At 37.9% G+C, this 144179-nt stretch overlaps 2 non-coding genes and 2 pseudogenes across 2 annotated transcripts; 2 read left to right on the top strand and 2 right to left on the bottom strand.

The window, feature by feature from the left end:
* Positions 1 to 63325: 63325 nt before the first annotated feature.
* On the bottom strand, positions 63326 to 65394 carry LOC122686582 (annotated as a pseudogene).
* An 8592-nt stretch (positions 65395 to 73986) lies between these two features.
* On the top strand, positions 73987 to 138360 carry LOC122687090 (annotated as a pseudogene).
* Positions 96830 to 97043, bottom strand: LOC122687167. The gene has a single exon (XR_006339062.1). It is a non-coding gene; the product is annotated as a small nucleolar RNA U3 (small nucleolar RNA).
* Positions 136545 to 136649, top strand: LOC122687122. Its single transcript, XR_006339025.1, has one exon. It is a non-coding gene; the product is annotated as a U6 spliceosomal RNA (small nuclear RNA).
* Positions 138361 to 144179: the final 5819 nt, after the last annotated feature.

Below are 144179 nucleotides of genomic sequence, written 5' to 3'. Positions count from 1 at the left end.
CATCATTTACTCTATAGTTAAAGACTTCATATTGGCAATATATTTGATTTGTCTCTTTTCCCCTCAGCCCACATGGAACTGATTTACAGTTGCCTCAAAATTCAATTATAATGTCAACATACTTTTTATCATTTCCACAATGATAGCACAATCCTAATCTAGTCCTTCGCTCCTTAGAATTCTAGAAATACTTTCTAATGGGTTTCACCTCATCTCCGTTCTGCTTGCCTCCTGTCAAAATAACCTGGTTTATTGCCTCTTTGAACATGCTGTTCTAGCTGCATGGTGTTTATCCTTCATACCTTTGCATGGATCATGTGCTCATTTAATCCTGGTCTCACCTCAAAAGACGTCACTTCAGTTAGTATGATGATCTCTAGGTCCATCCATGTTGCTGCAAATGACATTATTTTATTTTTTTTTAATGGCTGGGTAATATTCCATTGTATATATGTACCACTTCTTCTTTACCCATTTCTCTCTTGATGCACACATAGCTTACTTCCTTGTCTTGGCTATTGTAAATAGAGCTTCAGTGAACATTGGGTTTCCTGTATCTGTTTGAATTATAGTTTTCTCTGGATCATGTGTTAGTTCTACTTTTAATTTTTAAAGAACACTCATACTGTTGTCCACGGTGGTTGTATATATTTATTAATACATTCTGACCATCCTCTCTAGCACTTATTGCTTGTAGACTTTATGATGATGGCCATTTTCACTGGTGTGAGGTGAACCACAGTCTTGTGTTTTGATGCATTTCTCAGAATTGGCAATGTTGAACATCTTTCCATGCGTTTATTGACCTTCTGTATGTCTTCTTCAGAGAAATGTCTTTTTAAATCTTCTGCCCATTTTTGATTGTTTTATATATATATAGGGAGAGATAGATATACATATATATTTATATATATCTATCTATAAATATATATATATATATATAGAGAGAGAGAGAGAGAGAAAGAGAGAGAGAGAGAGAGAGAGAGAGAGAGTTGCATGAGTTGTCCATATATTTGGGAGATTAATCCCTTATCAGTTGATGGTTTGTGGATATTTTCCTTGTGGGTTGCCTTTTCATTTTTGTTTATGGTCTCCTTTGCTATGCAAAGCTTATAAATGCAGTAAGTCAGACAGAGGAAGAAAAATATCATATGCTATCACTTATATGTGGAATCTCAGAAAGTGATACAAATAAACTTATTCACAAAACAGAAACAAACTCACAGGCTTCAAAAACAAATTTATGTTTACCAAAGGGGAAAGATTGGAGTGGAGGGATAAGTTAGAAGTTTGAGATTAACATATACACAAAACTATATATAAAATAATCAACAAGGACAGGGAACTCTTCTCAATATTCTCTAATAACTTACATGGGAAAGACTGAAAAAGAATGGATATATGTGTACATATATATATATAACTCAGTGGTAAAGAATCCGCCTGCCATGCAGTTTCAATCCATGGGTGGGGAAGATTCCCTAGAGAAGGAAATGGCAACACACTCCAGAATTCTTGCCTGGGAAATCCCATGGACAGAAGAGCCTTGTGGGCTATCATCCATGGGGTTTCAAAGAGTCAGACATGACTTAGTGACTAAACAGCAAATAACTGAATCACCTTGCTGTATACCTGAAATTAATACAACATTGTAAATCAACTAACTCCAATGTAAAATGAAAAATTAAATTAAAAAACAAGACACCCCTTCAGAATGTGTCTGAATGACTGTTTCTTTGTAAATTATCCCCCACTCAAATCACTTTTTATTTACTGTCTGCTTTATTTTATACTTATTTAAACTTTTATTCACCATCTGTCTATATCATTAGTATTTAAGTATTAAAGAAAGGGATTTTTTCCTCCTTCATCTGTATCTCCCAAATTTAAAACACTGCCTTGCCATAAATATTTGGGATTATTTGTTTTGTGAGTGAATGCAGTATGCAAGAGTTTTGGAAATGCAAGTCTTTTAGGTTTGACATGTCTCTGCCTTAAACCTTTACAAACCTTTCTTCTATTGAAAGAAATGTAGGCAAAATATTTAAGTATAAAGGAAGGCAAAGCATAATAGCATTCTCTGCTTAGTTCTGCTGATGACCGTACACATTTTTCTGTGGAAAGCCTGCTTCTCCTAACTTAGCAGACATGTTTTATCTGTTGCCCTTATGTTTGTTTTAAGGGTTTTTAAAGAGTACAACCAGACTGCTGATTTCCAAAGGGTTTTATTTCTGCATGAGTAATGTAGGACTTTTATATTTGGAAGCACAGACTCTCCTAATTATATACAACCTACTGTTCTAAACTTTGCATGCCACTTTGCAGTTTAGTTCTGTGAGACTTGCTTGCTACCAATTTTGATGTCAGAAATTTGACATTCAGATTGCTTTTGTAAAGTAACAGATTTAGTACTGAATGAAATTTAGTATCTGACTTCTGGGCTTCTTCTTCAATAATTAATCTTTTTTTTTTCTTAACCTATGTGCAACGATCAGCCTACAAAGTCATGATAATAAGTCAAATACTCATCCTAATTTATAAATTTAGAGAAAATACCTTTAAACCTCAGTAAACTAATTTTGCTGACATTTTTTCTCCAAATAATGAAAGACTAGAATACTTTAATAATTCACTAAATAAATATCTACACATTAATTTGTATTTATTACAGATAAGAAAATTTGTAGAGGCAAGTTATTAGAAGAGACTATGGAATTCTGATATTAGCTAGGTTCATATTGTGGTTTTGAATTTTAACTAATGAATAATGCTTACCTATTGAATAGCATCAGTTACATTTTGTGATAATGTGTTAGCTCTCAGAAAATATATACATACATATATGTATGTTTGTTATTTATAAAAGTATGTGTGAATAAGTATGAGCTTCACCATGAAAGCCCTGGCCATAAATATATATAAATATTTAATCAACAAAATATTGCCTAAAACTTACAGCAGTTAAAAGAAATAAATTCAAATCCTTCCTGTTCTGCTTTAATTCCTGTTCCTTCTATTCATTAATCCATAAAACAGAGCTTGTGCACTTTATGTTAAATACTGTAAAACCTCTATGGTAAATTATAGTAAGTAAGTAAGTGTTAGTCACTCAGTCGTGCCCAACTCTTTGCGACCCCGTGGACTGTAGCCCACCAGGCTCCTGTGTCCATGAGATTTCCCAGGCAAGGATACTGGAGTGGGTTGCCATTTCCTTCTCCAGGGGATCTTCCTGACCCAGGGATAGAACCCCAGTCTCCTGCACTGCAGACAGATTCTTTACCAACTGAGCTATAAGGAAAGTCCAAACTATAGTAATACCTTCTAATAAGGCAAAAATAAAAGAGCATTATTGAAAATTTCCCTTTAGGATGTTGTCTAACATTATTTATACTGCAAGGCAGCTTGAAAAATGGCAAACTCATTAAAGGATTTCATTGTGAATATTTTCCAACCTGTAAAATAAGATTTAAATGACTTTATTTATAGTTTTGCTTTGAGCTATTTTTACTTCATTGTAAAAGTAAAAATGGTAGCAGCTGGTAGTATTCCTAAGTGCTAGTCCAACTTTAAAATGGTTACACTCCTTTATGCTTGTTTGATAACATAATGAGATATCACTGTTATATAATGAAAATATCCTTTGGCTTTTGAAAATTAAAGATGTGAAAGATTTAAATGCACATCCTAAAACATAGGTAAGTAAGACTTCTTTTGCAATATTATTTGTATTATTCTTATTTGCCATTAATTTCAGGATTTCCAAGTTAAAACTTTTGTTTTCTGTTCACTGACTGAAAGTTTGTCTTGCAGATATCACTGTCATTTGATTTAAATGAGCTATATAATATTTTTTTAATTTCAATAAAAGATTTGTTTTTTTTTTTTCTTTACAGGAAAGAATGTTGTAATTTGATTATCTCTGATAATTTTATTGCTTGATGCATGTTATTACAATCTTCAAATAGCTCCAAATTTTGTATTAGTTTTTTAGAGAAGTATATCAGAGGATAAATTATACAAGTTTTTACTATAAAAGTTTACAGATATAATTTGATGCTAATTAGTAATTACTTCTAAATGTTCATTTGTGAGTGTGCTCAGTCATGTCCAACTCTTTGTGACCCTGTGGACTGTAGACTGCCAGGCTCTTCTGTCCATGGGATTCTCTAGGCAAGAATACTGGAGTGGGTTCCCATTTCTTCCCCCAGGGGATCTTCCTGACCCGGGGATGGAACCCACATCTCCTGTGTCTCCTGCATTGGCAATCAGAATATTCACTTTTACGGGAAAATAAATAAGATGGCGCCAGTCAGACGCTCTCGCACCATGCTCTCACGCCCTCTCACCCCATGTTCTGTAAGCAATGATTTTGCTCAGTTTTGCAACAGCTGAAATCACTTACAGCACTGCATATGGACATTATGAGGTACTCGCTTGGTCACAGGCTACTTTGTATGGTACTCCTGTATGAGCTTCACCATGAAAGCCCTAGCCTCTGCTGCACTGGGGCTTCACCAAGGCAGCATTATGGTTATGTTATGTGAGCTTATGTTTTGGCTATGTTATGACTGCATTATGGTGATGTTATGACTGCTGCTACAGCTGCTGTGTCAGCCAGAAGAGAGGTTGTGTTATGACTGTCATGCCAGCCAAGAGAGAATAAACATGTCTGCATTTGCAATGGCTCCTCGAGTATTCTTCCAGCCTCTTAGCTTATGCCTTGCCTACCATGGGTTCAGCGAACAGTGAGAAAAGTGTGAACAGCAAGTTAGTTGGCAACACGAACAAGATCAGAAATACAACCACTGAGCCAACTTGTTGTTTGTGTTCAGTTGCTAAGTTATGTCCAACTCTTCGCAGACTATGGACTGCAGCACACCAGGCTTCCCTGTTCTTCGCTAACTCCCTGAATTTGCTCAAACTCATATCCACTCAGTGAGTAATGCCATCCAGAAATCTCATCCTCTGTTGCCTGCTTCTTCTCTTGCCCTCAATTTTTCCCATTATCAAGGTCTTTTCAAAAGAGTCTACTCTTCCCATCAGGTGGTGAAAGTATCAGTGCTTCAGCTTCAGCATCTGTCCTTCCAACGAATACTCAAGGTCGATTTCGTTTAGGACAGACTGGTTTGATCTCCTTCCTGTCCAAGGGACTCTCATAAGTCTTCTCCAACACCAGAGTCTGCAAGAATCAACTTGTTGGTACTCAGCCATCTTTACAGTCTAACTCACATCCACACATGACTGCTGGAAAAAACATAGCTTTGCCTAAATGGACATTTATCAGCAAGTAGACATCTCTGCTTTCTAACATGCCGTCTAGGTTTGTCACAGCTTTTCCTCCGACGTGTGCTGCAGCTCACGGGGTAGCAAAGAGTTGGACATGACTGAGCGACTGAACTGAACTTCCAGAGAGCAAGCGTCTTCTAATTTCATGGTTGCATTCACATCCACAGTGATTTTGGAGACCAAGAAAACAGAATATGTCACTGTCTCCACGTTTTTCTCCTCCATTTGCCATGAAGTGATGGGACTGGATGCCATGATCTTAGTTTTAAGACTGTTGAGTTTTAAGTCAGCTTTTTTACTCTCCTATTTCACCTTCAGTAAGAGGCTAGTTAGTTCATCTTTGCTGCCTGCCATTAAAATGATATAATCTACATATCTGAGGTCATTGATATTCTCCCTACATTCTTGCTTCCAGCTTGAACTTCATCCATCCAAGCATTGCATATGATGTTCAGTTCAGTTCAGTTCAGTCGCTCAGTCATGTCCAACTCTTTGCAACTCCATGGACTGCAGCACGCCAGGCCACACTGTCCATCCCCAACTCCCAGAGTTTACCCAAACTCATGTCCATCAAGTCAGTGATGCCATCCAACCTTCTCATCCTCTGTCCTCACCTTCTCCTCTTGCCTTCAATCTTTCCCAGCATCAGGGTCTTTTCAAATGAGTCAACTCTTCCCATCAGGTGGCCAAAGTATTGGAGTTTCAGCTTCAGCATCAGTCCATCCAATGAATATTTGGGACTGATTTCCTTTAGGATGGACTGGTTGGATCTCCTCGCAGTCCAAGGGGCTCTCAAGAGTCTTCTCCAACACCACAGTTCAAAAGCATCAATTCTTCAGTGCTCAGCTTTCTTTATAGTCCAACTTTCACATCCATGCATGACTACTGGATAAACCATAGCCTTGACTAGATGGACCTTTGTTGACAAAACAATGTCTCTGCTTTTTAATATGCTGTCTAGATTGGTCATGACTTTCCTTCCAAGGAGTAAGCATCTTTTAATTTCATGGCTGCAGTCACCATGTGCAGTGATTTTGGAGCCCCTTCCCCCCCCACCCCAAATAAAGTTTGTCACTGTTTCCCCATCTATTTGCCATGAAGTGATGGGACCAGATGCCATGATCTTGTTTTTCTGAATGTTGAGTTTTAAGCCAACTTTTTTACTCTCCTCTTTCGCTTTCATCAAAAGGCTTCTTAGTTCTTTGCTTTATGCCATAAATGTGGCATCATTTGCATATCTACATATTGATACTTCTCCTGGCAATCTTGACTCGAGCTTGTGCTTCATCCAGCCCAGCACTTCTCATGATGTACTCAGCATATAAGTTAAAATAATCAAGATGACAACATAAGCCTAATGTACTTCTGTCCCATTTTGAACCAGTCCATTGCCCCATGTCTGGTTCTAACTGTTGCTTCTTGACTAGCATACAGGTTCTGTAGGAGGTAGGTAAGATGGTCTGGTCAAATTGCCAACATGTGTTGGAACATAGAAAATGCAAGAGAATTTCAGAAAAGCATCTACTTCTGCTTCATTGACTATGCTACAGCCTTTGACTGTGCGGATCACAACAAACTGGAAAATTCTTAGAGAGATGGTAATACCAGACCACCTTACCTGTCTCCTGAGAAATCTGTATGCAGATCAAGAAGCAACAGTTAGAACCAGACTGGAACAACGGACTGGTTCCAAATTGGGAAATGAATATGTCAAGGCTGTTTATTGTCATCCTGCTTATTCAAATTTTAGGCAGAGTACATCATGCATATTGCTGAGCTGGATGAAACACTAGCCAAAATCAAGATTGCAGAGAGAAATATCAATAAGCTGAGATATGCAGATGGCACCGCCTTAATGGCTGTAAGCCAAGAAGAACTAAAGAGCTTCTTGATAAAGGTGAAAGAAGAGAGTGAAAAAGCTGGCTTAACACTCAACATTCAAAAAACTGAGATCATGACATCCAGTCCCATCAGTTCATGACAAATAGATGGGAAAATAATGGAAACAGTGACTGACTCTATTTTTTGGGGTGCCAAAATCACTGCAGATGGTGACTGCAGCCATGTAATTTAAAGACAGTTGTTCCTTAGAAGAAAATCTATCACAAACATTGACAACACATTAAAAAGCAGAGACAGTCCTTTGCTAATAAAGATTGGTATCATCAAAGCTATGGTTTTTCCAGTAGTCATGTAAGGATGTGAGAGTTGAACCATAATGAAAACTGAGTGCCAAAGAATTTATGCTTTTTTAAAAAACCAATTAATTTATCTTAATTGGGGGGTAATTACTTTACAATATTGTGGTGGTTTTTGCCATACATCAACATGAATGAATGTTTTTGAATTGTGGTGTTGGAGAAAACTCTTGAAAGTCCCTGGGACTGCAGAGAGATAAAACCAGTGATTCCTAAAGAAAATTAATCCTGAATATTAATTGGAAGGACTTGTGTTAAAGATGAAAATCCAATAGTTCAGCCAACTTATGTGAAGAGCCAACTCATTAGAAAAGCCCCTGATGCTAGGAAAGATTGACAGCAGGAGGAGAATGGAATGACAGAGGACAAGATGGTTGCATGGCATCACCTACTCAATGGACATGAGTTTGAGCAAGCTCCAGGAGACAGTGAATGTCAACTGCAAGTTGGCACTTACAAAGAGCATTTCCAATGACTGAAAAACAAAGGCATTTTCCATCTGCCTCTATGGAGATTGAACCCCACTCTGCTATAGCTGTTTACATTCAACAACCTCTCAGGGGGTTCAGGGTGCAGTGAGGCACTCTGTGCTCCAGGGAATCTGATGGGACAGGTCTTTAGTTGGACATTTTTAGGAATAGATTTTATGATCTCAATCCTTGCATCTCCTCCTATCTTAAGAAGCACTAAATCCCTCCATGGTGACATCAGATCCTACTGACTAACAAAAAACCTTGTGTAAAATGAATACTTCATGGTATTGAACTCCCCCTTCACCAAAACCTTATATATTGACCTTCCTTCACTGCTGCTTTGGAGCAGTCTGTCTGAGTTATCTGAGATGCTACCTTCCGGGTAAAGGCCTCATTTTACCCCAAATAAAACTTAAGTGACAACTCTCATGTTGTGCATCTTTTTAGTCAGCATTATGGAGACCAAAGAAGTGACCCAGAGTGGACTTCCTTCTACTGGATTCCATGAGGAACCAGACCTTTAATACCAGCAGCAGCCCCTTGTGCCCATCTGCATCCTCAGGGAGTGCAGATGAATTTGGGTAAGTCTCTACTGGTTCTCAAATCTCCCATATTTGTTGAGATTCTGAGTTTTATTTGGTGGTGGAGTAGGTTACCTACCCTCTCCCAGTAGGACAGATACTGGGGAAGGGCTGAGTGAAGCATCCAGGGCATACACACTCATGGTCTAGACATTGAATGGGGCTATGTTGAAAGATACCAAGAAATTCCCACCCAGGAAAAATATACTGGGTGGGGGTGCAGGCTGAAAGATGTCAGGGGAATTATCCACCCAGTGGAAAGGTACAGGGTAGGGGAGCTCAATTGGGAAAAAAAATTGAGGAATACTCAGGGCTTGGCTGAAAGATTCCAATGTCACATGGTCTGAATGGTCTTGGCTGAGTGGTTAAGTAAGAGGCTGATTTGACACTTTATCTCAGTCTGACAACCGTTATAGAATTTGTCAGGATAAAAGTGAAGAAAATAGCTTGAGAAAAAGATGGCAGAGGAGTAAGTGGACGTGGAGTACATCTCTCTCCATTGGTACATCAGGAATACACCTTAGACACAGAAGTGCCTGCAGAACACCAGCTGAGAGTGGACAGGAGTACCTGATCAGCTGACAAGAATATATAGACCCAGACAAAACTTGGTAGGACAAAGGAAGTTGGGTGAAAAAGAGGATTGTTAGTAGGACTGGACCTGCCCCTGGTGGATGGGGGAACTCAAGCAGGAGTCCAATCCTTATATTGGGGCAACTGTCTGAGTCAGAGGAGAAACATTTAAGGCTGAGAGTGAAACAGCTGACCGGTGGCGGCCTAAATGGAATGAGAATCAGACAGTCCTTGCCATATACATACCCTGGACAGGGACACAGGTCCCCTAGAAGGTGCAGTGGCTGGGAGCTGGGGTTTAGGAATTGTGGAGCAATCCCAGGGTGAGGACTGCTGATGACCACAGAGAGACAGATCAAGGGGATGTGAGGGAAGAGAATGTGGTGGGAAAAGCTTATGGAGGAAATCCAGGTAGCCATGGAAGCAAGACGATACTGCTGAGTCACGGATAGGGGTAAAGCCATCACCAAACCCTCTCTCTCTGGACATGCCAGCATAGGTAGCTGGGCAATTAGACAGGCTGGCTCATCAAATGCCTGACACGCTGAGGAACAGAGGAGGACCCCACCCAGGGTGCCCCATCAAGTGCCTGATGTGCCAGTCCACAGCCAGGGCGGGTCCTCTGTGTGCCTGATGCGCTGAACAACAGAGAAGGGCCCCAGGCAAAGGAGTCCTCTAAGTCTGAAGGAGTGGAATTACAGAGAAAGACTGGCCAAAGTAGCCTTCTGATCGCCAAGCTATAAGAGGCTCGAAAAGAGACTCTGATAGGGCCATATATCCTGTGGCAGAGGCAGTCCATGTCTCTGCACACTTGGCACCGCCAGAGTCCCCGAAAGCCAAGAAGTTGCACCACCTTCACGTTCAACCCTCACTGGGGCAGAGCTGCCACAGACAAAAAGAGTCATGCATGCAGGTATGCAGGATTTCTATGGTTGTGTCCACATCTTTGCCAGCACTGTGAACTGTGATGGCTCTGTGAGGACACAGTAGCGGTGGCTGCGCGTTAGCACAGGAGCGACCAAGAGGAGCTGCCGCAAGCCCAAGGTCAGGGGCGGCAGCCGAGAGGAGTTACCCCATGTCCAAGGTAAGGAGCAGCGGCTGTGCTTTGCTGGAGCAGCCGTGAAGAGATAACCCATGTCCAAGGTAAAAGAAACCCAAGTAAGATGGTAGGTGCTAAGAGAGGGCATCAGAGGGCAGACAGACTGAAACCACAATCACAGACAACTAGCCAATCTGATAACATGGGTCACAGCTTGTCTAACTCAATGAAACTAAGCCATGCCGTGTGGGACCACCCCAGACTGACTGGTCATGGTGGAGAGGTCTGACAGAATGTGGTCCACTGGAGAAGGGAATGGCAAACCACTGCAGTATTCTTGCCTTGAGAACCCCATGATCAGTATGAGAAGGCAAAATGATAGGATACTGGAAGATGAACTCCCCAGGTCAGTAGGTGCCCAATATGCTACTGGAGATCAGTGGAGAAATAACTCCAGAAAGAACGAAGGGATGGAGCCAAAACAAAAACAACACCCAGTTGTGGATGTGACTTGTGATAGAAAAAGGTCTGATGCTATAAAGAGCAATCTTGCATAGGAATCTGGAATGTTAGGTCCATGAATCAAGGCAAATTGGAAGTGGTCAAACAGGAGATGGCAAGAGTGAATGTCGACATTCTAGGAATCAGCGAACTAAAAGGGACTGGAATGGGTGAATTTAACTCAGATGATCATTACATCTACTACTGTGGGCAGGAATCCCTTAGAAGAAATGGAGTAGCCATCATGGTCAACAGTAGAGTCCGAGATGCAGTACTTGGATGCAATCTCAAAATCGACAGAATGATCTCTGCTCTTTCCAAGGCAAAACATTCAATATCATGGTAATCCAAGTCTATGTCCCAACCAGTAAGGCTGAAGAAGCTGAAGTTGAATGGTTCTATTAAGACCTACAAGACTTTTTAGAAATAACACCCCAAAAAGATGTGCTTTTCATTGTATGGGACTAGAATACAAAAGTAGGAAGTCAAGAAGTACCTGGAGTAAGAGGCAAATTTGACCTTGGAGTACAGAATGAAGCAGGGCAAAGGCTAATAGAGTTCTGCCAAGAGAACACACTGGTCATAGCAAACACCCTCTTCCAACAATACAAGAGAAAACACATGGACAACACCAGATGGTCAACACCAAAATCAGATTGATTATATTTTTGCAGCCAAAGATGGAGAAGCTCTATACAGTCAGCAAAAATAAGAATGGGAGCTGACTGTGGCTCAGATCATGAACTCATTGCTAAATTCAGTCTGAAATTGAAGAAAGTGGGGGAAACCACTAGACCATTCAGGTATGACCTAAATCCAATCCCTTATGATTATACAGTGGAAGTGAGAAATAGATTTAGGGACTAGATCTGATAGACAGAGTGCCTGATGAACTATGGTGGAGGTTCGTAACATTGTACAGGACACAGGGGTCAGCACCATCTCCAAGAAAAACAAATGCAAAAAAGGAAAATGACTGTCTGAGGCGGCCTTACAAATAGCTGCGAAAAGAAGAGAAGCTAAAAGCAAAGGAGAAATGGAAAGATACACCCATTTGAATGTAGAGTTCCAAAGAATAACAAGGAGAGATAAGAAAGTCTTCCTCAGCAATCAATGGAAAGAAATAGAGGAAAACAATTGAATATGAAAGACTAGAGATCTCTTCAAGAAAATTAGAGATACAAAGGGAATATTTCATGCAAAGATTGGGTTCGATAAAGGACAGAAATAGTATGGACCTAACAGAAGCAGAAGATAGTAAGAAGAGGTGGAAAGAATACACAGAAGAGTTGTACAAAAAAGATTTTCAGGACCCAGATAACCACAATGGTGTGATCACTCACCTAGAGCCAGATATCCTGGAATGTGAAGTTAAGTGGGCCTAGGAAGCATCACTAGGAACAAAGCTAGTGAAGGTGATGGAATTCCAGTTGAGCTATTTCAAAACCTAAAAGATGATGCTGTGAAAGTACTGCACTCAATATGTCAGCAAATTTGGAAAACTTGGCAGTGGCCACAGGCCTGGAAAAGGAATGAAATATTTTCATTCCAGTCACTAAGAAAGGCAATCCCAAAGAATGCTCAAACTACTGCACAATTGCATTTATCTCCCATGCTAGTAGTAACGCTCAAAATTCTTCAAGCCAGGCTTCAGCAATACATGAACTGAACTTCTAGATGTTCAAGCTGGATTTACAAAAGGCAGCAGAACCAGAAATCAAATTGCCAACATCCATTGGATCATCGAAAAGGCAAGAGAGTTCCAGAAAACCCACTATTTCTGCTTTATTGACTATGCCAAAGCCTTTGACTTTGTGAATCACAATAAACTGTGGAAAATTCTGAAAGAGATGGGAATACCAGACCACCTGACCAGCCTCTTGAGAAACCAGTATGCAGGTCAGGAAACGACAGTTAGAACTGGACATGGAAAAACAGACTGGTCCCAAATAGGAAAAGGAGTACATCAAGGATGTATATTGTTACTCTGCTTATTTAACTTATATGAAGACTGCATCATGAGAAATGCTGGGCTGAAGAAAGCACAAGCTGGAATCAAGATTTCTGGGAGAAATATCAATAACCTCAGATATGCAGATGACACCACCCTTATGGTAGAAAGTGAAGAAGAACTAAAGAGCCTCTTGATGAAAATGAAAGAGGAGAGTGAAAAAGTTGGCTTAAAGCTCAACATTCAGAAAACTTAGATCATGGCACCTGGTCCCATTATTTCATGCAAATAGATGGGGAAACAGGGGAAACAGTGGCTGACTTTATTATTTGGGCTCCAAAATCACTGCAGATGGTGATTGCGGCAATGAAATTAAAAGACGCTTACTCCTTGGAAGGAAAGTTATAACCAACCTAGAAAGCATATTAAAAAGCAGAGACATTATTTTGTCAACAAAGGCAAGGCTATGGTTTATCCAGTAGTCATGTATGGATGTGAGGGTTGGACTTTAAAGAAACCCGGGCGCAGAAGAATTGATGCTTTTGAACTGTGGTGTTGGAGAAGACTCTTGAGAGTCCCTTGGACTGCAAGGAGATCCAACCAGTCCATCCTAAAGGAGATCAGTCCTGGGTGTTCATTGAAAGGACTGATGTTGAAGTCGAAATTCTGATATTTTGGCCACCTGATGCGAAGACCTTGACTCATTAGAAAAGACCCTGATATTGTTAAAGATTGAAGGCAGGAGGAGAAGTGAACGACAGAGGATGAGATGGTTAGATGTCATCACCAACTCAATGGACATGAATTTTTGTAAACTCTGGGAGCTGGTGATGGACAGGGAGGCCTGATGTGCTGCAGTTCATGGGGTCGCAAAAAGTTGGACACGACTGAGCGACTGAACTGAACTGAACTGAACTGTGGCCTACCAGGCTTCTCTGTCAGAGAGGGGGGTCTCCAGACAAGAATACTGGAGTGTACTGGCCAACAGTGATAGCCATACCCTTCTGGAGCACTGTATTTTGCTGCCCTAGCCGCCAACTCCCCTGAGTACCTGGTGCTGCCAGAACCCCTGCAACCGAAGCAGCTGCACCACCTCCACACCCGAGCCTCACTGAGGCAGACACAAGTCCTCCAGGGCAGCCTCAGGAACAACCTCCAGTGCACGACCCACATGCACAGGTGGAAATAACACCGCAGTTGAAACCCAGGGTCAGTGTGGCTAAGGTAGAAGACCCAAAACCTTCCCACCAGCTGTACAAGCTGCGGATTAAATCCACACGATCAACTAGGCAGACTCTGTGTCTATGGAATATATAAGGACATTTAGAGCTCCCTCAAAAGAAAATGTACTAGTTCTGAAATCTGAGCACATGGAGGCAAGGACACACCAGAGTAGGACCAGATTCGAATCTGAGCTGACCCCAAAACAGGTCCAGAGGCCAGCAGTGTTGGAGGGCATCCCAGGGAGGTGAGGTGGATTGTAACGCCCAGTGAGGGAAAGGACTCTGACTCCAGACAAGAATATTGGAGTGTACTGGAGTGTACTCAAGAAAAGCATTTGTTATTCTTATGCTTTGACTTGTTCTATAGATTCTTTTCAATCATACTTTTTTTCTTTTTCTCCCCACCCCAATTGTAGTTGTTAATTTTACTGTCATATGAAATCTAATTATGCTTTTGACTTTTTTTCTCAGTCATATTTTTTATTATTGATATAAATCTCTGCCTCTATGATGGGTTTTTGCAATTCTGTGGAGTTCTCTCTCTCTTTTTTTAAAATTTTTTCTTCCTTTAATTATTATTGTTTTATTTTTATAATTTTAATTTTTAATTTTTTAAACTATTTTTTTCTGCATTTATTCTTTTGCTTGCTTTTCCTACTTTTTTTTTTCTCTAACAGTTAACCTTTCATGTATATAAATCTTTATCTACTTCAATTTTACTTTGCCTACCTATCTTTTCTTTCATTTCTTCCCACTTAACATATTTGTTACTTTTGATTTCATAGCTTTATCCCCTACTGGGCACCTTGCTTTAGTTTTGTTTTCCAGTTTTCCCTTTAGTTACTTTTGTTCTTAACTGGTAGATATAATTTGTGAATTCCTTTGTTCGTTGTGTCAGTCTACTGTACTTTATTTTTGTTGGACTGTTTTGATTTTGCTTATGGGTGTATATGTATATGTACATATTCAATTATTTTAATTATTTGCCTGATTTTGTAACTGTCATTTGTCTGGGGTTCAACTTTGGCTTCTCATTTTTGGGTATTTGTTTTAATCTCACTTAATGTCTTAAGAAACCACTTGTAGAATCTTCGTTCTTGACCAGAGATCAAGCCCTGAACCTTTGGAGTGGGAGCATGGCCCCAAGACCCTAAACTACCAGAGAACTAACCCTAGGGAGTATCAAACCATGAGAACTCACACAACGGAAACCACTTGATTAAAAGATCCACCATCACCCAACCACCAGTAGCACCCTGTGCAGGACACTTCATCTAAACCACACACACACAAACACACAATACAAACCCAACCACAAACAGATAGGATTACAACCTCACTCAGCCTTGCCTGTCAGAGGGAAACAAAACAAAACAAACAAAAAAAAAACAACAAAAAAAAACTCAGCATAAATCTCACTCTATACAAAGATCACATAAACCACTGGGCCAAATTTAGGAGAGCAGAAACCAAAAGGAAGAAAGAATTTATCCTTGAAGCCTTGGAAAAGGAGACCTCAAACAGAATAAGTAAAATAATAATAATAATAATGAAAAGGCAGAGAGATACTACACAAATGGAAGAACAAACTAGAAACTGAGAAGTCCAAATAAATTAAGAGGAATACTTGAAAAAGAATTCAGAATAATGATAGTAAAGAAGATCAAAAAGCTTGAAAACAAAATGGTGAAAATGCCAGAATCAATTAAAGATCTAGGAATTAAAGAATAAGCATACAGAGACAAACAAAACCATTACTGAAATTAAAAATACTCTAATCAATAGGAGAATATCTGTAGCAGAAGAAAGAATCAGTGAACTGGAAGATAAAATGATAGTAATAACTTCTGAAGAGCAGAATAAAAGAAAAAGAATGAAAAGAACTGAGGATAGTCTCAGAGACATCTGGAACAATAGCAAACACACCAATATTGGAATCATAGGGGTCCCAGAAGAAGAAGAGACAAAGAAAGTGTATGGGAAAATTTTTGAAGAGATTATAGTTGAAAATTTCCCCAACATGGAAAAGGAAATAGTCAATCAAGTCCAAGAGGTGCAAAGAGTCCCACAGAAGATAAGGTCAAGGATAAACATGCTAAGACATATACTAATCAAACTAACAAAAATTAAACACAAAGGAAAAATATTAAAATTAGCAAGGGAAAAGGAACAAGTAACATATGAGGGAAATGCCATATGCTTAACAACTGACCATTCAGCAGAAGCTCTGTAGGCCAGAAGGGAATGACAGGATATATTTAAAGTACTGAAAGGGAAAAATCTACAACTAAGATTACTGTACCCAGCAAGAACCTCATTCAAAATTGATGGAGATATCAAAAGCTTTTCAGACAAACAAAATTTAAGAGAATTCAGTACCACCAAACCAGCTTTACAACAAATGTTAAAGGGACTTATATAGTCAAGAAATACAAGAGAAGAAAAAAGATCTACAAAATGAACCCCAAATAATTAAGAAAATGGCAATATGAACATATATATCAATAACTAGTTTAAATGCAAATGATTTAAAGTGATTAAATGCTTCAAACAAAAGACACAGACTGGCTGAATGGATACAAAACAAGACCTTTATATATGCTGTCTACAAGAAACCCACTTCGCACCTAAAGACACATATAGACTGAAAGTGAAAGTATGGAAAAATATATTCCATGCAAATGAGAAACAAAAGAAAGCTGGAGTAACAATCCTTATATCAGACAAAATAGACCTTAAAATAAAGATTATAACAGATAAGGAAGAACACTACATAAGATCAATGGATCAATATAAGAGTAAAGACACAGCATTTGTAAATATCTCTGCACCCAACATAGGAGCACCTCAGTACATAAGTCAAGCACTAATACACTTAAAAGGAGAAATTGCCAGCAATACAATAATAGTATGACACTTTAACACCCCACTCACACCAAAGGACAGATCATCAAAACAGAAAATTAATAAGGAAAAACAGAGTCTTAAAAGATACATTAGATGAAAAAAAAAAAAAAGATACATTAGATGAGATGGATCTCATTGATATCTTCAGGACAGTCCACCCAAATGCAGAATATATCCTCTCCTCAAGTGCACATTGGACATTCTCCAGGATAGACCATATCTTGGGTCACAAATCAAACTTCAGTAAATTTAAGAAAATTGAAATCACATCAAGCATCTTCTCTGACCACAATTGTTTGGGACTAGATATCAATTCCAAGAAAAAAAAAAGTAAGAAAAACGAACACATGGAGATTAAACAGTATATTTCTACATAACCATCAGATTACTGAAGAAACGAAAAGGGAAATCAAAAAACTTCTAGAAACAAATGACAATGAAAATATGACAATCTATGGGATGAAGCAAAAACAGTACTAAGAGGGAAGTTTAAAAACATCAAATATACAACCTAAATTTACACCTAAAACAACTGGAAAAAGAAGAACAAAAAACTCCAAAATTAGTAGAAGGAAAGAAATCATAAAGATTCGAGAATAAATAAATGAAAAAGAAATAAAAAAAAACAACAACTCTAAAGATTAATAAAACAAAAAGCTGATTCTTTGAGAAGATAAGCAAAATTGACAAACTTTAGCTCCCCTTATCAAGAACAGAAAACAAGAATCAAATCATCAAAATTAGAAATGAAAAAGGGGAGGTTGCAACAGACAATGCAGAAATACAAAGGATTATAAGAGTCTATAAATTATGAACAACCCAATTACAAGCACTGAAATGGAAGCTGTGATAAAAAATCTCCCAAAAACAAAAGCCCAGGACCAGATGGCTTCAGCAGAATTCTATCAAACATTTAGAGAAGAGCTAATGCCTATCCTTCTAAAACTCTTTCAAAAGATTACAGAGGAAGGAACACTTCTAAACTCATTCTACGAGGCCACCATCATCCTGATACCACAACCTGACAAAGACAACACACACAAGAGAAGAAAACTATAGACCAATATCACTGATAATTATAGATGCAAAAATCCTCAACAAAATTTTACCAAACAGAATTCAGCAGCACATGAAAAAACTCACAATCCATGATCAAGTTGTGTTTATTTCAGGAATGCAAGGATACTTCAGTATACTCAGATCAATCAATGTGATGCACCATATCAACAAATAGAAAGATAAAAGCCATATGGTAATCTCAGTAGATTCAGAAAAAGCCTTTGAAAAAATTCAGGGCTCATTTATGATTAAAACTCTTCAAAAAGTGGGCATAGAAGGAATCTACCTCAACATAGTAAAGACTGTATATGATAAGCCTTACAGCAAAGATTATTCTCAATGGTAAAAAACTGAAAGCATTCTCCCTCAGATCAGGAAGAAGACAGTGGTGTCCACTTTCACCACTATTATTCAACATAGTTTTGGAAGTCTTAGCTACATCAATCAGAAAAGAAATAGAAATAAAAGAAACCAAGGTCAGAAATTAAGAAGTAAAGCTCTCACTGTTTGCAGATGACATGATACTGTTCATAGAAAACCCTAAAGATAGTATCAGAAAATTACTAAAGCTAATCCGTGAATTTAGCCAAGTTGCAGGATACATGGTCAACACACAGAAATCACTTGCATTTCTATATACTAACAATGAAAAATCAGAAAGATAATTTAAGGAATCAGCTCATTCACCATTCCAAGTAAAAGAATAAGATATCTAGTTATAAACTTACCTAAAGAGGCAAAAGTACTGTACACAGAAAAGTATAAGACACTAATGAAATAAATCAAAGATGACATAAACAAATGGAGACATATTCCATGTTCCTGGGTAAGAAGAATCAATATTGTGAAAATGACTAGGTTACCAAATGCAATCTACAGATTCAATTTGATCCCTGTCAAATTATCAATGGCATAAATTAAAACACTTCCTAACACCATAATGAAGTTAAAGTGAAGTCGCTCAGTCATGTCCGACTTTTTGTGACCCCATGGACTATAGCCTACCAGGATCCTCAGTCTGTGGGATTTTCCAGGCAAGAATACTGGAGTGGATTGCCATTTCCTAACACCATACACAATGTTAAACTCAAAATGGATTAAAGACCTAAATGTAAGACCAGAAACTGTAAAACTCTTAGAGGAAAACATAGGCAGAAGACTTGATGACATAAATCAAAGAGAGATCCTCTTTGACCTACCTCCTAGAGTAATGAAAATAAAAACAAAAGTAAACAAGTGGAACCTGATTGAACTTAAAAGATTTTGCACAGCAAAGGAAACAATAAGCAAGGTGAAAAGACAACCCTAAGAATGGGAGAAAATGATAACAAATGAAACAACTGACAAAGGATTAATTTCCAAAATATACAAACAGCTCATACAACTCAATATCAGAAAAATAAACAACCCAATCAAAAAGTGAGAAAAACACCTAAACAGACATTTCTCCAAAGAAGACATGCAGATGGCTAACAAACACATGAAAAGATTCTCAGCATCGCTCATTATTAGAGAAATGTAAATCAAAACCACAATAAATTATCACTTCACGCCAGTCAGAATGACCCTCATCAAAAAGTCCACAAACAATAAATGCTGGAAAGGGTGTGAAGAAAAGGCAACACTCTTGCACTCTTGGTTGGGATATGAATTGATACAGCCACTATGGAAGATGGTATGGAGATTCCTTAAAATACTAAGAATATAACCACAAACATGACCCAGCTATTCCACTCCTGGGCATATACCCTGAGGAAACCAAAATTGAAAAAGACACATGTATCTCATGGTTCATTATAGTACTATTTACAATAACTAGAATTTGGAATCAATGTAGGTGCCCTTCGACAGATGAATGGATAAAGATTTTATGGTACATATACACAATGGAATATTACTCAGCCATAAAAAGGAACACATTTGAGCCAGTTCTAATAAAGTGGATGAACCTAGAATCTATTATATAAAGTGAAGTGAGTCAGAAAGATAAAGATAAATATCTTATTCTAATGCATATATATGGAATCTAGAAATGTGGTACTGAATAATTTATTTACATGGCAGCAATGGAGAAACAGATATAGAGAATAGACTTATGGACATGCGGAGAGGACAGGAGAAGGTGAAATGTATGGAAAGAGTATCATGGAAACCTACACTACCATATGCAAAATAGATAGCCAACAGAATTTGCTGTATGGCTTGGAAAGCTCAAATAGGGGATCTGTATCAACCTAGAGGTTTGGGATGGGGAGGGAAATGGGTGGGAGGTTCAAAAGGGTGGGTATGTATGTATACCTATGACTGATTCATGTTAAGGTTTGACAGAAAACAGCAAAATTCTGTGAGGAAATTATTCCTCAATTAAAAATAAATAAATTTTAAAAATAATTCCACATTTATAACAAAGCAAAAAAAAAAAAAAGGATTGCTTTAAAACAATATACATTTGTGTAAGTGAAAATTTATGGTTTATATGACATTTGATACCTATGATAATTCCTATTATTATTTATTATCTTGTTGAACAGGCATGGTAACTCCTGTATCTCTATCTTTGGACAGGAAAACTAAGACTAAGTGCCTAACAGTTCTAAGAGGCAGAAGCAAAAATTGAGTCCAGATCACACAGCCCTAGAGGTAGGACTCCTGTTCAACCTCAATCTCCTGCTAGCTCTTAGGGAGCCCACCACCTGGGCCTTTTTCTGAACTGTATCTCCCAAACAAATGTCCTCAAGATTGCATTGTGTGCTCTGCTCTAAAGCCTTTGACTTTACTCCTTAGTCAAGGAATTTCAGTTTCTGTCCCACAGTTCTGTCAAAATCAACATGATTTCTTATATCTCAGTCTCTTCAAAAGGGTCTGATGTTTGTGGTGCTATGTTTTCAAATTATGCTTATTTGGAGTCTTTCCTGGTGGTCCAGTAGTTAAGATTTTGACTTGTACCACTTTAATCCCTGATCCGAGAAGATGCCACATGCCTCAAAGCAACCAAGCCCATGTGTCCCAAATAATGAGCCAGCATTCCACAACATGAGAAGCCAACTCCATGATAAGCCAAACACTGCAACTAGAGAGTAACTACTGCTTGCCACAGTTAGAGAAAGCCCTTGGGCAGTAATAAAGACCCAGGAAGGCAATAAATAAGAATTTTTTTTATTATGCTTATTTAAAATTTTCCTTTAAACTGGGGATATGATTTTGACTTTCCTGATATGGGTATCACAGATCCAGTTTTCCGGTGAGTTCAGTTGGGATCACCACCTGGTCTAAATGATTTGAACATTACTGAGGGCAACAATAGTACAACCTACCTCTATAAATGATCAAGAATCAACAACTTAAGAAATAGTAACTCAAAAGTGGGCAAACTAATCATAAGTCCCTCAGTTCAGTTCAGTTCATTCTATCAGTCTGCAAGCCCATGGAGTGCAGCAGGCCAGGACTCCCTGTCCATCGCCAACTCCCAGAGCTTACTCAAACTCATGTCCATTAAACTGGAGATGCCATCCAACCATCTCATCCTCTGTCATCCCCTTCTCATCCTGCCTTTAATCTTTCCCAGCATCAGGGTCTTTTCTAGTGAGTCAGTTTTACACAATAGGTGTATTGGAGTTTTAGCTTCAGCATCAGTTCTTCCAACGAATATTCAGGACTGATTTCCATTAGAATTGACTGGTTGGATCTCCTTGCAGTCCAAGGGACTCTCAAGAGTCTTCTCCATCACCACAGTTCAAAAGCATCAATTCTGTGCTCAGCTTTCTTTATAGTCCAACTCTCACATCCATACATGACTACTGGAAAAACCATAGCTTTGACTACCTGGAACTTTGTTGACAAAGTAATGTCTCTGATTTTTATTTTTTATGTATTTATTTATTTATTATCTCTGATTTTTAATATGCTGTCTAGGTTGGTCATAGCTTTTCTTCTGAGGAGCAAGTATCTCTTAATTTCATGGCTGCAGTCACCATCTGCAGAGATTTTGGAGTCCCCAAATATAAACTCTGTCACTGTTTCGTCTGTTTCCCCATCTATCTGTCATGAAGTCATGGGACCGGGTGCCATGATCTTCGTTTTCTGAATGTTGAGTTTCAAGCCACATTCACTCTCCTCTTTTACTTTCATCAAGAGACTCTTTAGTTCTTTTTCATTTTTGGCCATAAGGGTGGTGTCATCTGCATATCTAAGGTTATTGATATTTCTCCCAGCAATCTTGATTCCAGCTTGAGCTTCATCCAGTCCAGCGTTTCTCATGATGTACTCTGAATATAAGATAAATAAGCAGGGTAACAATACACAGCCTTGACATACTCCTTTCCCTATTTAGAACCAGTCTGTTGTCCCATGTCCAGTTCTAACTGTTGATCTTGACCTGCATACAGATTTCTCAAGAGGCAGTTCAGGTGGTCTGGTATTCCCATCTCTTTAAGATTTTTCCAGTTTATTGTGATCCACACAATCAAAGGCTTTGAGATAGTCAATAAAGCAGAAGTAGATTTTTTTTTTTTTTTTTTTTTTCTGGAACTCTCACTTTTTCGATGATACAATGGATGTTGCCAATTTGATCTTTGGTTCCTCTGCCTTTTCTAAATCCATCTTGAACACCTTGAAGTTCACAGTTCACGTACTGTTGAAGCCTTGCTTGGAGAATTTTAAGCATTACTTTACTTGCATGTGAGATGAGTGTAATAGTGCGGTAGTTTGATCATTCTTTGGCATTGCTTTTCTTTGGGATTGGAATGAAAATGACATTTTCCAGTCCTGTGGCCACTGCTGAGTTGTCCAAATTTGCTGATATATTGAGTGCAGCACATTCACAGCATCATCTTTTAGGATATGGAATAGCTCAACTATAATTCCATCACATCCTCTAGCTTTGTTTGTAGTGATGCTTCCTAAGGCCCACTTGACTTTGCATTCCAGGATGTCTGACTCTAGGTGAGTGATCACACCATCGTGATTATCTGGTTCGTGAAGATCTTTTTTCAAGTAGTTCTTCTGTGTATTCTTGCCACCTCTTCTTAACATCTTCTGCTTCTGTTGGGTCCATACTATTTCTGTCCTTTCCTGAGCCCATCTTTGCATGAAATGTTCCCCTGGTATCAGTAACTTTTTTGAAGAGATCTCTAGACTTTTCCATTCTGTTGTTTTCTTCTATTTCTTTGCACTGATCTCTAAGGAAGTGCTTTTTATCTCTTCTCGATATTCTTTGGAACTCTGCATTCAAATGGGTAAGTCCTGTCACATAAAAATCTGTAGTATTGAAGATTGTGGAAGGAGACGATCTGACTAAACCTTTCAATATAAAGCAAATAATAATCACCACATGTGTGATCTCATGTATTTTTATTCAAATAGTTTTACATGCTGTAAAATAAGGAACTAAGTCTCATCAATTTTTGTACTTTACCAAGCTTGTCTCACATCCATACATGACCACTGAAAAAACCATAGTCTTGACTAGATGGACCTTTGTTGGCAAAGTAATGTCTCTGCTTTTTAATATGCTGTTTAGGTTGGTTATAACTTCCCTTCCAAGGAGCAAGCGTCTTTTAATTTCATGGCTGCAGTCACTATCTGCGGTGATTTTAGAGCCCAGGAAAATAAAGTCAGCCACTGTTTCCACTGTTTCCCCATCTATTTGCCATGAACTGATGGGACCGAATGCCATGATCTTAGTTTCCTGAATGTTGAGCTTTAAATCAACTTTTTCACTCTCCTCTTTCACTTTCATCAAGAGGTTCTTTAGTTCTTCTTCACTTTCTACCATAAGGGTGGTGTTATCTGCATATCTGAGGTTATTAATATTTCTCCCAGCAATCTTGATTCCATCTTGTGCTTCCTCCAGCTCAGTGTTTCTCATGATGTACTCTGCACATAAATTAAATAATTAGGATGACAATATACAGGCTTGATGTACTCCTTTTCCTATTTAGAACCAGTCTGTTGTTCCATGTCCAGTTCTAACTGTTGCTTCCTGACCTGCATACAGATTTCTCAGGAGGCAGGCCAGGTGGTGTGGTATTCCCATCTCTTTAAGAATTTTCCACAGTTTATTGTGATCCACACAGTCAAAGGCTTTGGCATAGTCAATAAAGCAGAAATATATGTTTTTCTGGAACTCTCTTGCTTTTTCGATGAACGAGAGAGTTGGACTTTGAAGAAAGCTGAGCACAGAAGAATTGATGCTTTTGAACTGTGGTGTTGGAGAAGACTCTTGAGGGTCCCTTGGACTGCAAGGTGATCCCACCAGTCCATCCTAAAGGAGATCAGTCCTCGGTGTTCATTGGAAGGACTGATGCTGAAGTTGAAACTCCAGTACTTTGGCCACCTGATGTGAAGAGCTAACTCACTGGAAAAGATCCTGATGCTGGGAAAGATTGAGGGCAGGAGGAAAAGGGGACAACAGAGGTTGGATGGCATCACTGACTCTATGAACATGCGTTTGGGTGGACTCCGGGAGTTGGTGATGGACAAGGAGGCCTGGCATGCTGCAGTTCATGGGGTCACAAAGCATTGGACACGACTGAGTGACTGAACTGAAGCTAGTTTCTAGTCTGTGACTTTCTGTATATGCATAGATGTACACATGTGTGTTTGAACATCAGTGCTGGGGATAATGTTGAGATTTGTTAGAGGTACTATGTTCTAAAGATCCAATTTCTCCTTATTCAACCACATTTACTACACCTTACTTTGTACTTTGTAATTATGCAAGCTCTCTAGAGAGAATATTTTCCCTACATCGAAACAGAATATAACTGAGAAAGGGAAAATCACATTGACTACTCTTACAAAGCTTTTTTTCAGATTAAATATGTTCAGTCAGTGGGGGCGGGCAGGGGTGAGGAAAATATATGAAAGCTTTGCTCTGAAGAAAAGGGACAAGACTCCTCCCAGCCAGTTTCAGTTTTCTCAGGTGACTGAGAAATTTATGGGAGTGGTGGAGGCCTAGTCCTCATACCGTGCAGTGGTCCCATAGGGAAACCCACTCATTAATTAAAACACTTGCTCACCCGGGGGTTACTTATAAGGATTGACAATTCAGTAACCTGAGCAGCTGTGGTCTTCAATTACTGGAGGCAGAATCTGAGACACATAAGTTGAGCTGAAATGACTCGGGGGTGACTCCTGGAGGAGTTAAGCTCAAAAGCATCACAAGGGACTACTACACTTCACTAGTGATTTTTATCCTTGACAAATTCAGCTGAAAATGGGAAACAGAATCTCTCAAAAACAGAAACAAAGGGGTGTCAGAAAGCCAGCCTCTGACTAACACTCCAGCCAGATTCATGCACAATACATATGGAGCTCATAATTGCAAGTACCTAGTTAACTGGAGAATTTATACTAAAATGGCCAGATTGTGGTTCCTTTGATATACCAAAATTCATATTTTTTGCACCCACAATTAGAAAAGGTTGGCCATGCTTACTTTGACTGTTATCTAGAAGCTTCTAAAATTGCAAATGATAGGGTAATTCTTCACAAGAAACCAACAAGGAATTGCTTGAAACTGTATCAGAACTAAAAATGGCTGCTAGCCTTGGTTTTGCCAGGTCTCAGGTCTAGTGGAACTGGAAAGTCACATTTAACATTTATGTCATTTGGCTTTTGATTTCTGGGCATCTCTTTGCCTTTTGTTTCATTTGGAGTGGGACTCTTGGCTGGTGAAGTTCTGGTTAAGTTTGGTTTTGTTGGTTTGAGTGCACAGACGTCTGGTACACACTGCATGAGGTAATATGGGAATTGCTAACTCTAAGGTTCCATACTCCACCTGGGAACCCTTGGGGGGAAAATTTTTTTTTTTTTTTTGACTGGGCAATCTATAGCTATGATCCAATGACAAGAAAAATGGCCTAAAAATATAAGATCTTTATTGACATAGGATAGGAAAATGGACTGAAGTTCCCTTATGTCCAGGACTTCTTCCTGTAGTCAATAGCCTGGAGCTGATCAAACTAAGACCCCTACTTCCCCAGAGGGACAATCCATGCTGGGAACAACCTTCCCTTGTTATCAAGGCCAAGTTGAGCACTGTCTCATCTAAATATTGGCTATAAAACTATGGTCACAGAAAAATACGATTTTTGACTATGTGGGCACAATTTCTTTAGGTTCCAGAGAAAGCTTGAAGGGAAAAAAAAAAAAAAAATTGCCCCGAGGCAGTACCTCCTCTTAAACCTTTAGACCAGAGCTCTCTGTATCACTTCTTTAGACCATCTCTAGATCCTGAAAGCAAAAGGGGGGAAAAAAGGGAACAAAGTCTTTTAAAATCTTATTCCAACCATTTTATTTTTTTAAATAGCTGGTGTTTTTTGTATTGTGATATCTGATTCATAACTAAGTTTGGAAAGCAAAACTACAGGACCTTTTGTGTCTATTTGGATATATGTATGTCTCAGTGTGTGTCTTTGTTTTTTGGATAATATTGTTGATTGCTGAGATCAGTTTGTAAGTGAGCTCTAATCTAATTGGCCTTAAAAAAAAAAAAGTGCAAATCAAATAATTTAAATCTAAATACAAAAAAAATTAACCTAAATGAATTTCAGGTTCATGTGAACTGGGAAATACTCATGTTAAATATTTGATCTTAACATTTGTTTGATCTAACTAATATAGACATGTCTAAGAGTAATAACATTAAGCAAAATATTTTCATTGTACCTAGGTTTAATATAAGCTAAATATTATTATAGTTGTTACAAATTTGTCAGCAAGAAAATTACTTCGAGTGAAGAAACTTCTAAAAAATGTAAATGAGATATGAGTTTTTAGGTAAACTCTATTAAGAATAATTATGCTTTAGGAATATGTGTCTAAAATAGTCTCTCCAGATTGGGGTAACTTGAACTTCTAAGGGTTGTGCTAAACTAAGTGTTGGAAGTCTATATTATAGCTGAGTGATTTCCAAATAAAATAAGATTTTGAAGCATTTACTATTGAACATTCTTATAGAGAAACTATAGATATTTGGGGTTAAAACTCAATGATGTTTGGTGTCATCCTAAAATGTTCTCTCTAAGAAAGCAAAGTTTTAGAAATTATCACTGGTATTTATGCTCACCAATCTATAAAATGCCAATATAAAAGTCAGTTCTTGATTACTTAAACAAAGTAGGAAGAGTGTTTTCTGTAAAGAAGGTATGAGGAATGGAATTACATTTTGTCAAGGGAAAAGAAAACAAGCCTGACTTACAGGTTGCTTTTGAGAATGGAAGAACAAAGTAATGGGTAGAGAAAGTGACAAGAAATTTTGTGGAAAATGAATCATGAGAAAAGAATTTTGTGCATAGCTTAAAATAATATTTCAAATAAATTTAATTGTTTGCCTTTTAAATAAAGTAAACTGGTGCAAAAACTTGAATTTAGCTTTCCTCTTTGTTAAGATGAAACCATTTCTTCAGATGTTAAATTGCCTTTGATTATAGATTTAAGTTTCTTTATCTCTTAAATGATTTGTTCTGAAATCCTTTATAGTCACTTTGGGTAAGTGAATAGTCACTGTTTCACAGTGATCTGACTGGGTGTTCTAAACCTTTTTGACATTTGTTGACAAACTTTCCTGAATGATACTTCAGAGGGTCCCTGAAACATCCCAATGAGAGATATTACACTAATTTGTTTCATTTTGTATTCAGAATGACATGGAAAGTAATGTCAAGTAATAAGTCTCAGGTTATATAGCATGGTAAATGTTACTAATACAGATATCCTAGAAACTGTGTGGGATTCCTAAAGTTCTGATATGTTTGGGTGAAATATTATCAGCCATAATTCTAGTTTCTGTCTCAAATATTTTCATAACACTAACCAAGTTTCACAAAAATACTTCCTCTTATTGAAGATTTATAGAAAGGCCTTTGGATAAATACCAGTTTCTGAACTAGCTAAGAATTCTAAAGGAAAACCAGATGGCAGCACAAAAGCTAACAAAAGGACTGAATAAACTGGCAAATACGTTATAAATTTTATGGTTTCTATCTAAAAAACTACTGGGTTGAATCTGTGTTTTCCAGGTGGAAGAAAAACCTTCCCCTCAAAATAATAATGACAGTAATTGGTAAAATTATATTTTATAAACAAATTGAAACATTTATCTTTTTTCTCAATCTGAACCCTCCAGAGGTTGAAAGCTCTTCAGTTTAATTCAGTTCAGTTCAGTGGCTCAGTCGTGTCCGACTGTTTGCGACCCCATGAATCGCAGCACGCCAGGCCTCCCTGTCCATCACAAACTCCCGGAGTTTACTCAAACTCATGCCCATCGAGTTGGTGATGCCATTCAGCCATCTCATCCTCTGTTGTCCCCTTCTCATCCTGCCCTCAATCCCTCCCAGCATCAGGGTCTTTTCCAATGAGTAAACTCTTCGCATGAGGTGGCCAAAGTGCTGGAGTTTCAACTTCAGCATCAGTCCTTCCAATGAACAACCAGGACTGATCTCCTTTAGGATGGACTGGCTGGGTCTCCTTGCAGTCCAAGGGACTCTCAAGAGTCTTCTCCAACTTCATAATTCAAAAGCATCAATTTTTTGGCACTCAGCTTTCTTCACAGTCCAACTCTCACATCCATACATGACCACTGGAAAAACCACAGCCTTGACCAGATGGACCTTTGTTGACAAAGTAGTGTCTCTGCTTTTTAATATGCTGTCTAGGTTGGTCATAACTTTCCTTCCAAGGAGTAAGCATCTTTTAATTTCATGGCTGCGATCACCATCCACAGTGATTTTGGAGCCCAAAAAAATAAATTCTGTTACTGTTTCCACTGTCTCCCCATCTATTTCCCATGAGGTGATGGGACCAGATGCCATGATCTTAGTTTTCTGAATGTTAAGCTTTAAGCCAACTTTTTTCACTCTCCTCTTTCACTTTCATCAAGAAGCTTTTTAGTTCCTCTTCACTTTCTGCCATAAGGGTGATGTCATCTGCATACCTGAGGTTATTGATATTTCTCCTGGCAATCTTGATTCCAGCTTGTGCTTCCTCCAGCCCAGCGTTTCTCATGATGTACTCTGCATATAAGTTAAATAAGCAGGGTGACAATATACAGCCTTGACATACTCCTTTCCCTATTTGGAACCAGTCTGTTGTTCCATGTCCAGTTCTAACTGTTGCTTCCTGACCTGCATAGAGGTTTCTCAAGAGGCAGATCAGGTGGTCTGGTATTCCCTTCTCCTTCAGAATTTTCCACAGTTTATTGTGATCCACACAGTCGAAGGCTTTGGTGTAGTCAATAAAGCAGAAATAGATGTATTTCTGGAACTCTCTTGCTTTTTCAATGATCCAACAGATATTGACAATTTGATCTCTGGTTCCTCTGCCTTTTCTAAAACCAGCTTGAACATCTGGAAGTTCTCAGCTCACGTATTGCTGAAGCCTGGCTTGGAGAATTTTGAGCATTACTTTACTAGCGTGTGAGATGAGTACAATTGTGCTGTAGTTTGAGAATTCTTTGGGATTGCCTTTCTTAGGGATTGGAATGAAAACTGACCTTTTCCAGTCCTGTGGCCACTGCTGAGTTTTCCAAATTTGCTGACATATTGAGTGCAACACTTTGACAGCATCATCTTTCAGGATTTGAAAAAGCTCAACTGGAATTCCATCACATCCACTAGCTTTGTTCGTAGTGATGCTTTCTAAGGCCCATTTTACTTCACATTCCAGGATGTCTGGCTCTAGGTGAATGAAAGCTCTTAGTTTCCAGCAACTTTATCAGATACGTTAGGAAGGTTATCTCACTAACAGGTACAGAAATCTCAAGAAACTTTGGAGACCTTGAGAAGGGAGGAATTTACATTGATCTGTTAGGCAAAATCTGTCATAAGCCTTTGGCATGACTTCCCTAGCCCTGAGAGGCTTTATTTTAAAAGTTCAGTCTGAGAGCCTATAAAAGTTTCAGCAAAGCAAAAAAATTCCATGATCAATTATGGCTATATAAATCATCAGGCCAAGTTTATTGAGATCAGACCTATGTAACAAACAAGTCTTAGTTTGGTTATATTTTGTAAAAATATGGTGATTTTAGGGAGAAAAAAATATGTTTCAATGAATGTTAAATCCCTGTTTGTTAATAGAGGTCTGTGTCTACTAAGACTCATTTCCTGGATTGTTCTTTGCTGTTAGTGTATATTAATATAAAATTTAATTGAATTATTAAAGGACACTGTATGGTTATTTCTGAAGCTTATCTCAGTAACCCGTCTTTGGTTGAAAATCAGTTGCCTCATGCATGACTTGCAGCCAAGACTGGAAGAAGGCATAATTTAAGGAACTGTCTCCAACCTGGTTGGATGGACCTTCCTATCAGGTACTTTTAAATAGCTCACGCCCAGTGAAATTGAAAAGAAACTGACTCTTGGGGTAACTCCCGCTTCCAAGGGTCCCTAAGCTGGACTGGTCTATAGAGAGGCCCGCTGACCTCAAACTCACCTTAAAACAATGCTCAAACAGAGGAAACTACACTACACTAGGATAAGAAGAAGACGACATCAGAAGTGGACAGCTTGCCCAAGCGCTGATCTGATATGTATGATCATTTATAGTGCTTTCTTGATTCCTTGAACCTATGCATATCAATTGAATGTTTTCTACCATAAACATCATTCTATGCTAGTTTGAAACTCAATGCTATTGTTGGGTTGTGTCCAATTACCTGTGTCTAGTACTTCTGGGTTACCTTGGTGGATTTCTGATCTCTAGGGCTCTGCTTAGATAGCCCTTAAGAAATTTATTTTAGATGAATGTTCAGTTCTGTCCTATCTATTCATGATATTGCTAGATGGGATCCTCTCACCTGGCCATTTAATAATGCCTGCTCTGATGCTGGCCATAGATTTACATTTTCTCTTAGTTTCATTCAAACTCAACTGGAGTGAGGAGCTAAGTCTCAATAAAATGATTAACCTCTCATCTATTGAAAGGAAAATTCCCACAATTTTGGGGTGGATCTAGGTTGTTAACACCAGGCCACGGTCGTTTAAGTTTAAAAGCTCCTCTAAGTTCAGTTCAGTCACTCAGATGTGTCCAAATCTTTTGCGACCCCATGGACTGCAGTACACCAGGCCTCCCTCTCCATCACCAACTTCTGGAGCTTACTCAAACTCATGTCCATTGAGTCGGTGATGCCATCCAACTATTTCATCCTCTGTCATCCCCTTCTCTTGCCTTCAGTCTTACCCAGCATCAAGATCGTTTCCGCTGAGTCAGTTCTTCACACCAGGTGGCCAAAGTATTGGAGTTTCAGCTTCAGTATTAGCCTTTCTAATGAATATTCAGGACTGATTTCCTTTAGGAAGGACTGGTTGGATCTCCTTGCTGTCCAAGGGACTCTCAAGAGTCTTTTCCAACACCACAGTTCAAAAGCATCAATTCCTCAGCACTCAGCTTTCTTTATAGTCCAACTCTCACATCCATACATGACTACAGGCAAAAGCAAAGCTTTGACTAGACAGACCTTTCTGACAAAGTAATGCATCTGCTTATTAATATGCTGTCTAGGTTGGTCATAACTTTTCTTCCAAAGAGTAAGCGTCTTTTAATTTCATGGCCAAGGTCATAATATGCAGTGATTTTAGACTCCCAAAAAAAGGTTTTGTCACTGTTTCTTTCCATTGTTCCCCCATCTATTTGCCATGAAGTGATGGGACCAGATGCTATGATCTTAGTTTTCTGAATGTTGAGTTTTAAGCCAACTTTTTCACTCTCCTCTTTCGCTTCCATCAAGAGGCTCTTTAGCTCTTCTTTGCTTTCTGCCATAAGGGTGGTGTCATCTTCGTATCTGTGGTTACTGATATCTCTCCTGGCAATCTTGATTCCAGTTTGTGCTTCTCCAGTCCAGCATTTCTCATGATATACCCTGCATATAAGTTAAATAAGCAGGGTGACAATATAAAGCCTTGGCATACTCCTTTCCTGACTGGGAGCCAGTCTGTTGTTCCATGTCAGGTTCTATGGTTTCTTAACCTGCAGACAGATTTCTCAAGAGGCAAGTCCAGTGGTCTGGTATTCCCATCTGTTTGATAGTTTTACACAGTTTATTGTGATCCACACAATCAAAGGCTTTGACATAGTCAATAAAGCAGAAGTAGATTTTTTCTTTTTTTTTTTTTTTTCCTGGAACTCTCTCACTTTTTCGATGGTCAATCGGATATTGGCAATTTGATCTGTGGTTCCTCTGCCTTTTCTAAATCCAGCTTGAACATCTGGAAGTCCATGGCTTATGCACTGTTGAAGATTGGTTGAAGAATTTGAAGCATTACTTTGCTAGCCTGTGAGATGAGTTCATTTGTGTGATAGCTTGAACATTCTTTGGCATTGCCTTTCTTTGGGATTGGAATGAAAACTGATTTTTTTCAGTCCTGCGGCCACTGTTGAGTTTTCCTAATTTGCTGGCATATTGAGGGCAACACTTTCACAACATCATCTTTTAGGATTTGAAATAGAATTCCAGGATTTGAAACTGGAATTCCATCACCTTCACTACCTTTGTTCATAGTGATACTTCCTAAGGCCCACTTGACTTCACATTCCAGGATGTCTGGCTCTAGGTGAGTGATCATACTCTGGTGACTATCTGGCTCATGAAAACCTTTTTGTATAGTTATTTCTCTTAGTATCTTCTGCTTACTCTATGTTGGGAAGGATTGATTCATACTAAAAATGATCAACCTTGTAATTATGAGACAAGGCACAGGTTGTTGATGAACTATACTTATTTTTTACCCTTAGAGAGAGTGATTGATATGTAACTCAGTGGATTTTTAACACTAATTTATGGCCTTGAAATCTACAGGGTTGGATACGAAGGTGTTGCCTGGGATTCCCATGAATATTAGGTCATATACAGTAATAACTTAGAGGTAACCCTCACCAATATACCATTTGTATGATCCCAATGCGTCAAAGATCTGTATTCTGTTGGTATGATCATTTAGCATCTTTGTTCGTGTATGTGTGTGTGTGCCTTCAATGCGATTAGAGGATGTAATTGGCCATATCAAAGCCTTAATAACTTTCATAAGCTTTAATTGGTAACCAGGCTATAGCCTATTAAATTCTGAGATCTCAATAATGAGAAAGGAAATGCTGCACAACTGCAGGGCTTTGACACCTCACAACATCCCAGGGAGATATGTGCACTAAAATTCAAAGTGAATGCCTTATTTTCATACCTGATAAATCCTTTAATGCAACACATTTAATGAACTGCATGAAATATCAGATTTCTTAAGTGGCCCATTCCCTAGTCTTGATGATCTTAAAAAAAAAAAAAAAAAAAAAACTGGTTTGGTGTGGGAGGCTCATGGGTAAAATATTTACTTTCAATTCCACTAATGTTATTAACTGCACCCATTTGTATTTTGCTTGTTTCACAAGATTATTATTTCTTGTATTACCAAGTGTATGACTGAGTCTCCAATGAAAATGATGGCTAGACTTGAAGCAGCTGATCAAATGTATAGCTTGATATATGATCAATGATTGTAATTGTGTAATTCTAGATATGGGGAGATGCAACCAATGGGAATACTTTCCTGGACCATAACAAGAAGACAGGTCTCCAGAGATCTCTGGCTATTAAGACCAAGTCCTAACAGCACATTGAGTAGCCTATCAACAAAAACCTTCAGAACTGGAAACGAGCCTTTCCAGCAATGTGTGACAAAATGGTCATGAAATTCTCCCCAAAGTATTGTTGGATTTATGACTGGAAGGGGGCCATGTCAACTACAAATTGGCACTTATCAAGAGTATTGCCAATGACTGAACAATAAAGGTATTTTATAACTGCCTGTATGGAGATTGAACCCCATGCTGCTATAGCTATTGACCTTCAACAACCCCTGAGGGAATTCAGGCTGGAGTGAGGCACTCTGTGCTCCAGGGAATCTAGTGGGGCAGGTCTTTTTAGATAATTGGAAGTTTTAGGGACAGATTTTATTATCTCAATCCTTGCATCTCCTCATATCTAGAGAAGCACTAAATACCTTCATGGTTACATCAGATCCTCATGACTAACAAAAAACCTTTTGCAAAATGAGTGCTTCATGGTACTGAACTCCTCCTTCACTAAAACCTTATGTATTGACCTCCCCCTACTGCTGCTTTGGAACAGTATCTCAGAGTTATCTGAGATGCTGCCTCATGGGCTGCAGGCATCATTTTGTCCCGAATAAAACTTAACTCGCAGCTCTCAAGTTTTACATCTTTTGAGCCAACATGGACAGGGAAGCGTGGCAAGTTGCAGTCCATGGGGTTGCAAAGAGCGGGACATGACTGACCGATTGAACATCATCAACAAAGAATTTTCCAGTTCGTTTTGATCCACACAAAGTGTTTAGCATAATCAATGAAACAGAACTAGATGTTTTGTTTTGTTTTGTTTTGTTTTGGGGGGGGAGGGCCTGGCGGGGGGAAATTCCCGTGCTTTTTCTATGATCCAGTGTATGTTGGCAACTTAATCCCTAGTTCATCTGTGTTTTCTAAATCCAACTTATATATCTGGAACTTCTCAATTCAAGTACTACTGAAGCCTAGCTTGAAGGATTTTGAGTATAATCTTGCTACAATGTGAAATGAGTGCAATTGTGTGGTAATTTGAACATTCCTTGACATTGCCTTTCTTTGGTATCACAGCGAAAACTGACTTCTTCCAGTGTTGTGGTAACTGCTGAGTTTTCCAAATTTGCTGGCATATTGAGTGCAGCATTTTAACAGTATTATCTTTTAGGATTTGAAATAGCTCAGCTGGAATTCCATCACCTCCACTAGTCTTGTTCATAGTAATGCTTTCTAAGGCCCACTTGACTTCACCCTACAGGATATCTGACTCTAGGTGCATGAACACATTGTGGTTATCTGGGTCAGTAAGACCTTTTTTATACTGTTCTTCTATATGCTCTTGCCAGCTCTTCTTAATCTCTTCTGCTTCTGCAAGTCCTTACCATCTCTTTCCTTTATTGTGTCCAACGTTGCATGCAATGTTCTGTTGGAATCTCCAACTGTTGTAGAGATCGCTAGTGTTTCCCTCTATTTCTTTGCATTGTTCACTTACCAAGGCTTTCTTATCTCTCCTTACAATTACCTGGAATTCTGCATTTTGTTGGGTTTATCTTTGCTTTATCCTTTGCCTTTCATTTCTCTTCTTTTCTCAGCTATTTGTAAAGCATCCTCAGGCAACCGATTTCCCTTCTTGCACTGCTTTTTCTTGGGGACGTGTTGGTCTCCACCTTCTGTCCAATGTTACAAACCCCCATCCATTGTTCTTTAGACACTTTGTCATCCAAATATAATCCTTTTCTTTGTTACCTTCAGTGTATAATCACAAGGGATTTGATTTAGAAGACTCTACACATGGACATCACCAGATGATCAACACCAAAGTCAAATTGATTATATTCTTTGTAGCCAAAGATGGAGAAACTCTATACAGTCAGCAAAAACAAGACCAGGAGCTGACTGTGGCTCAGATCATGAACTCCTTATTGCCAAATTCAGACTGAAATTGAAGAAAGTGGAGAAAACCACTACACCATTCAGGTATGACCTAAATCAAATCCCTTATGACTATATAGTGGAAGTGAGAAATAGATTTAAGGGGTTAGCTCTGATAGTCCCTACAGAAATGGTAGGGGCCTAACAGAAGCAGAAGATATTAAGAAAAGGTGCCAAGAATACCCAGAAGAACTGAACAAAAAAGATCATCACGACCCAGATAATCCTGATGGTGCAATCACTCACCTAGAGCCAGACATCCTGGAATGTGAAGTCAAGTTGGCCTTAGGAAGCATCACTATGAACAAAGCTAGTGGAGGTGATGAAATTCCTGTTGAGCTATTTCACATCCTGGAAGATGATGCTGTGAAAATGCTGCACTCAATAGGCCAGCAAATTTGGAAAACTCAGCAGTGGCCACAGGACTGGAAAAGGTCAGTTTTCATTCCAATCCCAAAGAAAGACAATACCAAAAAATGTTCAAACTACTACACAATTGCACTCATCTCACAGGCTAGTAAAGTAATGCTCAAAATTCTCCAAGCCAGTCTTCAGCAATATGTGAACTGTGAACTTCCAGATTTTCAAACTGGTTTTACAAAAGGCAGAGGAACAAGAGATTAAATTGCAAAATTGCTTGATCATTGAAAAAGCAAGAGAGTTCCAGAAAGAAAAATCTATTTCTGTTTTATTGACTATGTCAAATTCTTTGACGGTGTGGATCACAATAAACTGTGGAAAACTCTGAAAGAGATGGGAATACCAGACCACCTGACCTGCCCCTTGAGAAGCCTGTATGCAGATCAGGAAGCAACAGTTAGAACTGGACATGGGACAACAGACTGGTTCCAAATAGGAAAAGGAGTACGTCAAGGCTGTATATTGTCACCTTGCTTATTTAACTTATATGCAGAGTACATTATGAGAAATGCTGTGCTGGAGGAAGCACAAGCTGGAATCAAGATTGCCGGGAGAAATATTAATAACCTCAGATATGCAGATGACACCACTCTTATGGCAGAAAGTGAAAAAGAACTAAAGAACCTCTTGATGAAAGTGAAAGAGGAGAGTGAAAAAGTTGGCTTAAAGCTCAACATTCAGAAAGCTAAGATCATGGCATCTGGTCCCATCACTTCATGGGAAATAGATGGTGAAACAGGGGAAACAGTGGCTGACTTTATTTTTCTGGGCTCCAAAATCACTGCAGATGGTGATCACAGCCATGAAATTAAAAGATGCTTACTCCTTGGAAGGAAAGTTATGACCAACCTAGATAGCATATTAAAAAGCAGAGACATTACTTTGTCAACAAAGGTCCATCTAGTCAAGGCTATGGTTTTTCCAGTGGTCATGTATCGATGTGAAAGTTGGACTATAAAGAAAGCTGAGGACAGAAGAATTGGTGCTTTCGAACTGTGGTGCTGGAGAAGACTCTTGAGAGTCTCTTGGACTGCAAGGAGATCCAACCAGTCCATCCTAAAGGAGATCAGTCCCGGGTGTTCATTGGAAGGACTGGTGTTGAAGCTGAAACTCCAATACTTTGGCCACCTGATGCAAAGAGCTGACCCTTTCGAAAGACCCTGATGCTGGGAAAGATTGAGGGCAGGAAGAGAAGGGGGCGACAGACGATTAGATGGTTGGATGGCATCACCGAATCAATGGACATGGGTTTGGGTTGGAGTTGGTGATGGACAGGGATTCCTGGCATGCTGCAGTTCATGGTGTCACAAAGATTCAGACATGACTGAGCGACTGAACTGAGCTGAACTGAATACCTGAATAGCCTAGTGGTTTTGAAGAACTGATGAAACTGAAGAATCTATACTTCATTCAGTTTAAGCCTGCATTTTGCAATAAGGAGCTGATGATCTCAGCCCTTATAATCTACAGGTCTCATGTTTTTGCTGACTGTATAGATCTTCCCCATCTTTGGCTGCAAAGAATATAATCAATCTGATTTCAGCATTGATCTTCTGGTGATGTCCATGTGTAGAGTCAATTCGTGTTGTTGGAACAGGATGTTTGCTATGACCAGTGTGTTCCCTTGGCAAGACTGTTAGTCTTTGCCCTGTTTCCTTTTATAGTCCAAGGCCAAACTTGCCTGCTGCTCCAGGACTCTCTTAGCTTCCTACTTTTGCATTCCAGTCCACTATAATGAAAAGGACTTCTTTGTGTGTGTGTGTGTGTGTGTGTGTGTGTTAGTTCTAGAAAGTCTTGTAAATCTTCATAGAATGGTTCAACTTAAGATTTTTCTGCTTTAGTGGCTGGTGCATTGACTTGGACAACTGTGATGTTGAATGGATTGCCTTGGAAAAGAATCAAGATCATTCTTTTTTGTTTGTTTGTTTGCTTGCTTTATTTCTTTTAATTATTACTATTTTTTATTGAAAGATAATTGCTTTACATAATTTTGTTGTTTTCTGTCAAACCTCAACAGGAATCAGCCATAGGTGTACTTATATTCCCTCACTTTTGAACCTCCCTCCCATCTCTCTCCCCCTCCCAATCCTTTAGGTTGATACAAAGCCCCTGTTTAATTTTCCTAAGCCATACAGAAAATTCCCATTGGCTATCAGCTTTACATATGGTAATATAAGTTTCCACGTTGCACTTTCCATACATCTCACCCTCTCCTCCCTTTCCCTGATGTCCATAAGTCTATTCTCTATGTCTGTTTCTCCATTGTTGCCCTGTAAATAAATTCTTCAGTACCATTTTTTGAGATTCTGTATATGTTTGTTAGAATATTATATTTATCTTTCTCTTTATGACTTTGTTCACTCAGTATTATAGGTTCTCGGTTCATTAACCTCATCAGAACTGAGTCAAGTGTGTTCCTTTTTATGGCTGAGTAATATTCCATTATGTATATGTACCACAAATTCTTTCTCCATTCATCTGTCAATGGACATCTAGGTGGCTTCCAGGTTCTAGCTATTGTAAATACTGCTGCAATGAACAATGGGATAGATGTGTCTTTTTCACTTTTGATTTCCTCAGGGTATATTGCTAGGAGTGCAATTGCTGGGTCATATGCTGCTGTTATTCCTAGTTTTTTTGTTTGTTTGTTTGTTTGTTTGTTTGTTTTTTTAACACGAATTGCAACTTTATTTTTTACACTTAAAAGGCTGACGAGAAACCATTACTAATCCTATTAAAGAAAATCCAACACAACAGCTCAATCGAAAAGTATGGTAAACATATTTACTCATTAAATACTATTTTTTCTAGAACACAACATGGAAACATCTAGCATGCATGTTTAATCTCAGTACAATAGATTCAAAACCAAGTATACATGTTACATGCTTCAAGGCTAGATTACAAATTATCATAGTCATCGTCATCATCATCGTCATCGTCGTCATCATCATCACGTTTTCTTTTTAATGCATTTGATGCTTCATTGGCAGTAAGGAATCACAATATCGTCTTCCATAGTGGCTGTATGAGTTTATATCCCCACCAACAGTGCAAGAGTGCTCCCTTTACTCCACACCCTTTCCAGCATATATTATTTGTAGGCTTTTTGATGATGACCATTCTGACCGGTGTGAGGTGATATCTCATTGCAGTTTTGACTTGCATTTCTCTAATAAAGTAATGTTGAGCATCTTTTCATGTGCTAGCCATCTGTATGTCATCTTTGGAGAAATGTCTCTTTAGGTCTTTTTCCCACTTTTTTGATTGAACTGTTTGTTTTTCTGGCATTGAGTTGTATAAGATGCTTGTATACTTTGAAAATTAATCCTTTGTCAGTTGTTTCATTTGCTATTATTTTCTCCCATTCTGAGGGTTGTCTCTTCACCTTGCTTACAGTTTCCTTTGCTGTGCAAAAATGTTTAAGTTTAATCAGGTCCCACTTTTTTCCTTTTGTTTTTATTTCCATTACTCTAGGAGGTGGGGTAAAGAGGATCTACTTTGATTTATGTTATCGATTGTTCTGCCTGTGTTTTCCTCTAAGAGTTTTATAGTTTTTGGTCTTACATTTAGGTCTTTAATCCATTTTGAGTTAATATTTATGTATTGTGTTAGGGAGTATTCTAATTTCATTCTTTTAGATATAGCTGTCCAGTTTTCCCAGCACCATTTATTGAAGAGGTTGTCTTTGCCCCATTTTATATTCTTGCCTCCTTTGTCAAAATAAGGTGTCCATAGGTGCATGGGTTTATTTCTGGGTTTTCTATTTTGTTCCTTTGACCTATATTTCTGTTTTTGTGGCAGTATCATACTGTCTTGATGACTGTGACTTTGTAGTCTAATCCGAAATCAGAAAGATTGATTTCTCCAGCTCCATTCTTCTTTCTCAAGACTGCTTTGGCTATTTGGGTCTTTTGTGTTTCCACATGAATTGTGAAATGTTTTGTTTTAGTTCTATGAAAAATGTTACTGGTATTTTGATAGGGATTGCATTTAATCTGTAGATTGCTTTTGGTAGTATAGTCATTTTCCCATATTGACTCTTCCTACCCAGGAACATGTATTATCTCCCCATCTGTTTATGTCACCTTTGATCTGTTTCATCAGTGTCTTACAATTTTCTGTGTACAGTTCTTTTTCTCCTTAGATAAGTTTATTCCTAGATATCTTATTCTTTTTGTTGCAATGGTGAGTGAGATTTATTCTTTAATTTCTCTTTAAGATTTTTAACTGTTAGTATATAGAAATACAAGTGATATCTGTGTATTGCTCTTGTATCCTGTAACTTTGCTAAATTCATCGATTAGCTCTAGTAATTTTCTGATACTATCTTTAGGGTTTTCTATGTACAGTATCATGCCATCTGTAAATAGAGCTTTAGTTCTTATTTTCTGATCTGGATTCCTTTTATTTCTTTTTCTTCTCTGATTGCTGTAGCTAACACTTCTAAAAATATGTTGAATAATGGTGAAAGTAGACACCCTTGTCTTGTTGCTGATCTTAGGGGGAATGCTTTCAGTTTTTCACCACTGAGAATAACACTTGCTATAGGCTTATCATATATGGCCTTTATTACATTGAGGTAGGTTCTTTCAGTGCACATTTTCTGAAGAGTTTTAATCATACATGGGTCCTGAATTTTGTCAAAGGCTTTTTCTGCATCTACTGAGATTATCATATGGTTTTTATCTTTCAAATTGTTAACATGTTGTACCACATTGATTGATTTGCATATATTGAAGAATCCTTACATTTCTGAAATAAACCCAACTTGATCATGGTGTATGAGCTTTTTGATGTGTTGCTGAATTCTGTTTGCTAAAAGTGTGTTGAGAATTTTGCATCTATAATCATCAGTGATATTGGCCTGTAGTTTTCTTTTTTGTGTGTTTTGTCTTTGTCTGGTTTTGGTATCAGGGTAATGGTGGCCTCATAGAATGAGTTTGGAAGTGTGTCTTGGTATGCAATTTTCTGAAGGAGTTTTAGAAGGATAGCCATTAGCTCTTCCCTGAATGTTTGATAGAATTCTGCTGTGAAGCCATCTGGTCCTGGGTTTTTGTTTTCCTGGAGATTTTTGACCACAGCTTCAATTTCAGTGCTTGTAATTGGGCTGTTCATAATTTCTACTTCTTCCTGGTTCAATCTTGGAAAATGGAACTTATCTAAGAATCCATCCATTTCTTCCACGTTATCCATTTCATTGCCATATAGTTGTTCATAATGGTCTCTTATAATCCTTTGTATTTTTGCATTGCCTGTTGTAACCTCTCCTTTTTCATTTCTAATTTTGTTGATTTGGTTCCTTTGTCTTTCGTTCTTGGTGAGTGTGGCTAAAGGTTTGTAAATTTTGTTTATTGTCTCAAAGAACCAGCTTTCAGTTTTATTAATCTTTAATATAGTTTCTTTTATTTCTTTTTCATTTATCTTTTTTGCTCGAATCTTTATGATTTCTTTCCTTCTGATTTTTTTTTTTTTTTAATTTGGGGGGGGGGGGTTGTTCTTTTTCCAGCAGTTTTAGGTGAAAAGTTAGGTTGTCTATTCGATGTTTTTCTTGTTTCTTGAGGTAGGATTTTATTGCTATAAACTTTCCTCTGAGAAATGCTTTTCTTGCATCCCACAGGTTTTGAGTTGTTGTGTTTTCATTGTCATTTCTTTCCAGAAATTTTTTTGATTTTCTTTTTTTATTTTTTCAATAAACTTCTGGTTATTTAGAAACATGCTGTTTAATCTCCATGTGCTTGTGTTTCTTCCAGTTTTGGGTGTGTTTTTGTTGTTGTTGTTGTTGTTTGTTTGTTTTTGTTTGTTTTGTTTTCTTGTAATTGATATCTGTCTCCTAGCTTATAGTCAGAGAAGATGCTTTATACAATTTAAATTTTCTTAAATTTATTGAGGTTTGATTTGTGACCCAAGATGTGGTCTATCCTGGAGAATTTTCCATGTGTATTTAAGAAGAAGGTGTGTTCTTCTGCATTTGGATGGAATGTCTTCAAGATATCAATGAGATCCATCTCATTTAATGTATCCTTTAAGACTTGTGTTTCCTTGTTAATATTGTTTTGATGATCTGTCCTTTGGTGTGAGTGGGGTGTTAAAGTCTCCTACTATTATTGTGTTGTCAATTTCTCCTTTTATATCTGTTAGTGTTTGCCTTATGTACTGAGGTGCTCCTATGTTGTATACACAGATAGTTATAATAGTTGTGTCTTCCTCTTGGATTGATCCCTTGATCATTTTGTAGTTTCCTCCCTTATCTCTTGTAATCCTCTTTATTTTAAGGTCTATTTTGTCTGAAATGAGGATTGCTACTCTAGCTCTCTTTTGCCTCCCATTTCCACGGAATATTTTTTCCCATCCTCTCACTGTCAGTCTATATGTGTCTTTAGGTCTGAAGTGCGTTTCTTATAGACAGCATAAATATGTGTCTTGTTTTTATATCCGGTTAACCTGTTGTGTCTTTTGCTTGGAGCATTTAACCATTTACATTTAGAGTAATTACTGATGTATATGTTTCTATTGACTTTTTTTTTAATTGTTTGAGGTTGATTTTGAAGATCTTTCTCTTCTCTTGTATTTCTTGACTATATAAGTCACTTTAACATTTATTGGAAAGCTGGTTTAATGGTACTGAATTCTCTTAACTTTTGCTTGTCTGAGAAGCTTTTGATATCTCCATCAGTTTTGAATGAGATGGTTGCCGGGTACAATAATCTTGGCTGTAGATTTTTTTCCTTTCAGTACTTTAAATATATCCCTTTTGGCCTGCAGAGTTTCTGCTGAATGATCAGCTGTTAAGCATATGATGTTTCCCTTGTATGTTACTTGTTGCTTTTCCCTTGCTGCTTTTCACATTCTTTCTTTGTGTTTAATCTTTGTTAGTTTGATTAGTATGTGCTTGGCATGTTTCTCCTTGGGCTTATCTTGTATGGGACTCTTTGTGCCTCTTGGACTTGATTGACTATAACTTTTCCATGTTGGGAAATTTTCAGCTATAATCTCTTCAAAATTTTTCACATACCCTTTCTTTTTCTCTTCATCTTCTGGGACCCCTATAATTCCAATGTTGGTGTGTCTGATATTGTCCCAGATGTCTCTGAGACTATTCTCAGTTCTTTTCATTCTTTTTACTTTATTCTTCTCTTTAGAAGTTATTACCACCATTTTCTCTTCCAGCTCACTGATTATTCTTCTGCTTCAGATATTCTGTTATTGATTCCTTCTAGAGTATTTTTCATTTCAGTAATGATGTTGTTTCTGTATGTTTATTCTTTAATTATTCTGGGTCTTTGTTAATTGATTCTTACATTTTCTCCATTTAGTTTTCAATGTTTTTGATCATCTTTACTATCATTATTCTGAAATCTTTTCAGGTTGTTTGCCTATTTCCTCTTCATTTATTTGGACTTCAGTGTTTCTAGTTTGTTCCTCCATCTGTGTAGTATTTCTCTACATTTTCTTTCTTTTCTTTCTTCTTCTTCTTCTTCTTCTTTTTTAATTTAACTTATTGTGTTTGAGCTTTCCTTTACTCAGACTTCTCAGTTGAATTCTTTCTTCCTTTTCGCTCCTGCACTCCTATGGTTGATCCAGTGGTTTGTGTCAGCTTTGTATAGTGTGAGATTTGTGCTAAAATTTTTGTTTGTTTGTTTTTCCTCTGATGGACAATGCTGAGTGAGGTGGTAATCCTTTCTGTTGATGTCTGGGTTTCCATTCTTGTTTCTTTTTGTTGTTTAAGTGAGCTGTCCTGCATAGGGTGCTACTGGTGGGTGCGTGATACTTGGTCTTGTATTCAAGTGGTTTCCTTTGTGTGAGTTCTCACTGTTTGTACTCCCTAGGGTTAGTTCTCTGATAGTTTAAGACCTTGGAGTCCGTGTTTCCACTCCAAAGGCTCAGGGCTTGATTTCTGGTCAGGAATGAAGATTCCACAAGTGGGTTGTTATGGCATTAAGTGAGATTAAATCAAATATCCAAAAATGAGAAACCAAAGGTGAACCCCAGGCAAACGGAAGTTACAAAATCAGGCAGATGATATTTAAATAGTGGAATATACACATATACATTTACACCCATCAGCAAAGTCAAAACAGTCCAGAAAAATAAAGTACAACAGACTGACCCATCAATAAAGGAAATAAAAAATAATATTTACCAATTAGGATCAAAACTAACTAAAGCACAAAGTGGAAGACAAAACTAAAACAAGGTGTAAAGTGAGCAATAAAGCAATGAAAACAAAATAACAAATATGTTGATAGGAAAGGAAAGAAAGGATAGATATCAATGTTAAATCAATGCAATTGAAGATTTATATCCATCAAAGATTAACTGCAAGGGGAAAAGAACAGTAAGAAAGGCAAAGAAAGAATAAATATAGAACAAATTTAATAGGTTTAAACAATTGAAAAGTTAAAAGTATTTAAAAAAAGGAAAAAAGAAATGGAAGAAGAAAAACAAAACAAAAAAGAAAAAGAAAGAAAGAAAATGCCACAGAACTGCAAAAACCCAACATAGAGGCAGAGGTTTGTAACAACAATGAAATGTGACAGAATATACACATATACATATAGATCCACAAGCAAAATCAAAACAGTCTACAAAAATAAAGTCTAACAAAATAAAGTCTAACAAAAATAAAGTGCATTAGGTTGACTCAGCGAGCAAAGGAAAGCAAAAATTATGTCTACCAGAACAAATCTAACTAAAGCACAAACTGGAAAACAAAAGTAAAGCAAGGTGCCAATTGGGAATAAAGCAATTAAAATAAAACCAAAAATATGTTGAGAGGAAAGGAAATAAATGAAGGAAAGAAAGAATAGATATGCAAAGTTAAATAGAGGTAGATAAAGAAGATTTATATACATTAAAGATTAACTGCAAGGGGAAAAGAACAGTAGGAAAAACAAACAAAAGAATAAAAGTAGAAAAAAATAAAAATAGGCTTAAAATTTTAAAAAAAGAAAAGAAAACAACAACCAAAAAAAATAAAGAAAGAAAGAAAAATAAAAAATGGAAAACTCCCCAGAACTGCAAAAGCCCAACTTTGGGGCAGGGGTTTATAATAGCAACAAAAAAATGTGACTGATTAAAAAAAGAAAGAAAGAAAAAGAAAAAAAAATAAAGCTCAAAAGCTTAATTAGGTTTCATAGTGCCAATAAAATCAACAACTACAGCAGAGGGTGAAAATAAAGGGAAAGAAATAAGAAAGACATTCCAAAAGAATCTACAGTACAAGTCAAACCATAAGAATAATAAATGCTTTTCTTGAGTCACTGCTGTCGAGTTGTTTCACTCGCTAGGAGTCAGCCCATCTCATCTCCAGGATGTCCTCCAACACTGTGCTGACCTCTGGATCTGTTGTGGGGACAGCTCAAATTCTAATCTGGTCCTATTCCTGTGTGTTCTTGCCTCCAGTGTCCACAGCTATCAGAACTAGTTTGTTTTCTTTTGTTGGAGCGCTCCACCTTTTGTATATTCCATAGTCACAGAGTTTGCCTAGTTAATCATTTGGATGTAATCTGCAGCTTGCAGAACTGGTGGGAAGGTTTTGGGTTTTCTTCCTTAGTCACACTGTCCCTGGGTATCACCTCTACATGTGAGTCATCCACTGGGGTTTGGTCGTGAGGCTGCCCTGGAGGACTAGGGCTTGCCCCTGTGAGGGCCAGGTGTGGAAGTGGTCCAGCTTCTTGGGCAGCAGGGGTTCTGGCAGCAACAGGTACTCAGAGGAGTTGGCAGTGAGGGCAGCAGGAAATATACTGCTCTAGAAGAGTATGGCTAACAGTATTGGCCTGTGCACTCCAGTTTTCTTGTCTGGAGAACCCCCCCCCCCCCCCCCCGACAGAAAAGCCTGGTAGGCCACAGTCTATAGCATCACAAAGAATCGGAAACTACTGAAATGACCTTGTGTGCATAAATGCAAGATTCTTTTTGCCTGTGGCAGCTCTACCCCGGTGAGGGTTGAGCGTGAAGGTGGTGCAGCTGCTTGGCTTTTGGGGACCCTGGCGGCACCAAGTGTGCCGCCTCCACCCCACAGACTGCCTCCACCCCAGGAGGTATGGCCCTACCAGAGTCTTTTTTCGAGCCTCTTGTAGCTTGGTGATCAGATGGCTACTTTGGACAGTCTATCTCCATAGCTCCACCCATTCAGGCACTTAGAGGGCTGAGGACCCAAGGGTCCTTCTCTTTTTTCCACACGTCAGGTATATAGAAGGGTTCCCCATCTGGGGTCCTACTCAGTAATTTGGTGCATCGGTCACTTAAAGGAGCACCCTGGGTGGGGTCCTACTCTGTATTTCAGTGCATCAGGCATTTGCTGGGCCAGCCTCTCTACTCTTTAATTGGTGATGTTGGGGGAAAAGAGGCTATGGTGATGACTCCACTCTCTATGCATGACTCAGCAGTATCACCTTGCTTCCACATCTGCCCGGTTTTCCTCCACAGGCATTTCCCACCACAGTCTCCTCTCTCAGGTCCCCTTGGCCCATCTCTCCACAGTCAATAGCAGCCTTCACCCTGGGACTGCTCCACAATCCCTAAACTCCAGCTCCCAGCCTCTGCACCTTCCAGGGGATCTATGTCCCTGTCTGGGGTATGTATGGCTGTGGAAATGACTGTCTGATTCTCATTCCATTTAGGCTGCCGCAGATCAGCTGTTTCACTCTCAACCTTAAATGTTTCTCCTCTGACTCAGACAATTGCCCTGATGTGGGGATCAGACCCCTGTTTCAGTTCCCCCACCTGCTGAGGGCAGTTCTAGTCTTACTAACACTCCTGTTTTTCCCCCTAGTTCCTTCGTCCTACCGAGTTTTGCATGGTCCTATATATTCTTTTCTGCTGGTCAGGTACTCCTGTCCACTCTCAGCTGGCGCTCTGCATGCACTTCTGTGTCTGAAGGTGTGTTCCTGATGTAACTGTGGAGAGTGATGTACTCCATGTTCACTTACTCCTCTGTCATCTTGTTCTCCCTTCAAGATAATTATTTTTATCTCTTGAAGTTACACTCACGTATTGAATTTGGGACTCTGAGGGTTACTCCATTCCTTCTGCCCACCTGGGAAAGCAACACAAAGTTAATCATTGAAATTCCATTAATTTTTATGTTATGTGAAAAATTTTATTGTGGATAAATCCTATAAAGATAAAATATAACCTTCATCTGCCACATGAACATTTCCACTTCTAAGGTTACAGCTTCCCTCATAGCAGGTCAATTCTTCTTGGTGAAAAGAATTTTTCATCTCCAGGAGTTGGTGATAGACAGGGAGGCCTGGCATGCTGTGGTCCATGGGGTTGCAAAGAGTCAGACATGATTGAGCAATTGAACTGAACTGAACCTCTGTTACTTCTTTTCTCCCACAAACACTCTGAGAATGTTTGACCTTATCCTGGATAAAGAAAAACTAAAGTCACACTCAGTTACTAAATATAACTCAAGACTAGAATTTAAATTGGTGTCTGTTTTTTTTTTTTTTTTTTTTTACCAATTCTGTAGCTATGAGAGACACTGGTATTCTTTGTTGTGTGAATGAAAAAAAAAAAAAAAATGCTACAACTACCAAACAACCTACATATATAGTAAAGAAGTGAAAAAGAAGAAGCTCCAGTTGTATTTTCTGTGATCATCTTAAGTATAGAGCTTGTGGAAATAAACCTTCAGGCAATCAAGGTTCAGGAAATCAACCCTGAATATTCATTGGAAGGATTGTTCCTGAAGCTAAAGCTCCAATACTTTGGCCACCAGATATGAAGATCTGACTCATTGGAAAAGACCCTGGGAAAGACTGAAGGCAAAAGGAGCAGGGGGCAGCAAGGGATGAGATGGTTAGAGAGCATCACTGACTCAGTGGGCATGAATTGGAGCAAACACTGGCAGATAGTGAAGGACAGAGGAGCCTGGCATGCTGCAGTCCATGGGGTCACAAAGTCGAACACAACTAAGCAACTGAAGAGCAATAGAGCTTATATTTATGACTTCAGTCCTCTGCCATACATAATACTATGTCTTTGACATTTATGTTCTCATCTGGCAGGAATCTTTTCCAAACAAGTGACCTCAAACTTTCATCTTTACTTCTCGTTGTGTCATCAAGGTTTATTGAACTCAATGGAATTTTGAGCTTTTTATTTAAATATTCTAATAATCTACAAAAATTGATCTTTTGAAACTTTTATTCTTTTTTTAGAATTCTTCCAAAAACAAAGCAGAATTTTGAAATATTTTGCAGTTCATTATTCTAGAAATAATTTCAACATTATTTGCAAATTATTAGTCCATAATACAAAGGACTAAAATAATGACAAAATGGACAAGGAGTGGGATTGCCTAGAAGAAGTATGCAATAATGAAATTAAATCATCACTGTTGTATCATCCATAGTTTTCTAATTATATTACTGAAGTGTTGCATTATCTTTCAAGAAAATATAATTGACATCTGGAGAGCCATCCTTGTAAGTTTTCAAAACTTTTGTTAAACTGTTCAGAATTTAAACTTTGAAACATTTTCTCCTCATAATGTTAAGGACAAAACAAAATGCAAGAGAAAGAATTTCACGATCATTAGATAAATGCAAAGGGATTTGTAGCAGCACTCAAATTCTAATGAGGGAGGATGATATTGATTGTATTTTACGGCATCTTCATATAATGCTATTTTAGATGAATTTCTCAGATCAGTAGAAGGCTGATAGAATTTATTCTTTTATTTTTAGTGAGAAATAAGATCAGAGGATAAAAGGAAGTAGTTTTTAAGGAAATTGTGGTGAATAGCCGTTGTGATGAAAGGGAGAATAAGACAAACCAGAAACAACACAGGGTTATTTAGGTGTGGGTAGCAGTAGTAGTAGTAGTCGCTCAGTCGTGTCCGACTCTCTGCGACCCCTTGGACTGCGGCCCACCAGGCTCCTCTGTCCATGGGATTCTCCAGGCAAGAATACTGGAGTGAATTTCCATTCCCTTCTCCAGAGGATCTTCCCGACCCAGGGATCAAACCTGGGTCTCCTGCATTGCAGGCAGATTCTTTACCATCTGAGCTACAGGGAAGATCAGTTGTGGTTGGTGATCATCAAATTATAGGTAGATCTTCTACCTTATTTTGTGCTTTTTTTTTTCTTCACAAAGATACTATTATAATCAGCAGTTTTATGTTTACTTCATTAATGCTGGATTCTCAGGTGCAGAAAATTCCAGACAGGTATCAGGGTCTCACTCCCCTCTTAACCATAACCTTAAAGGAGGCAGGGGTATATGTTGTATCATTTTTAGGAAGGAAAACTTCCCTAGTTCCAAAATGAAACTCTGATTCTAGATTTAAAAGATCTCTCAGCCTTGAATAATAGATAATTGTGAAGTAGCTTTTGACAATTTCTTCCAAATTCTCAGGGTTTCCCTGGTGGCTCAGATGGTAAAGAATCCACCTGCAATGTGGGAGACCTAGGTCTGATCCCTGGGTAGGAAAGATTCCCTGGAGGAGGGCGTGACAGCTCACTTCAGTATTCTTGCCTGGAGAATCCCATAGACACAGGAGTCTAGCAGGCTACAGCCAATGAAAGCTCTGTGACAGAAAAATCTTTGTCAAGTTTTGAGAATGTGGTTTTCCCTCTCTCTGAACTGAAAACAACACAAGGAGTTAAGCTATTTCCATTCCTTAAGTTTTTAGTTACTTTCCATAAGTCTTAAAAGTTTTGATAAATAGACATTTGGAATGTAGGGATTTTATCTACAGAGTGTGTTTAATTTTTATATAGTTTTTTTTATTTTTATATAGTTATTAATAGTGTTCACTCTCATTATCAAAACAGATATAATTGGTTTGGTAAATTATATGATCATCCTAGAATTTTTATTGAATACTTGAATTTCATAAAATGCTCACATAAGTGTCAGTTTATCACAACACAGACATTCTCATAATCATTTTAAGTAGAAATGATTGGGCAAAGTATTATGTATGTAGGATCACAATTAACTGATACTTTCTTGGGACAAGTAGTATCATTATCATCTTTAGTTCAAGTATTTCAACATGTGGTTGTAATGAAGAGCTAACAACATATTGTAAAAGTTGAGGGCAGCTGAATGAATTAAATTATGTAATTATCAGATATTACTTCAAAAGTTGGCTGGAACTTAGGAAAGAGCAATTTACAAGGACTGAGATAGTTATATGACATGGTTAGATATTCAGGTGTCACACAGAGATGTAATAATGAGGTCTTTCTCCATATCAAAAAAGAAAAAAAAAAAGAAAAAAGAGGTAGAAAGTATTTATCAAGTGAAGGCTTTTGGTTCAGATAACAACTTTTAAGGGTATTTGCAAACCTCATCTCCAAACCCAGTACTCAGAATTGTAAGATTTGGATAACAATCATGATTTGACTTGGGGTGGTGGTGAACAGTTTAACAGATATTTGTAAATTTGATAGCCAGCTTTCCAAGCTTCTTTATGGACATAAAATATGTATAAATTTTACCAACAATTCATTAAAGACTTATATGATTTTTCCCAACTTCTCTTGCTGTGGTAATATTTTCATATTTCTGCCACTGATGATTACATTTCTATATTTCTATCACTGCTCATTATATTTCTAGGAGTGCTGGTTAGTTCTGTATTTCTAAGCACTGCTGATTACAGAGATGAGGGCAATTTGAAGTTTCCTTAATTACAATTAGTTCTCCTTTGACTTTTTTTTTTTCACTGTCATTGCTTGTATAATGTGGAACTTGTTGACATTTTTTTGAGGTATAAGTCAATAAACTGCTATTGATAAAGAAATAATCAAGTGCTTCCATTTATAATATAAAGAAAAAGTTAAAAAACAGAAGGAAAGAAAGAAAGAAAAAGTTGCTTGTGAAATAAGATTTTTGTTGATAGTAGTAGTGGTGGTGGATTAGTGGCTAAGTTCGGTCCAAATCTCGTGAGCCCATGAACTGTAGCCCATCAGATTCCTCTGTCCTTGGGATTTTCCAGGCAAGAATACTGAAATGGGTTGCCATTTCCCTTTGCAGAGGATCTTCCCAACCCAGGGTCTGAATCCATGTCTGCAAATGGATTCTTTACCTCTGAGCCACCAGGGAAGCCCCTTAATTGTAATTTATTAAAATGGTACACTTCACATATGTATACTGATCAAGACATTACATTTTGAAACAAAGTTTTGAAATTATCATTCCAGTGAGCTTTAAGTAGTGACTTTTATTTCACTATATAATATAATCAAGAAGTGTTCCTTAGGATTCAGTACTATGTCACTCATTACTGTATAATAAGTTCCTCTGTTTAGTCTGCTGCTGCTGCTGCTAAGTCGCATCAGTCGTGTCCGACTCTGTGCACAGACGGCAGCCCACCAGGCTCCCACGTCCCTGGGATTCTCCAGGCAAGAACACTGGAGTGGGTTGCCATTTCCTTCTCCAATGCATGAAAGTGAAGTCGCTCAGTCGTGTCCGACTCTTCTCGACCCCATGGACTGCAGCCTACTAGGCTCCTCCGTCCATGGGATTTTCCAGGCAAGAGTACCAGAGTGGGTTGCCATTGCCTCCTCCGCTGTTTAGACCTGAGCTTAACAAAGGTTTTAAATGTGGGAAATTTCTAAGTGTTCCTTTGAACTTTACCAATTGTGCTCTGTTTTCCAGATCCACAGTTACTTGATTAAAGTAACTTCAACTTGATTATGCATCAGTGCCAAGAAACAAAATCTTGGCAAAATGTATCCTTTGCATTTGTTCATTGCAACTTCCTATAAGCTGCTAATAATGAGGTCGATTCTCTCTTTGAAGGGCATGTAAGTTCAACTCTATGGGACAGTCAGCTTCATTAGTTTTCTATATTTAGTGTTTATGTTTTCATTAAAAAAAGTAGCATCATTTTTCCTATGATATCTCTTCATAAAGAGGCATAACACCCTATACAGGAAAATCAATTAATATAGGAAATAATTTAGAATAAACTAAGTAAAGCATTAACTATGTCCGAAAAGTTAAGTTAAAGAAATTCTTCTAGGACTTCTTTATTAAAAAAAAAAAAAAACAAAAAACCAAAAAGAACATTTTTACTTATATTGAGTTTCACAGTTGCTTCTTCAGTGCGGAATACACCTGGGCTTGGGTATAGATTTCTCTTAAGTCACACATACAAAATGAGAAAGAAGCCCAATAACTCATGCTGAATAATTGTAGTAGAAAAGTAAGTTTACAGATCAAACTATCTCATCTAATTAAATAAAACTAAAGTCATGACCCAGGACATATTAAGATATGTCTAGAAATCTCCAATTGTTGCTCCAGCTTTAACTCTTGAAAGATAACTGTCTTCAATTTGTAACAATATAAATGCACAATTAATAGATTATATACTAAGAATTTGATTTGACATAATCTAAAAAAAGTTTCTATAATTCAATAAAAGCTTCTCTATCCTACTCAACTATTCCATAATATACCTCTTCCACCCAGCATTGTACTTTTGAATATTCTGAACATGTTGACTCCGGTGTTTGTTCATGGTATACACTTGCTTATATTCTATTTTTATTCACAGACTAGCTGCCTCCCACTTCTGCCTCAAGGCATCCCTGATCACATAGGTACTTTTACCTCAGCTGTGTCTTCCCTTGTTTTCCAACATGCTCATGGATCCCTGATAGACTTTAAATAATCTTTTAATTTCACTCTCTTTAAGTACTTCATGTTTTTAAGTACCTCAGGAAATTTCCACATAGCCTCTTGCTATAAAAATTGGACACATAATCATAGAACAAAGAGATGATATTTCATATAAGAATCTCTTCTTTTAATCTTCATTAAGCTAAAGATTATTCTTAATCTTCATTTTTTCCTCCACTACACTATCAACCACTATGTATCATGTGTATCTATTCACTATCTTTCTTCATTCATAGAAAGTAAAGTCTATAAGTGAAGAGACATTTTTCATTCATTGCTGATTCCCCTGAGCCTATTATGGTGTCTGGGGCTACTTTATAAATACTTGCTTATTTATTGAATAAAATTCAACAAATGTGCCAAGATATTAGACTAAGAAAGATTGATTTAAAGATCAATGGATCACGAAGTATTAAAAAATGGATCACGAAGTATTTTGCTTTACAGCTTCTGTCATTAATGACATTTATTCTAAGAATGATAAAACGTATAAATGATTTTAATTGTGGGTAAATTAGGATCCTATGATCTCTTTTTATATATAGGTTCTACAATATATTACTTCAATCATATTTTGCTATTCTCATCTTATACCCAATTCATCTAGGTTATGCAATAAATAATTAATTATTTATTTAAATATTAATAATATTGCTGCTCTCATTTCATCATTAGTAGTGTTTTCTTTCTTTCTTTCTTTTTTTAATAACTCCTCTTAAGGGACTAAGTGTATTACTATTTTGTCTTGCTGCTTGAGTTTCTGATCCTATATGAATTTGTGCAGCAATTTCTAGGCAAGTCTAGCATAATTTATATTATTGTAATTGCTCTTAACTTTGCTTTATATGGGAGCCAACGTGAAATGACCTTAACTAATGCCATTTTATTTGCAGAATACTGATACTCTTTTCACTAATTCAATTTATGTTGCTTTCAGTATAAGAATATTAAATAAAGAAGTCTACAAATTTTAAGAAACATGTCTCAATGTAATTTTTGAATTCACATACACCCTGCCTGACTTCAAAAATAGAATCTTCTCACCTTATATCAAGTAGTTTCCAAACAATTTTACACATTATTTAAAATACTAGTTTCTTCCCTTGGATCATCTGGATCAATGTAACTTACTAGGCAACAACAGTTCAATGTTAATCATATAACCATTAAAGAGTTCTTTAAAACAGTCCTTTTGTGGTGATCTGTCCTATCAGAACTTAATCTGGGGGTTATGAAGTTGGGATGAGATTCACAGATTTTCTTCATTTATTTAAGGGGAAATCACAGTCATGTAACACAAGCACACACACACACAGATGCACACACTTAAGAGAGTGAAGTGTAGTTATAAAGAAAAGGTATAAAGTAGTAATCTTAACAATCTTTATATTACCAAATTATTTAAGTTAAAGCAATAAGTTGAAGAACTTGTCTTTGGTTATCCCACTTGCTGACAAAATGAAAAATGCATATTTGATCTTGTTCAATTTTGTGATTTAAGTGTTAGTCTGTCATGAGATAGGCAGTAAGTACTTAATTTTCATTTTTGACTCAATAGAAAAAACTCAGGTAAGCACATTTACCTACTTTCCAAACACCATGTAAGCAACATCTGTGATATAGGAGTCATCAGTAATAGACTAAAAAGGAACCTCATCAGGTGAAGTTTCAAGAGAAAGCAGTACATGATTAGAGAAAACACTACTATGGTGAAATTTTATACGCTCATTAATTATCAGTGCTCATTCCCAATTTCTCAGTATCCCAAAACGCAAAATCCTCAAGTGTCTAAAAAACAGAATGGAATAGTTGAAGTGTGTGTGAAATTTGAGAGAAACTATACATCTTAACTATATACAATTGAATACATGTAGATTTTTCAAGAAGAGGGAGAAAAAGTGAAGAAAATACAGTGAAGAAAAATACAAAGAGAATGAAAAAGACAGAAAATAGTGGTTGGGGAAGAAAATATTTAAATTCAGGGAACAATACTGCCTTTCAGAGACTATAAAATGTAAATAAAATCTGGATATTATGGAGACTAATATTCTTGGGAAGACGAGATAAAAGTTGGAACTAACAAATAGTAATAAAATATTTTGTGCTTCAGGAAGCTTTTGCCATTTTTGTTGATTAATGAGCAAGTGTACTTACTTTCATAACAGACTCTGGCACATGGTAGCTATTCAGTAAATATTTCTTGAATGCATGCAATTTATGCAATAAATAAAATTTTTCCATAAATGCTTTTAAATTAATAGCTTGCTTATTTGCTTAATCACAAAATTTAACCATTTCCAAGGAAGAAAGATTATCTTGGGTTAGTGTGGTGGTATTTGAATTGTGTTGATAAATTCTAGGCTAATAGATTTTAGATAACTAGAAATTAGAGGTTACACATAGCTCATTGTTTTATTCTTTTAACCCATTTATTGAATATGTGTCATGTGCTCATTGATATTGTAGGTCTTATGGATACAGAGATAAAAGGCAAAATATCTGGATCTGCAGAGACTGTATCCTAAAAACAAACAAACAAAGAGAAAATTAAAAAAAAATAGTCAACACTCATGAAGAAATATTTGCCACACAGGAAAAATGATGTGCTAGAGATTCAAGTAGGCACAGAATATAAATGTATAGTGAGTCCTGAAGAGATCAAGAATGCCTAGAAATAATGGTAACTTAGCTGATCCTCAAATACAAAATTGTGACAATCCTAAGGAAAACAGAAATTCTTTCTGGGGATCAGAAATGGCACTTACAAATACCTTGGGTTTTGAGAGGGTCTAGTGCTTCTGGAAATGAGAAAGAAAGGAAAAATACCTATTATCAGGGCATTGCCTGCTGACCTACAGAGCTTAGATTATATGCCATTGACAATGAGACTAACTGAAAGATTCCGTCAGTTAAGTTCAGTCACTCAGACGTGTCTGACTCTTTGCAACCTTGTGGATTGCAGAACATAAGGCTTCCCTGTCCATCACCAACTCCCAGAGCTTACTCAAATTCATGTCCGTAGAGTCAGTGATGCCATGCAACCATCTCATCTTCTGTCGTCCCCTTCTCCTCCTGTCTTCAACCAATCCCAGCATCAGGGTCTTTTCCAGTGAGTAAGTTATTTGCATCAGGTGGCCAAAGTATTAGAGCTTCAGCTTCAGCATCAGTCCTACCAATGAATATTCAGGACTGATATCCTTTAGGATTGACTGGTTGGATTTCCTTGCAGTCCAAGGGACTCTCAAGGGTCTTCTCCAACACCCAAGTTTGAAACCATCAATTCTTCTGTGCTGTTTTCTTTGTAGCCCAACTCTCACATTCATACATAACTACTAGAAAAACCATAGGTTTGACTAGATGGATTTTTGTTGGCAAAGTAATGTCTCTGCTTTTTAATCTGCTGTCTAAGACAGTCATAGTTGTCCTTTCAAGGAGCAAATGTCTTTTAATTTCATGACTGCCTCACCATCTGCAGGGATTTTGGAACCCGCCCCCCCCCAAATAGTATCTCACTGATTCCATTGTTTCTCCATCTATTTGCCATGGAGTGATGGGACCGGATGCTATGATCTTAGTTTCCTGAATCTTGAGTTTTAAGCCAAATTTTTCACTCTCCTCATTCACTTTCATCAAGAGGCTCTTTAGTTCTTCGCTTTCTGCCATAAGTGTGATGTCATCTGCATATATGAGGTTATTGATATTTCTTCCACCAATGTTGATTCCAGTCTGTGTTTTATCGAGCCAGCATTTCTCATGATGTGCTCTGCACATAAGTTAAATAAGCAGGGTGACAATATACAGCCTTGACATACTACTTTCCTGATTTGGAACCAGTCTGTTGTTTCATGTCCAGTTCTAACTGTTGCTTCTTGACTTGCATGCAGATTTCTCAGGAGGCAAGTAAGGTGGTCTGGTATTTCCATCTCTTTAAGAATTTTCCACAGTTTGTTGTGATCCACACAGTTAAAGGTTTTGGCATAGTCAATAAAGCAGAAGTAGATGTTTCTCTGGAATTCTCTTGCTTTTTCGATGATCCAGTGGGTGTTGGCAATTTGATCTCTGGTTCCTCTGCTTTTTCTAAATCCTGCTTTAACATCTAGAAGTTCTTGGTTCATGTACTGTTGAAGCCTGGCTTGGAGAATTTTGAGAATAACTTTGCTAGTGTGTGAGATGACTGCAACTGTGCGGTGGTTTGAGCATTCTTTGGCATTGCCTTTCTTAGGGATTGGAATGAAAACTTACCTTTTCTAGTCCTGTGGCCACTGCTGAGTTTTCCAAATTTGCTGGCATATTGAGTCCAGCACTTTCACAGCATCATCTTTTAGGATTTAAAATAGTTCAACTGGAATTCCATCACCTCCACTAGCTTTGTTCGTAGTGATGCTTCCTGAGGCCCACTTGACTTCTCATTCTAGGATGTCTGGCTCCTAGAATGAGTGAGTGACCACACTATCGTGGCAATCTGGTTCATGAATATCTTTTTTGTATAGTTCTTCTGTGTGTTCTTGTCACCTCTTCTTAATATCTTCTGCTTTTGTTAGGTCCATACCATTTATGTCCTATATTGCACCCATCTTTGCATGAAATATTCCCTTGGTATATCTAATTTTTTTGAAGTGATCTCTAGGCTTTCCCATTTTATTGTTTTCCTCTATTTCTTTACATTAATCACTGAGGGAAGCTTTCTTATCTCTCTTTGATATTCTTTGGAACTCTGCATTCAAATGGGTATATCTTTCCTTTTCTCTTTTCCCTTTTTCATCTTTTCTTTTCTCAGCTCTTTGTAAGGCCTCCTCAGAAAGCCATTTTGCCTTTTTGCATTTCTTTTTCTTGGGAATGATCTTGAGCCCTGCCTCCTATACAATGCCATGAACCTCCATCCATAGTTCTTCAGGCACTCTGTTTATCAGATCTAATCCCTTGAATCTATTTGTCACTTTCACTGCATAATTGTAGTGGATTTGATTTAGGTCATACCTGAATGGTGTCTCTGGTGGAGAGTTCTGACAAAACGTGGTCCATTGGAGAAGGAATGGCAAACCACTTCAGTATTCTTGCCTTGAGAACCCTTGAACAGAATGAAAATGCAAAAAGATGGGACACTGAAAATGAACTCCCCAGGTCAGTTGGTGCCCAATATGCCACTGGAGATCAGTGGAGAAATAACTCCAGAAAGAATGAAGAGATGGAGCCAAAACAAAAACAACACCCAGTCGTGGATATGACTAGTGATGGAAGTAACGTCTGATGCTGTAAAAAGCAATATTGCGTAAGAACATGGAATGTTAGGTCCATGAATCAAAGCAAATTGGAAGTGGTCAAACAGGAGATGGCAAGAGTGAACATTGACATTTTAGGAATCAGCGAACTAAAATGGACTGGAATGGGTGAATTTAACTCATCCACTACTGTGGGCAAGACTCCCTTAGAAGAAATGGAGTAGTCATCATAGTCAAGAGAAGAGTCCAAAATGTAGTACTTGGGTTCAATCTCAAAAATGACAGAATGATCTCTGTTTGTTTCCAAGCAAACTGTTCAGTTTATGCCCCAGTCAGTAATACTGAAGAAGCTGAATGGTTCAATGAAGACTTACAAGACCTTCTTCAACTAACACCCCATAAAAGATGTCCTTTTCATTATAGGAGACTAGAATACAAAAGTAGGAAGTCAAGAGATACCTGGAGTAACAGGCAAGTTTGGCTTTGTAGTACAAAACGAAGCAGATCAAAGGCTAATTGAGTTTTGCCAAGAGAACTCACTCGTCATAGCAAACGCCGCCTTCCAAGAACACAAGACTCTACAAATGGACACCACCAGATGGTCAATACCGAAATCAAATTGATTATATTCTTTGCAGACAAAGATGGAGAAGCTCTATACAGTCAGCAAAAACAAAACAAGGAGCTGACTGTGGCTCAGATCATGAACTCCTTATTGTAAAATTCAGAATTAAATTGAAGAAAGTAGGGAGAACCACTAGACCATTGAGGTATGACCTAAATCAAACCCCTTACAATTGTACAGTGGACATATTCTAAATTGGTGGTTGTATGAACAGATTTTACTGAGAAAGTTCCCTAAGTGAAGAGATAATTGGGTAAGACCTCTCACAACATGAGAATGGATTCAAAGAAATTGAGAAAGGAGATGGGGAAAGTGTAGTTCTATAATTTAGATAAAAAATGGTGAGAACTTGAACTCACAAGAGCAATTGAAATGAAGTAGGGGAGGATAAAGATCACAAAGTAAGTAAATCACCATAACTGATACATTTTGAGTATTTTTCAAGTGCTGTGCACTGTTGTGAGTGCTTACATTTATAATCCCTTTCAATTTCTACAACTATTGTCACAATATATATAAATTTGACCATCTAATACCATTTTACAGATGAAGACACTGAAGCTCAGAGAGGTTAAGTGATTCACTCAGTATCACCACTAGTATACAGCAAGAAAATGGCCGAGATAGAATTTAAACCCTGGAAGCTTGGCTTTAGAATCCATATTTTAGTACCTTTAGAGACAAAATATGTTAATGATGTGGAATCAACATTATTTGCAGGTTAAAAAGATAAAAACATGAGGGGGAAAGATAAATTTAAGATGATTCCTGAGTTTCTGACGTGGGTTGGAGATTAGAGAGTAGAAAATTTATTTCATTGAGAACAGATTGACTATAAAATGCACATATCCACTGTTATAAATAAATACCTCCCTTATAACACTGTGTGGTAATCAGTAAGGCTGTTGGTAAGTATTCTGTTTTATCATCTTCTATGCATATGTTTAAGATGGAATTCCCTACTCTTTTGAAGAGAAATATCTCCATGTAACTTGGTTCAGCCAGGAAAATGGAAGCAAAATAGCATGTGTCATCTCCAGACATACATTTTAGGAATCTATGTGTGATTGATCACACTTTTTTGCACCATAATAACTTATCCTGAGTACTGTAAGTTTACTCAGAATTAATAAAGTAATATGCATATTTTTAGAGCAAAGGTATAACCTCTACGTATGTTGTTTACAATAATTACTACCATTTATTCAGTGCCAGGCACTTATATACATTATTTCTAACCTTCAGAACAAACTTGAATAGTATAAAAACTCCATTTCATGAAACAGAAAAACAATGCTTGAAATGGTTAGTGTTTTGCCTAACATCATCCTGCTAGGAAGCTGTAGAATTAGGATTCAAACTTGGTGTATTTCTTCTCACTTTTATCTTTTTTTTTTTTTTTCCTGGCCTTTGCAAGTTTATTGCATTTTTATTAGTTACATCATTTTGTGATTTTTTTTTTTTACAATATTTGCTTGTGAACTTTGAATTTATTCCCTACAACAAAACTTCTATTTTCTTAAATTTCTTGCAAGATGAACAGAAATAAACTGACTTAAAGGCACAGTAGCTGGCAACTCAAGTCCCTGCTTGTTCCCCACACAAAAGCTCATGAACTAAAGTAGTTTTACATTTTTCTTGGCTGATATAACCACAAGCAGTTAAGAGTTGTATGCCTATAAAAGGAAAATGAGTGGTTTCAAAATTGGGGTGGGAAGTGTCAGATTAGAATGAATTAGAGTAGACTGGGGCTCTCTTGCGGCTCAGGTGGTAAAGAACCTGCTTGCAATGTGGGAGATCACAGTTCCATCCCTGGGTTGGGAGGATCCCCTAAGAAGGGAATGGCTACCCGCTTCAGTATTCTTGCCTGGAGAATTCCACGGACAGAGGCACCTGGCAGATAAAAGTTCATAAGGTCACAAAGAGTCAGACATGACTGAACAACTAACACATCGAACTATTTACTGATTTTGTCTCTCCTTCTTTAACGTCTTTATTCAGATGCAACTCACATTTAATTCAATCATTTAAAATGTACAATTGAGTGCGGGGGGGAAAAATACACATGAGGCACCAACATGAAGTTAGAAGTTACTGTGATTTGTCAATACATTTTTTTATTTTTATTTTTTTTTTTTAAGCAGAGAAGTCTGAGATAGAGACCTAGAAGTTACAATTCCAAAGGCCATTACTATGTGTGGCTCCTCAGTGAGTGGACAGTCAGGATGACAGGTGATGAATGAGGCATTCTAGAGCACATAGCAATCTCCTATTTAGGATTCTTTGGGCTGTAAGTATCTGGAAACCTTAAGTTAAATTGACTTACATAGCAAGAAAATGAATTGTCCATAGAACAAGAACTGAAAGTCAGTTTTCTAGATTTCTTTCTTTCTTTTTTTTTGTAATGATTTAACACTCTCATCTCCTTTATGCTTCATCATCCTCATTTGTGTTTCTGCCCTCAGAGTGATTTTATCATGGTTACAAAGTGTTGTAGTCATTAGAAGTAACATTAAAATACATAGAAAACCATTCAAGTCTATCTGTGACCTTGCATTCATGCATGCTCAGTCACTCAGTCTTGTACAACTCTTTGCAACCTTGTGGACTGTACCATGCCAGGCTCCTCTGTCCATGGAATCTTCCAGGCAAGAATACTGGAGTGGGCTGCCATTACCTTCTCCAGGGGATCTTCCTGACCCAGGGATGGAACTTATATTTGCTATGTCTCCTGAATTGGCAGGTATATTCTTTACCACTGAACCTTGTGGAAAGCCATCTGTGATCTTAGATATGTTATAAAATCTCACTGAATAGGAACAGAACACATGGCCACCCTTTACATTAACTGGGGGATTGTTTCACTCTGATTGGTTCAGTCCATTCAGCATTTACCTCTGTGTTGGAGATGGAGTAAATATCTCTTGAGAAACGAAGGGGAGAGGTGATTATTTGAACAAAGTTAAAAGTCTGTTAGCCAGTATAAAAATGGGAATGAATGTTGAGCAATCAACAAATGTTTCTGCTATTGTCAAAAGTAGACAAGAAGCAGAAAAAAAAAAAAGTGAGCAAGAAGGCAAGAGAAGTAAAAAGAAAATGATGAGTAAAATAGTTCATTGAAGAAGAGTACTCTCAAATAAGAGCCAGAAAAAAGAATCACTTTAACTTACATTGAAAAAACAAAACAAAACAAAACAACAACAACAAAAAAAACCATTTCATTTCCCCCTATTTTCCTCTTTTATTTTTTTCCCTCTTGAAAACCTATGGCAAGAGAAGATATTGAGAGGAAACATGGTTTGTAGAAGGAATGAGAGATGTCAAGCCAAAGAAAAAGTAAGGAATGTTCTTTAAGTTTCACTATGAAGAGAGAAGTAAGGTGGTAGCTAGAAAAGTTCTCAGTCTTTCATAGCTTTGTGATAACAAAAGTAATACATACACCTTCAAAATTCAAAGATTCCTAAAATATGTTATCAAAGTGATATTATCCCAAATTACAACACAAAAATACAGCTATTGGGCTGATATAAATTTCTCTTATTGTGATTATGTATATGTCTATTCATATAAATATAACCACAATCTTTGGCAACCAACTTTTTTCTTATTAATATAAGTTGATATTATTTTAAATTGGTACAGATGGATTCCTCTAGCTCACTTTGATAAATGAACTGTGTACTTTCTTTTGCTATAGCATTCATTATAAATCAAATTTTAGCTTTTAACATTTATAATATATTCAATGAAATAATCTTGCACGTATGAATAGGGCAACTTTTCTGGAAATTAGTTTCTAGATGTAGAATTATTATTCAGAAATAACTTTTACAATTTTTAAAGATAAAGTCAAATATTTCTTGCTGAATATGTGTTAGGTAGTTAGAATAGGAAAAAAGGAATCCAGAATGGCTGTGGCTAAAAGACAAGTAAGGGAAAAGCCCGCAAAAATAGAATAAAGGAAGGTCCAAGGACCAGAGTGAGGACCTCAGGTAATACAAACAGCACTCCTGGCTAACCCAATTTACATAAGGCAGGGTCCGGGGTCCAGCCTCGGCAGGATCCAGAGGATACCCTCAGGATGAACGGCGTCGGCCAGAGAGAGAGAGAGAGACAGAGAGAGAGACAGAGAGACAGAGACAGAGACAGAGAGAGACAGAGACAGAGAGAGATAGAGACAGAGAGAGACAGAGAGACAGAGACAGAGAGAGACAGAGAGGCAGAGAAAGACAGAGAGAGAATGACCAGACGGGGGTGTTTGCAGGGTCTGGCAGAGTCTGGCAATGCTTTATTTTTTACCGTGGCTTTTATACCCTAAATTAGTACATCTCTAAGGGGAAGATAGTTTAACATTACATCAGCTTGTTCTTCACAAAACCAGGGTGTTTTCTGCATACTTCTTTGTTTATGAGGGTCTTGTACATTATCTTCTGGCCTTGGGGCCTATTGACATTTTATGACCTAGGTGAATGCAAAGCTGTTTTCTGTAATCTATTCTTTAATGAACACAAAGGTCAGTCCTTTTGCAGAAGTTATCAGTTAAACTTATCTAAAAGGTTTACCACACAAAGACTCTGCAGCTCCAGGGAGGCAGCCCCTGTTTAGCATTCCTGGTTAAAATTAACAATTTTAAACTCTTATTTTTCTAAAGCTTTAACTATAACCACTTTTAGAATAATATTTTTATGTTCTCTAATAGCACTTCCTCACCCCCGAAGGGCTCTGTGCCTATTAGGGCCTTTATGTGATCCGGTTCTTGATGCTGTTTTATGATTAGGGTATTATAAGCAATCATGCATATTAGTACCAAGGGCATAAACACATTTGCCAAACAAACTAAAATGCCAGCAAAGGAGTTTAAATTAAAACCCTCCTTTCACCCTGGATAATCTCATAAAATACCACCACCTGGGAAACTTATTGATTAAAGTTCTAAACTGATTCTTATTTGGAAAGAGATCGGGGAAGGCCTTCTGCCTGTGTCACAGAAATTAGGGAGTAGTCTATTGAAGCAAGCATCAGAAAGACAGATATCTTTAAGGTGAGCGCCGGGGGCAGCTTTTCGGAATCCCTGAAAACCTGATCCGCCTTGCCCGTCAGGTTTTCTCCCTCATGACCTTGTCATGGGTGGGATCTCGTGTGCCGGCTCCTAGCATCTCCACCTTTTTTATTTTTTAAGACAGCCAGATGGATCTCAGTCGCGAGCTTTTGAGTGCTCTGCTAGAGAGTTCTGACAATGCAAGGAAGGATTATAATGAGAAGTAAAATTAGGGCTGCTACAGCAGCATAACAGAAGATAGTTGATAGGATATTTTTTCCAGTAATAAAGTTAGAAAAGGTATGAAAAAATTCATTAGCAGCTCCTGCAGCAGTAAAGTGCAGGCGGGAATGTTCTAAGGTTTTTGTTGACCGTGAAGCTTTCCAAGATCTAAACTAATGCTGGAGCTATTCCATACACCTGAAATATGATTTTTAATCCTTTCTCAACTGTAATCTGTATCATTTACTTTCAGGGGTGTTACACAGATCCATCAATAGTCAACGTGACAGGATAGTGCTAACTTTACCCTTAAAGCCTGCAACTCAGTTCCAATATGCATGACTGCTTCTTTTAGGGCATCTATTTTTACTTCTAATTTTCTATCTATAAATTCTTGCATAGCTAGAGCTAAAGAAACATTTTTTGACATATCATTGACATATTGAGCAGTATGTACCTGTTGAGTCAATGATATCGCTGCCACAGTGACAGAGGTAATTGCTGTTATCAAAGCTGAAATCCCTAGAATAAGTAGTCTTACAAACCATCGGGAACGCATTAAATCTTGTAGTTGTTGCAGAACGACTAAACCGTAATTGTCATACCAATAGGCATTCACTGTGACAGGCACCATAAGGTAGGGTGGACGTTGCAGCACCACAAAAGAACAAAGATTATATTGAGGGGTTAAACCGGATGAAAGCATGCATTGTTCACAGTAGACTATATTTGATCCACCTGAATAATTCATTTGTATATGAAGCCTTTTTGAATCATTAGCAAACAAAAAAACATAAGGGGAGGGTAAACAAGCCAGCACAGAATAGGTGGAATCATTTTCTGGCCAAGATAGAGTAACAACGGAGGTGGCAGCAAGGGCTCTCCAAGTTTCTGGTTGCCAAAAAGTTTTACCCTTTGTTGTATAGGGCAACATGGGGGGAACAAATTGATTATAACACCATCTGCTGGCCACCAATGGCCAAGGGAGGGAATCATATTTTCAATTGTTAAACCTACTGACATGGTCAGAAACAGATCCCAGATTCTGACTTGGATTTGGATTGCTCCAGTCTTGTACCGAATAGTTTCTGCCTCTCGGTATTCTATAATCTATTCTCGAATTATAAGCACAAGATTTTCATACCGGATATCCCAGGCGGTTGTCTATAGTTTTCCATACGACATCTGAAGGAGCAACATCAATACAATTGGGATATTTTGGTGGAGCATTAAGGAACAAGGATTTATAGGGGTCAAGGACCCCGGGCATACGGGCCTGTAATATCCAAACCAGCCAATCTCCTGTTTTATCTGAAAATTTTTGTGCTGGGGTATCTGTCAAAATTGCTTTCTTGGAGGTTCCGACACACCCCTCCTTAGAGGGAGTGATAAGATCTCTTATATGACTATGGGGAAGTTAAAGCAAAAGGGAAGGTCATCCGTTAATCCCCTGAAAGTATAATGATCTTTATTATAAGAAGTATAGTATCCTCCCAAGAGATGAGGCTGGTCTGTGTTGACCCGTATAGGGTCATTGTTCCAAGTAACTACTTGGAAGGTCAGGGGATCAGGGAAATATGCCCAGTGTTTTTCTGATGTAGAAGAGGTAGCACTTGCCTGCCAAGACAGTAAAGCAAACATAGCAATAAAAACCCTTTCAGGAGAGGCTGAGGATCCCTGTAGAGAAGCTATTCCCTGTGCTAGATGGCAAAGTGACTTAATTTGCCCCCATGTCGGTATGGAGGCTTGTTGAGTTGCCCACGCAGGACGTCCTGGTGGTTTCCATTTGTTCTTCCGGGATCTCCATTGCCGGTTGTTTCAGAGTCTGCTGGACCTTCTAGGTGGGCGGCGGAGGCAGGGGCAGAGGAGTGTCCTTCTTCTTTTGTGGTCAAAGCAATGGGGGAAACGGATGTCTGGGGGACTGTGACATGGTGAATCAGTCTGTCCAGGATCCAAATTGGCTACTCAGCACCCTGGGGGGAAATACAAGCACACCCTCGGCCGCTGGTTAGTAATGGGTCAGGACCCCTCCATTGTCCTGAAAGAAGGTTTTTCCATTTAACCAGAAGTTTTGTACTCTGCTGCTCTGGACTCCAATGTCGGAGCATTGCAGTAACCCCAAATGAATCAGTGCTTAGATTGTATATTACAAAAACAGTGTGTTGTAGAATCTGGTGAGGGGAACTATACTTAATTCCACCTTTATGTGGTTTTAAAATTTGAGTTTTTAGGGTCTGATGTGCTCTTTTTACGATGGCTTGTCCCTGTGGGTTACAAGGGATACCTGTGCTATGTTTTATATGAAACCTTGTACAAAAGTCTTGAAAAGATTTAGAAGTGTAAGCAGGGGCTTGTCAGTTTTAAGACATTAAGATAGCACAAGTCTAACAGTGAGGGGTTATTTTTGGTAGAAGCAGAATGAGCTTTCATATGTACCATAATCTTATATAACACTTATTTACTTTACTAAAGTATCAAAAGATTTTAAAAACAAATATAAATCACTTAAAGGCAAAGAAATTCATAATTTGTTATTGAAAGGTTCATTCTAAGAAAACTTTGTTCTCTTAACATAGAGAGTAGACTAAATTCCAGTCTGTTACCAATTTACCGGACAGCAAACAACCGAAATTTTTCAGTTAATCTTAGAAAAGTCTTTTTATAAATCTTGAAGAACTAGCAGTATTTTTTTTTTTTAAGGCATGAGAGTGAAACCATATAAGGCATGTTTAAAATCTAATTAAATTGTAATTGACAAAGTAGCCTGGTCATTGTTATGATTTGTAACACTTAAACGTGATAACTAAAATTATAACTGACATTTTACCAGTACATATCAGATTTTCATGAATTTCACATAATTTCTAGGATATCTATATAAGTAGCATCAACCATACAATATAACCTGAGAAGATTTATCACTCCTCCAACAATAATTCCCATGTAATTTAACATGTCAAATGAACTCAGGTAGTTTAATAGCTCTTTAATAGCTCTTTAGGATGTCTCAGGGGCCCTCTGAAGCATCCCAAAGTCAGCTAGAAGTCAAGCTATTTAGGCAGTTTTGTCAATAAATATCAAAAGGGTTTATAGTGCTCTGTCAGGTAGAATCATATAGATCACTGTGAAATAATATATTTGCACTTTTCATCAAACCTTTTTAACACTTTCTGTACCCATTACTTTGTTCTCCCATCCTGAAACAGCCACCTGTAAGTCAGATTTACTCCCCCGCCCCCCCTTTTTTTTTTTATAAAATGTAACTTCATTATTCATACCTTCTTTACTGAAGACACACATCCTACTTTCTTTAAGCAACCAAGAATTTACCTTTATATTAGCATTCTATAGATTGGTGAGCATAAATACCAGTGATAATTTCTAAAAAAATTCTAGTGAACATCTCAGGATGACATCAAACATTATTTATTAATAGTCTAAAATCTTTAGTTTCTCTGTAAGTTAGTATTCAGTAATGAATGTTTCAGAATCTTATTTTATTTGGAAATGACCTAGCTATTTAATAAACTTCTGTTATTAGTTTAGCACAACTTCAGAAATTTAGGTTACCAAAATCTAGAGAAACTGTTTTAGACAGACATTTTTAATCTTAATAAAGTTCAAAAGCTCATATCTCATTTACCCCCCCCCCTTTTTTTTTTGAAGTTTCTTTACTTGAGGTACTTTCCTTGCTGACAAACTTGTAACAGATATTACAATATAACAATATTTAACTTATAATAAACCTAGGCATAATGAAAATATTTTACTTGATGTTAATTACTCCAAGACATGTCTATATTAGATAGGTCAACAAACAAACATTAATATCAGGTATTTAATACTGAATATTTTCTAGTTTACCTGAACCTGGAATTTATTGTTTAATTTAGAATTATTTGATTTGTAAGCACTTACCTTTTTTTTTAAAGCCAATTAATTAGAGCTCTTTTACAAATTAACCTAAAAAATATTACCCAGAGACAAAGACATACCAAGGCATATTTAGACAGACAGTGCAAGATCTAGCTTCATTTTTTAACTTTGGTCATGAATTAGATATTACAATATAAAATTTACTAGTTTATAAAAAAGGTGAAATAAATAAAAATTTTTAAAGGCTTTTCCCCTTTTACCCTCAGTCTCAGGAGTTAGAGATGGTCTAGATAATTGTTCCTGAGAGCCCTGGTCTCAAGGCACAGGGAAAGAAAATCAAGTTCTAACAAAAAGCAAAATGGCCATCAAAAATCACAACACAGAACACAGAATTAAAACACACACATATAAACCTGGTAGTCCTCATCAGACACTCCCTTAAATACAAGAATACAGTCTCTCAGAAAACATTCTATAGAGACACAGAACTTTAGATGTCTTCAAAGGTTTTAAGAGGAGGAAAGGAAAAGAAAGAGGAGGAGGAGGCGGGAAAGGGGGGCAAAAGGGGTGGCCTTACAGACGTCTCCTGCCACCTGCAGACACCCAGGCGTTACGGGACTTTTCCCTGGGCTTCCAGAGAAGGGAGGACTGGAACTCGGCCCTACCGCAATTTGAGTTCTCTGCCAAGAGGAGGTGATCAGTCTCCAGTCCTCAGCTCAAGCTGAGGCCCTTCGCCCAAATTCCTGCTTCCAGGACCGGGGGATTAGAAGAACAGGAAGGATAGGAAGGGCTAAGGAGAGGACAGAGAGAGGGAAGGGGAGAGAGGTCAATAAAGTCTCTTGTTCCTTACCGGTCGGGGCACTCTGGCCAGTTGCCTGCATCAGGAGGAGACCAGGGACAAAAGGGTCCCAGTTGCGGCCGCTGGGTCTGGTCCATTGGCAGGCAAACTGGCCTCTGAGTACCCCGAGTGGTCAGGGGTCAGTCTCAGCAAAGAAGAGTCCCCACCAGTTGCAAGAAGGGGGACCCCTTCTAGGGCCCATAACTGAGCTCTTATAAATGAATTGTCGGAGGAGACACATGTGCTGACAAAGCAAGAGATCTCATTGGAAAGAGCACCGGGGTGGAGGGCAGGAGGGTAAGGGAACCCAGGAGAACTGCTCTCTTCTGGAAAACAAGGACATTGCTCTTGGACAAAGGTGGAAAAGGACTGAACACTGGTCTTTTTAACTTTAATTCCTCTGTGGTTAAGGAGTTTCATTATGATTCCAATAAAAAGCTGTCTTTCTTTTGACTCACTGTTACCCATTTTTGTTACTAATTATTTTTCTTTCTTTTTTTTTTTTTTTTTTGTTACAAATTAGAAGAAGATAAAAAGAGAAAAAAGGAAGAGGCTTAATTTAGAGAAGAAGGAAAGAACCTGAAACGTACCCACCTTTCTTACCCTACCTTTCTTATGTAGGGGGCCTGTAGCGCCCTATGGGGTTCTAAAACCTAAAGCCTACCCACTTTCCTCACCTTACCTATCTTATGCAGGGGGGCCCGCTGCGCCCTTGCGGGGTCCTAGCTGTCCCGAAGACTGAACAATGGGGGGGATTACCTTCAGGTTCCCTGTTCGTGGTGCCACTTGCCGGGGTCCAGCCTTGGCAGGATCCAGGGGATACCCTCAGGATGAACGGCGTCGGCTAGAGAGAGAGAAAAGACACGAGAGACCAGCCTTGATAGGGCCAAGTCTGCGAGGGAGAGAGAGAGAGACAGACAGACAGAGACAGAGACAGAGACAGAATGACCAGACGGGGATGTTTGCAGGGTCTGGCAGTCTGGCAATGCTTTATTTTTTACCGTGGCTTTTATACCCTAAATTAGTACATTTCTAAGGGGAAGATAGTTTAACACTACATCAGCTTGTTCTTCACGAAACCAGGGTGTTTTCTGCATACTTTGTTTATGAGGGTCTTGTACATTATCTTCTGGCCTTGGGGCCTATTGACATTTTATGACCTAGGTGAATGCAAAGCTGTTTTCTGTAATCTATTCTTTAATGAACACAAAGGTCAGTCCTTTTGCAGAAGTTATCAGTTAAATTTATCTAAAAGGTTTACCACACAAAGACTCTGCAGCTCCAGGGAGGCAGCCCCTGTTTAGCATTCCTGGTTAAAATTAACAATTTTAAACTCTTATTTTTCTAAAGCTTTAACTATAACCACTTTTAGAATAATATTTTTATGTTCTCTAATAGCACTTCCTCACCCCCGAAGGGCTCTGTGCCTATTAGGGCCTTTATGTGATCAGGTTCTTGATGCTGTTTTATGATTAGGGTATTATAAGCAATCATGCATATTAGTACCAAAGGCATAAACGCATTTGCCAAACAAACTAAAATACCAGCAAAGGAGTTTAAATTAAAACCCTCCTTTCACCCTGGATAATCTCATAAAATACCACCACCTGGGAAACTATATTGATTAAAGTTCTAAATTGATTCTTATTTGGAAAGAAATCGGGGAAGGCCTTCTGCCTGTGTCACAGAAATTAGGGAGTAGTCTATTGAAGCAAGCATCAGAAAGACAGATATCATCTTTAAGGTGAGCGCTGGGGGCAGCTTTTCGGAATCCCTGAAAACCTGATCCGCCTTGCCCGTCAGGTTTTCTCCCTCATGACCTTGTCATGGGTGGGATCTCATGTGCCAGCTCCTGCCAGGCAGGCCCAGGGGAGTAGGAAAAAAACATGAAAAGAGGACCCAAAATTGGGCTGGGGGGCCTCTCTTCTCTTAGTGTGTTTTCGGTCAGCCTTCCCTTATGTCTCGAGGATGTATTTTTCTTTGCTTTCTAAATAAAACTGAGCTGTAACACGGAGCTTCAACACTAGTCCACCCAAGAACTGTGACATTGATCCGTCTGTCGCTTCAAATTTTTGTTGCGATGAGACAGAACTAAGGAAATTACAAACTTCCGCTACATCTGTGGAGCTGTTTCTTGGATTTAATCTGGCTGAAACAACCTCGGTGTGACCCCCACAAGGAGGAGGCCAGGCACAGAAGGAGCCCAAATCGGTGAAAGCTCCTGTGGTAGAAGCTGAACATGAAGAAAACCCAGCACAGGGGAAGTGACAAGAAGCCCAGTGTGCTGGAAACCGGAACAGTGAAAAACAAACTCAGCAGAAAGCTCATGCTGCTCATTCTCAGATTCCAGAAGACTTTCAGTTAAGGTAGGACGGTATCGCTCCTATGCCTGGAAGGACATAAGCCTAACAAAATCGTAATTTCTTTACAATCTCTCATTTCTTGTTTCCTCAAACCCCAGGCGAGTTGCAGTGGGTGCAGTTGAGGGACTCTGGAGAGGCTACTCCCCAGTGTGTCCTGAAGACTCCACTATCCTCTGTGCTCTAGTAGCTGTTACCCATGCTGGTGGGTGTTCTTCTGTCCTTAATCTTCCTTGTGCCAAAATCAGGTCAATGAAAACTGTGAACACAGGTCAGGTATTTAGCAGATTTTCTGGCAGGTTATGAAGGGGATTCTTTGGCGCATTTTTTCCACTACCTTTTCCTCCTGTCCTTCAGCTCCTCTCTCCTGGGACTTGAGCCCAGCCAAAACCCATGGTGCCTGGCTTCAGGACCTAATAAAGCTCAGGCTCTGATGTCTCATTGCAAAAATTCAGTGAGAGACACAGCGATAGGTAAGAGGCGGGTTTGTTTGGAATCAGACAGAAGTACACTCCACAGGGTGTGGGCCATCACAGAGGGCAAGTGCAGGGGCCATGGGATGTAGTGTGGCTATTTTTTTCCAGTTGGGTAAATTCATATGCTATTGAGTGGGAGGATCATTCCAACCATTGGGGAACCACCCACTCCTCTGTCTTTTGACAGTGACTTGGAACTGTCCTGCCACCTCTGGGTATGTCATTAAGCTTACAGGTTGGGGATCAAGGTTTAGTTGAATTTGACTTGTCATCTTGGGCCCATTTGACTTTAATCAATTTTTATTATGCCCTTCGCTTATGTCATTTTTCAGAATTTGTGCCCTGCCCCCTTCTCTCCTTTTTCATGCTCTTTTCCTGAGCCCCATCCAGATCCACAACGTTGCCTGTACAATCTTCTGGAGGGACAACCAGAAAATAGCTGGCCCGTGGGAGAGAAATACTGTATAATATTCAATCCCTCTAGATATTCAAGACTTCATCTTCCATGTTTCCTACAACATGTGCAACAACAGCATCTCTCAGTGGACCCACTAGGGCAGGTGACAGGCACACAATGCCTGCTAGAAGTTCATCTGTTGATGGCAGCCCTTCAAAGGCAATTGAGCTTCTGGGGATAAAGTCTGCCACTTTGGGAATTAGCCCTGCAGGCCATTAGGGCCCAAACCCTTACCACCCTTCTCCTAAAGTTACAAACGTACCCCCAGATCAAATCTCCACTCCACTTTATGGAACATCTGGCCTGTTGCCTCTTATCAATTTGTTCTGAAGCCACTTACTAACTCCTACAACCGGGACCCTGCCCCCCTGTAGGCAACATTACTCCACCCTGCTTATTGAGTGAGTGAGTTAAGATACTAATGCCCCTAACAGGGCCAGATAACCCACTCCTTTGTCATTACTTCTATTATTACCTAAAGTGGGTCTACGACAATGAAATATTTACCATTGGAGACACCCTAACCTGCTCTTATGCAGGAAATCCAGGAAATCACTAGATTTCCACAAGGGGAGGAAGTCAGTGACTTACATTCCCTTAGAGCAGTAAGAGGCTTATTGCTTATGGCTGTTCACCAGGTTCTCAGTCTCAGGGCACAGACTTGGATGGCTTTACATCATGATAACTCTTCCCATCTGTGGTGAACAAACTGGCAATGAGTTAAAATTACACTCTCTTAATCCTACTCAGCACTGGTTATGCTGGAGACCTTGGGGATGCCCAACTCCAGTCTGGGGGATCCCAGGAAGTCATCCTGCCTCGACCTGCCTAGGGATCTGGTCCTCGAAAGGTTGTCATGCCTCAACCTGCTTGGGGATTTGCCAGTCCAAGGGTCCCAGGAGGTCGACATGCCTCAACCTGCCCAGGGACCCAATTCTTGGGAGATCTACATGTCTTGACCTGCCCAGGGGTTCAATCTCCAGGAGGTTGTCATGTCTCAGCTTGCCTGGGGATCTGCACCCTGACCCAGGGATGCCTGGTTCTCAGGTTGCAATAGTACTGGGTAGGATAAGCTTCAGAAAGACTCACCCCTAAGGAAGACCACCCATGGAAATTGAAGGATGCCAATTAGTTTTTTTCTTTTTTTCTTTTCCTCCCTGTCATCACTGTTTTTCATATGGGAAATAACCAATCTGCTTCCTGGCAGATGCCCTTGAAATGCATCCTTGATAATTGGAAGCTGTCCGATCCTCTAACTCTAAGGAGAAGTAGCTTAAAATTATTTTCTGCCACCGCGTGATATCCTCTGGGGGACAAGGAACACTGGCCCGAGGATGGGGGTTTAAATTACAATACCATCCTGCAGCTAGACTTATTCTGCAAAAGATAAGGGGAATGGACAGAGATCCCGAATGTCCAAATTTTCTTCTGACTAAGAGATATGAAGGAACTCTGTCTTAAGTATGGGATTGTTGTATGCCCTAAAAGTGAACCTACTAGGCAAATGGTGTTAGGCGCAGACAACCAAGAGAAGGAAACTGCCCCCCCCCCCCACCCACTTGAAGGCTCACCTCCCATGGCTCCTGAGTTGCCTGGTGCCCCTTCCTTGTATCCAAACGTGCCCCCATATCTGGGAGTGCCAACCACCACAAAAGCCAACTTGAGTATGTCCCTTAGTTGAAACTGGAGGAGAATTCAGACCAATCTGGATCCATAAGCCCTCCCTCTTAGAAGACAGATCAAACAAGACCTGGGAAGCTATACAGATGACCCAGGCAAATATCTAGATACATCCCAACACATTATCGTGGCCTTTGACTTGATGTGGAAAGACACCATGGCCATATTTAGTCAAAATTTATCTGACCCTGAGCATACTAGGGTCTTAAAGGAAGCCCGAAGGTATGCTACAGGGTTTCGCATATCAAGCGATACAAACCCAGTAGGGGAGACTGTAGCCCCCTCCTCAGAACCTAATTGTAATTATAATGACCCTGAGCACATCTGGGAAAGGGATCATTTTCTGATCTGTGTGAAGGCAGGACTGAAAGAAATACAGCAAAAAGTAATCAGCTATGCCTGGGTCTCAGCAATAACTCAGGAGCCCAATGAGAACCTCATTGCCTTTCTGAAAGCCCTCCAAAAGTTTACCAATCTGGACTTAGACTCTTATGAGGGGCAGGTGATTTTAAAGGACAAATTCCTGTCCCAGTGTGCATCAGACATCAGGATAAAGTTACAACAGCTACAGCAGCAGCACCCTGCTGCCTCTTTATATGACATGGTCCAGATAGCCACCAATACCTTTTATATCAGAGAATAGGAGAGGGAGACCAAGGCCCTGGAAAGGGAGAAAAGGAAAGAGATAAGGCATGCCCAGATGCTGGCCGCCCTCCAGGGAAGTCTTATGGCAAACCCTGAGTCCTTGAAGGATAAGGCACGAGGCAAATGCCTAATCTGTAGACAGGCGGGGCATTGGGCCAAAGCGTGTCCAAACCATTGCATGTCTCCTAAAATGGCTTGCTACAAGGGCGGCACTCTGCCCTGGGAACTCAAGAGCCTCAAAGTCGAGCACCAAGCCTTCCATCATGATGGTTCAACAGGACTGAAGCGGCCCACTCCAGCCAGCCCACCTATCACAGATAATCATCACGGGTCTGGAACCAACGGTGCAACTGGATGTGGCAGGTAGGTTGGAGAATTTCTTGGTTGACACAGGAGCTACCTACTCTGTCCTAACTCCCTACTCCGGAGCCTTCTCCTCCCAAACCTGTACCGTTTTGTGTGCTGCAGGAAAAACAATTACTAAAAGATTCACCGAAGCACTTCTTTGTTCCTGGATTGGACACATATTTTCTCACCTGTTTTTGGCAGTCCCTGAGTGTCCTACTCCCTTACTGAGAAGAGATATACTCACTAAACTGGGGACCACCCTTGTGATGGGAAACTTTTCAGCGCCTAGAGCCCTACAGCTTCTGGTTACTATGGAAAAACCCATTATACCCTCTCTAAAGAGAGGGACCAAGAACTATGAGAGGAAAAAATTAACCCCCTGGTGTGGGACCAGGGGACTCCTGGATGAGCCCACCAAGCTGAACTGGTCATCACTGCCCTCTGAGATCCCACGTGGTCTCCTAGCCAGAAACAATACCCCCTCAAAAGAGAACCTCGGGAAGGACTACAGCCTCTAATAAATAAATGCCTTGCCTGTGGGCTATTGGTCACCACCAATTCGCCATGAAACACCTGGATCCTCCCTGTAAAGAAAAAGGACTGTACCTGGTGAATGGTTCAAGATCTCCAGATCATAAATGAAGCTACAGTCCCCCTCCATCCCACAGTACCCAATTGCTATGTAATCTTGGAGGAAATCCCACCCAGTGCCAAGTGGTTTACAGTCTTGGGCCTCTAAGATGCATTATTTTGCATACTACCAGCCAAAGAATCCCAATGACATTTTGCCTTTGAGTGGGAAGCTCCAGGAGAAAAACACCAACAGATGACTTGGACACTATTACCTTAGGGGTTCAGAGATAACCCCCACCTGTTTGGGCAAGTTCTTAGAAAGGATCTCCCAGGTCTGGATCTGGGACCTAATGGGAAAATATTGCAATTTACAGATGACCTACTAATCTGCTGTCCAGATGAGAAACATGCAATTCAGGTTCTAAACTTTTTGGCAGAGAGATGATATAAAGTCTCCTGTGCTAAGGACATATGGTCAAGACAAAGGTCACTTACCTGGGATTTCAGATTACCCACAGGTCCAGGAGGCTGTCCTCTGATTGGGTATAAGAATCCTTCATTTTCCCTCCCCCATGACTCAAAAACAATTGCGAACTTGCCTGGGGCTAAATGGGTATTGTAGAAGTTGGATACCCAGCTATGGTCTAATTGCCCAACCCTTATATGAAAACTTGAAGGGACGGGATGATTCAATCCCACTGATGTGGGGAACTCCTCAAAAGAAGCCAGAGCCTACAATAAAACAAGCCTTAACTCAAGTAACTGCCTTGAGGTTGCCAGACCCAGAAAAGCATTCCAACTTTTTGTCCACGAAAAAGAAGGAAAAACCTTGGGAGTGCTAACTCAAAGGTTGGGACCTGAGCCCCAGCCTGTAGCTTACTTATCCAAGAGGCGCAACCCAGCGGACAGGCTCAAACCTCCCTGCCTTCAAAATCTTGCAGCTATTGTAATCCTGATGGCAGATGTTTTAAAACTCTCTTTTAGGGGAAAACTAATGATTTTTACAAGCCACCGAAATGGCAACCCACTCCAGCATTCTTGCCTGGAAAATCCCATGGACGGAGGAGCCTGGCCAAGTACAGTCCATGGGTCACAAAGAGTCAGACACAACTGAGTGATTTCACTTTCACTTTCAAGTGAAACAACTCCTAAATGGGAGAGGCCATTTATGGATGTCTGATCAAAGAATCTTCAGATATCAAGTAGTGCTGATGGAAAAGCCAGGCCTGACTATATCCCCTTGTGAGTTGTTAACCGAGCCAACCTCCTGCCTACCCCCGAGGGCTCTCTCCCCTTTCACTCTTGCCTAGAAACCTTGGACCACTGGACAAAATCACGAGAGGGATTGTCACAAGATTCTCTGACCAATCCTGAGGAAATCTGGTACACTGATGGAAGCAGCTTTGTATTGGATGGAAAAAAGAGAGCCAGGTATGCAGTAGTTTCCAATTTTGAGATCATAGGGGCTAAACTTTTGCCACCAGGTACTTCAGCCCAATTAGCTGAGCTCATAGCCCTGACTCAAGCTTTAGAGCTGGGAAAAGGGGGGAAAAAAAAGTAGTCATTTACACTGACTCCAAGTATGCCTTTCTAGTGCTATATGCACATGCTGCAATTTGTAAAGAAAGAAGCCACTTGACCACTCCAGGGTCCCAAATCAGTTATGGTGATCAAATCCTTAGGCTCCTGAAGGCAGTCCATCTGCCCGCTGAGGTTTCAGGCTCCCGCTGTAAAGGACACCAGAAAGGAGCACGTAAGTGGCACGAGGGAACCAAGCAGCTGATCAGGCAGCTGAGAGAGCAGCGTTACAGAACCATGACCTAATAGGGGCTGCCACCTTAGGTCCATAGACTAATTTGTCAGAAATTCCTTTATATACTGAAGGTGAGACTCTTAAAGCTAAGAGTGAGGGCTTTCAAGAAGATCATATGGGGTAGTCCCATAAAGTGGGGCTCCTTTTTCTGCCTGGGAACCTCCAAGGGAAGTTGGTTAACTCCTTACATGCCACCTCTCATTTAGGGGAAAAGGCCCTCCAAAGACTACAAGAAAGATCCTTCAGAGGAACAGGCCTCCAAATGACTATAAGGCAAGTGGTCTCCTCTTGTCCCACTTGCCAATTAAACAACCCCCAAGAAACTCAAAGACCCTAGCTGGCCCAGCCTGTCCAATGACCTGGGACCTACCCAGGAGAGGAGATGCCATTGTGACTGGAGACTTCAGTCTTCAGGAAAAGTAGAAAGAGCCAACCAATTATTAAAATCAGAGATTAAAAAAAATAAAATAAAATAACCGAGGAGACCTCCCTGGGATGGTAGGAGGCTTTACCAATAGCTCTCCTCCGCACCTGTATTGCCCCTAAGGAACAGATTGGTTTTAGTCCTAATGAGATGCTATATGGGAGACCTTTTGTTTATGTCAATGACCTCTTCCTAGATCCAAAGGCTCAGATCCTCTGGTCTTATACCATGGCCATTGGGCAAATCCAACAGGATATACACGTGTTGGGTGTCAACCAAGACCCAAAAGATTCTAAAGAGTCACCACTATATATGTATCCTCCAGGGACTCAAGTCCTAATTAAAGTCTGGAAAGATGGGTCCCCAAAGGGTCAACTCCAGCCCACATGGAAGGGCCCCTAACTTGTAATGATTTCTACCCCACAGCAGTCAAGGTACCAGGTCATGACTCCTGGGTTCACTACTCATGCGTCAAGCCATGGAAGAAAACAGAAGAGGTCACTCAATACACCTGTGAGCCCCTGAGCGATCTCAGATGCCTATTCAGAAGTAGAAGTGAGTGCCATTCTAATGAACACCCCCAAATTAATTATCCTAAGAATTATTAATTCTTAGGATGGCTCTAAAGAGCCAACACAACTTGGGAGAGGTTGTACTCCAAAACAGACAATAGATAGATCTCCCGATTCCTGAACAAGGAGGGACTTGAGCCATCTCAAATGAAATGCTGTTTCTGGGTAAATACCTCCAGCTAAGTTAAAGAAAGTCTCACAGTCCTCAAGAAAAAGAGTCAGACCCTACCGGATCTCAAAGAATTAGCTGGAGAGTTCTTGGGGTGGCTATAATCTCTCTTTGGGACATTCTGCTGGCGATGGGAAATTTGGAGTTGGCTAATGAAGCCTCTTGATGAAAGTGAAAGAGGAGAGTGAAAAAGTTGGCTTAAAGTTCAACATTCAGAAAATTAAGATCATGGCATCTGGTCCCATCATCTCATGGGAAATAGATCGGGAAACAGTGGAAACAGTGTCAGACTTTATTTTGGGGGGCTCCAAAATCACTGCAGACAGTGATTGTAGCCATGAAATTAAAAGACGCTTACTCCTTGCAAGGAAGGTTATGACCAACCCAGATAGCATATTAAAAAGCAGAGACATTACTTTGCCAACAAAGGTCCGTCTAGTCAAGGCTATGGTTTTCCAGTGGTCAAGTGTGGCTATGAGAGTTGGACTGTGAAGAAAGCTGAGCACTGAAGAATTGATGCTTTTGAGCTGTGATGTTGGAGAAGACTCTTGAGAGTCCCTTGGACTGCAAGGAAATCCAACCTAGGGGAGATCAGTCCTGGGTGTTCATTTCAGCTGAAGCTGAAACTCCAATACTTTGGCCACCTAATGCGAAGAGTTGACTCATTGGAAAAGACCCTGATGCTGGGAGGGATTGGGGGCAGAAGGAGAAGGGGACGACAGAGGATGAGAGGGCTGGATGACATTACCGACTCGATGGGCATGAGTTTGAGTAAACTCCGCGGGTTGGTGATGGACAGGGACGCCTGGCGTGCTGTGATTCATAGGATCGCAAAGAGTCAGACATGACTGAGAGACTGAACTGAACTGAACTGAACTGAATGCCCCTAATAGTCTCTGTCATCACCATATTGATGCTGCTTGTGATTCCTCTATGTATTATCAATTGTCTAACCCGTTTGTCTCTGCCCAGGTCAACAAGCTACAATACACAGTGCCAGTTCAGCAAGGATATGTAAAACTACAACCGACCACAGAAAGTATTACTCACCCTTAAATGGACACAGTTAAAAGGACTCTGAGGCCTGAGACTAGCAAGAGGGGAGGCTCAATGCCCTCGCTGTCCCAGTTCAGCAGGAAGTAGCCAGAGAGACCTCAACACCCCTATTCCCAAAGAATTGGGCCTCCTATATCTTGGGGGGGGGGGGGGGGAAATGTTAAGTAGCTAGAATAGGAAAAAGGAGTCCAGAATGGCAGTGGCTAAAAGACAAGAAAGGGAAATGTCCAAAAAATAATAGAACAAAGGAAGGTCCGAGGACCAGAGTGAGGACTCCAGGTAAAACGAACAGTACTCCTGGCTAGCCCAATTTACATAGGACAGGCCCAGGGGGAGGAGAAAAAATCATATAAAAAGAGAAGCCAAAATTGGGCTGGAGGGCTCTCTTCTCTTCACATCTTTTGGGTCTGCATTCCCTCATGCCTTAAGGATATGTTTTTCTTTGCTTTCTAAATAAAATTGATATGTAACACGGAGCTGTAACACTGGTCCTTCTGAGGGCTGTAATGCTGCTCTGTCCATCACTTCAAAAATGTTGTTGCAACAAGACAGAACCAAGGAAATTACAAACTCCCAGACATCTGGCTATGACTTGAACATCTTTCAGTGTAAATAAGTGATTCCTACTCTGCTCCTGTATAAAATCATTCCTAATATCACCAGAAAGGATGAGTCTCTCATACATAAAATTTATATTTCATAATAATACATTCTTCACTCAGCACTATAAGAAAATTTGGTTGAACAGGCCTAGTTCATCATTTTTTGTCCCCTTCAACAATTCTCATACTAAAGACAATATAAATATTCATTGATTTGACTTCAATAAGTTAATGAGTAAAAATTAATGGAAACAAAATTATAGTGAAAAAAGACAAATTTGGGGGAAAAGTAAGTAGTGTAACTTTATCCTAATTTGATCAAAGATATTAAAAATCAGTCATTGTATAGTTCTATAGGTATAATATTTGAAATTTTCCATTCAAAATTTTATTGAAATTGTTGAATCTGCCACAAAACTCATGTTGTAAAAATAACCAAAAATGTTCTGGCTTATTTAAGAAGCAGCATTGATCTTTTGATTCTAATATATTAAAAGAGAAATAAATTAAGCCATAATTAGACACAAAGAAATGACCTTTTACAGAAAATATATATGGATATTAAGCACTTGAACTATGAAGTATCTGTTAAAAATTGCTTCCAGAAAATATGTTCCACTCAAAGCTGACATTCTCCCTTGATCTCTGTGACTATGGGTTGATTACAACATGTCTTGATGAAGCTAATGAAAGGTTCGATAAAATCAACTCAGCTGAAATATGTAATCCAGATAAATGATGTTTGTTTTCTATTCTTAGACCAGGTTGACCAGTGTCTGCTTTTTTAAGACTAGGATGAGATCAGTGTAGACTATTCAAAAAGCTTCACAGTGAAGCTTTTTGTTTTATGCTAATAAATACACATGTTATAGATAAAGAGGAATTTATAAAAGAGGAACTTATTATCATTCCACAAAAATTTAATTGTCACATTGAAATCAAAGTCAGCTTTGTTCAATTCCCTTGGAGAAATCTTGTCATTGAGCCAAAGGTACAGTTGAGACAGTAAATTGCAGTTGCCTCATCATTCAATTACACTATTGTAACACATGTATATAAACAAAACTGATAAGGCAGTTATCCAGAAAGCATATAGAATATATAAGCATCTCTTTATATTTTGCATGTTTTTGCATATTACTTTGATTAAAGTAACAAGTAGATGACAAAAGGAAAATGTTTATTTTTATACAGCTCAATCATATACAACTTTAGATTGTCTGCCTGTTCAATCTAGGCTATTTGTATCCACCTGTACCTTCCTCTTCCATATGTATTGCCTTTTATTTTTGTCCAAGCAGCCTTTGTTACTTGGATTTCTCTAATGCTGTTTCTTGTTTTTTGTTTTGTGTGTGTGTGTGTGTGTGTGTTTCCCCCTGTTCTTTAATTATTGAATGTAAAGCCACCAATCTAAAATGAATATGGTCATTTATCCATCTACAATACATTCACTGTAGCTAGGCTGTGACAAATTAGTTTTGAACTACACTCACTTCTGTAAGTTGAATCTACAGAGCAAAAGATTGTTCTACAAAGAAACATTCAAATACTATTGTTGAAAAGGGGGAAGTGAATATTATGTCAAAACTACAAGTGCCAACCCCATACTCTGAGAAATACTATAATATTTATTTCCCAGGCTTATAAATTGTATTCTTTTCTGACATTCTTATGTTAAAATAGCATATAATTAATATAGTGAATAATGAGAAGTTCATCAAATATAGAACTCTCTCTCTATATATATATATATTCACATAGGATCTCTTTTTTATTAATTCACATATATGTAAATGAATTGGCTATGAATTACATCATAAAGTTATCCATGACATTCCTTTCTGGTATTCTTTTAGAGAGCAATTTTGATCCTTTGAATAAAAAGAGAGAGAGAGAGAAAAAAAGACAAATTGGAATTAGAATAGCACTTGATTGGGCTTCCCTGGTGAGAGGGTAGCAGACGGGAAGGCCAGGGGCCTCCAAATGGAGGAAATAGGCTGCAAATGTCAGACACATTTTAATCTCTCTCTTAAGCAGCAGGAGGAAACAAGCTACTAGTGTTATATTTTTCCCCCTTCTCTATATAAATTTAAAAACAGGTTTCTTTTAAAATTGTGTGTCACCATGATGACACCTGGTTCCACTTGAACTTAACTTTTCTCAAACCTTGAGCAAACCAAAGTGTTTTTATTATGGAAATGTTTGTCTTTAGCTATGCTAATGAACTATGTATTTACCCTAGACTCTGTCTTCAAGTAGGTTCTGCCTAAGACAGAACCAACCTGACAAACCGGTCTGTTTTACTCATGCAAATGTTCTATTAAGCTATTTTAATGACACTGCATTTGTTTGGAAATCTTCTTTTCTTCAAGATTCATGTCAATCATTTTTTGGCCTGGGACAACTCTCCTTGTGCCAATATTGTCTCAAAATTCATGTTGTGGGTGAGGGGCCTGGTGCCAGTCTCTCAGTTTTGAGACATTTCCTTTCTCTAATTAGCAGACTGCTAGTAGCTAAGACTAGCTAGTAGCTTAAGACTAGCAGGGGGGCACTCTTTCTGCCCCCTTCTGATGTCTATGTCAGAAGCTTTCTCTACCTCTTTTATACTTTAATAAAACTTTATCACACAAAAGCTCTGAACTATCAAGCCTTGTCACTGGCCCTGGATTGAATTCTTCTCCTCCAGAGGCCAAGAATCCCAGCATCTTTCATGGCTCAGCAACAGACTTTCACTGGTGACTGAGCTGGTAAAGAATCTGCCTGCAATGTGGGAGACCTGGGTTCCATCCCTGGTTTGGGTAGATCTCCTGGAGAAGGGAAAGGCTACCCACTCCAGTGTTATGCCCTAGAGAATTCCATGGACTGTGTAGTCCATGGGGTAACAAAGAGTCAGACATGACTGAGAAACTTTCACTTTCACTGATATTTCAACTATATTTACTACCTTTAGTTAGATATTTTCTTCCTACCAGAAAAAAACATAAATTTTTGATCAAGATACACTTTTGAATATTATTTAATCAATTAGTTATAAGAAGCATTTTTCTCTTTCTTAATACAATATTAAATTATTACAAAGGACTTTCTCTTTATTCTCTCTATTTAGTACTTATAATTACACTGAGGGATGCAAATGATATTTTTACACATGGATTTTGAAAAGTCATATCTAGGGTACTTACAAATGTGGTTGAAAAGGTAAACTAAACAAAGCATGAACCTTTGACTCAGCAGTCAAAATGTTCATAAAAAGTTGTGAAATATCAAGTCTTCTTAGAAATCTAATTTCAATTATCAAATAACACAATAGAAAAGCCCTAGAAGACCATGTCACAAGCTTTACTTATTGAAAGCAATTCAAAGTCCATTTTGAGAACCTCATGATTTGCCTCAATTTTGAGCCATATCATTAAAAATAACATTAATTTTCTAGCTATTAAGTAAATAACACAATTAAAAATTGCTTTAATATTTTCCTCCAAACTACCACCACATTTTTTAAATGTATAGTGTGTGTGCTCAATGGTTCCGTTGTGTCCAACTCTGCCACCCTTTGGACTATAGCTTGCCAAGCTTCTCAGTTCATGGGATTTTCAGGCAAGAACACTGGAGTGGGTTGCCACTTTCTTCTCCAGAGCAAATAATTGCACCTTGACATATAAATGAGAAAATCTGATGTTGCTGAGAAATATTTAGTATATGGGAAGTTAAAAGCTCCCATAAAGAAAGTTAATTTTCTGAAAGATATATAAACACTCACACACAATTTGTGCAGGCTTTTTAAGCTAGTGTGAAAACTAAAAATCTATATAATTTTGTTTAGAGTATGTTGAGCCAGTCAATTAACATGTAAATTTAATTTCTAACTCAAAATCTCCTAACAAGACAGAGTGCCCTGAAGGTGGGTGTTGCCATAGAAAAAAAATCTTACTTTGACAACAAATTTTTACAATTCCTTTTTCAATATTGTGAAGAGTAGCAGTAGCACAAAAAAAAAAAAAAAATGGTGATGGCATAATGGCCACTTGGTAAATATATAGAAAAGACTGCTTTTTATCTACATTCTGGTTTTCCTTTCTCTAGAATACTCATCCTTTTTACCCCTCTGTCTTTTCTGCCTAAATAGCATCGGTTAAGTGGGGAAACTCAGAGATATTCTTGAAAGAAAGAATATTTCAACTAACAATGGGGGATGATCACTCCAGGGTTACTCCAGATTAAGGAGAAGACATCTGAAATTTGGATATCATAACTAATGGAAAATAGCGCCCCTTTTCTTTGCTAAATTTGTTGGTGATACAGTACTGATGTTATCTTCTGACTAGGAGATGTATCGTGATTTATATCCACGGACATTTTCAGCAATGGAATTATAAAGTGAAGATTATTTGTTGCTATTTTAGAACACATATTCAAAGTTAACACATATTCAAAGTTAACTTCAAAACGTTGTCTCAAGTAATTATTTTAAAATTTATTTTAGGTTTATTAATAATAAAATCCTCCTTACAGTTTTATGACCAAGGTTTTGCATGCAGTGAAGTGAAAGTTGCTCAGTCATGTCCAACTCTTTGCGACCTCTGAACTATACAGTCCATGGAACTCTCCAGGTCAGAATACTGAAGTGGGTAGCCTTTCCCTTCTCCAGGGGATCTTCCCAACCCAGGGATTGAACCCGGGTCTCCTGCATTGTAGGCAGATTCGTTACCAGCTGAGCCACAGGGAAGCCCAGGTTTTGTATAAACAGATAATTATTTCCCAAACACCTCATGGTGCTTTGAGAATGTATTATTCAGCATAACCTGATGTAACACAGAGACCCCAAATATCAGCGGTTTTATTAGGATATATGTTTATTTCTCACCAGGCTATATGTTCTACAGAAGTTGTTTTCTAGGCTCAATTCTTTGTAGTCTTTCTGAAACCCAGGCCAATGGAGACTTGCCCTTGACATATGCTCTCTGATCGCTATAGCAGAAAGAAGGGAAGGTGGCTAACTACGCACTGGCTATTCCTTGAAGAAGTTTATGTGTTGTTTCTTTTCTCATTCCACGTTACTTCCAAGAGACAGAGAAGTACACTCCTGTCATCTTCCAAGAACAGACACCAGGAAATATATTTTACAGCATTAGTGACCACTTGTAGTGATCAGATAGGTCAAAATTTGGAAGAAAGGAAATGGTGGGGACCAATAATGAGAATTCTCTTCCCCCTCAATTTAATGATGCTAAATTTTGAGCTCTCCAAAAATTATGACTCCCCTTAGGAAAAAAAAAATGCAAAATATATATAATATGTATTGTGAAATTCTAAATTCCACATTTCCATTTAAAATATTTTCCCTTTCCTCTACCTCTTATGTCACATTTGCCAATGTGAGTAATTTCCTTTCCCAAAATTGCTTTTATCCAAGAGAAATTAAGTTGTGTTTATTGTAAAACAACTGCAATGGGGCTAAAATTTCTCTTCAGAAGAAATGTATGACAGTGATAACGAGTGTTATCTTTTGGGTTAGACTTCCAGATTCTGCTCCCTGCACTGCTACTTCCTTGCTGTGTGAATCTGAACAAGCTCTAGACCTTTCTATGCCTCAGTACTTTCTGTAAAATGAGTGCGAAAACTCGGGGCAAGTTTAAGCATATGAAGTACTTGACACAGTTCACAGTATGCCTTCCATTAATGTTAGCCTTGGGCTACACAACTATATTATTCAGACATCTGTTTTTATCTGATACCTTTATTAGATTAAAACTGTTATAACCTGTCTCTAGATATATTAAATTCAATATTTACCTAGCAACGTAATTGTCATTTTCCCCAATTAGCTCATGAAATATTAAAAAGAAACATTTTATATTTCTTTTGTAAGCTGCACAAAATAATAACTTTATCAATTTAAAAGATAGAACATTTTTGTGACTGGCTCAGCAGTAAATATGCCTGCCAACACAGGAGATTCAGGAAATGCACATTCGATTCCTGGATTAGAAAGATTCCCTACAGAAAGAAGTCGCAACCACTCCAGTATTATTTTATAGTGGCATGTATCTTCAGTAATTGAATATGATACTTCCTTGATGAACTGAGTGAATATAAATAAGAAAAAACATGCAAAATTAGCATATTTAATTAAGGTATGTTACAAGGAATATTTTTCATATAAAGGAAGAACTACCTTAATTTTGAATAATTAACTGAAAGAATTCCAAAATTTGCAAGTATATTTTAGTTAAAATGTAACTATAAATATTGAACATATTTTAGGGGGATTAAAGTCATTTTGACATAATTGACATTTTGTGACTTTTGACAATTGTAATATCTTTAGAAACCTCAAGATTATTCAATGATCAGCTTAACTTAATATTCATATATGTGTATTTCATATTTTCAAAAAACTTCTTAAATTTGTAAAGACAAAATTGCGTAGAGTATCAAAACCCAAATCCAAGTACTAGTCCATCTCTCAAGGGTAAATAGCACTTTAGCATATAGTTGGGGTGTAAGTTGTCCATAGAAAGAGACATTTATGCTATTTATATATTAATAAATATTCATTTTATTGCATAATAACCAATGCACACAAAAAAGGACTTCTGAACTTTCCCTTGTGATTGTCACTTGTTTTGTGCTACAAATAGCTAATTTAAGTTTTCTGTGTTGAAAAAGCTGAACACTGTTTAATAGTTAATTTGAAAAATAAAAATAATAAGGCATTCATTCAAATATAGATTTAAATGTATTACATTTCGAACATCCTGAAAATGGGCCATATATAGATATTTTTAAATTGCAAATATTTATATTCACAAAAGTGGAAAGACCTGTTGAGTACCTAAAATTTTAAGTAGAAGAGATGCTGTTGCCTAGAAGATATCTTTAAGTATGATGAAATTGTTTCATTTACAAACTAAATAACAATGTGGTATATTTTTTCTAAGTAATTAACACTATGAGTTTCTCACAAATTTATTATCATATATTGGCATGTGAAAATAAGTATATTTAATTTAAACAATCTCTATTCGCAGTGGATAGAGATTTTTACTTATACATTTAATCATATATTCTATAGATTTTTTATTATAATTCATTCCCTTGTTCACTTATTATTATTTTATGTGTAATCATTAAAGCAGAAATAATGTTAACTTTCATTACATTAAATGTTAATCACTTTAATTTAGAAAAATCACTTATAATGTGTTATTAAAAAGTAATTAGGTACATATTTTGAAAATATCAACATAATACTGTCTCATAGAAGTGGTATAATTCATATTATAATATTTATTTTTATTCATGTTGCAATGTAATAATGATCTTTACGCAATTAGGAGTATAAGAAGGCAAAACCAAAGCTTAAAAAAAAAAAAAAAAAGAGAGAGAGAAGAAACTTAACTACATTTTCTAAAAAATTATTTGTTTATAAGAGAAATTTCAAGCTTATGTGCGTTAACAATTTATTAATTTTCCAGGAAAATATGGTTTAGAGGGCAAAACTCTCCCATACTCCATTTAATAACTTAAAATTATAGTAGTTTGCCAAATATGTGTTACACAAACAATGAGTTGTGATGATATTGAGGAGAAAGATTATTTTTTTGTTGTTGTATTATGGAGAATGATAGAATGCTTCAGTAGTTCAGCTGAAATGTTCTTTTTTTAAAAGTTTACTTTAATATTGCCTCTTACAGATATCTGTTTCTTGTGGTTTATAAATTCTTTTCTGTAGGTTTAGTAGATAAACTGTAATTTTAGTCTCTGAAAAATAGCTAGAATTTAAAATTTATTAAAATTAAAAATAACTAGAATAGTCAAATTTAACTGTGGATTTGAATTTCTAAAAAAATAAATATAAAACCAAAAAGTTCAATTTATTTTTCTTTCTACAGAGAACTGTCGCACAACAGAGCAGTTATAATTCCCTTAGTAGTTATGAAAAATATTTATTTCAAGGACATGTCAATTTGATTCTGGCATTTCATTTGCTATTTTTCTCCCTTGTTTTTTAAAAAACAAAGGGTAATTTTACAACTTAAATTTTTAGACATAGGGATTTTTGCAGAGGTGCCCTGGGCACAGCAATTGATCATTATTAAGTCAAGTATTACATAAAAGTGGAAATTTATCAGTGCAAAATAAACCAGATTTTGCTACATGTTTGTCTTGATTAATATAATCATTATCTTTGTTCTTGATCATTCAAAAGCACTTATGCTAGTTTGCAAGGTTGGGAATAAATATATAACCAAGGAGTTTCTGTGTATTTAAAGGTGGAAAATTATTTTCCATTAAAATGTAAAATGTAAATTAAAATGTAATTTATCCTTAGTAGCACAGCTCGATATAACCTTCCGTGATGATGGAAATGCATGTCTGTTGAGTACTTGAAATTTGGATAGTACAACCAAAGAACTGATTTTTTAAATTTGATTTCAATTGGCTTAAATTTTATATTTAAATAGCCACATGTGAAACGTGCCTAAAACAATATAGTTTTAGAGTGCTATTATTGCTCTAGCTATTCATCTATTTTTTTAATGTTTTAATATTTGATTTTCACATGGAATTAGTATGGTCAATAATTTGATCCATTTTTAGTTTTTACACAGTTTAATTCACCATACAGGAATGGTAGAAAGATTTAAGCAATAGGTAATGTCTAAGTGAGATATTTCAGTTTGTCATTTTCTTGATGTGTCCAGACTTTTGTAACAATTAGGCACAAGTGCCAGTCATCAGCAATATTTAAAGCATTTAGAAGTACTTCTTGTTTAGACCACTGATTCTAGTCCAGAAACAATGTAGTGATTTCCTTCATAAAGTTTTCTTTGGCAAATTCTGGACTAATCATGAATTCTGGAGGACTGACATGTCATAATTTAGTATCTAGAGTATGGAAAATCCATCCCAGGGGCAGATAGGGTGGCAGGTTGTAAGCTTTTATTCATAGCATTAAAAAAATAAATAAATAAGGGCAATCTTGTATTCATGAATGTTGGGCTACACTCAACAGTCCTACAATCCTTGCAATTGCCAGCCATGAGACTGAAGACTGAGTCAGTGACAGACACATCAGCTTTACTGGACAGAGAATCTTAGAGGCAAAAGTCCTAGAGTGACATCCCACAATGTAAGGCCAATGGCAGGCAGGACATAGCAACTATCTTTGCTACGTAGGGGAGGAGGAAGCTATCATACATGGGGGCATGGCAACAGAAAGCCTCCGTGCTTGCCGGGATACCATTCTAACAAGTTCCTCCTCAGCTCTTTGTGTTGGCAACTATTACGAAGGCCATTGCTTCCAATTGATGAGCCAAATCTGGAGCCATTGTGGTCTGGTTCCAGGGCTAGAATAATTGTCGGTGGGAGTTGGACTGATCATACATGTAGTTACTGTTTAAAATTTCAGCTTAGGAGGGGAAGAAAATCATGTGCATAAGGTAAGACCGAGGCAAGGCCAGTTCTTGCAAGGGATGTACAGAGAGCAAGAGAGCAGCCATCTTATGAGACTTGATTGTACAATGACTATAAGTCTTATTTGGGAAGGCTTAGGCATATAGTGTCCCTTCGTATAGTTTAGAGCTAAAATATAGATGCAGATACAGTGAAGAAATAAGGCATAATTAAAATATTGTAGTTTTGTAAATGCAGGAAAATAATAAATAAGGCAGATTCTAGGGTATTAAGGATCAATTTCTACTAGAAATAATTCTATAGTGAATTGGGTGGGGTAAAATTGGGACAGAAACAGAAGACTGAGAAATCAGTCATCTCACTTGCACTTTATTATCACGACTTAGTGACTAAACAACACCAACAACAGCAAACCAAGAACTCAGAGAGACTCCAGACACTGGAGATAATATTTTGAAATATAAGGATAAAGATTTAGTACTATAATAAAAGAGGAAAATAAGTTTGACACCTTAAAATGTTTTGACTACTTATATTCTTTACCCACTCCAGTATTCTTGCCTGGAAAATCTGATGGACAGAGGAGCCTGGAGGCTCCTTACATACAGTCGATAGGATCACAAACAGCCAGACATGACTGAGCGACACTTTCACTTTCATTCTTTACTTTCAGACACTAAAGGTAATTGTTTCAGGTTTAGACATGTGTGCTCAGTCATGTTCCACTCTTTGTGACCCCATGGACTATAGCTTACCAGGCTCCTCTGGTGCCATTTCCTACTCCAGGGGATCTTCCCTACCCAGGGACAGAACCTACATCTCATGTCTCCTGCATTGGCAGGCAGATTCTTTACCACTGGCTCCACCTAAGTTTCAAGTTAAGTATTTGTTGTTAAAACATTTCCAGATGTACCTAAGATTCAATTTTTAAATTAGAATCATGTAAAAGTGTAATAGTGTACAAAATTCATATAACTGTGAAGAAATAGTTTCCCATATACACTACTGTTAGAAACAAATTAGTGCCAACACTAATGAAGGCACTTTTTTCATTAATTTATTTTAAAAAAATATTTTTCCACCTTTATTGATATGTTATTGACATGTAACATGCAAATTTAAGGTGTAGGAAGTGATAATTTGATATATGTATGTGTTGTGAAATGATTATCACAATATGTGAACACCTCCAATCCCTCATATAATTAATATTTTTTGTCATAATAAATTTTAGGATCTACTCTCTTAACAATTTTCAACTATATAATACAGTATCGTTAATTATAGTTACCATGCTATACATTATATTCCCGATGCCCATAACTTCTTCATCTTATAACTGGAAGTTTGTACCCTTTGACCAACTTTTCCCCTTTTCCCCCACAGCCAGCCCCTTATAGATGGGCACCATTCTATTCTCTATTTCTTTGAGTTCAGCTTTTTTAGATTTCACATATGAGTGAAATATTTGTCTTTCTCTGACTTATTTCATTTAGCATAGTATCCTCAAGATTCATCCACATAAGTAGGTAGGATGTCACTCTTTCTTATGACTGGGTAATAGTCCATTGTATATCATGGTTTCTTTATCCATTCATTCCCCAATGGACAGTTAGATTGTTTCCATTTCTTGGCTGTTGTAAATATGCTACAATGAATATGGGGAAGACGCAGATATCTTTTCCATATAATGATTTTATTTCATTTGAAAAATACCCAGAAATGGATTTTTTTTTTTTTTTTTTGAGGAACCTCCATAATCTTACATAGTGGTTGCAACAATTTGCAATCTCACCATCAGTGCACAAGTGTAGCAGCAATGAGGTGAGCCTGGGGACTCGGTTTGAGGAAGTGTTGTGAGCTTAAGGCTCTGGAAGTCACCTGGGGCTGCAGGGGCTGGTGGTGCCTTCTGAGTTGGGCTGGCTCCTGGGATGTCTGCGCCACTGAAGTCAACAGGGGAAAGCTGAGAGGGTAGACTTGGATTCACAGGAGTGCCCCCACTTCCAGAACCTACTATGGTCTGAGTTCATGGGATCCTGCAAGGAGATACTTGGGGCCTCTGGCAGACCCCAAACCAAGTCACAGGCCTGAGTTCCCGGGAACCCTCAGAAGTCACTTAGACAGAGAGAGCAAGTTGGGTTTCCATGTTTCAGTCAAGTGCTCATTACTTCTCCTCCCAGGGAGCAGGTATCTCTTTCCCTGCAGGCTGCCTGGGCCTAGGGGAGGGTTGAAGGCATTTGTGTGAATCTATTTTTTCCACCATCCTCAGAGTCTTATTTCTGTGCTTTACCCAGATTCTGTAATCACCTGTAATCCTTGGCTCTTGTGAAGATATTTTTCTGCACAGAGAATAGTTCAAATTGAGGTTGGTGGATGGGTATAAGCAAGTTGAAATTCCTATACCACCATTTCACTGATGTCCTGGGCAAGCCCTAAGTGTTAAAGGCTAGTTAGATTATTGTTGTATTAACATTATGAAGACTTACTTAAAAAATTGAAAAGTAGTCATTATTGGAAATATGGTCTGCAAAATTTCTTCTTTATTTTTTTTTCTCTTTTTTTTTTTTTCTCTTCTTTATTTTTAAGATTACTTAGCTATTTCCCAGGTGACACTTGTGGTAAACAACTTGCCTGCCAATGCAGGAGACAGAAGAGACATGAGTTTGATGCCTGGGTCGGGAAAACACCCTGGAAGAGGACACGGCAACCCACTCCAGTATTATTGCCTGGGAAATCCCATGGACAGAGGAGCCTAGTGGGCAACAGTTCATAGGGTCGCACAGAGTTGAACACAACTGAAGCGACTCGGCATGCATGCACACATCTACTTCCCCAAACCAGAGTTCAAACCCATGTCTCCAGCATTGCAGGCAGATTCTTTACCACTGAGCCACTGGGGAAGCCCAAAACAATAAACAGCATGGTAGTGGATATTAGACAAATTTATGAACTTCAGAAAATTAAGATTTGTTCCAAACTCGTTTCTAAACTTTCCTCAAGTTTTTTTTTAAAATTGAATGTTGTATAGAACTGAGTGTGAGAAAAATGAACAGAGGCTGGATGATATTTAACCATTTGATTTTTTTTTTTTTTTTTATTGTTAACCATTTGATTTTTAATGGAAAGGAAATACAGGGTTTGTGTGTGGGATACACATATTCCAAGTCACATATTCTAAAACTTGGATCTGTGAAAAAGTTTCAGGAAACTTGGAAATAATATGAAAAGTAGATGAAAATAAAGTTGTATGTATATTTTTCTAAACCTCAACTTGAGTCCTGCCCTAAAGCCACAGGTTCAAAGCCTTGTACCAAGGCCACGGAGGTGGACCCCAGAACTAAGCCCACCTCCGAAATTGACTGAGCCCCTTTCTGGCCATTGCCAACACTCGCCCCAATCATCACTGAGTCTTCCTGACTTCAAATTAGGCAAAGATGCCCAGTCTGGTCAGCCACTCTATAGTACCCTAACCAATCATTTATTGCCAACTTTCCAGGAGTTTTCTTTGTCTTGAGACTAAAAATTGGCCACTAACCCAGGAAAACTGTCACTCTCCCTGGTCTGTCAAGAGTTTGGCCCACTGAGCTCACAGAGCTATCATTATCTCTGCTCTTTGTTCTTAATAAACTCAGTCCTTCTGAAATGCTTTCTGTTTGGAAATTATTTTCCAACCCATACTCGGACTGCCTCAACAATAACCTCCAAAAAATACCTCAGAAGTTTTTTAGTAAAAAAAAAAAAACAAAACTAGGTACCACAGCTTTAGGCCATACCGTGGGTTAACACTTCAGCCTGCCTTGGTGGTAAAGATGAGTATGAACTCTTTAAATTAATATGGTCAAATTGTTATAAGAACTGCTTTTATAATAACTTTTGATGGTTATGCATTTTTCAGAGGTCAAAAAATAGTTTCCTGGTTATGTTATGGCTGTAAATTCATCAGGCATTATATATTCAGTCAGTGAAATAGAAAAAGAATCAAGAACTATCTATGTTCTTTTTTTCACATAGAGATATTTTCACCTGACTGAAATGCTCAAAATTTTCAAAATTTTGATGTAACGCTGAAAATTCTCCAAGCCAGCCTTCAACAGTAGGTGAACTGTGAACTTCCAGATGTTCAAGCTGGACTTAGAAAAGGCAGAGGAACCAGAGATCAAATTGCCAACACCCGCTGAATCATGGAAAAACCAAGAAAATTCCAGAAAAAAAAATCTACTTCTGTTTTATTGATTATACTAAAGCCTTTGTGTAGATCACAACAAACTGTGGAAAATTGTTCAAGAGATGGGAATACCAGACCACCTGACCTGCTCCTGAGAAATCTGTATGCAGATCAAGAAGCAAAAGTTAGAGCTGGTCATGGAAGAATAGATTGGTTCCAAACTGGGAAAGGAGTATGTCAAGGCTGTATATTGTCATCCTGCTTATTTAACTTATATGCAGAATACATCATGTGAAATTCTGGGCTGGATGAAGCACAAGCTGGAATCAAGATTGCCAGGAGAAATATCAATAACCTCAGATATGCAGATGACACCACCTTTATGGCAGAAAGTGAAGAAGAACTAAAGAGCCTCTTGATGAAATGAAAGAGGAGAGTGAAAAAGCTGATTAAAACTCAACATTCAAAAATGAAGACCATGGCATCTTGTCCCATCACCTCATGGCAAATAGATAGGGAAACAATGGAAACAGTGACAGACTTATTTTCTTGGGCTCCAAAATCACTGCAAATGGTGACTTAGCAATGAAATTAAAAGACACTTGCTCTTTGGAAAAAAAGCTATGACCAACCAAGGCAGCATATTAAAAAGCAGAGACAGTACTTTCCAACAAAGGTCCATCTAGTCAAACCTATGGTTTTTCCAGTAGTCATCTATGGATGTGAGAGTTGGACCAAAAAGAAAGTTGAGCACTGAAGAAAATTGATGTTTTTAAACTGTGGTGTTGGAGAAGACTTTTGAAAGTGCCTTGAACTGCAAGGAGATAAAACCAGTAGATCCTAAAGGAAATCGGTCCTGAATATTCATTGAAAGGACTGATGCTGAAGTTGAAATTCCAATACTTTGGCCACCTGATGTGAAGAACTGACCCATTTGAAAAGAATCTGATGCTGTCAAAGATTGAAGGTAGGAGGATACAGGGGGGTGACAGAGGATAAGATGGTTGGATGGCACCACCGACTGGATGGACATGAGTTTGAACAAGCTCTGGGAGTGGTGATGGACAGGGAAGCCTGGAGTGCTGCCGTCCATGGGGACACAGCTGGACACAGCTGAGCGACTGAACTGAACTGAATTAGCAGATGTGTTGTGTTCAGTCACCATGTCATATTCGACTCTTTGCAACCCCATGGACTGCAGAAAGTCAGGCTTCTCCATCCTTCACTATCTCCCAGAGTTTCCTCAAATTCATGTCCATTGAATCAATGATGTATTCTAACCATCTCATCCTCTGCCATCCTCTTCTCCTTTTGACTTCATCTTTTGCATCAGTGTCTTTTCCAATGAATCAACTCTTCACATATAGTAGTCAAAGTCAGAGCTTCAGTTTCAATATCAGTTCTTCCAATGAATAGTCTGGATTTATTTCCTTTATAATTGACTGGTTTGACCTCCCTGCAGTCCAAGAGAATCTCAAGAGTCTTCTCCATCACCACAGTTCAAACACCTCAATTCTTCAGCTCTCAGATTTCTTTTTGGTCCCACTCTCGTATGCATACATGCCTACTGGAAAAAACATAACTTTGATTATATGGACTTTTGTCAGCAAAGTGATGTCTTTGCATTTTAATACACTGTTTAGATTTGTCCTAGCTTTTGTTCCTAGGAACAAGTGGCAGTCTTGATTCCAGGTTGTGATTCATCCCATTCAGCATTTCGCATGATGCACTCTGCATATAAATTAAATGATGATATGCAGCCTTGCCATACTCCTTTTCTAATTTTAAACCAGTCAGTTGCCCCATGTCCAGTTCTAACTGTTGCTCTTGACCTGCATACTGGTTTCTAAGTAGACAGGTATAGTGCTCTAGTATTCCCATCTTTTTAAGAATTTTCTATAATTTGTTGTGATCCACACAGTCAAAGGCAAACATTTACTTCTTCCTGGAAAGGATTAAGACTATATTGAATCTTTTAATATATTAAAATAAACATTATGTATTGTGGCATCTACAGTTGGAGATTTTTGTTTTCAAACTCTTCAGAAAAGTCATATAACTGACTAAAGTTCTGTTAAGAAAATATAGAAATTAAATATGCAGTTATTATAACTCATTTTATATATGGGACTTGAATGTCCACAGATTTTTGTCTCTGCTTGGTCCTGGAACCAATACCTTTAGATACTGAGAGATGACTATGTGTCAAATTGTCAACTGATATATAATTCACTGAGTGTATAAAAATCTGCTATAGCATTACATTTTCTACTTAACAAGTATCCACTTGAAGTTGTAATGCTTGTGGGGCTCACACTTCTGCTGACTGTAGCAGCATTTTGGTAAAGTTGGAGGGGATGAAAGAATAGAGGTGATGAAGAGATCACCAAGAGAATACGAGAGGGAATTCATGGAGCATTTAAGTGAGTGTGAAGTTTTAGGGTTGCTATGATGCTAGTTGTTAGCCATAGGTGGGTACTAAGAGTCAGAGGTATTTATATTGTAAAAACACCTTTAATTGTTTATGAAACAATTTAGGTTTAATTTTATATATTTATTTTTGGCCTGGGATTCTTTAAAAGTAATTCTGATCTGGGACTAGACTGCCCAGGATTTAACCCTTCAGAAAACATAATCACCATGAAGAGTGCTCTCATTACTCTTGCCAAGGCACTAATGTATCTACAAGTAACAGGATCTTCTGGAAGTAAAACTTGTCAAGGTGTGTTTGAATGGTGAAGTCGAATTGGGGGTAGTTTTTAAATACAGTTATTTTCCTATATCCTGAAATTTTCTTGTGTTAGAGTAACAACTGCTAAGTATTCTTACAGTTTTAGAATCTTCAAACAATCAATGTGTATGCCTTATTTCTATAACAGCCCAATGTGGATATTTTGGGTCAGATGTTTGGCCTGTGACCTAGATCAAAGCATTGCCTGTTTCTGTTTTTCAATTTTTCCATCCACTGTGATCTTGGAATTTTCTGCTTTACCCAGCTGACAAAGTGGAAGGCAGTGGAGAAGGACATCTGCTTCTTAGAAAATGACACCTGGAAGAAACACATCACTTCCGCCCATGTTCCATTAAGAATTAGTTATATGGTCTTATCACATTGAAAGGAAGACTCAGATACATTGTCTTGATTTTATGGAGTTTCCAACAACAAATACCCACCCTGACAAGGTCTGCAATTAGTTGAGAGTATTTCTCCATATCCAAGACAGACCATTGGCAGCTTCTACATTTATGATATTTTTATATGAAAATTCATTGCAAATAGTTAACCTCATCTGTTTTAACACATCATCATGAAACAAGTGGACTTCCCTGGTGGCTCAGACGGTAAAGTGTCTGCCTACAATGCAGGAGACCCGGGTTCAATCCCTGGGTCGGGAAGATCTCCTGGAGAAGGAAATGGCAACCCACTCAAGTGTTCTTGCCTGGAAAATGCTATGGAAGGAGAAGCCTGGTAGGCTACAGTCCATGGGTCGCAAAGAGTCGGACACGGCTGAGCGACTTTACTTTCTACTTTCATGAAACAAGTATCAGGGTCCTGAAGAAATCATTTCGTTTCCTTCTTAGCTGCAAACCTGAATAGTTTGGAACACATTGGAAATCATAGTCTCTGGTGGGAGGTCCATGGTGGGAGCTCTCAAGACTCCCAGAAATTCAGCCAGAAGCACCACTTAAGCTCATGCTCATGCTCAGTCGTTCAGTCGTGTCCGACTCTCTGCGACCCCATGGACCACAGACTGCCAGGCTCCTCTGTTCATGATATTCTCCAGGCAAGAGTACTGAAGTGGGTTGCCACTTCCTTCTCCACTACTTAAGCTCAGTTTTCTCAATTTGTCTACCTGAAAATTGTATTTTTTTTTTTTTTTTTTTTGGGAAACCACTCAGATGGTGTCCTCTCCCTCTTACTCTCCCAAAGGAAGAGAAGAACGATCATCAGTGGCCAACGGCAGCTGCAGAAGCAACACCAAAGACTGGCTTCACGCTCAGGAGAGAACACTGCATCTCCTCCTCATGGTTTCGGGTGCTCTACACAATCAGAGAAACTTCTCTAGTAACAAACTATAGAAATGATCCCTGAAAGTATAGTCTTGAAAATTGTATTTTATTTATTTAATTTTGCCTTTCCTGAAAGTGCTAATACATTACTCAAGTGGAAATAGTTTTATTATAGAGATTAAACTCAAATAATAATTTATTCCATGTTTAGAATGTTTCAGAGTTCTCCAAGATCACCCTCATGTTTAGTGATTCACTAGATGGACTCAGACTAAGGTTTATTACAATGAAAAGACATATGATAGGATTAACAAAGAAAAAAAAGACAAAGTAGACAGTATCTGTAGAAATCTATAAACAGGATTCATTATGCTCTCTTCTTCTTATGATGGGGCAAATTAAGTATTTCCTTTCCAAAGCAATGAAAAAGTACATTAAAATCTTTGCAGCTTTCTTCCCAGGGAAGCCCCTTAGGGGCTCGGCTCCTGTGGTTTTAGTTGCCTAATCACATGTGCCCCCTCCACATCTTTAGAATTCCACATTCTGAAAAGGAAAACAAGCGGTTACCATAAATCAGATTTTTACAGTCTACACACTATGATTTATCTTTCATCAGTTAGAAAATAGGTCAAGACAGCAGCCACAGTCCAACCTTGCAAGCTGGCCTTTCTGAAGATAGCAGTGGAAGATCTGCTATGTTAACTCTTTTCTGCACACACACCAAAATAGTTAATATGTTTTATATATTAAAACCCTACAATGATCCTCTTCAATTAAGATAATTCATGTAAAGCAAGAAACTTTGAGGTAAAGGGAACTAATGCATTTTGAGTCCCAAATATGTATTAGAGTTTACTAGATAATTTAAATATATTGGTTCAAGGAAGTATGAATTTTCCCTATGGCCACATGACTAGTAGTAACTGGGGACCCAAAGCTGAAAATTGGGATTGGATAATTTTGGACAACACTTTTGTGCCTTTTCCCAAATGCTTAGAAAACAGCATCTACAGTGTCTAGTATGATAGCCAATGATTATTAAATACTCAAGTATGGCTAGACCCAATGGATATGCTATATAAGTGTGTGCATACACCAGATTTTGAAAACACAGGAAAAAAAAAAAGAATGCAATACATCTCATTAATAATTTTTAATAATTAAAAATATTTTCAATATTGAATATACTTGGACATGTTTGGCTACATTGGTTCAAATAAACTGTGTTATTGAGTTGATTTTATCTGTCCTTATGTTTTTAATATGGCTAGTATAAAATTTAAAATTATATGGCTCATTATATTTCTTTTAGTCAGCACTGGTCTATACATATAGGACCTATCAGGCTAGAATTATGTGTTTGATTTTTAAAGCCTAATCACTGACAGTTACAAATGCTATGACTCACAGACCTCACCGGGGAGCTGCTGTCCTCACACCAGAGGATGCACAGCCAATGAACTGCAGTCCTTCGAGAGAGTTGTATTCAAGAATTTCCACCTGGGCCCAGTCATGCTATAATACATATTTATATTAATCTAGGACCCTCCATTTGGAGGTCTCTTTTCTGGGAACAGAAGAGAGGATACTGCTGAAGCAGTTTTCCAGACTTTGCACCTAGACTTTTTTATCTGAGGGCTCTGACTATGCATATTCATTATTTTCCCACTCTTAACCCTTCCCTTTCCCCAAGTTTTCTGGTCCATAAAACATCTAGAGCCTTTTTTATTCAGAGTTCATCAACACCAGGGCAATTCCCCTTGTCTGCCTTGCACATCACTTGATCCACACTGATGCCAATATTCAGGGAAGAAAGAAGTTGGCAGCATTCTATTTCTGGACACTTGCTTATATTATTATACTTAGTGAATAAAAACTTGACCATTATTTGTCTTAACTGACCACTTAATCATCTGGCAGCTCTGACCAACTTTATTAAATATTAGATCCCCTTCCTTGTGAGAACTATAGTTTTATATAAAAAAATATTAGAATCATAAAACTTGAGTTGAAACACCCCTCTTCTAGGTTTTCATGTCACAATTCTGAATATCAATGTCTAAATCATTTCACACTGTTCTATATCTTGATTTCACGCCAATCCTCCAACATCAAAGTTACTTAAAGACAGCAGCCATACCTAATTTTCTGTCCCAACACATAAGATATGCCTTTTCCATAGAAGAGTCTCAAATGTTTGTCAATTAAATGAAGAAATGTACTTGTGTAAATTAATACAGGTAGTAAGTGGTAGATAAATATTTCAAATGCTAGTTTTCTGGTATTAGGTTCAGGGATCTTCACGCTGTGATGGTCACCTATATTTTAAATTTGTGGCAGGTGAAGGTCAGTAAAGAACAGATAGGGAAGTACAACTCTAAGGTCATAGAAATTTTTCAATACCTATATACATTTTATATTACTTTATATTTTGTATTATTTCTTGATTAAAAAGATGAATTTGTTATTTTATATTCTATATAAATTGAACATGAATCTCAGTAGGCTAAACTCAAGTTGTCAATAGAGCTGAGTTTCTTTCTGAAGGCTCTGTATAAAAATCTGTTTGTCTTTTGGACAAAGACAATAACTGTGTGTCTGTTGGAACTCTGAAGATGGGACCCAGGAAACTATGTGGTCACAAGATTCCAGCTGTTTTTAATATATGGTAAAGTTTGAGAGCATTGTAAACCATTCTAATACTTAACAAGCTTCTATGAGGTGGCTATATCTAAGTCTGGAGTAATCTAACTACTCTTCAATAGGATAGCAATTCTAGAAATCAGAGAAGGTCAAAGTATAAGTGCTTATAAAGGCTAAATGTCTGGGTATCCTTGTTATCCTTATTAATTTCAGAAACAGTAGGAAATAATTGAAACAGATATCATCTCAAGTTGCAGCTCAGAGAGTAATTGAAGGTAAGCTTTCAAGGAGGAGGAAGATTAAAATACCATATTCCACAAATTGCATTTTAAATCCATTTCAGAAGAAAATGATTTCCTGAAGCTGATGACACCTAATATTATGAATTGTAGCAGTTTGATAAGTCACTTCTGTTTTTAATCCAGTTCTATTTTCCATCTAATTATTAATTATTTAATCTATTTCTATGGCCAATCACTAAGAATATCATTGAGTAGGTGTTATATTATGGATAAAAAGGTGTGTATGGTACAGTTACTGCCCTGGAAAACTGAAAATATTGAGTGTGAGATATGACTAATACTTCAAAAAGCATATAAAGACAATATTCTGCCACATAAATTATTTCAGAAAAATTGTTCACTTAATAATATAATTGAAGTGGTTGTCACAACCTGAGCAGATCTCACAAATATTTCCAGAATTCAAAAATATCTTTGAGTTTCTTGGATAGATGTGCATTTTATTTGATAAGGTAAATGCTTCAAGTGAATCTAGCTGATAGAAACTATCCACCCCTCTCCCTTACTCAACTGCCATCTGTACTCTTTATTCTGCTTTTATGATACTATGTTAAGTTTTACACATCTTTATTTCCATAGGAAAATGACAGGTGGAAGCTGACCTAGTACTGTCAGCCTGGTATTGGAATTAGCAGGTGCCCAGCCCTAACCCCTAGGCTGTCATATTCTCCTGTTTAATGTACCTTTGTAGAATCCCAGCATCGAACAAGGCAATTTCCTGACTGTGACAGGTCAAGACAAAACACAGAAGAGCCTCAAAAGCATATCTCAGTAGAGGGAAAAGTAGTAATTATATCCAAATCATAAAATTGTTCATCCATCCTCCTTGACTGTATCTATTATGAATAGTATCATTTAGTTGTAAAGTCTAGATTATTTTCATTTAAGAAAAGGCAAATAGTTTTACTTTGGATAAATTTAAAATTTCTGTAATCACATAGTCCCTATTCTACTGTATATTTTGTTACATAAAAATCTAAAACATCCCAGTGTTATGGGTACTAGTTATCTGGAGCTGAAATATAAAGATGCCAGAGTCCTCGACCAATCCATGTCATAGTCATTATTTTTGCATCAGATCACTCAGGAAACAGCTCCTTAATCAACAGGTGGGAAACCATGGCAAAATTCACAGATCTCTTTTCAGTTCAGTTGAATTATGGTAGCTTGAACTGATTATTAGACTTAAGTTCTAACACACAGCATAGCTTGTTACTTGCAGATATAGTACAGAGTGTAATACAGACCTGTTCACTTCACTTTAGTCACTTAGTCGTGTCTGACTCTTTGCAACCGCATGGACCACAGCATGCCAGGCCTCCCTGTCTATCACCAACTCCCAGAGTCCACCCAAACTCTTGTCCATTGAGTCAGTGATGCCATCCAACCATCTCACCCTCTGTGGTTCCCTTCTCCACTTGTCCTCAATCTTTCCCAGCATCAGGGTCTTTTCCAATGAGTCAGCTCTTCACATCAGGTGGCCAAAGTACTGGAGTTTCAGCTTCAGCATCAGTCCTTCCAAAGAACACCCAGGACTGATCTCCTTTAGGATGGACTGGTTGGATCCCCTTCCAGTCCAAGGGATTCTCAAGAGTCTTCTCCAACACCACAGTTCAAAAGCATCAATTCTTTGGCACCCAGCTTTCTTTACAGTCCAACTCTCACATCCAAACATGACTACTGGAAAAACCATAGCCTTGACTAGACAGACCTTTGTTGGCAAAGTAATAGGTTAAAATATGCTTATTTCTTTAACAATCATATACTAAACTATTGCACATGCAAGTGTCATTTGATTTCCTTTTTCCTTTTAAATATTGTTTCCCTTTGATGTCAATTTTCTAACATCTATCTATGTATAATTATAATATGGACACACACATTTGTTTAAAGTCAATTTACAAATTTTATCTATTCTCTTTCAATATTGTGAGGAAATTTCCCAACTTAGTTTCCAAGGTAATTTAATCATCTGTTGTAACAAAACACAGATGCCATTTAAAACATAAAATTTCTAATTTGGATCATTTATTTTGCTTGGTGATTTTTCCGTAGTTAATTGAATAAAAAAGAGGTAACAAAGATCTGCATCCTTTTAAAAGTATATTGCATTTTCTTTATATAAGATTTTTCCCTTGCTAAATTTAACTCAATTATATATCTACCTACATACATATATGTGCACATAAATGTATATATACATAATGCATGCAAGTAATTACTCACCTATTGGTAACATAATTTACAGTTCCTAGGTATATTTCCATGAGTACAAATCTTGTCTTTATTTGTTCAACCTCATTTTGGTGATGTAGATAAAATTTTTAGACAAATGAATATTACATTTTTCTTATCAGTAATGGTTATTATTTTGTCTATCTAGTTTTTCTTCATTACAGGATAGTATGCTTACTTTGGGAAGGCTATTATTAACTTTGTGCCAATAATATTTCCCTGGAATGGGTTATTTATTTTAATATCTTGCTTGTTTGGCCCTGCTTATACTCTCTGGTAATAAAAGTGAAAATATATCATGCTAATATATCTTGAGGGCCATAGTAATGTTCAAAATTGACAAAACTATTCAGAGAGAATTAAGCCAACATACAGAAAGAAATATTAAGAAGCAGTAGAGACAAAGTTCTGGGTTGTGGTGTAACTTATAGTTTTCAATATACTTAAAGTTAGGTTGTATCATTCTTATAGCTCAGTTACAGGAGTTGATCTATTTTCCTCCTTCCTTAAGCTATGTTGAACTGGGTTTCCATCACAACTATTCTGTGGAGAATTGATTTATGATTCACAGATATCATCTATAATATTAAGAAGGCTCTCTCATGTGACCACTACTTTTCTAGGCATAACAATACATAATTTTAATGTTAAATTCACCAGTCCTATCTTTGTGTGTCTGTGTTTGCATGCATATGTGCAAGTACATTTATTTTTATAGTGCAAACAGTCAGGAATACACACAAAAACATAGGAGAAAAGGAGAATAAATTTGGGGCTAAAATTAGACTTGACAAAAAAGCTATGGGGATTTTGCTCAAACTCAACAAAAGGCAATAAGCTTGCTCACCATACTAGGTAGCATGGAGGAAGCAAATGATCAGAATGTTTTGACCATCAGAGGTCTTTGGCATTGCCTCGTAGATTATAGTACCCCGAGAACTGAAATAAAATATATGAGTGGACTGCTAAAATCTCACTTGATTTGTGTATAACCTGAAAATCTCTAGCTCTGATGAACTAAGATCTAACTGAAATCACTACAATAATCCCATAAACAATTCCAGGATAGAGTTAGTTCACAACCCAAGAACACCTTGAGTTAAGGGAATGATGGTAGAGCTTGAGAAAGAATTCTACTATATAGTCAGATGCCATATGCTATATATCTCCCCAGCCTTCTACAAAGAGACCTATGATTATTTACTAAGGTGACTGTGTACTGCAGAAAGGGAAACAATCAGACATTGTGGATACTGCTGGATACAATGCTTTGAACTGACAATTATAGTTGACCCCAAATTCTCTTGTGGTCCACAATTATACTAGGGATTATGGAAGTTATGTTAGAAATGGCGTTTTGGCCTGAGCTCTTCTCACAATGGTCCCTATAGGTCATGAATCATCTCTGTGATTGTATCCCCAGTCCAGAATGCCTAATTGGATAGAGGTATTTAGTAATTTGGGTGGCTTCCCAGGTGGCACTAGTGGTAAATAACCTGTCTGCCAATGTGAAAATGAAAGTGCTAAAGAACCTGTCTGCCAAGGTAGGAGAGGCAAGAGAAGCTGGTTGATCCCTAGGTTGAGAAGTTCCCCTGGAGGAGGGAATGGCAGTGCACTCTTCTCTGCTCAAGTAGTCTTGCCTGGAGAATCCCATGGACAGAGGAGCCTGGTGAGTTATAGTCCATAGGGTTGCAGAGTCAGACATGACTGAAGTGACTTGGCATGCATGCACATTTATTAATTTGCAGAAAGTCCACATATATTCCCTAACTTAGTGGCTCAGATGGTAAAGAAACGGCCTGCAATGCAGGATATCTGTGTTTGATACCTGGGTTGGGAAGACTCCCTGGAGAAAGGAATGGCTACCCACTCCACTGTTCTATCCTGGAAAGTGCCATGGACAGAGAAGCCTGGTGGGCTACAGTCCATGGGGTCACAGTCAACACAACTGAGAGACTAACAATTTCACTTTCATTCCCTAACAAATTAACTGATAAATATGATGCTAGGGTAAGCCAAAGGAAAAAGCAATGGCAACCCACTCCAGTACTTTTGCCTGGACCCTGGTGGGCTGCTGTCTATGTGATTAAACACAGTCAGACGCAACTGAAGCGACTTAGCAGCAGCAGCAGAGTAAGCCAAATGGAACCATCAGAACTTCCTCTGAACTACAAAAATATTAAAACAAAATATATATCACATTACTGGAGGGACTACAGAGACTTCTGCCACCATTAAAAGCCTGAAAGATTCAGTGATAATGATTACTTAACACATACCCATATAATTTATAGATGAATTTTAGATAGCAGTGACATATTATTAGAGGCTTAATGGATCTTTCTTTTATTAACAGTTAAAGTTGCTGTTCCTAAGTGATTTCATTGCTGGAACAAATCAACACATGTGTAGGGATTTGATAAGCGCCAGTAATCTGGCCAGTGTGTTTTCCTTCTTTCTTTTTTTTTTTTATACTTGCTAAAGATCTTCAACAGCCATTTTTGTCCAACTCCTAGGGCTAGTAATATAGATTCTCTGCCTTCCCTTGGGGCTAATTCAACTCTCCATCCTTGATTGCCTCTTTATTTACAGAACACTGTGTTCTTCTATTATACTGATTGTAATATGTTCTTTTGACTTAGTAGCAGAAAGTAGCAAATATTCTAGTATCCCTTATAAAATGCATGTATGCCAGTAAATGGGAAATAAATTTAATGAAAATTTAGGTGTCTGTCGACTATCGAAATCTCTTGAGGTCCAGTTGTTCAAGACATGGAGATATATTTCTTCAATGAACAAATTTTTGCATCTGATACCTTGTACTGCTAGAAAAAGAGACACATGTTTAGTCTGATTTTTGAATATTGGAGGCAACATATACACAATATGGGTGAGCATCGCTGACCCATATACCAAATAACACTAAAACTTGCCAGTTTTGAATAGCATTTCAGTTAAGTTGAGTAGCTCAGTTGTGTCTGACTCTTTGTGGCTCCATAAACCACAGCATGCCAGGCATCCCTGTCCATCACCAACTCCCGGAGTCCACCCAAACCCTTGTCCATCAAGTCAGTGATGCCATCCAACCATCTCATCCTCTGTCGCCCCCTTCTCCTCCTGCCCTCAACCTTTCCCAGCATCAGGGTCTTTTCAAATGAGTCAGCTCTTCACATCAGGTGGCCAAAGTATTCGAGTTTCAGCTTCAGCATTAGTCCTACCGGTGAACACCCAAGACTGATCTCCTTTAGGAAGGACTGGTTGGATCTCTTGGCACTCCAAGGGATTCTCAAGAGTCTTCTCCAAAACCACAGTTCAAAAGCATCAATTTTTAGGCACTCAGCTTTCTTTACAGTCCAAATCTCCCATCCATACATGACCACTGGAAAAACCAGAGCCTTGACTAGACAGACCTTTGTTGACAAAGTGATGTCTCTGCTTTTTAATATGCTCTCTAGGTTGGTCATAACTTTCCTTCCAAGAGTAAGTGTTTTAATTTCATGGCTGCAATCACCATCTGCAGTGATTTTGGAGCCCCCAAAAATAAAGTCTGACACTGTTTCCCCATCTATTTGCCATGAACTGATGGGACCAGATGTCATGATTTTAGTTTCCTGAATGTTAAGCTTTAAGCCACCTTTTTCACTCTCCTCTTCCACTTTCATCAAGAGGTTTTTTAGTTCCTTTTCACTTTCTGCCATAAAGGTGGTGTCATCTGCATATCTGGGGTTATTGATATTTCTCCTGGCAATCTTGATTCCAGCTTGTGCTTCCAGTCCAGCTTTCTCATCATATACTCTGCATATAAGTTAAACAAGCAGAGTGACAATATACAGCCTTGATGTACTCCTTTTCCTATTTGGAACCAGTCTGTTGTTCCATGTCCAGTTTTAACTATTGCTTCCTGACCTGCATACAGGTTCTGAAGAGGCAGGTCAGGTGGTCTGGTAGTCCCATCTCTTTCAGAATTTTCCACAGTTTATTGTGATCCACACAGTCAAGAGCTTTGACATAGTCAATAAAGCAGAAATAGATGTTTTTCTGGAACTCTTTTGCTTTTTCAGTGATCCAGCAGATGTTGACAATTTGATCTCTGGTTCCTCTGCCTTTTCTAAAACCAACTTGAACATCTGGAAGTTCACAGCTCACGTATTGTTTAAGCCTGGCTTGGAGAATTTTGAGCATTACTTTACTAGCGTGTGAGATGAGTGCAATTGTGTGGTAGTTTGAGTATTCTTTGGAATTGCCTTTCTTAGGAATTGGAATGAAAACTGACCTTTTCCAGTCCCGTGGCCACGGCTGAGTTTTTCAAATTTGCTGGCATATTGAGTGCAGCACTTAACAGCGTCTTTTTTCAGGATTTGAAGTAGCTTAACTTGAATTCCATCACCTCCATTAGCTTTGTTCGTAAGGATGTTTCCTAAGGCCCACTTAACTTCACGTTCCAGAATGTCTGGTTCTAGGTGAGTGATCACACCATCGTGATTATCTGATTCGTGAAGATCTTTTTTTATAATCACCATTGTGATTATCTGGGTAGCGAAGATCTTTTTCGTACAGTTCTTCTGTGTATTCTTGCCACCTTTTCTTAATATCTTCTTCTTCTTCTGTTATGTGCATACCATTTATGTCCTTTATTGAGCCCATCTTTGCATAAAATGTTCCTTTGGTATCTCTAATGTTCTTGAAGAGATCTCTAGTCTTTCCCATTCTGTTGTTTTCCTCTATTCCTTTCTTTTTTTTTTTTTCCAGTGGGTTTTGTCATCCATTGACATGAATCAGCAATAGATTTACACGTATTCCCCATCCCGATCCCCCCTCCCACCTCCCTCTCCACCCGATTCCTCTGGGTCTTCCCAGTGCACCAGGCCCGAGCACTTGTCTCATGCATCCCACCTGGGCTGGTGACCTGTTTCACCATAGATAATATACATGCTGTTCTTTCGCAACATCCCACCCTCACCTTCTCCCACAGAGTTCAAAAGTCTGTTCTGTACTTCTGTGTCTCTTTTTCTGTTTTGCATAAAGGGTTGTCGTTACCATCTTTCTAAATCCTCTATTCCTTTCCATTGATCGCTGAGGAAGGCTTTTTTATCTATCCTTGCTCTTCTTTGGAACTCTTCATTCAAATGGATATATCTTTCCTTTTGTCCTTTGCTCTTCACTTCCCATCTTTTCACAGCTATTTGTAAGGCCTCCTCAGACAGCCATTTTGCTTTTTTGCATTTCTTTTTCCGTGGGGATGGTCTTGATTCCTGTCTCCTGTACAATGTCAGGAACCTCTGCCTACAGTTTCAGGCACCCTGTCTATCAGATTTAGTCCCTTAAATCTATTTCTCACTTCCACTGTATAGTCATAAGGGATTTGATTTAGGTCATATCTGAATGTTCTAGTGGTTTTCTCCACTTTCTTCAACTTCAGCCTGAATTTGGCAATAAGGAGTTCATGGTCTGAGTCACAGTCATTTAGAACAATATAAATTTCTGTAATATGTGCAATGTTCCTTAAAATACAAAACAAGAAACTATTCTACCACTGGACTATATGACCCAGAGAAACCAATTTTGTTTGAAATGGCTTTGGCTGTACACACAAGATTGCTGTTTGGACTCAGGGTTTGCTCCTTAGAAATTTGTAGCAATGTGTTCCCTTACCCAGCTGATAATAGCTTTTTTTTTTTTTTTTTTTTTGAGAAACTACTTTTGCCTCTCCTCAGGGCCCTAGGAGAGACAGAATGTTTGACCATACAAACTAAAATTACCATTTGACTTGAGTTGTCTATCATGACTTAGGTATTCTGTGACATTTCAAACCTTAAATGTGTATGCATACAGCAATAATCCATCATCAAACAGATGTGGTATATACAAGATTTGGCTTGGGTAGGTCTTAAAGTTGTATGTAGTTTGCTTGGCCTATGTTTTAGATGCCCACAGCCCATCCTCCTACTTTGTTGCCTCTTTCTTGTCTATCTATAACTGTGATTTTTGTAGAGTTCAGTTGAATATTGAGGGGTGATTTTCCATGGGTCTGTTACACTGTTACATGTCTTCTGAGCAAAGGAGCTGACTGGTTTTGCTCTACCTTACCTTTTGAAGGATATTTGTAGAGCACAGAGCCTTTGAAGAGAAAGATAGCGTCTCCCTCTGGAGAACATGACAGGCTTAATTACAGTCCAGTATAATAAAGATGAGCTTTCCCTGGTGGTTCAGTCAGTAAAGAATCCACCTGCAACGCAGGAGACCTGGGTTCAGTCCCTGGGTTAGGAAGATCCCTTGGAGGAAGACATGGCACCCACTCCAGTATTCTTGCCTGGAGAATCGCCATGGACAGAGGAGCCTGGCTGGCTGCAGTCCATGCGGTCATAAAGAGTTGGACATAACTGAGTGACTAAGCACACAGCACACCCATAATAAAAATAATGTCAAGGCAAAAAAATAGACCAACAGAATAAAAGCTTGGGTTTCCTAAACTTGTTTTACTTCCTATTGTAATGTAGGCTATAATATATTCAGTCAATATCTAACCCCTTTTGAATCACTTTGTGGGAATTGGATCTCAGGGAACCAGCACAATTGCTGATACTCTGGCTATTGCTACTTTTGTGACTAATAACTCTTATCTTTGACTCAACTCTTTATCTTTGACTCGGTACATTCATTCTTCTTTCCAGTATCCATCAAACTGTAGCAGACTAACTTGTTAGCTTGCCAACAGGGTAAACTTTCAGATTCTTCATAGGCACTGTGAGTTTTGGCCATGAGAATGAAGTGCTGACAGAGGCATGGCTTTCTAGAAGAAAAAGGATGACTATTTGAGCTGACATAAGGAACACAAAATTTGCATTTGCGGCTGTTAGCAAATGTTCTTATCTAAGTGGTGAGTGACTGGGAGTGCTAGTAAGTTGTCCTCATTTCTGTACCTGTTAATACATGTCTGAAGGATGCACATGAGAAGAAGAATTGAAAAAGGCTGCCCAAATGGTGATTTGATTGTTGCTCACTCTCCTTCAGGCAGGAGGATGGAGATATGCTTTTATGATAGCACGAACACAAATTCTGCAGTCCCAGGTAAAGGAGAAGCTGGCTATAGCTATTGAGTCAAGAAGTTCCCAAAAATAAAATACATGGTGCTAGGAATGAAGATGTAGAACATTAGGTGGACAAAAAACATTAGAAATTTCTTAGGTTGAGCTGTGTGGGCAGCTTCTCACAGCAGAAATTAAACACAATGCCTTATTTATTAGCATGACATGACCCCATTCTTTCTACCTGCTCTACCTTGATGTCTACTACTTCAAGGAGAAAGATGCTTATGGATGAGGAAAAAGTTTATAATTAGAATATTTTCAGTTATACTGGATATTGTACCATCATCTTACACTGAATCAGGCTTTTGCTGATTTATTTAGAAAGTGAACCCTGGTGCACAATTCATTCCATAACAGATACTATTCATTTCTACACTACATACAGTACTCCCAAACAAGAGACAGCTTAAATAGTAAAATGGATAATTGCATGTATTGTGTTTTTATCTTAGTATGGTCCATGGGACACTATATGGCAGTAAATATAAAATATTCTCTTTCTTCATCTGTGCTGTGATTACACAGGTGTGGACATTTGATAAAGATTCATTCAGTTGTATGCTCATGACTTGGGAGCTTTTCTGATACCTATATTAAAATATATTTTAGTAAAAATTATTTTAAAACAAACAGCAAAAATTAGGGAAGTATCTTTCTCTTAGGAGGAGTAAGTTCTATGGTCATTGAGTTTCTGGTTTTCAGTGAGCCAACTTAATATCTAATAATAAAGCAAGATATCTGTGTGAAAGTTTAAACATTAAGAATTCATCAATTAAAAATGGATAAAACCAAACACAACAGTAGAAACTTTAGTTGTGTCTTCCTCAGAAGACACTTCTCTTCCAGACACAACATTTAAAAAAAAAAAATCTTCACTATCTACAAACTTTACAACTATATTCTGCTTCTACAGAGATGGTTAGCTATTTTACATCTTGTCTTTTAAAAAGAAACTTGTATTGTTGAAAATACTCTTTTCTTCCTTCTGAGTTTTACAAAGTGTAGCAAGTCTTCAAAACTCAAACATATGACTCCTTTTTCCCTACAGCCTTCATTTCAGTCAGAAGAAAACTTTCATGGCTCTCCCTGACACTGACTGGATATTGTTTGATAGGATGAGTGTTTTAAATATGCCTAGTATCTTTAATCATAAGCTATATAAAAATTATCATGGGTACAAAGTAATCTTTGGAGCAAAGAAAATAATCCAGTGAACTGAAATGAAGTGAAAGTCGCTGAGTCGTGTCCAACACTTTGTAACCCCATGGACTATACAGTCCGTGGAATTCTCTAGGCCAGAATACTGGAGTGGGTAGCCCTTCATTTCTCCAGGGGATCTTCCCAACCCAGGGATCAAACCCAGGTCTACCACACTGCAGGCAGATTCTTTATCAGTTGATCCACAAGGGAAGCCCAAGTAATTCAGTAAGAGTCATTCAAATAAGTCAGTTAAATTTTGAATATAAATTAGCTTAAAGTTGGCATAAGAATTTGCTCAAAAAATCAGACTTAATTAATATAAAATTTAATTGAGAGTTTCCATGTTTTTTTGCTTTTTAAAACATGATAACATATTATACATCTTCTAGTAGTCCCTAGATCTCTAAGAAGGATTACTTTAAAGGATTAAAAACATAAAAGCAAGAAAATACTGAATATAACTGGCCAAACAGATGCATACTTAATTCTGAAGGCTCTCTGTTTTTGACTAGTGTTCAAATTTGGTAGTTTTGAGTTTTCTGCTTTGTGTATATGCACATATTTGAAATGATTAAGTCAACCTTTGCCTTTTCAGAAGTCTTTTAAAGTGTATGACAATTTTATTTCATCAGAATTAGCTACAGTAAAAGATTTAGTGAGGTTTACATAATGCTACATTATATAGAAGGTTATCTAGTTCTACAGATTTACTGTGTTTATAAATAAGAACATTTTTAAAAGGGAAAATCAATTTTTTGTAACAGAATCAAATGATCGAAGACAATGTTTGTGTGTTTTCTCCTTGCTAAGCAAGAAGAAATATGCTAAATATATGAGACTCAAATAGCTTTTTAAAAATATTTCTGAAGTTGGAGAAAGAGACTTTATACTTAATAAATATTTTCAACTAATAAGAAAATTTTAACGACTCTTCATTACTTTGTGTTCAAGGGTCTTATTGTGATAAGTATTGAGTAATGTACCTAAGTAAGGCTTTCAAATGATTTTCATAATCTCATCGATCTACATAATATTTCTATGGGCATTTTTTCACAAAGTATTAACTATTTTTCTAAGATAAATAGAGTATAAGAAAAGTTGATCTTTTTTCATTTGTAATTTCTCATAAACTTGCAAAGTTTGAAAAGTTCTTATGTTTATTGTAACAAAAGGCTGCCCATAAGCTCCATTTTCCTATCTGTTGCTTGTAACAATAATATAACAGAGAGAGGAATTTTGGGGGGTTACTACATTTTGATTCTTTATAACTGACTGGATGGTTGTCTGTCAGTTGAGCCATTCGTTACCTGTACTTATTTTATATATTGTTTAATAATACTGACTCCACCATGCACATGGAATTATGTGTACAAACATATGTAAAACAAAGCAAACAAAAACTCAGAATAACTCAATCCAAGTCAGGTAGACTTACAGCCATCAAATCTTCTTTGATGTTAAAGAAAGGTTCTGAAAGAAATATCAGAGGAAGTGCAACTATATGTAGCAAAGAAAACTTTATTTAAATACCAATTAGAGAATGACCTAATCACTGTTTGACAAGCTCTGCACAATATTCACAAAATAAAATATGGCTTGAACAAAAGAGATAAAGAAAGGCAGGGTGTTCTTCATAGATTTCCCTCACAAACATACCTTAAGTTTTGATAAATAACTAGAAGATTATTTTACAGTGGTCCCAGTACAACTTGAATAATTTACAAACAAGTTCCATCAGGAGTGGAGAGGCTAGAAGAGCAATTGCAGTGGAGAGGAACCCCTCCCCTTTTATTTCTGTCTTTCTCTCTCTGATTTGGCTTCTTAATTAGAAGAGATGAGCTCTGGATGTAAGCCCATTTGATGAGCTCAGAGCAGAGGTGAATATCTGCAGAAAATGAAGCATTGACCTAGAAACAAAAAGGAACATTAAAACACACACACACACACACACACACACACACACACACACACACATATGAGTTGAGGGATTTATTTTAGTTTGCCTTCTAATCAATGCAACTTATTTACCCAGAAGCAGGGAACAAACTAGCATTTATATAGCAGATGGCTTAAAGTATAGAAATACAGCAAAAGTATCTCCAAGTTATAACTGTCCATATCTCTATAATAACCTTTGTGAATTGAGTTATAAAACTAAAATAAATGTCATAAAAGCCCTACCCTTCAAACAAATTACAAGGGAAATAGTCAATTAGAATCTGGAAAAAATGAATGAGCAAGTAGATTCTGCCCACATGGGTAAAGGTCATGGTTGGCCCAGAATAACTTATAGTACAAAATTGATTCAATGAGGTTTATATAATGATACATCATCAGAGAAAATTGTCTGTTTCTGCAGACTGGTTGTGTTAATATATAAAATAAATTAACTTTTTAAATAGAATGCCTGTGTTAAATGCATAAACAAAATAGATGGTGATCATGTTACAGAAGGATCCCTTACAGATGATATTATAAATGCAGATACATATTAAATATCTAATTATAAGACCAAGGTTTTAAAAATTCATAACTTTTAAAAATTATGAATTTAAAAATATTTTTAAGTATAATGATTTTTAAGCTACTCCAGGTCATTTGATATACAGCCAGGTGACACAAATTGAGTTCTACTCCCTTCCATTAATAAAATCATGGTAATTTCTTATAAATGAACAGAAAATTCCTTGTGAAGGTGTTAACCAATATGGTTATGTGGTGGTCATTATACTGTTTTACAGTGATGGTAGTCTCACAACTTAATTTCACAGATAGTCTACAGTCACTTAAATCAGAGACTGTCCTAGTGAAAAAAAGTATTATTCTATAATATGCATCATATAATCACTATTGTTCTGCTCTCTTCTTTCTCTTTTTTCCCTTCAGTCTTCCTTGCTTCTTATCCATCTTCTTCCACCTCTCTTTTTTGCCTCTACCCTTTTATTCATCCTCATCCTTTGGTGAGAGGAAATTTTTCCAATTTCCTCCACAACTCCTCAAGAAAATATGTGAAATTAGAAACTTAGTATCAGGAGTTTAAATATCAAGTAACGCTAAATGCTTTTTTTAATGAGAAATAAAAGCTAAACAGACTTACTAAACTGCTGTCTATAGACCTGGCAGAAACCTAGAAGAAGGCAATTAATTATTTCATACCAAATGAGTAACACCTTCCTCAGCTCCTTCATTTCCCAAATGTTAGACTATCTATTGTAAAAGTTATATATTTCCAAATATATGCCCCACTTTTACACCTAAAAAGTCATGCAGATAGTTACTGAGAAAAGAACCAGCACACCTATTGTAAACATGTGGTATCATTTATTTATTTATTCAGTTATTTACTTTTTGGCTGCACTGGGTCTTCCTTGATGTATGCAGACTTCCAGTAGTTGTGGCGAATGTGAGCTACTCTTTGCGGTGTTTCCCATGTAACAGTGAGACATCTATAAGCAGTCACCTTGGTCAAAAATAGATTTTTTGAAGGATTCTGTGCAATTCTCAGTGCAGGATAACACTGTAGGGACACGAGAAGTTAACAATAAGGTTTAAGATACTTCTTAATACTTAAAAAGCTTAAATAACATATTTAAATAAATGCCAATTTAAAAATAAAGATGTGAGATTTATATAAAAAAAAATCAAACTCAGATATAGAGAACAGAATGGTGATTGCCAGGGCAAAGGAGACGGTGGAGGTTGGGGGAATTGATGGAAGGTAATAAAGGCATAAACTTTCAATTATATGATAACATTGGGGGACATAATGTATTGTATGGTGACTATAGTTCAAAATGCTATATAATATATTTGAAAGGTGCTACAAGTGTGATTCTTTAAAGTTCTCATCACAAGAAAAAAAAATGTATAACTAATATGTGGTGATGGACGTTGTTAAATAAAGTTACTGTGATAATCATCTGGCAGTATATAAATATACCAAATCATTATGTTTTACACCTAAATTAAAACAATGTCATGTATCAATTATATTTCAAAACTAAAAAATATGCAAAATTACATTGAAAAGGAAAGAAATTGATGTGATTTCTCCATTTTGGTGATTATATTGAATACAAGAATAAAATAAGTGTCACAGGCAGTTGTTCCCAAGGCTAGGGATAAAATCAAACGTCAAAATATGATTTAAAAACTTTTTTTTTAATTTAAATAAAAGCTTTCAATTTTTCCAAAATATTTAAAATGTTTATTTTTTCATGTGTGTCATTAATGAATTCCTCAGAAAAATGTTTTCTTTTGAGGAATTTCAAATTTCTAGTTCTGAAATTGACAAAAAATTCAAACAACTTTGTGAATGGAAAAATTGAAAATTGAACAACAAAATAGAAATACAAATCTGATTAAGGAACTATAAATGACAGGGAAAACTGTGACAAAATATCTAGAAAATCTTTTTTTTTTAAATAAGAAGATTTTTCATTTCAAGGTAAATGATACTTAAGTAAGAAAACAAAATTTCCTCGTAAGATGTTATTTGATTGTTTTCATGTTGTTTACATTTTCTGTTGTTGTTCACTCACTCAGTCATGTCTGACTCTTTGTGACCCCTATAGACTACAGCACACCAGACTTCTCTGTCCTTCACCATCTCCTGGATCTTGCTCAAACTCCCATCACTGACTTGGGGATTCCATCCAACCATCTCATCCTCTGTCATCCCCTTCCTTCTGCCTTCAATCTTTTCCAGCATCAGGGTCTTTCTAATGAGTCAGTTCTTCACATCAGGTGGTCAGAGTATTGCGGATTTAGCTTCAGCATCAGTCCTTCCAATTAATATGCAGGATTGATTTCCTTTAGGATTGACTGGTTTCATCGGCTTCCAATCCAAGGGACTCTCAAGAGTCTTCTCCAACATCACAGTTGAAACACATCCATTCTTCAGCAATCAGCCTTCTGTATGGTCCAACTCTCATACTGCACATGACTACTGGAAAAACCATAGCTTTGACTAAACAGAACTTTGTTTGCAAAAAGTAACGTCTCTGCTTTTTAATATGCTGTTTAGACTGGCCATAACTTTTCTTCCAAGGAGTAAGCGTCTTTTAGCTTCATGGCTGCAGTCACAATCTGAAGTGATTTTGAAACCCAAGAAAATAAAGTCTGTCACTGTTTCCATTGTTTTCTCATCTATTTTCCATGAAGTGATGAAACAAGATGCCATGATTTTCATTTTTTGAATGCTGAGTTTTAAGCCAAGTTTTTCACTCTCCTCTTTCACTTTCATCAAGAGGTTCTTTAATTCCTCTTCATTTTCTGCCATAAGCGTGGTGCCATCTGCATATCTGAGGTTTTTGGTGTTTCTATACAGCTTTGATGTACTCCTTTCCCAATTTGGAACCAGTCCATCCTACAACTGTTCCCTGTCCAGTTCTAACTGTTGCTTCCTGACCTGCATACAGTTTCTCAGAAGGAAAGTAAGGTGGTCTGGTATTCCTGTCTCTTTAAGAATTTTCCAGTTTGTTGTGATCCACACAGTCAAAGGCTTTAACATAGTCAGTGAAGCAGAATTTTTTCTGGAACTCTCTTGCTTTTTCCATGATCCAACTTATATTGACAACTTGATCTCTGGTTCCTCTGCCTTTTCTAAATCCAGTTTGAACATCTGGGCAATCTCAGTTCACATACTGTTGAAGCTCAGCTTGGAGAATTTTGAGCATTACTTTGCTAGCATATGAGATGAGTGCAATTGTGTGGTAGTTTGAACATTTTTTGGCATTGCCTTTCTTTGGGATTGGAATGAAAACTGACCTTCTCCAGTCCTGTGGCCATTGCTGCATTTTCCAAATTTGCTGGCATATTGAGTGTGGCATTTCACAGCATCATATTTTAGAATTTGAAGTAGCTCAACTGGAATTCCATCACCTCCACTAGCTTTGTTCATGGTGATGATTCCTAAGGCCCACTTAACTTTGCGCTCCATGTTGTCTGGCTCTAGATGAGTGATCACACCATTGTAATTATCTGGGTCATTAAAATCTTTTTGTATAGTTCTTCTGTGTATTCCTGCCACCTCTTCTTAATATCTTCTGCTTCTGTTAGGTCCATACCACTTATGTCCTATATTGTGCCCATCTTTGCATGAAATATTCTCTTGGTAGCTCTAATTTTCTTGAGGAGATCTCTAGACCTTTCATTGTATTGTTTTCCTCTATTTCTTTGCATTGTTCACTTAAGAAGACTTTCTTATCTCTCCTTGCTGTTCTTTGGACTTTGCTTTCAGATGGGTATATCTTTCTTTTTCTCCTTTGCCTTTCACTTCTCTTCTTTTCTCAGCTATTTGGAAGGCCTCCTCAGACAACCATTTTGCCTTTTGCATTTGTTTTTCTTGGGGATGGTTTTGATCACTGCCTCCTGTACAATGGCACTCTGTCTATCAGATCTAATCCCTTGAATCTCTTTGTCACTTCCACTGTATAACTGTAACATTTGATTTAGGTCACACCTGAATGGCCTACTGGTTTTCCCTACTTTCTTGAATTTAAGTCTGAATTTTTCAATAAGGAGTTCATGATCTGAACCATAGTCAATTTCCAGTTTTGTTTTTCCTGACTGTATGAAGCTTCTCCATGTTTAGCTGCAAAGAATGTAATCAATCTGATTTTGTATTGACCACCTTGTGATGTCCACATGCGGAGTTTTCTTTTGTGTTGTTGAAAGAGGGTGTTTGCTATGACCAGTGTCTTCCCTTGTCAAACTTCTGTTACCCTTTGCCCTGCTTCATTTTGTACTCCAAGGTCAAACTTGCCTGTTACTCCAGGTATTGTTTGACTTCTTACTTTTGCATTCCAGTCCCCTATGATGAAATGGACATCTTTCTTTGGTGTTATGTCTAGAAGGTCTGTCAGATTGCTTAAAAATTGTTAAAAATTCCTTTCTTGCTTAAACAAATGTTAAATATGTGTCCATGCTTGACATACTTAATATTTACACATTCATTTAATAATTTTCAAGCTCATTTTTTAAAAATACTATTGTTTATTGTATGGTACTGTGTACATTAGAAAAGCTGTGCTAACATGGCCAAAAGTTTCACATAAAAGCATAGTTTAATTTATTAGAAAATATTAAATGATATAAGTCAAAATTTGATTTTTACAAAAATAACACAGAATAACAAGAAAGAATAACAATGATTGATTAAATTTACATTGTAATTCAGAATCCCCTTTTCAAGTATGATAATTGCACCTAAAATGGAATAAAACTAGGGATTAGACAATAAAATAATAAAGGAAAGAAGCTGAGAAAATAACAAAGTGTAAGGCTCTCAATGAGGAGAAATTTTGGGTCATTTGTGAGATTAGGAGAAGAGATTTTATATGAAGTTCTGCATAGATGAAGATGGAAGAGTACTACAGAGGAATATTGCCTGAAACGAAGATTAGGCAAATGTTCCAGGTAACCATATTGCCTTTTGTAACAAAATGTAAGTAAACTATGAATGAAGCACTGACAAAGGAGAAAAAGTACTGGGAATGGAGAACAGCCTATGGTGCAGAATCAAAAGCCACACATGATAGTAATGAAGGAAAAGGCACTAAAAATGAAGTTCTTACCATGGTGAAGAATGAAAAAAGCATTACAGATGGAGCAGTGTCTGTGGTGATGAATGGGAGACCTTAATTGATGGAGCTTGTGATTATGAGCACAAGGACACTGAAAAATAGGAGGCGCCTGTTGGGAAAAAAACAGAAAAGCTGTATCAGTTCACTTCAGTTCAGTTCACTCACTCAGTAGTGTCCGACTCTTTGCGACCCCATGAATCGCAGCACTCCAGGCCTCCCTGTCCATCACCAACTCCCAGAGTTTACTCAAACTCATGCCCATCGAGTCGGTGATGCCATCCAGCCATCTCATCCTCTGTTGTCCCCTTCTCTTCCTGCCCCCAATACCTCCTAGCATCAGGGTCTTTTCCAACAAGTCAACTCTTCCCATGAGGTGGCCAAAGTATTGGAGTTTCAGCTTCAGCATCAGACCTTCCAATGAACACGCAGGACTGATCTCCTTTAGGATGGACTGGTTGGATCTCCTTGCAGTCCAAGGGACTCTCAAGAGTCTTCTCCAACACCATAGTTCAAAAGCATCAGTTTTTCGGCACTCAGCTTTCTTCACAGTTGAGTTCTCACATCCATACATGACCACTGAGGAAACCATAGCCTTGACTAGATGGACTGTTGTTGGCAAAGTAATGTCTCTGCTTTTTAATATGCTATCTAGGTTGGTCATAACTTTCCTTCCAAGGAGTAAGCGTCTTTTAATTTCATGGCTTGCAATCACCATCTGCAGTGATTCTGGAGCCCCCCAAAAAATAAAGTCTGACACTGTTTCCACTGTGTCCCCATCTATTTCCCATGAAATGATGGGACCAGATGCTGTGATCTTAGTTTCCTGAATGTTGAGCTTTAAGCCACCTTTTTCACTCTCCTCTTTCACTTTCATCAAGAGGCTTTTTAGTTCCTCTTCACTTTCTGCCATAAGGGTGGTGTCATCTGCATATCTGAGGTTATTGATATTTCTCCTGGCAATCTTGATTCCAGCTTGTGCTTCTTCCAGCCCAGCTTTCTCATCATGTACTCTGCATATAAGTTAAATAAACAGGGTGACAGTATACAACCTCGACATACTCCCTTTCCTATTTGGAACCAGTCTGTTGTTCCATGTCCAGTTCTAACTGTTGCTTCCTGACCTGCATAGAGGTTTCTCAAGAGGCAGGTCAGGTGGTCTGGTATTCCCATCTCTTTCAGAATTTGCCACAGTTTATTGTGATCCACACAGATACATCATGAGAATTGCTAGGCTGGATGAAGCACAAGCTGGAATCAAGATTGCTGGGAGAAATATCAATAATCACCAATATGCAGATGACACCACCCTTATGGCAGAAAGGGAAGAACTAAAGATCTTCTTGATTAAAATGAAAAAGGAGACTGAAAAGTTGGTTTAAAACTCATCATTCAGAAAACTAAGAGAATGGCATTTGGTCCCATCACTTCTTGGCAAATAGTTGGGGAAACAATGGAAACAGTGTCAGACTATATTGTGGGCTCCAAAATCACTGCAGATGGTGACTCTAGCCATGAAATTAAAGGATGTTTGCTCCTTGGAAGTAAAGCTGTGACCAACTTAGACAGCATATTAAAAAGCAGAGACATTAGTTTGCCAGCAAAGGTCCATCTAGTCAAAGCTATGGTTTTTCCAGTGGTCATGTAAGGATGTGAGAGTTGGACTATTATTAAAGATGAGCACCAAAGAATTGATGCTTTTGAACTGTGGTGTTGGAGAAGACTCTTGAGAGTCCCTTGGACAGCAAGGATATCCATCTAGTTGATCCTAAAGGAAATCAGTCCTGAATATTCATTGGAGGGACTGATGTTGAAGCTAAATCTCCAATACTTTGGACACTTGATGTGAAGAACTATCTCATTTGAAAAGTCTCTGATGCTGGGAAAGATTGAAGGCAGGAGGAGAAGGGGATGACAGAGGATGAGATGGTTGGATAGCATCACTGACTCAGTGGACATGATTTTGAATAAACTCTGGTAGTTGGTGATGGACAGGGAGGCCTGGCATGCTGCAATCCATGGAGTCACAGAGTCAGACACGAGTGAATGACTGAACTGAACTGATAGATGGATCAATGCTTATGGTGAAGATTGGGAAAACTGTATGGATGGAATAGAAACTTTGGGAAAGGACAGAAGAGCCCTAAGTTCGATCCTTTGCCTTTAATGAACACAGTGGGCGAAGTACCAACTGTGGTGAGAAATTCAAGGACACTATAATTAGGACACAGACTCATGGAAAAATGATGAGTTTCATTAATCTTAAGATCTCCTATTCATCAGTACATAATTAATAAATTAAATGACAAGTCAGAAAAAAAGTATTAAAAAAGATTTTCCAAAAATTTAGTTTCAGTATTAGACAAAGTACTACAGTAATTTTCAATATATTTTTTAGAAAAAAAATCAAAGCTTGAATACACACATAATCAAACAGAAAAATTGACAAAAAGATGATATAGACATTATCAAGTAGGAAATATGCATGACCAAGAAATACATTGAATAACCATTCAATCTTAGTAATAGTCAGGAACTGGAACCTTAAAACTACAGAAAAAAAAAATTTTAAACAATGTATTATTCTAAATTATGTCATTTGAGATCTATTCTGAATTCTCTTGAACACTACTAATGAAAATGTCTTAAAAAAATGTGACATTAAGTAATAACAGTTGCTTATTTTCATTCTATAAAATCTAATGGTTTCAGTCCTAGGAATATAACCTAGAGAGTCTTGCAGTTTTAGATTGGGTGAAAGAAATTGCGACAGAGTCACAAAATGAAGTAAATTAAAGCAAACAGTTCAGTTCAGTTCAATTCAGTCGCTCAGTCTTGTCTGACTCTTTGTGACCCCATGAATCACAGCACGCTATGCCTCCCTGTCCATCACCAACTCCCGGAGTTTACTCAAACTCATGCCCATCAAGTCAGTGATGCCATCCAGCCATCTCATCCTCTGTCGTCCCCTTCTCCTTCTTTCTTTATAGTCCAACTCTCACATCCATACATGACCACTGGAAAAACCATAGTCTTGACTAGACGGACCTTTGTTGGCAAACTAATGTCTCTGCTTTTTAATATGCTATCTAGGTTGGTCATAACTTTCCTTCCAAGGAGTAAGCGTCTCTTAATTTCATGACTGCAATCACCATCTGCAGTGATTTTGGAGCCCCAAAAAATAAAGTCAGCCACTGTTTCCATTGTTTCCCCATCTATTTCCCATGAAGTAATGGGACCAGATGCCATGATCTTAGTTTTCTGAATGTTGAGCTTTAAGCCACCTTTTTCACTCTCCTCTTTCACTTTCTTTTCATCAAGAGGCTTTTTAGTTCCTCTTCACTTTCTGCCACAGCAATTAACAAATGCTACATATCATATTTGTTATTATAGGTGAATCTTGTCATTGTTGAGGAAAAGAAAGAAAGCATGAAGTAAAACTCACGTTCTTTCAGGATGGAGGGGACACATGTACACCTGTGGCTTATTCATGTTGATGTATGGCAAAACCATCACAATATTGTAAAGTAATTATCTTCCAATTAAAGTTAATTAATTAATTATTAAGAAACTTATACTCTATAAGGCCTTGTGAACAGTTTCACGGACTCTTTCCTCAGGAAAATAATCTGATAAAAAGTAAACAATTATCTATATTCTCATGCAGACCTATGGGATTAAACACATATAGGAATTTTTAATCAAGAACATCTACTAAATCTCAGCAATAATAGTAATTACAGAGTACTTGTCACAACTGCTCTACACTAACGGCCCCTCACAGCACAATAGATGTGCCACACTGGATGAGTGTGAAGCTTCCAATTCACCAGCTCAATGTTGATGCTGTCTCTCCAGGAAAGACAAGTTGTCAGCATTTTTATTTCTCCCTTCTCATGCACCGAGTTCAGAGGTTTCCTTTATCTAACTAACCGACATGTGTAAGTTAGAAGTCATACTTCAGGAGTGGGAGACTGAGAATACTGAAATGAGAATCACCCTCACTTTCATTTGTTTGTCTGCTGGGGACTCCACACCAGATGAATAAGTTAAGAAGATTAAGGACCTCTGCCTCTATGCAGCTCCATGCTCTTCAAGCAGGGGTGTCACTCCAAGAAAGGCAAGTTCACATCCCCAGCTCTGGAGCTGTGGTGTAGAAATTTAGTCCAGAAGGAGAGGCTGGTTATAAGAACAGAGAGCTCTGAAGATTTCACCACAGGGACTGACTTTATTCGTTAAGCAATTAACAGGATGCTGGTAGTTCCAAGAGAGAAACAAGCTAAACTGTAGGCCAGTGAATATACTGGAAAGAATCAGGAAAATATACAAATCAGAAGAGCTCTTCAGTAGCCAGAAAAATTTTCAAAGATTTACCTCAAACAACCCTTAATAGGACCCTTAATTTGTTTCTTTTTACTGAACTCTAGTTGCTGAAAGTGCTGCACTCAATATGCAAACAAATTTGGAAAACTCAGCAGTGGCCACAGAACTGGGAAAGGTCAGTTTTCATTCTAATCCCTAAGAAAGGTAATCCCAAAGAATGCTCAAACTACTACACAATTGCACTCATCTCAAATGCTAGCAAAGTAATGCTCAAAATTCTCCAAGCCAGGCTTCAGCAATACGTGAACCATGAACTTCCTGATGTTCAAGCTGGTTTTAGAAAAGGCAGAGGAACCAGAGATCAAATTGCCAACATCTGCTGGATCATTGAAAAAGCAAGAGAGTTCCAGAAAAACATCTATTTCTGCTTTATTGACTATGCCAAAGCTTTTGACTGTGTGGATCACAATAAACTGTGGCAAATTCTGAAAGAGATGGGAATACCAGACCACCTGATATGCCTCTTGAGAAACCTCTATGCAGGTCAGGAAGCAACAGTTAGAACTGGACATGGAACAACAGACTGGTTCCAATAGGAAAGGGAATATGTCAAGGTTGTATACTGTCACCCTGTTTATTTAACTTATATGCAGAGTACATGATGAGAAAGCTGGGCTGGAAGAAGCACAAGCTGGAATCAAGACTGCCAGGAGAAATATCAATAACCTCAGATATGCAGATGACACCACCCTTATGGCAGAAAGTGAAGAGGAACTAAAAAGCCTCTTGATGAAAGTGAAAGAGGAGAGTGAAAAAGGTGGCTTAAAGCTCAACATTCAGGAAACTAAGATCACAGCATCTGGTCCCATCACTTCATGGGAAATAGTGTCAGACTTTATTTTTTGGGGGGCTCCAGAATCACTGCAGACAGTGATTGCAGCCATGAAATTAAAAGACGCTTACTCCTTGGAAGGAAAGTTATGACCAACCTAGATAGCATATTAAAAAGCAGAGACATTACTTTGCCAACAACAGTCCATCTAGTCAAGGCTATGGTTTCCTCAGTGGTCATGCATAGATGTGAGAACTCAACTGTGAAGAAAGCTGAGTGCCGAAAAACTGATGCTTTTGAACTATGGTGTTGGAGAAGACTCTTGAGAGTCCCTTGGACTGCAAGGAGATCCAACCAGTCCATCCTAAAGGAGATCAGTCCTGCGTGTTCATTGGAAGGTCTGATGCTGAAGCTGAAACTCCAATACTTTGGCCACCTCATGGGAAGAGTTGACTTGTTGGAAAAGACTGTGATGCTGGGATGAATTGGGGGCAGGAGGAGAAGGGGATGACAGAGGATGAGATGGCTGGATGGCATCACCGACTCGATGGGCATGAGTTTGAGTAAACTCTGGGAGTTGGTGATGGACAGGGAGGCCTGGAGTGCTGCGATTCATGGGGTCGCAAAGAGCTGGACATGACTGAATGACAGAACTGAGCTGAACTGAATTGCTTTACAATGTTGTCTTAGGTTCTGTTGTACAGAAGTGTGAATCAGCTACAAATATACAGACATCCTCTCCTTTTAAAAATTTCTTTCCAGTTTACATCACCATGGAGCATTGAGCAACGTCCCCTGTGCTATACTGGTGGTTCTAACTAGTTATCTATTTTAGACATAGTAGTGTATATCTGGACTTCCCATGTGGCACTAGTGGTAAAGAATCCAGCTGTTGGAGCTAAAAGAGACCCTGATTTCATCCCTGAGTCAGGAAGATTCCCTAGAAGACAGTATGGCAATACACTCCCATATTCTTGCCTGGAGAATCCCACGGACAGAGGAACCTGGTGAACTGCAGCCCATAACGTTGTAAAGATTTGGACATGACTGAAGCTACTTAGTATGCACATAAGGTATATCTGTCAATCTGAATCTCCAGTCCATCACAATCTCCCTTTGGTATCCATAGGTGTGCTCCCTATATCTGAATCTCTATTTCTGCTTTGCAAATAAGTTAACCTCTAACATATTTTTAGATTCCATATATATGCATTAATGAGACAGAGAAGCCTGGTGTCTGTAGTCCATGAGGTTGCAAAGAGTTGGATGCGAGTGGGTGACTGAACAGCAACAAAAACAACACACGTTAATATATGATATTTGGTTATCTCGAATTCATTTCATTCTATATGACAGTCTCTAGGTCCATCAACACATATGCAAGTGGTATCTACATATCTGCAAATGGAACAATGGCAACCACATATTGGCAAATGGAACAATGTCTTTCCTTTATTTGGCTGAGTAATATTAAATATGTACCACAACTTCTTTATTGATTCTTCAGTTGATTGACATTTAAGTTGCTGCCGAGTCCTGGCTACAAAGTGTAGTGCTTCAATGTAACTTGGGGTACATGTATGTTTTTCAATTATGGTTTTATCCAGGCATATGACCAGGGGTGGGACTGCTGGATCATAATAATCTCTGTTTTTTAGATTTTAAAGGAACCACCACACTGTTCTTCATAATGACTGTATCGATTTAGATTTCCATTAACAGTTTAAATGGGTTTCCTTTTCTTCACACCCTCTCCAGCATTTACTGTTTGTAGATATTTTTGATGATGACAGTTCTGACTGGTGTGAAATGAAAACTCATTGTGATTTTGATTTGCATATCTCTAATATTCAGCAATATTGAACATCTTTTCATGTGTTTGCTGGTCATCTACATATCTTCTTTTGAGAAATGTCTATTTAGATCTTCTGTCCATTTTCTTATTAGGTTGTTGTCTTTTTATATATATATATATAATTGAACTGTATGAGTTTAACCCTTTTTATCCCATTCTGAGGATTGTCCTTTAGTCTTATGTCTACTTTTTTGTTTATGGCTTCCTATACTGTGAAAAAGCTTTTAAGTTTAGTTAGATCCCATTGTTTTGTTTCTGTTTTCATTTATCATTTATTTTTCCTTTTATTTTTATAACTCTAAGAGATAGTTTAAAAAAAAAAATCTTACTGAAATCTGTGTCAAAGAGTGTTCTGCCTATGTTTCACTCTAAGAGTTTTACAGTGCCCAGCCTTACATCCAGGTTTTTAATCCATTTTGAGTTTACTTTTACTATGGGATTAGAGAGTGTTCTAATTTCATTCTTCTATGTGTCACTGTCTAGTTTTCCCAGGATCAATTACTGAAAGATTATCTTTTCTCCACTGTATGCTTTCACCCCTTTTGTCATGGATTATTGACTGCAGGTGCATGGGTTACCTCTGAGCTCTCTGTTCAGTTCCATTGACCTATATTTCTGTTTTTCTTCTAGTACAATGTTGACTTGGTTGTTGTAGATTTGTATTATAGCCAGAAGTCAAAGAGATTGACAAACCCAGCTCTGTATTTCTTTCTCAAGATTCTTTTGGCTATTCCAGGTTCTTTTGCATTTCCATACTAATTGGATGATATTTTCCTAATTCTGTGAAAAAATGTCATTGATAATGAGAGGGTAATAGACAGGAAGGCTAGGGGTCCCCAAGCAGAGGAAATAGACTGCAAGTGTCATGTGCTTCTTTCTCTCTTTTAAGCAGAAGGATGAGACAGACTACAAGTGTCAGACTTTTTCTCCCTTCTTTATACAAAATTAAAAGATTTCTTTAAAAATTCTGTGTTGCCATGATGACACCTGGTTCCACCTGAACTTAACTTTTCTCAAACCTTGAGCTAACCAATACATTTTCCTTATGGAGATGTTTTTCTTAAGCTGTGTTAATGAACTATGTATTTACCTTAAACTCTGTCTTTCTTCAAGTTGGTTCTGCCTAAGACTCAGAACCAATAATGGCTCAACAAACCAGTATTTTTTACTCATGGAAATGTTCTCTTAAGCTTTGTTAATGAAGCTATGTATTTGCTTGGAAATCTACCTTTCTTCAAGATTCATGTCAATTGTTTTATGTCCTGGGATCTCTCACCTTGTGCCAATGCTATCTCAAAATGCATGTTGCGGGTGAGGGGCCTGGTGAAACTCTCTGTTTTGAGGCATTTCCTTTCTCTAATTAGCAGTTTGCTAATAGGTATATAACTTCTTGCTATAAACTAGCAAGGGGGGCCCTCTTTTTGCCTCTTTCTGATGTCTATGTCAGAAGCTTTCTCTATCTTTTTTATACATTAATAAAACTTTATTACACAAAAGCTCTAAGTGATCAAGCCTTGTCACTAGCCCCAGATTGAATTCCTCTCCTCTGGAGGCCAAGAATCCTGGTGTCAATCACGATTCATAGCAGCAACCTTTCAGTAATCAGACAGAAATTGCTTTGAATCTACAGACTGCTTTGAATAGTAGAATTATTTTCACAACATTGATCCTTCCAGCCCAAGAATATGATGTATCCCTCTATCTACATTGTCTTTGATTTATTTCATCAGTATCCCCTAATTTTTTGGATACAGGGGTTTTACCTCTTTTGGTAGGTTTATTCCTAGATATTTTATTGTTTTTGTCAAAATGGTAAATAGGACTGATTCCTTAATTTCTCTTTCTGACCATTCATTTTTGCTGTATAAAAATGCAAGAAATGTATGTGTATTGATTTTATATCCTGCAAACTTGCCCAATTCATTGATTAGCTCTAGTGGCCTCTCTAGAATCTTCTATCCATGATATTATGTCACCTGCAACCAGTGACAGTTTTAATTCTTCTTTTCCAATTTGGTTCACTTTATTGTGTTTACTTTCATGATTGCCATGGCCAGGACTTGCTAAACTATGTTGAATAATAGTGACTAGAGTGAGCATCCTTGTCTTGTTCCTGATCGTGGACACAATGCTTTCAGTTTTTCACCATTTAGAATGAGATTTGCTGTGTTTGTCATATATGGGGAGTATTATGCTATCCCCACTTTCTGGAGAGCTTTTATCATAAATGGATGTTGAATTTTGTCAAAAACTTTCTCTGCATATATTGAGATGACCATATGATTGTTTTTTTCTTTTTCAGTTTGTTAATATGGTTCTCATATTGATAGATATTGAATAATTATTGCATCCTTGGGATAATTCCCACCTGATCATGGCAAATGGTCATTTTAATATATGGCTGGATTCCATATGCTAGTACCTTGTTGGGTGATATTTGCATCCATGTTTATCAGTGATATGGATCTGTGATTCCCTTCTTCTGTGATATCTGTGTCTGGTTTGGGTTACAGAGTGATGGGGGCCTTTTAGAATGAGTTTTGGATTATCCCTGTCTCTGCAATTTTTTTGGAAGAATTTAAGGAGGCTGTTGTTGAGTCACTAAGTCATGTCCATCTTTTTGTGATCCCATGGACTGGAGCCCTTCAGGCTTCTCTGTCCATGGGATTTTCCAGAAAGAATTCTGGTGTGGGTTACTCTCCTTCTCAAGGGGACCTTCCCAATCCAGAGATTGAACTCACATCTGCTTATTAGGAGATGAATTCTTTACCACTTAGCCACTGGGGAAGCCCTTAAGAAGGATGGATATTACCTTTTCTTTAAATGTTTGATAAAATTCACCTCTTAAGCCATCTGTTCCTGAATTTTTATTTATTGGAAAATTTTAGCCATAGTGCTAATTTCACTTCTTATGATTGGTCTGTTCATGTTTTCTGTTTCTTCCTAGTTCAGTCTTGGAAGGTTGTACCTTTCTAAGACTCTGTCCATTTTTCCCCAGCTTATCTATTTTATTGGCATATAGTTTTCTGTAGTAGTCTCTTATGATCTTTCATATTTCTGTGGAGGCAGTTATACATTTTCTTTCTTTTTTTTTTTTTTTTTTCATTTCTAATTTAATTGATTTGTATCCTCTCCCTTTTCTCTTGAAAAGTCTGAGTAAAGGCTTATTAATTGTTTTTATCTTCTCAAAGAGCTAGCTTTTAGTTTCATTTATCTGTGCTATTGTTCCTTTGTTTTATTTCATTTCTTTCTGTTCTGCTATTTATGATTTCTTTCTTATACTAATTTTGGGTTTGGTTTGTTCTTCTTTTTCTAGTTATTTTAGGTTCAAAGTTGTTTATTTGAGATTTTTCTTGTTTCTTATTGGGAAATGCTTCCCTCATGAAACTGCATTTGCTGCATCTCTTGGGTTATAGGCTATTTATTTATTGCCATTTTTTTCTATTTATTTTTTTATTTCCTCTTTGAATTCTTCAGTGATTTCTTGTTCATTTAGTATCATATTGGTTTAGCTTTGTTTTGTTTTGGATATTTATAGTTTTTTTTCTCTGTAATAGATTTCTAAACTCATAGAATTATGGTAAGAAAAGAAGCCTTATAAGACTTCAGTTTTCTTAAATCTATCAAAGCTTGATTTGTGACCCAGGATGTGATTTTTCTGGAGAATGTTTCATGTGCACTTGAGAAGAAAGTGTATTGTGCTGTTTTTGTGTGTAATCTCCTATAAATATCAATTTAGTCTATCTGGTCTAATATGTCAGTTACTGCTTGTGCTTCCTTATTAATTTTCTATCAGGATGGTCATTTCTGTAAGTGAGACATTAAAGTCCCCCAATATTATTGTGGTACTTTCAGTTGTATCATTTATATCTGTTAGCATTTTCCTTATACAATGAGGTGCACCTATGTTGGGTGCATATATATTTATAATTGTTATATCTTCTTCTTGGAATAATTTCTTCATATGCAGTGTCCTTTTTTAGTTTATCTGATATAAGAACTCCTACTCCAGCTTTCTTTTGACTTCAATTTGAATGGAAAATATTTTTCTATTCCCTCATTTTCAGTCTGTGGTGCCTGTAAATCTGAAGTGGGTCTCTTGTAGACAATATGCATATAGATCTTTTTGTGTATCCATTCTTTAATTTTACATCTTTTAGTTGTAGCATTTGATCCTTTTACATTTAAAATAGTTATCAATATGCATGTTCCTTTTATCATTTTATTAACAATCTTGGGTTTGTTTTTGTAGTCTTTTTTCTCTTATGTTTTCCACCTAAAGACATTCCTTTAGCATTTTTGTGAAGCTTATTTGGTGAAGCTGAATTTTCTTAGCTTTTACATGTCTGTAAATCTTTTGATTATTCTGTAGAATCTGAAAGAGATTCTTTCTGGTTAGAGTATTCTTGGTTGTAGATTTTACCCTTTCACCACTTGAAATATAGAATGTCACTATATTTTGTCCTGAAGATTTTCTGCTGAAAAATAAGCTGATTACCTTATGGGGATTCTTGTATTATTATTATTATTTTTTTGCATTTTCCTTGCTGTTTCTGATTTTTTCTTTTAATTTCTGTTAGTGTGATTAATATGTTTCACATATTAATAAACACATAATATGTATTTCTCTTTATGTTTATCCTATTTGGGATACTCTGTGCTTCATGGGCTTCAGTGGTTATTTCCTTCTTAATGTTAAGGAAATTTTCAATTATAATTTATTCAAATATTTTTTCAGACTCTTCTCTTACTCTTCCTGTTCTGGGACTATAATTCAAATGATGATGCTCTTAATTTTGTCCCTGAGATCTCTGAGACTATTTTTAATTCTTTTCATTCTTTTATCTTTATTCTGCTTCCTGTCACTTATTCTATATAGCAGTTTGCTTATCTATTCTTTTGTCTCAGCTATTATGCTATTGATTCCTTCTAGCATAATTTTATTTCAGTTATTGTGTTGTTCATCAGATTGTTTGTTCTTTAGTTTTTCTAGCTCCTTGTTAAATGTTTCTTTTATGTTCTCAATCTGTGTCTCCAGCCTATTTCTGAGATCTTGGATCATCTTTACTGTCCTTACTCTGAATTTTTTTGTTTTTTTTTTCAGGTAGATTGCATATCTCTCCTTCATTTAGTTGATCTTGTAGGTTTTTTCCTTGCTTCCAGGTGGCACTAATGGTAAAGGACCCGCCTGCAAATGCAAGACATGAAAGAGGGATTGAGTTCCATCCCTGGCTGGGGAAGATCCCCTGGTGGAGGAAATGGCAACCCATTCCAGTATTCTTGCCTGGATAATCCCACGCACAGAGGAGCCTGGTGGGCTGTAGTCCTTTGAGTCTCAAAGAATTGGACATGACTGAAGCGACTCAGCATGCAGGTTTTCCCTCCAGACTGATACCCTTTGCACATGCTTCATCAGACACAGCAGGGTCTTCCCCTACAGAATATTTCTCAGTCATCTCGTTTTGTCTAATTACCTGCATCTGAGGTCTCCTTTCCCGTAGCTGCAGGGCTACAATTCCTCCTGCTTCTGGTGTCTGCTCCCTGTTGCAGGAGTTTGTTCCAGTGACATGTAGGCTTCCTGGTTGGAAGCACTAGTGCCCCTACTCCAGTGGGTGGAACTAAGGCTTGTCCCTCTAATTTAAGGGCCATATCATGTGGTGTTGTTTTACGATGTCTGTGAGCTTAGTGTGACTTTAGACTTTCTGTCTACTGATGGGTAGGTTCCTGTCTTGCCAACTGTTTGGCACCAGGTGTCAAACACTGAAACCTGCAGATGATTGTGTGGAGCTGGGACTTTATGTCAAGATGGAGATCACTGGGAGAACTCTCACCAATTAATATTTCTTGGCTCTGGGATTTCTTTGGTGGTCCAGATCTTGGATTCAGCATTCCCACCACAGGAACTCAGGCTTGATCTCTGACTGGGAAACAGAGAACCTGAAAACTGCATGGCATGGCAAAAAGAAATTAAAAACTGAGTGAAGGAATGAAAGCAGAAAAGCAAAAGCCAAGACAGATAAGAAAGAAAGAAATGAACAACTACAAAAAGAGAAAAGCAAGCAGAAAAACAAAACTCAAGAAAAATGGTAAAAGAAAAATCAAACAAGCAAAACAAGCACACACACAAGTAAAAGGAAAACAAAATAACAAGAGAACAATGAAAGTACCCACAAATGAAAACAAAAACTGAAAACAAAACTAACAAAAACAAACCAAAAGCAGAGAAAGCAAAAAATAAATAAATAAAATAATATAAATAAAGATGATCAAAAGGAGACAGAAGCAAATCAAATAAAGAAAAAATAACAAAAACAAGGAAAAACACAAAACAATGAAACAGTCAAAATATAAAGCTAAATATATGAAAAAGAAAAGAAAAATGAAGTACAATAAAGAGAACTAATAAAATAACAAAATGAAACAAAACCAATACTAATAATAGGATTTTCTTGAGGCATCAGCTATCTGTACCCTTGTCCCAACAATGAGCCAAAACCAGTGCTTTCCTCCCCGGGAGATCCTCTAATTCCTCTAGATTGGTCTCTGGACACTCTTGGGGTACTGTAGGAGCAGATCATACTCTAATCTTTCTCAACTCTCATGTGTACTTGCCCCCAAAATCCAAAACTGCTTAATCTAGACTGATCTCAGTTGTGGGAACACTCATTGTCCATTCCAACATTCCACAGACACAAGGTTTAACATGCTGATGGCAGGGATTTAATTTGCATCTTGGGCAACTGCATGGAGACATTTCTGCTCCCCTTCTTTAGTTACACTGGACCTGTGGGTCATCTCTGATTTTGGCCCCAATTCTGCATATCAGTCATCCTCAGGCATCTTCTGCACCCAGGTATAAGGAGTCCAAAGCAGCAGCTGCATGGGGCATACTTACTCAGACCAAGGAAATTAAAGCAACCATTATTGGGACATGAACAAAGTACCTACAGAGCAGAGACTGGAAGGAAGCGGCAAAAGACTGGGGTGTACCATGCAAACTCCTGGGTAAGTGGGACCCTAATTGCATGACTGTTGACCGTAATGGGTTGCTCAGGCTCCCAGCAAGGTGTGAGTAGTGACCTTTGCGCTCTCACAGGATCCTCAGTAATAGTGGGGGCAGTGGCCCACGCCTGCCTCTGGAGTCAGAGATATCAGCCCCAGCTCATTCCCACCCCTTGAGCTCATGCAGGCGGTCCTGAGACTGCACAGAGAAGAGGCTCCTATTCTGAGCCTGTCCTCCTTACACGCCCCCATGAGCCCCCAACAGCCGCCAACAATGGTCCCTCTAGCAGCCCCAGGCTTCTTTTGACATACTCTCAGCTTTGCCAAACTAAACCCTAGCTCCTGTAGGCTGTTTTCTCTCAATCCCAGCCCTCTCCCCAAAGTCTGCCCTCTGAAGCCCTAGCCTTAACATTTAGCCTCCAACTTCCCTGGAGTTGGATGAATAGACAAGTGTCTCAGACTGGGGAGTGCCAATAATCAACACTGACTTTCAGTGCTGGTCTTTCTCTACTTTGCCTGCCATATATCTGACCCTGAGCTTTCCTCCAAGGCTGCAAAGATAACCCCTGCCCCATCCCCACATGGGAGGGACTTCCCAGTGTGAAGAAACATTTCCTCCTTCACCAATCCTTCCCAGAGACACACATCTTGTCATGATTCCTTTTTCTCTCTTATTATTTTTATTATTTTCTTTTCCTTCTGCCCTCCCCTCTTACATGGAGATTTTCTTGTCCTTTTGTATGTCTGAGGTATTCTTCCAGCATTTAGAAGATATTTTCTGAGACTTGTTCCACACATAGATATATTTTTGATGTATCTGTAGGAAGAAGGTAGGCTCCACTTCTCAATCCTTCACTATACTGATCACCTCTTCAAGGATCTTTAAGTTAACTGAATCCTAATTCATAGGATTTTATGCCTCAGGGCTTTGTCAAGTATGGTAGAGAGCCAGCAATTAGTGCAACCTAACTGTTGGTATATGATAGTCATGTACAATTGTGAGAGCTGGACCATAAAAAGGCAGAGTGCCGAAAAACTGATGCTGTTGAACCGGAGGACTCTTGAGAGTTCCTTGGACAGCAAGGAGATCAAATCAGTCAGATCAAATCAGTCAATCCTAAAGGAAATGAACTCTGAGTACTCATTGGAAGGACTAATGCTGAAACAAGCTCCAATTGTTTGGTTACCTAATGTGAACAACCAACTGTTTCAAAAAGACTCTTATGCTGGGAAAGAGGTGACAAAGGATGAGATGATTGGATGGCATCATAAAAGCGATGGACATGAACTTGGTCAAACTCTGGGAGATGGTGGAGGACAGGGAGGCCTGGCATGCTGCAGTCCATGGGGTAGTGAATAACTGGACAGAACTTGGTGACAGAACAGCAACAACAAACTGTTGGTATGATACTAAGAAAGGCCTAGAGCTTGACAGAGAGATCAGGGAAAGAGTTGCCCAGGACAACTGCTAGAACCACTGTTGTCCCTGGGTGATTGACATGTTTCCAAGGGTGTATTTTGGCAGTGAGATGAGAGGAAAAAAAAATTTGAAAAATTGAAAACAGTGCTCAAATACAAAATTTGAGGGAAAAAAGCCTATCTACACATCCAAAATCTCAACCAACTCTTAGCAGGATAAAAGGAAAAAAATCATACTCGGATAAATAATAGTAAAATTAATAAAGGATAAAGATTTTCAAGAACATCTTTAAAACAGCAAATCCTTGTGTTAATTATGTACAAAGGTATTTCAAAAAAGCTAGCTGTCAAAAACAGTGGAGGTCAGAAGGGGTTCCAGAAAAGAAAGAGAAAGAGAAAGGCTCTGAGAAAATATTTGGAGAGATTATAATCGAAAACTATCCTAACATAGGATGGTAAAAATTCAAGTGCAGGAAACCCAAAGTCCTATACAAGATAAAGTCAAGGAGAAACAGGACAAAACATAGTTAGTCAAACTAAAGGGGGAAAAAAAAGAAATAAAAATATTAAAAATAGCAAGGAAAAATCAACAAATACCGTATGAGAAATTCCGCATAACACTATCAGCTGATTTTTTAGCAGAGATTCTGCAGGCCAGAAGGGAGTGTGAAGATACATTTAAAGTAATGAAAAGGAAAAAACAAAAGAAAAAACCAAAAAAATTACAATCAAGAGTACTCTACTCAGTAGTACATTCAGTTTTAGTGAAGAAATCAAAAGCTTTACAGAGAAGAAAAAGCTTAGAGAATTCAGCACCACTAAACCAGCTTTACAAGAAACACTAAAGGAATTTCCTGAAGCAGGGAACAAAAGAGAAAAAAAAAAAAAAAAAAAAAAAACCTACAACCCCAACTCAAAACAATTTAAAAAATAGCAATAGAAACATGCATATTGATAATTACCTATTTTAATTTTAATTTGAGGACAATTACAATGTTGTGCTGTTTCCATCATACCACTATGAAAATCAGTCATAGCTAGATATCGATAAGCATATGTATAGGCATATATATGTATAGGTCCCCTCCATCTTGAGGCTCCCTAATACCCACATCCCACTCCTCTAGGTCATCACAGACTGCCAGGCTGGGCTCCTTGTATCACATACCAGCACCCACTAGATATTTATTTTACACATGATAGTGCATATATGTCAACTGTAATTTTTCAGTTCATCCAAAACTTTCTTTCCCCCATTGTGTCCACAAATTGTCCTTGATGTCTGTGTCTCCATTCATGTCCTGAAAATATGTTCATCAGCACTATTTTTATAGATTCCAATTAGTATGCTTTAATATATTTGTTTTTTACCTTTTTATTTACTTCACTTTTTATAACAGGCTCTATACCTCATACACCTCACTACCACTTACTCAAATCCATTCCTTTTTATGGATGAGTAATATCCCCTTTTATTACTACTACTATATTCCCTTATATTACTACAACTTCTTTATCCATTCAACTATCAATGAATGTCTAGGTTGTGTCTATGCCTGGCTATAGTAAATAATGTTTCAGTGAACAATGGGATGCATACGTCTTTTAAAATTGTGGATTTCTGAGGTGATATTCCTGGTAGTGGGATTGCTGGGTTATACGGTAGCTTTATTCCTAGTTAAGGAAGCTCCATACTGTACTCCATAGAGGCTGTATAAATTTACATTCCCACCAACAGTACAAAGAGGATTCCCATTTATCTACATACACTCCAACATTTACTGTTTGTAGATCTTTTGATGATGGGTATTATGACTAATGTGAAGTGGTACCCTATTTTAGATTTAACTTGCATTTCTATAATAATTAGTGATGTTGATCATCTTTTCATGTGTTTGTTAGCCATCTGTATGTCTTCTTTGGAAAAGTGTCTGTTTAGGTCTTCTGCTCACTTGAGCTGCTTGAGCTGCTTATATATGTTGGAAGCTAATCCTTTGTCAGTAGCTTCATTTGCAAATATTCTGTCCCATTCGGAGGACTGACTTTTTTCATCTTGACGTATTATTTTTTTTCTTTGCTGTGCAACATCTTGTATGTTTAATTAGCTGTAATTTGTTTATTTATGTTTTATTTCTATTTCTATTACTTTAGGAAGTGGGTCATAGAGAATCTTGTTGTAATTTATGACAAAGGGTGTTCTGCCTATATTTTCTTCTAAGAGTTTTATGGTTTCTGGCCTTAGGTTTATATCTTTAATCCATTTTCAGTGGACATAATGACACTAATCATGGAATACCTTTTTCCAGTTTCTCACTTTCAGTCTGTTAAGTGTCCCTAGGTCTGAAATGGGTCTCTTGTAGACCAAATATATGTGGGTCTTGTTTTCATATACATTCATCCAGTCTGTGTCTTTTGGTTGGAGCATTTCATCCATTTATATTTAAGGTAATTATTGATATGTGTGAGCCTATTACTATTTACTTTGTTGTTTTGGGTTTGTGTTTGTAGGCCTTTTCTTTCTCTTGTGTTTCCTGTCTTGAGAAGTTCCTTTACTACTTGTAAGCTGGTTTGGTGGTGCTGAATTCTCTTAACTTTTGCTTATCTGTAAAACTTTTAATTTCTCCACTGAACCTGAATGAGATCCCTGTGGGCAGGATGTCCACTCTCATTACTGTTGTTCAACATTGTTCTGGAAGTTCTTGACATAATCAGTGAAGAAGAGCAAAACCAGAAGGAATTAAAAGTGGAAAAGAAGACATAAAACTGTCACTGTTTGCAGATACCATGATCCTATAGGTAGAAAATCCTAAAGACACCACCAGAAAACTACTAGACCTAATCAATGAACTTAGTAAATTTGCAGGATACAAAATTAATACACAGAAGTTTCTTGCATTCCTATACACTAACAACAAAAGACCAGGAGGAGAAATCTGGGAATCAATCACATTTAACATAGCATCAAAAAGAATAAAATGCTTAGGAATAAAACTACTAAAGAAAGTAAAAAAAACAAAAAAACAAAATCTACATTCAGAAAGCTATAAGACACTAGTAAAAAAAAAAAAAAATCAAAGATGACAGAAAGAGTTTTAGAAATATACCATAGTTTTGTGCTCACTTCAGCAGCACATATACTAAAAATTGGAATGATACAGAGATTAGCATGGCCCCTGCCCAAGGATGACACGCAAATTCATGAAGTGTTCCATATTTTTTAAAAAACAGTACTTGAACTGCAGCATGTTTTGGACAAACTGGGAGATGATGAAATGAGAACTGACCTGAAGCAAGGTTTGAATGGAGTGCCAATATTGTCTGAAGAGGAATTGTCATTGTTAGATGAGTTATACAAATTAGCAGACCCTGAACGAGACATGAGCCTGAGGTTGAGTTAGCAGTATGAACATGCCTCCATTCACCTGTGTGACTTGCTGGAAGGAAAGGGAAACCTGTATGTGGAACAACTTATAAAGCTCTAAAGGAAATTGTTGAGCATGTTTTCCAGTCAAACTACTTTGACAGCACCCACAACCGCCAGAACGGTCTGTGTGAGGAAGAGGAGGCAGCCTCGGCACCTACAGTTGAAGACCAGGTAGCTGAAGCTGAACCTGAGCCAGCGGAAGAATACACTGAACAAAATGAGGTGGAATCAACAGAGCATATAGATAGACAATTTATGGCAGAAACGCAGTTCAGCAGTGGTGAAAAGCAGCAGGTAGATGAATGGACAGTTGAAACAGTTGAGGTGGTAAATTCACTCCAGCAGCAACCTCAGCTGCATCTCCTTCAGTACCAGAACCCCACTCTTTGACCCCAGTGGCTCAAGCTGATCCCCTTGTGAGAAAACAGAGAGTACAGGAGCTTATGGCACGAATTTGGGGGCCCTATAACTTCATACAGGATTCAATGCTGGATTTTGAAAACCAGACACTTGATCCTGCCATTGTATCTGCACAGCCGATGAATCCAGCACAGAACATGGACATACCCCAGCTGGTTTGCCCTCCAGTTCATTCTGAATCTAGACTTGCTCAACCTAATCAGGTTTCTGTACAGCCAGAAGCTACACAGGTTCCTTTGCTTTCATCCACAAGTGAGGGATATACAGCATCTCAACCCTTGTACCAACCTTCTCATGCTACTGAGCAACAACCACAAAAGGAACCGATTGACCAGATTCAGGCAACGATCTCTTTAAATACAGACCAGACTACAGCATCATCATCCCTTCCTGCTGCTTCTCAGCCTCAAGTGTTCCAGGCTGGGACAAGCAAACCTTTACATAGCAGTGGAATCAATGTAAATGCAGCTCCATTCCAATTCATGCAAACGGTGTTCAATATGAATGCCCCAGTTCCTACTGTTAATGAACCAGAAACTTTAAAACAGCAAAATCAATACCAAGCCTGTTATAACCAGAGCTTTTCCAGTCAACCTCACCAAGTAGAACAAACAGAGCTTCAGCAAGAACAACTTCAAACAGTGGTTGGCACTTATCATGGTTCCCAGGACCAGCCCCATCAAGTGACTGGTAACCACCAGCAGCCTCCTCAGCAGAACACTGGATTTCCACGGAGCAGTCAGCCCTATTACAACAGTCATGGTGTGTCTCGTGGAGGTTTCCGTGGAGCTTGAGGCTTGATGAATGGATACAGAGGACCTGTTAATGGATTCAGAGGAGGATATGATGGTTACCGCCCTTCATTCTCTACTAACACTCCAAACAGTGGTTATACACAATATCAGTTCAGTGCTCCCCGGGACTACTCTGGCTGTCAGCGGGATACATATCAGCAGAATTTCAAGCGAGGCTCTGGGCAGAGTGGACCATGGGGAGCCCCACGAGGTCGTGGAGGGCCCCCAAGACCCAATAGAGGGATGCCGCAAATGAACACTAAGCAAGTGAATTAATCCAATTCACAGGATTATGTTTAATCGCCAAAAGCACACTGGCCAGTGTACCATAACATGTTACCAGAAGAGTTATTACCTATTTGTTCTCCCTTTCAGGAAACTTATTGTAAAGGGACTGTTTTCATCCCATAAAGACAGGACTACAATTGTCAGCTGTATATTACCTGGATATGGAGGGGAACTGTTTTTACTCTGCATGTTCTGTCCTAAGCGTCATCTTGAGCCTTGCACATAATACTCAGATTCCTCACCCTTGCTTAGGAGTAAAACATAATATACTTTAATGGGGTGATATCTCCATAGTTGTTTGAAGTGGCTTGGATAAAGCAAGATTGACTTCTGACATTGGATAAAATCTACAAATCAGCCTTAGAGTCATTCAATGGTAACTGACAAAACTAAAATATTTCCCTTGAAATGAAGATGGAAGGAGTGGAGTGTGGTTCGGCAGAACAACTGCATTTCACACCTTTTCCAGTTAAATTGGAGCACTGAACATTTAGATGCATACCAAAGTATGCATGGGCCCTTAAGCACACATACAAGGCTGGGTACCAGCCTTAGGCTTTGACATGGCACTATTCATCCTCTGGCCAGACGACTGTGGTTTAAGACACATGTAAATTGCTTTTTAACAGCTGATACCATATAAGACAAAGCCAAAATACAAAATTTCAAAAAATTGAAAAATATGCAACAATTAAGGGATGTAATCTGGATGGCCACTTCTGTACTTAATGTGAAATATTTAGATACCTTTTGAACATTTAACAGTTTCTTTGACAATGACTTTTGTAAGGATTGGTAGTATATATCATTCCTTATGATGTACATTGTCTGTCACTAATCCTTGGATCTTGCTGTATTGTCACCTAAATTGGTACAGGTACTGATGAAAATCTAATGGATAATGGTAACACTCTTGGTCACATGTTTTTCCTGCAGCCTGAAAGTTTTTAAAAGAAAAAGACATCAAATGCCTGCTGCTGCCACCCTTTTAAATTACTATCTTTTGAAAAGCACCAGTATGTGTTTTAGATTGATTTCCCTATTTTAGGGAAATGACAGTCAATAGTTTCACTTCTGATGGTATAAGCAAACAAATAAAACATGTTTATAAAATAATAATAATAATGAAAATTAAAAAAAAAGAAATATACCATAGTTTTGGATTGGAGGAATCAATATTTTGAAAATAACTATTCTATAAAAAATAATCTACAGATTCAGTGCAATTAATATCGCATTACCAATGATATGTTTCACAGAATTAGAACAAAAAAGTTTACAATTTGTATGGAAACATAAAAGACACTGAGAAGCCAAAGCAGTCTTCAGAAGGAAAATGGAACTGGAGAAAGCAGACTCCCTGACTTTAGACTATACTGTAAAACAACAGTCATCAAAACAATGTGTTACTGGAGCAAAAATAAAAATATATGGAATAGGATAGTAAGTCCAGAGATAAATTCATGCACCTATTTTCACTTAATCTATGGCAAAGGAGGCAAGAATATACAAAAGAATAACTGATGTTAGTAAAAAAAATAATGCATAACTACATGTAAAAGAAATTAGAATACATCCTAAGACTATACACAAAAATAAACTGAAAGTGAATGAAAGGCTTATATTTAACACTGTGTACTACAAAATTATTAGAGAAAAATTTAGACCACTTTTTTACATAAATCATGGCAATATCTTTTCCAGTCCACCTCTTAGAATGATAAGTATAATAACAAAAATAAACAAATAGGTCCTAAGGAAACTTAAAAACTTTTACACCACAAAATAAAACATAAATAATAATAATAATAAAAAGGACAGCCTTTAGAATGGGAGAAAGTATTTGCAAACAAAGCAATGACAAAGGTCTAATCTCCACAATATGCGGATAGTTCATGAAGCTCTGAGGGCTTCCCTGATAGCTCGATTGGTAAAGAATCTGCCTGCAATGCAGGAGACTGGGTTCAATTCCTAGGTCAGGAAGATCCCCTGGAGAAGGGCTAGGCTACCCACTCTGGTTATTCTTGGACTTCCCTTGTGGCTCAGCTGGTAAAAAATCTGCCTGCAATGTGGGAGACCTGGGTTCTATCCCTGGGTTGGGAAGATCCCCTGGAAAAGGGAGAGGCTACCCACTCCAGTATTCTGGCCTAGAGAATTCCATGGACTGTATAGTCCATGGGGTTGCAAAGAGTCGGGCATGACTGAGAAGCTTTCACTCCCATGAAGCTCAACATAAATAACAAACAACCAAGTAAAAAAATGGCCAAAAGACCTAAATAGACATTTTGTCAAAGAAGACATACAGATGGCCAAGAAGCAATTGAAAATATGCTCAATGTTGCCAATTATTAGAGAACTGCAAATCAAAACTACAATGAAGTAACATCTCATACCTGTAAGAATGGTCATCATCAGAAAATCTACAAGAAAATAAATGCTAGAGAGGGTGCAAAGAAAAGGAATCCCCTCTTGCACTGTTGGTGAAAATATAAATTGATAACAGTCCCTATGTATGGAGATTCCTTAAAACAAAACAAAACAAAACACTAAACTAGAAATAGAGCTACTATATGAATCAGTAACCCCACTCCTGAGCATATATCCTAAGGAAACCATAATTCAAAACAGCACATGCAAATCAATGTTCATTGCCACACTATTTGCAATTGCCAGGACAGATGTAAATGTCCATCGACAGATAGATGGATAAAGAAGATTTGGTATGTATATTCAACAGTATAATAGTCATAAAAAGCCAAAATTATGTTATTTATAGAGATGTGGATAGATGTAGAGTCTGTCCTACAGAATGAAGTAAGTCAGAAGAAAAACAATAATTATATACTTACGCATGTATATGGAATCTTGAAAAATGATACAGCTGAACCTATTTGCAGGGCAGGAATGAAAATGCAGACATAGCAATCAAATGTGTGGAGGTGGGGATGGGTGGGATGAATTGGTAAATCAGATTGACCTATGTGCACTGCCATGTATAAAATAGATATAAAGTGCAAATTTACTGTATATCTCAGCTTGGTGCTCTGTAGTCACCCAGATGGAGAGAATGGAGGGTGTGGGAAGGGGATCTGATAGAGATGCAATATATGTATGAATATAGCTGATTCACTTCATTGTATAGCAGAAACAAACACAATATTGCAAAGCTAATACACCTCAAGTTTAAAAAAAAAAAAGAACAATCTGGAAAAATAAAATTGGAGTACAAATATTCATATCAGACAAAATAAACTTTAAAGCAAATATTATAAGAGACAAAAAAGACATTATATAATGATCTAGGGGTCAATCTAAGAAGAAGACATAAGTATTGTAAATATATACGCACCCAGCATAGTAACACCTCAATATGTAAGGTAAACGGTATCAGCCATAAAAGAGGAGATCAATAATAATGCATTATTAGTAGGGATTTTAACATGCCACTTACCTCACTCTTTACATCATCCAAACAGAAAATTAATAAGAAAATACAAGTTTTAAATGACACATTAGACCAGATAAATGTAATTGATATTTATAGGACAATCCATCTGAAAACAACAGAATACAAATTCTTCTCAAGTGCATATGGAATATTCTCCAGGATAGACCACATCTTAGGGAACAAGTCAAGCCTTAATAAATTTATGAAAGTTGAATTCATATCAAACAACTTTTCTGACCACAGTGCTGAGATTAGATATCAACTACAGAAAAAAAAAAAAAAACTGCAAAAAACACAAGAACATGGAAGCTAAGCACTATGTTGTTAAGTAATCAATGGATAACTGTAGAAATCAAAGGGAGAATTGAAAAAATATCTACAGAAAAATGACAATGAAAACATGACAATACAAAACCTATAGGAGGCAGCAAATGTAGTTGTTAGAGGGAAGTTTATAGTAATACAATCTCATCTCACGAAACAAGAAACATCTCAAACAACCTATCTTCACACACAAAGCAACTGGAGAAAGAAAGAGAAACTAAACTTAAAGTAGAAAGAAAGAAATCGTAGACATCTCAGCAGAAATAAATGAAATAAAGATGGAAAAGAATAGCAAAGATCAATGAAACTAAAAGTTATTTTATTTGTTTTTTTTTTCCATTTCAGTGAAAATGTATTGAATATCTATTGTTTGCAAAGTACCGTGCTAAGTGCAGATTCAAAGATGAATGAGATATTCCTAATAAGCTTAAATCTAGTAAAGAGGTCATAATACCACAGATGATATGATAAGAAAGATATAAATAAATATGTGAACATAAAAGAGGAAGATAACATTTTCACCATGGCAGAATCAGAGTAGTATTAGAAAAAGTATCCAAAACAAAAATAATACAAAAAGTTTGGGGCCACATATTTTCAATGTCATAAGAAAGTGAAGGTCATCCAAGGATTGTCAGGACAATGATCAGAAAATGTTTTTTATAAAGGTCCAGATAGTAAATATTTTGACTTTTCTGGGCCATACTATCTCACAAATACTCAACTCTGTCATAACATGAAAGCAGCCATACACCATTTGTAAATAGACGAGTGGCTAGATTTGGCCCACAGACCAACCCCTGTTGTGGGAGACCTAGGTTGTAATTTGCCAACCCCTGATCTGGGAGACCTTGGGTAATAACTTATTCAGCTCACTCTTCACTATTGATTTAAGGTTCCAGACTTACTGATGTTATATGTTAACTTGTAGATTTTTGTCTTGTCTAAATCCAAATAATTTCTGTCTGTAGACAGATAACTCCAAAGTTGCACAGTACTCAGTTTGCATCTAACCCTGTAATCTTATATTCCTATCAGCGTGCTGTGCTGTGCTTAGACACTCAGTTGTGTCTGAGTCTTTGTGACCACATGGAAGAGCCCACCAGGCTCTTCTGCCCATGGGGATTCTTCAGGCAAGAATACTGGAGTGGGTTGCCACACCCTTCTCTAGCGGAATCTTCCCGACCAGGGGTGAAACCAGTGTCTCCTGCATGGCATGTGGATCGTTTATCATCTGAGACACCAGAGAAGCCCATGAATACTGGAGTGGGTAGCCGATCTGTTCTCCAGGGGAACTTACCAACCCAGGAATTGAACCGGGTTCTCCTGCATTGCAGGCAGATTCTTTATCAGCTGAGCTACCAGGGAAGCCCATTCCTATCAGTATTCTAATTTTTGTCTTTCCTTTTCTTTCTTTCTTTCTTTTTTTAAATTTTTTTTTTAATTGAAGGATAATTGCTTTACAGAATTTTGTGCCTTTCTGTCATACAACAAGAATCAGCCATAGGTACACCTATGATACCTCCCTTCTGAATCTCCTTCTCATCTCCCTCGCCATCCCACCCTTCAGTCTGTCACAGAGCCCTGTGTGAGTTCCCTGAGTCATATAGCAAATTCCCATTGGCTATCTGTTTGCATATGGTATTGTAAGTTTCCATGTTACTCTCTCCATACATCTCCCTCCTCTCCTCCCACCATGTCCCATACATCTGTTATCTATGTCTGTTTCTCTATTGCTGCCATAAAAACAAATCCATCATCTCTTCAGAGTCCATATGTATGTGTCAGTATATGATATTTATATTTCTCTTTCTGACTTGTTTCACTCTGTATAATGGGCTCTAGTTTCATACACCTCTTTAGAACAGATTCAAATGTGTTCCTTTGTGGCTGAGGAGTATCCCACTGTGTGTATGTACCACAGCTTCTTTATCCATTCATCTGTCGATGGACATCTAGGTTGCTTCCATGTTCTAGCTATTGTACATACTGCTGCAGTGAATATTGGGGTACATGTGTCTTTTTCAGTTTTCAGTTTCCTCAGGGTACC

Source organism: Cervus elaphus, chromosome 30 (genome assembly GCF_910594005.1).
Source record: "Cervus elaphus chromosome 30, mCerEla1.1, whole genome shotgun sequence".
NCBI classification, from domain to species: Eukaryota; Metazoa; Chordata; class Mammalia; order Artiodactyla; family Cervidae; genus Cervus; species Cervus elaphus.
The sequence above is the reverse complement of the archived record's forward strand: the minus strand, read 5'-3'. Positions and strand labels throughout refer to the sequence as shown.